General features: G+C 39.3%; 3 protein-coding genes and 1 long non-coding RNA gene across 8 annotated transcripts; 1 reads left to right on the top strand and 3 right to left on the bottom strand.

Annotated features, from left to right (window-relative positions):
* Positions 1-37,875: 37,875 nt before the first annotated feature.
* On the bottom strand, positions 37,876-44,304 carry LOC104914859 (uncharacterized). 4 transcript variants are annotated; one of them, XR_014880609.1, is made up of 3 exons: positions 43,943-44,304; positions 39,297-43,231; positions 37,876-38,873 (listed from the first exon to the last, which is right to left on the bottom strand). It is a non-coding gene; the product is annotated as an uncharacterized LOC104914859 (long non-coding RNA). The 4 variants fall into 4 exon arrangements; XR_014880610.1 differs by having other exon boundaries at positions 39,297-40,273; positions 41,917-44,304; XR_796158.3 differs by having other exon boundaries at positions 39,297-39,444; positions 41,917-44,182.
* A 10-nt stretch (positions 44,305-44,314) lies between these two features.
* Positions 44,315-55,766, top strand: PTGER4 (prostaglandin E receptor 4). Its single transcript, XM_010725374.3, has 2 exons — positions 44,315-45,649; positions 53,598-55,766. The coding sequence occupies exons 1-2, from the start codon at positions 44,819-44,821 to the stop codon at positions 54,192-54,194; spliced, it is 1,428 nt and encodes a 475-aa protein (XP_010723676.1). The 5' UTR covers positions 44,315-44,818; the 3' UTR covers positions 54,195-55,766.
* A 3,274-nt stretch (positions 55,767-59,040) lies between these two features.
* Positions 59,041-100,957, bottom strand: TTC33 (tetratricopeptide repeat domain 33). Of its 2 annotated transcripts, XM_085213967.1 has the most exons (5): positions 100,638-100,948; positions 100,091-100,319; positions 80,385-80,466; positions 66,960-67,091; positions 59,041-61,694 (listed from the first exon to the last, which is right to left on the bottom strand). In XM_085213967.1, the coding sequence occupies exons 2-5, from the start codon at positions 100,309-100,311 to the stop codon at positions 61,344-61,346; spliced, it is 786 nt and encodes a 261-aa protein (XP_085070093.1). In that variant the 5' UTR covers positions 100,312-100,319; positions 100,638-100,948; the 3' UTR covers positions 59,041-61,343. The 2 variants fall into 2 exon arrangements, with proteins under 2 accessions (XP_085070093.1, XP_085070094.1); XM_085213968.1 differs by lacking the exon at positions 66,960-67,091 and having other exon boundaries at positions 100,638-100,957.
* Positions 100,958-102,121: 1,164 nt separating this feature from the next.
* PRKAA1 (protein kinase AMP-activated catalytic subunit alpha 1) lies at positions 102,122-121,155 on the bottom strand. The gene is given in 9 exon segments (NM_001303217.1): positions 102,122-104,207; positions 105,681-105,807; positions 106,893-107,379; positions 109,572-109,796; positions 110,686-110,773; positions 112,077-112,221; positions 113,066-113,159; positions 115,254-115,395; positions 121,033-121,155. Coding segments are annotated over 9 exon segments (1,656 nt in total). The 5' UTR covers positions 121,136-121,155; the 3' UTR covers positions 102,122-103,962.
* Positions 121,156-121,896: the final 741 nt, after the last annotated feature.

Here is a 121,896-nt window from a genome sequence, read left to right on the forward strand (position 1 = left end):
ATCTTCTTGAGAGCAGCCCTGTGGAGAAGAATTTGGGGATTCTGGTGGATGAGAAGCTGGACGTGAACCAGCAGCCCAGAAGGCCAGCTATATCCTGAGCTGCATTAAAAATGTGGTGGACAGCAGAAGAGAGAGGTGATTATCCCCCTCTATTCAGCTCTTGTGAGGTCCCATCTGGAGTACTGCGTTTAGGCCTGGAGCCCCAGCAGAAGAAAGACACAGAGCTCTTGGAACGGGTCTAGAGGAGGGCCACTACGATGATCAGAGGGCTGGAGCACCTCTCCTATGAAGAAAGATTGAGGGAACTTGAGAAGAGAAGGCTCTCAGGAGACCTCACTGTGGGCTTCCATTTCTTGAAGGAAGCATATAAACAGGAAGGGGAATGACTGTTTACATGGGTTGATAGTGATAGGACAAGGGGGAATGGTTTTCAACTAAGATGTGAAATCTAGGTTAGATATTAGGAGGAAGTTTCTCACACAGAGGGTAGTGACACACTGGAACAGGTTACCTGAGGAGGTTGTGGATGCCCCATCCCTAGAGGCATTCAAGGCCAGGCTGGATGTGGCTCTGGGCAGCCTGGTCTGGTGGCTAGTGACCCTGCACACAGCAGGGGGCTTGAAACTATATGATCTTTTACATCTTTTTCAATGCAGGCCATTCTATGATTTCACGATAAGTCTTTGTGAGTGACATCATTCTACTCATTGAAGTACATCTCCTCTGCTGGGACTGAACTTAGAATTTTGTCAACTACATCATCTTTATAGGATATTCCTCATTTCTGAAAATAGCAGGAAAGTAAATACAAGCACTTAAGTTCTTGAAAATAGGTTTATCTTTATATACCATTGTAGTTACATATGGTATATAAAATTTCTACACTTCAATATCTTCAGAAGTTCCCATTTAAAGTCATTCTTCATCAATTACCAATCCAGAGCCAACCCTTGTGTCAGAGAATTCCCCATTTATCCTAGCTTTAGTATAACTTAGGAATTCATAAGTTGTTATAGAATGTGTTCCATGATAATAACAAAGTTAGTGTGTTCAATGAATGCCTTTCCCTTAATTAAGATTAATAGTTAACTAAGAGTTAATTTTAAAATGCAGTGATACTCACCTACTAAAGCACTAGCTATAATGTTTCTGAAGTTTTTACTTGCTGAAATGAAGAGGCACTTAGTTTCAGGAAGCTCATGGGGATAATACTGTCTAGAACTAACACAGCCTCAGTTGTTTTGGCAGAATTTCTATATGGTTAGAAATAGTCATGGGACAGAAATATTAGGTGAACTTCCAATCCATGGAAATCAACGCTACCTTCTGTAATACACTGCAGATATCAAACAAGATTCAGTATAATGACAAATAGATAGCCATGAAACAGTATTTATATAGCATGAAAGTCTAAATATTGCCAGCTTTTACTGTAAACTGACAGAAGTTCTTCTAGTATCTTGGTGTTATTTTATTTTTCTGCACAACACAATCTACTGTGTTAATGCAGATAGACTACTTTAGGGAGTAGGATAAGATTAGCGTGTTATTCTACTTTAAATATTAAAAGTTATGAATTTTACAGTGGAATATAAATTCATTTTAAAAGGAAAAATGTTCTCCAAGTTTATCTGAAGTATGCAGTCCACTTTGCTGCATGATTAAGAATTTGAATTAAGCCCTTTAAAATACCATGCCTGAAGTGGACACGTGGTTAAACTTTATTCTTGGAAACATATGTTCTCATACAGTTAACTTATAGCAATAAACTCCTAGAAATGAATTAAATTTTTCTCTTGGATTCAGTTAGACTTGGATCATATGATTAAACATAATCAGTTACAGAAACAAGCATATAATTTTGAATAATAGAAAGAATTGATCTGTAATAATTCTGGAATAGTAATAATACAAATAATAATAGAAACAGATCTACAATATAGCAGAGACAGCTCTACAGATCCAACCACTCATCCAATAAGAAAAGCTCTACTCTTTCACAGTGAGTAAAAAGGCATATCGTAATCAATTGAAGGGCACTACTGTCATTTCTCCCAGAAACAAAATGGAGAGAGCACAGTGCATTCTACGCCACAAATATATATGAAAGGAAAAAAAAGGAGCTACCTCATCAACAAAGCTTCTAGATTTTGGTATGCAATGCTTGCACTCTTTAAAATGCTGTTTGAAACACCCTACATCCATTTTCTGTTTGAGACATCAAATATTGACAAGGAAAGGGACAACATTTCTTTCAGTTGGAATACTATTTCCTGAATTCAGATCTGTCAATAATAATGAATTTAACTACAAAATATAAGAAAACAGATATTCATTGTAAGGGTATCTGAAATTTTTCTCCCTTGTTTATAAATCTATTTATCAAGGTTGGAGGAATGATAACATGATAACAGTATTTATCATTGGGAAAGGCTACATAATACATTGCATGTGATCTTTAAAAACAGTAACTATTGGATGCATAAAAACGATTCTGAAACTTCACAGTTTATTTATGCTGTTGACTTTGCTGTTTTTAAAAATCAAGACTTTTGTGTAATTACTTTGACTTCCCTATACTTCCAATACTTGCTAGTGTTAGAACAAGTGAATAAAATACTTTGCCATCTATTTCAATTAGGAAAATGTCTCTTGGTCCATAACATAGTGAGATCGATTGATAGGGCTTTAAAATATAATCTATTCAGGAGAATATTATTAGGAAGTTAGGTAATGTCAAGGGATGGGTCAGCAGTGTCGGAAGTTGGCAAGGCTCAGAGGAGCATCTGTGCTGTTCTAGTGAGCACCGTGGGTTCAGGAATATGTCTGAAATGCTTATACACCTACACACAAAGTATGAGGAACAAAACAGACTAATTGGAAGCTTTGGCCCATTCCCAAAGTTATGATGTCATTGGAATTGATAAGACTTGATAAGACTAGCTCCATGACTGGAGTACTAGGATGGAGAGCTGTAGACTGTTCAGGAGCAATAGACAAGGCAGGTGAGGTGAAGGTGTTGTGCTGTTTGAGGGATTAAAATGCATGGTCCTCTCTATTAGGAGTGTAGTAGAGAGTCTCTTGGCAAGGACTAAGGGAATGGATCACAGAATCACCAGATCATTAGAGTTTGAAGGAATCTCTGAAAATCACCAAGTCCAAAGCCTCTGCTAAAGCAGTTTCCCTACAGTAGGTTACACAGAAAAGAGTCCAGGCAAGTTTTGAACATTCCCAGAGTGCACTCCCCAATTTCTGCAGGTAATTTGTTCCAGTGCTCCATCACCCTCAAGTAAGTCCTTTCTCATATTCAGATAGAGTTCCTCGTGCACCAGTTTGTGCCTGTTATTCCTTATCTTGTCACTGGGTACCACTAACTCCTGACACCTGCCTTTTCAGATATTTTACAATGTCTGTAAGATTCCCTCAGTCTTTTTTTCTCCAGGCTGAGCAGTCCCAAATCTCTAAGCCTTTCCTCATATGCAGGTTCTCCAGGACTCTAATAATCTTTTATGGCCATCTGCTGAAATCTCCAGAAGTTCTCTGTCTTTCTTGAACTGAGGATCCCAAAACAGGAAACAGTATTCTAAATGTGGCCTCATCAGGGCAGATTAGATGAGGAGAGTCACTGGCCACACTCGTATTAATCCACCCCAGGACACCACTGGCATTCTTGGCCAGTATGGCACACTGCTAGCTCATGACCAACCTGACGTCTATAAAGACATACGGGTTCTTCTCCACAGAGCCCCTGGTTGAGGGGCTGGTGCATTCCTCCGAAGGTGTGGGAATCTGCACTTGCCCTTGTTGAATCTTATCAGGTTCCTCTCTGCCAAACTCTCCATCTTGTGCAGGTCTTGCTGAATAGCAGCACGGCCTTCTGGTGTGTCTGCCACTTCTCCCAGCCTTGTATCATCAGCAAATTTGCTGAGGTGCATTCTACCCCTTCATCCAGGTCATTGATGAAGATGCTGAACAAGATTGTACCCAGTACCAACCCCTGGGGAGCACTGCTAACTACAGGCCTTCAACTAGAGGCCAACTACAGGCCTTGCTAGCTAGAGGCCTCTGCACCACTGATTACATACTCTGCAAGTCAACCAGTTCTCAATCATTTTTGTGGCCATTCTCTGGATGTACTCCATCAGGTCCACATCTCTCCTGTACTGAGGACTCCACATCTGAACACAGTACTCCAGATAAGCCCTCACCAACACAGAGAAGGGGGACAGGATCACCTCTCTCACCGTACTGGCCCTGCTTCTCTTTATGAAGCCCGTTACAGTTGGCTTTCTGGGCTGTGAAAGCACATTGCTGGCTCATGTCAAGCTTACCATCCAGCAGTAACCCAACGTCCTTTTCATCAGGGTTGTGCTCAACCATTTTATCCACAAGCTTGTATTGTTAGTGAGGGTTGCCTCGACCCTTGCATTTCACTTTATTGCACCTCATGACTCTGTCTATGTCCTGCTGGATAGCGTCCCTTCCTCAGGTATGTCAGCCACATCCCACAGCTTGGTGTCATCTGCAAACTTGCTGAGGGTTCACTCAACCCTACTGTTGATGTCACTGTTCATGATATTAAAGAGTATTGGTCCCAGCACTGACCCTTGGGTAACACCACTCGTCGCTGATCTCCATCCAGACATGGAACCATTGACCACCAGTCTCTGAACTCAGCATTGCAGCCAGTTCTTTATCCACCAAAGTTCACTCACAAATCCAAATCTTTCCAATTTGAAGAGAAGAATGTGGTAGAGTATTGAGGAAGATGGCTGCCTCAAGAAGTAACAGTGAGAAAAAGGTGGAGGTGTTTAATGCTCTTTTTGCCTCCATTTTTAATAGTAATAATAGATCTTGGAACTGCCTGGACCTCAGACTTAGAAGACCATCACTGGAGGAACAGTGACTTTTCACCTGTGGTCACCAGATTTGTAAGGGAACAGCTGAATCAGCAAAATGTTCACAAATCTGTGGTGTCTGAGGGGGTTCAGCCCAGAGTGCTAATAGAACTAGAAGACATCATAGTTCAACAATATAGCAAAGGTTGTGAAAATCTATGGAGGTCATTTCTGACTGGAAGCTAGTCAGTATCATATCCATCTACAAAAAAGGCTTGAGAAAAGACCCAGGAAACTACAGACATGTCAGTCTAACCTCAATGCCTGAAAAATTCATGGATAAAATTATGCGTAGGTGTTACTGAAAGTCGGTTAAAGATCAAAGCTATTTTCAAGCATAGTCACCATGAATTCATCAAGAGAAAGTCCTGTCTTAGTAATTTGATCTCCCTTTATGATGAGGTGAGATGCTTAATGGATGAAGGCAAGGTAGTGGATGCAATCTTTCTGGAATTCAGTAAGGTCTTTCACACTGTCCCTCATAGCATCGTTCTGGACAGATTGTCACAATGTGACAGGTTCACACTACACTACGTGATGAACTGGCTGAATAGTAGAACTCAAAGGTTTGTAGTTGTGCTAGATCTCATTGGTAGCCAGTCACTAGTAGTGTTCCCCATGTGCTCAGTTCTGTGGCCAGTCCTGTTCAGTAGTTTTATCAATGATCTGAATGCAAGACTGGAACGAGACTTCAGTGAGTTTGCCAATGATCCTAAACTACAAGGTGCTGCTGACTCTCTGAGAGGATGAGAGGCCTTGCAATGGGATCTAGATACCTTGAAGCAATGGACTATCATCAGCAGTATGAAGTTCAATAATGGAAGAGCCAGAAGCTGCACCTGGAGCACTGAAATGCCAGAAACAGGCACAGATGGGAGACAACTGGCTGGAGAGCAGGTCAGCAGGAAGGGACCTTGAGGTGCTGGTGACAGCAGCTCAACATGAGCCCAGGCAGCCATGAGGGCAATCCACACTGTGGTGGACATTGAGCATAGCACAGCCAGCCAGGAGTGATTCTCTTGTTATATTTAGTTTTGGTGTGGCCTCACCTTGAGTACTGTGTACAGTTCAGAATTCCACAAAATAGGATGAAAAATAATTTTTTATTTTTTTTTATTTTTATTTTTTAGCTAACCAAGAAAAAATGCGAGACTAACTAGAAGACAGGACTTCTTTAGGTAGCTGTCTTATGCCAGAATAAAATGTTCAGAGAATTATATAACAGTTTTCTATTCTGAGATATATTTTCAAACTTGATACAATTCTAACTGTGAACTGTATTCGGTCTAGGAAGACCCATTTTATATGATAGTACAGTAGCACCAGAGCATGCAGCCAAAGAAGTTGTGGAATCATCACAGAATTTCTGTATTTGACCAATTGAAGTCGTAACTTATCTAACATTAGTGATAGTCTTGCTTTGTGCAGGAAGTTTGAATAGGTCCAAACACATTTCTATGACCTGAAATAAAACTAATAAGTATTCAAAAAATCAAAACTAACATATACAGTATTGTCTCTCACTGTCTATGTAGAGTGACATTCTCTGTAAATGGTTTTTTACCTCTATTCTGCCAGTGCATATTTCCAAAGCAGTTTTCCAAAGCAGATAGAAGAAAAGTCCTTTTCAAAAGTAAGCATTAAAAGTTGAAATTATTTCAAATTACACCACTTTTTCCTAATACTTGAAGGGCTGAAGAATGGATATCCTCATTGGCCTTGCACTCTAGCCAACCTGTTTTAACCAACTTCCCAAGTAAGTAGTTATCAGATTCCTATCTGTGTAATCCATGAAAATGTTCTTGAGAGAAAGGACATTGAACAGATTGATCATCGCAAGAGACCTGAACGAATATATCTTCACAATGAGAAATGATGTGTCAACTGCATGAGGAACATGCTGTACATGGACATGCAGGAGACACAGGCTAACTTCATAAGAACCTCAAACTGTGCTTTTGGCAGTTAGGGGAGTACATGAAGAAAACAAAAAGATCCATGTCACAGATAGGAAGCTCTGAGGAAATATTTCTAATTTAAGATGCAAGCGTAGACTATGACCACAAGATAGAGAGGTGGGAGTCATCGCCATGTTGTGAATGCCCGTGAGATTTCCTGAAGGAATCTTTATTTTTTGAAGGTCATCAAGTCCTGTGCAAATACAAAGTACGGTAATTACTTCTTTGGGCAACAAACCATCTTAGCCCATGTGGCTAGATTGTAATGCATTACCCACTGAGGCCAATGGAATGATGTTCATTAAGTACCATGAGAATCATGATTACCCCAAGGCTGCTAGTAACAGCTCAGAGCTTATGACTTAGATTTCCATCGAGAGGATTTTACAAACACGGGAATAACTTAAGGCATGTGAGCAGTACCAGTGAAGTCAGTGCAACTAGTCACTCAGAAATTTGCTTCAGCTGACTCATAAAAGAAATAAGGACTGAAACTGAGTAAGTTAACTATTGAAATAAGACCCTTTATTTAAATAAGGCTCTTTAACAGTTTTCAGAATATTGCTCTAGCACATCTTTTAAAAGCATTAATAAATAGTATCTGCCAAAGTTTATTCTGAACCTTTTCTATTTGTGCTATTTTTTTCTCAGTAGACTGGGCACATTTACTCACACTTCATTTGATTAAAGCAAGCTGCTTACATATTCATTTGCTTAACAGATATTAGATTATACATATCTCTACATATCACATCACTTATAGCCTATGGCTGCACAGGTCATGAGCAGGAATTTACATTAATTTTTTTAGCCTTCAGGTACATTGTTTTTCCTATAAACTAGTACTTGGATATATCTAGTGTCCAAATTGTTCATGAGATTACAGGCAAAAATGCACAGTATAATTTTGCAGAGCCTTGCCAAAAAGAATAGTTTTTCCACAAACACCAGATTAACGTGCTTAAATTTTTTTTTTTGTTTTGTTTTGTTTTTGTTTTTTTTGTTTAATTAAAAAAGAGTTGTCACATTACAGGAGCTGGTGCTGTTTAAGATATTATATAGTATCCTCAATACAGTATTACATTGTATCCTCAATTTGCAGCTCAGTTAGTAAATGTATCCACACTCTTATTTTCATGAAATTTATGCAAGTATTTATGCACATTAATTAAAAAGCTGCAGAATATCTACTGAAATCTGTTGTAAAATCTGCTACAAAGTGACACTGTAAGTTTAAAAGAAAAAAACTTTAAGTAAGTCCAGTAGAAGAAGGTCTGCAGCAACAGCATCAAATAATAGAAGTTGTCATTTTAAAAGACAAAAAAATGTTCCTGATTTGTTAGCAGTACTTATGGTTATTTTCTTTGTAAGGGTATAGTAAGACCCACCTGTTAACAAGGTAAGTCTTGAGCTTTGCACACTGAAGAATGAATCCACTAGTAGTCCATTGAGAAGTTTAACTGATGCAGCTGATTTCCCCCAGTTCTGTTTTAGTCTACAGATTCCACAGCAGCCCAACTTGCCTTACATAGAGTAATGATCAAGTATGCCTAATAAGAGAACGATCTAATCACTCTCAATGTTCGAGCCACCAACACGTTTGCAAAAAGCTGATTGCACACAGGTAGCTGAGTTTCTAGCTAGCAGTAATGCTAGCTAGAAAATGCATATTGTATCACAGCAAATAAATCTAAAAGTGGCCATAATTACTATGGCATGTCATGGTTCATCACAGAAATTTCTGATGAAAAACATTAACAGAAAATATTTTTTTAAGTCACAAGAAGCATTTTGTATATCTCTATACTGTTTCTTACCTAGTTAACATTTAGCACTATTAACTTAGATACTTTCTTATGATTTTTCTTCCCCATGAGAAGCTGTGTTAACATACAGCTCTGTAAAATTTATGTTTAACCACCTCTCTTAATTCTGATGACAAAAACAAGGACATCCATGAATTTATGTTACAGAAAGTGTCTCTCCTATTGGAGCTGTAAACAAATGCATGTTCCAGTATCATTTCAATTCTGGCCTGTTTTCAAATATTCTAAAGAAAAATTTAGATACCTCTTTTGTAATTTCACTTTTCCAGGATTTTACATAAAATGTATTTCACAAAGACTGAACTTTTCCTCTATTAAAGTCAGTGGCAGGTCTTCTGACTTCACTGGAATGCGAAACTCAATTCTTAAGTATGAAACTAGATATTTGCTAGAAATAAAAATAATTGTTGATCAGTAGAAAATAATTATCTGATTTTAAATGATCCTGCTTGTCCAGAATTTATTGCAAAACAGAAACATTGTACTATCAGCCTCCAGGAAAGCAGATGTCTAAATAAAAATCTCCAGTATTGATCATCTGTGGAAGTCAACATAAGTAAGCTGATAAATCCTTTGATTTCGATAGCATTTTGTAACAGCAGACAACTTTGTTAATGTAAAAACTGTAAATATCTTGTTCTTAACTCAGAAATCCAAATCCTATTGTGCTGGCCACAGTAATCAATGTGGTGCAAGTTTTACTTGACCAATAGCTGTTCACAGAAACAGAACAAAGTTTGTTTCCCCTCTCCTATTTGCACAGTAAGCAGGCTTAGCCTGGATGCTGGGTTAAGATGTCACAGTAATGCACTGAAGTAATCCTACTTAATAGGAGAAAACTAATTCTTCTATATCAACAGTTCCTTCTGGAGAAAATGGTAGAACATATGAACAGAACAATGCTGCAGATTTTAAAACTGATTTGAGATATTTATCTGTATTTATCTCTACTGACAACTTTCATGATGATGATACTTCTGGAACACTGGTGGCCCTAACTTGCACACTATACGCATATAAAAAGTTGCATTTCTTCAAAATAAAAAGAGTCAAATATTAAATAAGTAAGTCAAAAGCAGCAAGTCTTTAAAAAAGTGAGAGAAATGAAAGAGGCAAAAAACAAGCTCGTGCTACTGTACCAGTAACAGCATCAGGAGAGTAAGACATCTTGAAGACATATGATACAAAATGCATTTGTTTTTAAGCTTTATCCAGAATTCTGTTACTGCTTGCTGGCACTCAAAGCAGCCACCTTCATTGCTTGGCTCAAGTGGGACTTCACTTGTTGTAAAAAAATTTAAAGGCTTGTATTTCTCTTGCCATTGTAAAAGGACATCTACTGAAATCAGTAGAAACAAATGCTTATAAAACTTGATAGATATAAAAAGAAATTCTATTTCCTTAGACTTGAGACACCAAACTCCCCTCAGATCTCTGTTTTCTTTCAATAGGGAAAACAAGAATCTGATTCTGATACAGAGAACACACTCACTCATGAGGTCTCCTGCACACAGTAATGTAGGTGTGCGCCAGAGCTATGTGGGTATATGTAGTAATGAATCTTATTACTCATTACTCTTCTTTTAATTTTTTATTAATTTAATTAAACAACATCATCATATGGGTATCACCTGTTTCAAAGGGGGAAACAGATCCTTGCCCAGGAGCTGGCAGGACTTGTAGAGTGGGCTTTAAATTAGATATGAAAGGGGAAGTGGATAAAAGCAGGCCCGCTAGAGATGAGCCTGGGGGAGTGATAATGGGATTAGGGGTGAGGCGAGAGGCTCAACTGAAGTGCATCTACACCAATGCACGCAGCATGGGCAACAAACAAGAAGAGTTGGAAGCCATTGTGCAGCAAGCAAGCTATGACCTAATTGCCGTTATGGAAACATGGGTTGTAGTGAGCTGGGGCTCAGCTTCTTCTCTCGTGTAACTAGTGATAGAACTAGAGGGAATGGCTTCAAGCTGCGTCTGTGCCTTCAGGCTGGACATTAGGAAATACTACTTGTCTGAAAGAGTGGTCAGGCACTGGAATGGTCTGCCCGGGGAGGTGGTGGAGTCACCCTGGAGGTGTTCAAGGAACTTTTGGATTTTGTGTTGAGGGATATGGTTTAGTGAGAACTATTGGTGATGTGTGGATGGTTGGACTGGGTGATCTTGTAGGCCTTTTCCAGAGTTGATGATTCTGTGATTCTGTGATTCTATGATATTTTTGATGTATGTTCAAAATACTTTCTTCAATTAAATCTACAATAAACCAGACCTACTTACAAAGCTAATCTGTAGTTGAGGCTTGACATACTAAAACAGAATCATCTTACTAGTTTTTCTTGGTTTCATTGGAACCAAAGAGGAATGAAACTTACACAACAAAACTTAGTTATGGAATCCAAACAGATACTCATTATATATGTATTAAAACACGAATGATGCTTAATTAAGGAATGAGCTGAGAAGTGAAATTCTACTAGGAGTTTGTCATTTGTCATGCAGAAGAAAATCACTTTATTGCTCAAGAGAAGCCTATCCACCTTCTGGGAGAATGACCCTTTACACAAACATGGAACAGTAAGTTTCAGTCATCTTTTTGTCATCCATCTGAAAAAAGTACAAGAACTACTGAATACTCAATATGTGCCAGCAATATGTCTAGCTTACACCTTGGAAATGAGGAAAATATTAATCTGACAGCAGTGTAGTTTAAAATAAAACTATTTATGGGCCAAAAAATGAGGCTACAACCATCCCTTCAGCAACTTTATAAAACTGATATACTCCTGCCCTTCTGAAGGTCTTAGTGCCCCCCAAAAAAGAAAGTCATGAACATATCCATGATTTGCAACAAATTTCTCCTCATTCCTACCGTTCACTTCTGGTACCATTTAGCTTCCATGTGCAAAAGATTGTAGCACCACTACAGCATTTCAGAAACACTGTTTCTTCACAGAGCTTAATATCCACAAGGGCTCCCTCTTCCTTAGCTTCTCCCCTACACATTTTCTCCAGTGCAGCTTCCTATATGTTCTCTCCACTGCTTCCACAATGTACCCAGCTCCTATTGTACCTATTAGAACATAATCTGAATTAACCTAGATTTCTTGGTCTCTCTCACATGACTAGTACTCTAGCATCATAGTGGATGTCAGCACAGATACCAATGAGCAGAGAAACTTTTATCTCTAAAGAAGAATTATTTTTCTGCCTAAAAATAGACTTTTTTTTCTGTTTTTAATCCTCAGCACCAGAACTTGCCCTTCCACTTTCTGATCAGATAGCTCCATTTTTTTTTAAGAGAAAAAGTCTGCCTCACATTTTGAAATTGATGTTACATATATGGACATCTGGCTTAATGAGAATTAAACAAAAGAACGATCATCAGTATGATGACACATGAGTATAATAGTGAAATAGAAAAGATTTGAACTGGTTCAGGTAAAACTCTTGCCTATGGAATTCCACTTGTACAGCCTTTGCAAAGAATGAAATCCAAAATACAGCAGAATGATGGGTCTTATGCACTAGTGTTAGTCCCAGCAAGAGAGCATGCAATCCAGGCTTCTGATACAATACAGAAACTACTCAACCCATTTACCTGGATTATGTCTGAAGTGCTTATGGGTGGAGAAAAGAGAAAATCAGAAAAAGTCAGATTACATAAACAGATAAATATCCTTATTTCTCTTATTTTAACCAGTTGTCCGGTTGATCACACCAAGTCCACAAAATGTATTTATTTCCATCGTACTCAGTAGCTGACCATTGGTGAAGCAGACAGAATCCTGGACCTGGTCTTTAAGAAAGAGGTAACAGTGATAATGCTTTAAATACTGAGACAGAGATGCCCCTGAATGCTCTGATCTCAGCAACACTCACAGAAGAAAAAACACAACTGGCTGATACCAGTTTGAATGATATGATCAGAATTTCCATAGCAGATAAATCCAGAAGACACTCAAAGCAGCATTACAGAAGAAGAAACCAATAATTCTTCAAACTGTATAGACTTAGCCGTTCCAGAGAAGCTCAGACTATTTCATGATGGTCCCCCATCCAAATTGAGGCTTGCCCCATTAGCAGCTTTTACCCTAGAGAAATTCAAGTGTGAAAAGCAACATATTCCTAGAGGCATTCAATAATTGTTTAGATATTGTACTCACGGACATGGGTTAGTGGGGAAATATTAGAGATAGGTGGACTTTGAACTGGATGATCTTAGAGGTCTTTTCCAACCTTGGTGATTCTATGATTCTATGATAAGATAATCAATTTTTTTTTTTTTTTTAATTGTGAACAAACAGAATTTCTACGAGCTCCACTATGGGGAATAAGACCAAGATCAAATTGATGGAGTTCTGTCAGCTTTACTTATCAAAAACCTAAAGAAGCAAGGGTGTTTTCGATAGATATCATCAAAGAACACATTGTGGCAAAAGGTATGGAGATGAAAATATATTTACTCAAGCACATCATTTTTTTAAAACCTTATCTTCAAGTATTTTTGTAACAATATGAATTTTGCTTTTACATTTGCACCTACAGAATTTATCTCAACTTTATAGCATCCTCATCTTACACATTTTCAGTAGGATCTATATTGGAATAAATAGATTAAAAGTACTATCAGCAATACAATCCAGTGGAAGGTGCCCTGCCTATGGCAGGGGTTTGGAACTAAATGATTTTCCGTCTGAAACCATTCCACAATTCCATGATTCCATGATTCTGTGAACTAACTTCGCTACTGGAAGCAGTGTAACTACACTAAAACTGCTCTTTAAGGCAACTGCCCAGTTTACAACAAGCTGCTTATCATGGGCATTGCTGCACTAATGACTGTAGAGGCAGCACAAAAAACCTTTGCACAGCACTGTCTTGTGCCATGCAGATAATTATGGAAGGCTGTAAAAGTACAGGGCTTTCTGTTTCGAGAGAGTAATCTGGCAAGGGTAGCAGCTGAAAGCTACTTGAAGGGAAAGAAAAAAGAAGGAGGCAATCAGAGTCATATCCTGAAAAATAATGTTGAATACCTTGGATCATGTCTGCAGAGACTAGAAGTTGGCAAAAAGGCAACAAAATCTCAGAGCTCTTCAAGATACTATCGGCTGGAACATGGTCACAAAATTAAATCCAGTGCTGAGCAGTTACTTCTGACTGTGTTTACTTGTGCACTATGAGCCAGATCCTCCTCTCTTAATTATAGTAGTCACCTGTTTACCTGCCAAGCTGTGCTGTATAAGTGCTGTAGATTCCTAGGCATCAGCCTTCCTTCTCAGAAAATATTGTCCGAAGAGTGAGAAATGAATACAGAAAACAAATTTCACAGATGTACTGACTTGTGAAAAGTACGAGAATTTTGTCTTTGAAAAAAGATCTGTTCATTTTTGGTAGGAGCTGATAGGAGGTGATAAAAATCAACTTTATGGCTAACATACCTAGCAAGATATATTTAGAAAAGGGAGTGGAGACCTAAGTACAGAAAGTCAAGGACAGTGAAGCTGCCAACTTAAATAATTCACAGATTCTCAGAAAGCCACATCCCCTGACTATACAAGAAGCTAAACAAACAGTAGATGTTACTACAAATTGATTTACATAAACTGCATATCATGATGAAGAAGTACTATGTAGCATACGCAAAGGTTATCTAACCTATACTACCCATGCTATAAGAGGAACATTTGAGATATATTACAGTTCTTACATTTACAAATATCCAAGTGGTGTGAGCAGAAATATATGCATTTCAGTCACTGCTGATATGTGGAAATCAGCAGCTACTTAGCTAACTTCATGCATACTCCACAAGCCCACAGGACAAATCTGTGATTCACAATACAGACCTCCCAAAAGTAAAAAGAAAGAAATTGGATCATATTGTCCTAATGGAAATACTTTGATGGTGCTAACAAAATCCTTTATTTTTAGTAGTAGTCAGACTTCAATTAAAAGTCTGATTGCAGCTTATTACAGAAATCAGACTCTTTTTAACCATGTGGATAAGAAACGGATAATTCATTAACTTTGGTAGGAAACTCCATAGAGCCTGTTGGTCATTTGAAATCTATATAGTTTTCTGTGCATACTTTACACTGTACATTTAGTTCCATGCTACCACAGCTATCACCAGTAGAAGTAGTTAATTCAGGCTATGTATGCTGATACAGTTGCTGCTATACCTAAGACATCAAACAGACACTCCCTTTACCCCAACCTCACAAGAAAGCCTCAGAAATTTTACAGCCTGTTCTAATTAACCTTTGAAAACCCTAGAATTGTTATCAAAATCTTATAGACCTAAATCTTTAAGACAATATTTAAGAAAATGTTGATACTTGTCATCAGAAAAGTTTTAATAAAAGCTGAGCAGGTAATAAATCACTGGACTGTATAAACATTCTGGCAGACAGAAGTACATAAAAAAAAATAACACAGTATTAGATTAAAAGTGGGACATCCAATCTGACATACTAAATTGAGTCACCTGAAAAACACAATACGTAATGCAATAGCAAAATCTGCAGATCATACAACATTGTCTCAAGTAATTGAGATTAGATGCTGCAAGAAGTATCAGAGGATCTTATGAAGATAGTCAAAGGAAAAACCACAAATGAAAATTAGGATGGTGTCATTCAAAGCAAAGATGGCCTAATCTGAACATTATTTGGTTCTCAGTTAACAGTCATTTACCGATGATCATTCAGTTAAGAATCCTGTTCAGTGTGATATTTTGAAAGGCAAGCAAAAGCAAGGATGTTTGAAGAAATAAAAATCTTGCAAAAAGCAGCACTTTGGTGTCCAGGGGATCAGACCCAGCCAGCACGGGATCATGAAAGGCAGGTCGTGCTTGACCAACCTCATCTCCTATAACTGGGTGACCAGACTGGTAGGTAAAGGAAGGGCTGTTGATGTAGTCTACCTAGACTTCAGTAAAGCCTTTCACATGGACTCTCACAGGCTTCTTCTGGGGAAACTGTCTGCCTGTGGTCTGGACAGGTATACACTCCTTTGGGTAAGAAACTGACTAGAGGGCCGTGCCCAACAGGTAGTGGTTAATGGAGATAAGCCCAGATGCTGACACATTTAAAGTGGTTTCGGTACAGGGGCCCATCTTGTTTAATATCTTTATTGATGACCTAGAAGAGGGGCTTGCATGTACTCTCAGTAAGTTCGCAGATGACACCAAGTTGGGAGGTGGTGTGGATCTGCCTGAGGGAAGGGAGGTCCTTCAGAGGGATTTAGATAAGCTGAATTGCTGGGCTGAGGTGAATGGGATGAGGTTCAACAAGGCCAAGTGTTGGGTCCTGCCCTTTGGCCACAACAACCCCATGCAGCATTACAGGCTTGGGGACAAGTGGCTGGAAGACTGTGTAGAGGAAAGGGACCTGGGGGTATTGATTGACGCTCAGCTGAACAGGAGCCAGAAATGTGGCCAGGTGGCCAAGAGGGCCAACAGCATCCTGGCTTGCATCAGAAACAGTGTTGCCAGCAGGAGCAGGGAGATGATTGTCCCCCTGTACTCAGCACTGGTGAGGCTCCACCTGGAGTACTGTGTTCAGTTTTGGGCCCCTCACTACAGGAAAGACATTGAGGCCCTGGAGCGTGTCCAGAGAAGGGCAACGAAACTGGTGAGTGGTCTGGAGCACAAATCTTATGAGGAGCAGCTGAGGGAGCTGGGATTGTTTAGTCTGGAGGAGGCTCAGAGGAGACCTCATTGCTCTCTACAACTTCCTGAAGGGAGGTTGTGATGAGAAGGGGTTTGGCCTCTTCTCCCAGGCAACAAACTGGACCCAGGGAAATGGCCGCAAGTTGTATCAGAGGAGGTTTAGGTTAGACATGAGGAAAAACTTTTTCTCTCAGAGTGGTCAGGCACTGCAATGGCTGCTCAGGGAGGTGGTGGAGTCGCCGTCCTTGGCAGTGTTCAAGAGGCGTCTGGATGAGGAGCTGCGAGATATGCTTTAGTGCTCGTGGTAGCAGTGGTAGTGAGAAGACGGTTGGACTAGATGATCTTATAGTCGTTTCCAACCTTGTGATTCTATGATTCTATGATTCTATAATTTTCCTGCTCTTTAACACTCAAACTGGTTTTGTTTTCTGGTGCTCAAATCCATCTTTCTGAAAAGAAATCTTTATGTGATTTCCCAGGAAAAAAAGTATTTTGGTTCTGCTCAGTGTTGGAAAAATGTCAATTGCATCCAGCCTGTGAAATCAAGAGATTTCACAGATTTCACAGATTTACATAATCTGTGTATTAACTGGAAATGGTACAGCATGGAGAATAATAATTAGAAACAGCATGATCTGTGAGGAAATATTGTTTACGCTAAGGAGGGAAAGACTGAAGATGAAATCTTAAAGCATAGATACCTTGGTAATGCAAAAGAGAGCAAATAGTCAATCCTCAGCACTTTTCATGAAGAGGAAAAGAAGCAACTGTTTTAAGTTTCTGGAGCAGAGATTGGTTTAAATAATCAGAAAGACATCACACATTCTATTTTCTAACAGTATAAGCAGTTTAAGGTCTGAAGCAAATTTCCCAAGATGCATTATCAGAGGACTTCAAAAATAAACGGGGTGAATACAAGTATTCAAGAGTTCTTTTCGCCATGGAAAAAAGATGAGAAATGGGCAGTAATTAGAGAAGTAGATCTATTCAGCAACAACTTGATTGGTCTGGAGTTCACGTTACAAAGCAATGCAGAACAGAACATGTAAGGTGATTGTCAGCTTATTAAAATTATTAAAAAAAAAATCAGGCTTCTGACTAAGTCAATTTCTAAATGACACTAAAGAAAAATAATAGAAAATATGTGATTCACAAAGAATTGTCGTAAATCAAAGTTTGATAACATAAAAAAGAAAGGAGTAGCAATGAGTGGTCTTTCTTTCTTCCTTTCTTTCTTCCTTTCTTCCTTTTTTCCTTTCCTTTTCCTTTTCCTTTTCCTTTTCCTTTTCCTTTTCTTTTCTTTTCTTTTCTTTTCTTTTCTTTTCTTTTCTTTTCTTTTCTTTTCTTTTCTTTTCTTTTCTTTTCTTTTCTTTTCTTTTCTTTTCTTTTCTTTTCTTTTCTTTTCTTTTTTCTTTTCTTTTCCTTTCTTTTCCTTTTCTTTTCTTTCTTCTCAAAAAGCTGAACAGTGTAAGAGTAAGTTACTTGTTACTATTTAAATATACATACCTGAAAGAAAACTGGCACAAAGGCTGAACAGTAAGCAAGAAAAAACTGCAGGTGCTTCAAAGTTACTTAAGGTGGTCAAGTCCAGACAGGACTGCAAGAAGTTTACAACAGAAACCTCAGCAATCACCAAAATGGCAAATGAAACTCCATGTTGGAACTTACAAAATAACCCACATTGGACAGAAGAAAAAGGAAGACTTTCATCATCCTAAATTAAATGTGTGAAGCTGGGAAGTCTGGTATCGCTGCAGAAAACTCATTAAAGACCTCAGCCCAGTGCTGAGCTGTGGTAAAAAAGCAGACGTGATGTATGGAAGGATAAGAAATAGGATGGTGAATAATACAGAAAGTATTGTAGTGCCATGATATAAATCAGTGATGGAGTCTCATGTGGACTGCTGTGCATGTTTTGGATTACCCGGTCTCTAAAATGACATTACTGAACTCCTAGAATTCAGAGAAGAGAAACCCAGACTAGTGAGAGGTGTCCCTGCCTATAGCAGGGGGTTAGAATGAGATGATCATAAAGGTCCCTTCCAGCCTAAACCATTCTATATTGCTATGAAAAATTAAAGGGCTGAAAACCTCATATGCAGTAATCAGAAAAGATGAAAAAAATTACTCAGCTTCTGAAAGGAACAGACTATCAATAGCGAGTTTTCTCTTTGATCTATTATGGAGAAAGCAAATTAAATTTTCCTTCTCCTTGACTCATAACACAAGAACAAGTTCATTAACTGACATGAAAATATTACAAACTTTAAAACGATAGGAAATACTCACATCTAATACACTGTATATAGAGATAACTGAAGCCATTGAAGCCATTGTAGCCAAGTACATCTATGCATTCATTTTCACCTTAGATACAATCACAAAACTACAAGATGGTTGAGGCTGGAAGGGACTCTGGAGATGATCTAGTCCAACTCTCCAGGTCAAGCAGGGTCTCCAAGAATGAATTTCTTGGCATTGTGTCCAGACTTCTTTTGAACATCTCCAGGTAAGGAGAAACCACAACATCACTGGGCAATTCGTTCCAGTGCTCTGTTATCCTCAAAGAAGAGAAACTTTTCCTCACGTTCAGTCAGAACTTTCTGTGTTCCAGTTTGTGCTCATTGCCTTTCATTCTTTTGCTGGGTGTCATTGAGAAGAGCATAGCTCCACCCTCTTGGCACCCTCCCTTTAGGTACTTATATCCTTTGATCAGAACCATCTGAGCTTCTCTTCTCCAAGATGAACAGACCATCTCAGACTTTCTCATAGCAGAGATGCTCTTCATCAGTGGCCCTTTACTGGACTTGATCAAGGAGCTCCATATCTCGCTTATACTGGGGTGCGCAGAACTCTGCACAGTACTTCAGATGTGGCCTCACTGGGACAGAGTAGAGAAGGAGGATCATTTCTCTTGACTCCTGGCCACTTTCCTTTCTATGCACCCTAGGATACCATTGACCTTGCCCACCAGGGCACACTGCTGGCCCATGGCCAGCCTGATGTCCACCAGGACAGCCAGATCCTTCTTTGCTGAGCTCCTTTCCAGCAGGTCAGCCCCTAACCTGAACTGGTGCACCTGGGTTATTTCTCCTTGGATGAAGGACCCTGCACTTGATTTTGTTTAATTTCAGGAGGTTCCTCTCTGCCCCTCTCTCCAGCCTGTCCAGGTCTTGCTGAATGGCAGCATGGCAATCTTGTGTGTCAGTCACTCCTCCCAGTTTTGAATCATCAGAAAAACTGTTGTGAGTGCACTCTACTTCTTCATGCAAATCACCGATGAATAGGTTAAACAACACTGGACTCAGTATTGACTCCTGGGGAACACTGCTAGATAGTGACCTCCAAATATGAAGTAATTAAAAGAAAGATAAGTAAAAACTGCTGAATGTTAAGAAAACTTGGAAGAAACAGTAAACCAAATAGATGAAAGGTGTAAGCCTAGGAGGCAGACTATCTTCTGCTTTACAAGCAACTTCTTGTATTTCCTTAGCTACCTGGCAATGGGCAGAGTTGACTGCAGCTTGCTGAACCATACCAACCACAAAACTAGTCTTACTCTGGCCCTTTCCCTGTTTCTGTGAGACAAACAAAGGAGTGCTGTGTAATGTATAAATGCAAGACACCCAGGGATCCCAGAAAAGGACAGAGACGAAAAATCATCATCATATAATCATCATAGAATGCCTTGGGCTGGAAGAGACCTTAAAGATAATTGAGCTGCAGCCTCCCCTGCCATGGGCAGGTTGACACCCACAAGATCAGGCTGTCTGAGGCCCCATCTAACCTGGCCTTTAATGTCTTCAGGAATGGAGACCCACGACTTCTCTGGACAGCCTGTGCCAGTTCCTCACTGTCCTCTCACTGAAAATTTTTCCCCTAGCACCTAATCTAAGCCTTCCCTCTTTTAGTTTAAAGCTGTTTCCCCTTGTACTATCACTATCAGATTGTGTAGAAAGTCTGTTTCCCTCTTGCTTATAAGCTCTCTTTAACTGCTGGAAGGCCACAATGGGGCCTCCCCTGAGCTTTCTCATCTTCAGACTGATCAAGCCCAGCTCCTTTGGCTTTTCTTCATAGGAGAGGAACTCCATGCCTCTGACCACTTTTGTGGTCTTCTCTGGGCCCACTCCAACAGCTCCACATCTTTCCAGTGTTGCAGACCTGGACGCAGTACTCCAGATGGGGCCTCTTAAGGGCAAAGCAGAGAGGGAAAATCAGTAGCTCAGCATTACTGCAAAGCACTGGCATAGGCCTTAGGAAAGACACTTTTACAAGTTTTAAAACTGACTTAAAAGTGTTATAAACAGGTAGGAAATCAGGAATTCGGTTCAGAAAAGTACTCTAACTCCAAGAAGGCATTCAGAACACTAACATACTACATGGTGTACACCTAAAGTATTAAAGAGTTTGATGCAAAATTCACCTAGTGGCTTTTATTCTCTAAATGTTGGAATGAAACAGATATAACTCTCATCTTCCACAGTGAGTAATCTGAGATGTAAATTCAAGGAGAGATCTTCAAAGATACAAACAGGAGTTACACTTTTAGATCCCATAGATTTTCAATATATATTGTTAATTGAGTATACAGCCCTGCAGTAACCCTCTGAACTGTGCTAAGTTTCTTGGGCTTTAAATAAGTGTTGTTTGGGGGTTTTATTGGTTTTTGTTTGTTTGTTTGTTTGTTTGTTTCTTATATAGGCATAGTAAATGTGGCTTTGGTGGTAACCAAACTACATAACTTTTGGTGGTATTTTTTCCTTTACATCAGAGGGAACATCAAGTAAAATACAATTAGCTATTATTATTTTTTTATCACCGTGGTTACAAGAGTCCCAAATGGATAGATATTCCTATCTCATCCAGAAAGCCTTTTTTTGTTCCAATGCAGTTGGCAGTTCACACATAATGAAATGCGTGTGACATTCAGGTAACGTCAGAGACAGCACGTGGCAACAACATAAAAGCCATATTTGGACAAGAAGGCAGACTGCCGCCTTTTACTGCACAAAGACTTATGACAACATCATTCTGCAGGATTTGCATGACTAAAATTAGGCAAAAACATATTCTCCATGAAAGAAAGACAATGCAATGTACAAACAGTAGCCAGAGGCAGCTTCAGACGTGTCAGTTCAGCTGTGCAAAGAATGTGCCAGTCCCACTGTTGGAGTAGTTTCCACACTTAACATACAGAACGAGTCATTAAAAATGAGGGGGAGTAACATGAAAGGGTGAGGCATATGGCACACAGTGTGCTACCACAGCATACCATATATTCCAGATAAAAGCATGCACTAGAAAATTCATTTACACTTTCACTGCTGACAAGGACAGCTACTGCCAATTAACCTCTCTCCCCACTCCAACCTCAGTTTCTGTTTCAGGGTAAATTCCTGGCCCCAGTGAGTCAATGGGAAATTTGCCATAGAAGTTAGTAGGAACAATATTTGTCTACTCTGGCTTCTGCAAATGTTTTTATTCCCTTAATTTACATATATATACTTATGATATACTTTAATGCAAGCTACTTGATTCACCCCCCAAACGCTACTGTCCTTAATTTTTTTTATTAGCTTGGAACAGTAATGTCTGGAAAGTATTCCACCATCTGGTATATTACTATCAGATTCAAGAAAACTGGGCAGGTATCTACGGGGCAGAGCTCCTGCCTAGGAGAACATCTCATCTCTAGTTCCAGCCCTCCTTTGAGCTTTGTCTGAGCAGACACCCCATACAATGAACAAACAGGGCATGAACCAGTGCAGCTACTGGAGGTCTGCATGGCATAAGTTCACTGTTGACACCGCAGCTGAAAGACCTCCTGGGTGCCATGACAAGAGTATTCTCATTATTCTTGGCCTAATCCTGCAGTGCAGCATCAGTGGAAATTTTACCATCCACTTCTGCTGTAAGAAGATTTGACCCTGGATTGCACATTAAATCCCAAATCTTTTCTCAGGAAAAAAAAAAAAAAAAAAAGCAAGTATTATTAATAGTAGTAGTAGTAGCCCGGGTAGTATACAGGATTTTAAGTATATAGGATCAGTTCCAAAACTATTAGGAAATGGTACTCTTCTGTTCCAGGGAGACTGTTCACTCTTCAATACAAGCATTATACGGATTCTTGTTAGTAACTGATTAATACTGATATACACACCATTTAAAAGTACACCAATACAACAACACATCTCCCCAGTCCGCTGCCCTAGAGAGTAAGTCTGTGTTTGCCCTGCAGAAACCAGTTTCAGGTTTGAGGCAGTTTGGATATATATATATATTTATGCCTATAAAGAATGTGGAGGAATATGAGTAAACTCTGAAGAAATTGCTGGTTTGGAATTTCTGTCACAAACAGGTGAGCACAACAGAAGGTTACATAGAAAATATAATGAGTAATATATATCTCAGTGTGGACAATTTAATTCAGGTAATTTTATTTTACCCTTAATAAAGGGTAAAATATTCCCTTTGAACAAATTCCACGATTATTTCAAAAAATCATCTGTACAACACTTCCTCACGCTGCATAGTCCTGTCATGCACTATCTACACGTTACGGTACTATTTATATGAAGAATTGTATGACTCAGTTTAGCCTGCACTTTTTTATTTATTTTCTACTTTATTTAACCATAAAACTTAATCACAGAGATACAATTGTATGAACTTTAATTTCTTCAACAGAAAATAAAAGTGCCTATTTTATTGCAGCTACTTTGAACAGACCACAAAAAATCCACCCAAACAAGATGACTTTCAGTGACTCTACACACCCTTATACTTGTAAGAGCTATTTTTTATTAATTTCCTGTGTGCAATTCTGCTATTTAGGGAACACTAAGAGCTAGTATTCCAAACCAATCTGCATTCTGGGTTAAATTCTGTGGTTCTTTAGCAGTCCATATGTGCTAGGCACACTCTTTAAGCAGGAGTGGATTTTCTTCTTACATCATAACATACATTATGGTTGTAGGGGAACCAGAGAGAATATTCAAGGTTATTGTGTAGAACTGCAGAAATTGTGCTATGAATGCTTCAGTGTATAAATTAAAGTAGGACAAAGGAGGAATGGAAGAGAAAACCAGGCAAATTTTGTAGAATCATAAGATAGTCATGCAGAATCACAATACCACAGAATCATAGGGGTTGGAAAGAATAATTTACTTCAATTCCTCTGCTAAAGCAGGTTCTCTAGAGTAAAACAATGCTCTTCTGGCAATACCACTCACCTCCAAAATGGTGTTTAAAAATGAACAGAAAAAAGAAGTTAGCTTTTCTAGGTATAAGCATCTTGCAAATTCCTTTCTTTTCGGTGCCTGCTGATAATGTCACCAGCCATGAAAGGCATTTATCCAGTGCAGAAGACTTATGATCAATACTTTAATCAGAAATCAGTTCAAGGGCAATCAAGGATATGACAATTTAAGGTAGAAATTTCTAAAACCAAACCAAAATAAAAACTTCTATGCAGCACCCTCTATATTTATTATGTGCTAGAATGGTTTATAAACAAGAGAAGTAATAATGCTGCCATACAGCTTTAAGAGGATTAAATATATCTCTAGAATGAGGTCTAGACCCAGACTAAATTGTTATCTTTATGTTCCACTTCAGATTTTGTGCTAGTAAAAAGCATTCAAAAGAAGAATTTCAAGCTGCTGGTTTTTGCATTTGGAGGTTTTTTTGGGGGGGAGGGATTAGTTTTGCTTTTCGTTTTGTTAGTTGTTTTGGGAATTTTTTTGTACAAGACAATTCAATTCCAAGAGGATGCTGACATTGAGATTTTCTTCCCTCTACAGATAACTGTTGTAGTTGCTATCGACTTCAGTAAAACTGGGCTTCCAAATGCAATTTTTTTAATGGTATTTTACAAAATCACTGAACTGTAGGAAGAGACCACTGGAGATCATCAAGACCAATGCCCCTAGATCATCAAGACCAGTGCTAGAGCAGGTTCCCTACAGCAGGTTACACAGGAAAGTGTCCAGATGGGCTTTGAATATCCCTGAAAAGGAGGCTCTACAGCCTCGTTGGACAGCCTGTTCCACTGCACTGTCATCTCAAAGTAAAAAAGTTCTTCCTCATGTTCAGATGGCACTTACTGTGTTCCAGTTAATGCTCATTACTTCTTGTCCTGTTGCTGGGCACAACTGACAAGAGTCTGGTCCTATCATGTGACACCCACATTTTACATATTTATTAGCATTTATAAGAACCTCTCTCAATCTTCTCTTCAACAGGCTGAACAGCTTCAGGTCTCACAGCCTTTCCTAAAATTGGATACAGAAAGATAATGTAAATAATAGCTGTTAAAACGTTACAGATAAACAAGAAGATGATTTCAGAAACCTAGACTTTAAAATGTATCTGTAGCCTCATAGATGCAATGAAACCAGAAAAATTTCCCGTAACTATTTCTTTACCTTTTCACCCTGAGAGAAAAATAACAATTATTAGAATGACAGTCTTACATTTCAATGATCATGCATTCAAATATCAAAATGGTATTGTGCTATAAGATTCAATAATCTTACTCTTTTAAAAGACATAAAATAAATGAGATAGATATTTCTTTGATAGTAGAAGATGTAAGAAAATTCTAAAAGACCATTTTTCTATTCTTTCTTCCACTTAACAGTCTCATATACATTTTAGTTCCAATTGAATCTATGCAACTTTGCATGCATGAAGCAATTTAGTCTAAATAGCAGTGTCAGAGTGCCTGAAAGAAATTATACCTGCTGACAGTGAACAAGATGATCAAGAGTTCAGGTCTTGTAAACGAGTCGCTTTTTGCATGACCAGCACAACTTTATATCGTACAAGAAAGATTTGAATCAGTATCATCACATGTGGGACAGGCATTTGGAATGTCTTCTGATATGGAGATAATGTGTTAGTGAGATGCATTTAATAGCAGATGACATCAGAAACAAAAACTAAGAACAAATAGTCCCTTTGTGCATTGGCATAGTCTTCACCATACTGTAACATTAAAAATTATTTAATCTCATAGATTCACTTTCCATTATTTCATTTTATTACTCACTGCTAATCTCTTTGGTTTTAAGTATGGTGAAAATTGGAAGCTCTGTAGTAGCTGTCTTCAGATCAAAAATGTGCTTCTCTAAGCCCGTATTTTCCTTTATTTCTCCAGAATGTGCAGTTTAAAATGAGAGCCAAAGCACACACAGAAAGTTAACCTCAATGGTTAAAAAAAAAGCATTGGCCAGAAGACATATGCACATGAAAAAATTCTTCATTCTGTTCTCTTTTTGTTCCTTGGAACAGGCTTGTAAATTAGAGCTGAAACTCAATCCCTGTCATTAATTCATGAATAATATACGTATGGTGCTTAAAGCATAAAGAACACCAAGGCATGTTGTAAAACAACACTGTTTAGTGCTGTTTTAGTCATATGACAAGGCACTATCATCTTCCAAAAATGATAAAAAGAAGATATTTTATACTGAAAAAAATCAATGTTTGCAACCTCGTCTCAAGAAAACATTTTGCAGAAAACAAACCCACAACATTTCCTTCTATTTTTTTTTTACATCTTGTAGATCTGTGAAAGTTCCTAGAGAAAAATAAAATGAAAAAGATACCCATCTAGAAAATTAGACTGAGTTCAACATGAAGAAAGCAATAAGAACAAAGAGACTAAAGGAAAATAAACAAAGCTATAGATATTGGACACCTACATAGTTGGGACACACAGAAAAGACTGAACTAACTTTGCGTAGTGTTTCCCACATTGAATCCAAAGACAATAACACTTGAAAGCACTGATTTCGGTATAGGAGAAACATGCTGTAGGCCCATTATGAAGTTTGACATAAATTTCCTAACTGTTCATTTCATGATGGTGTGATTCACATGGGTAGCAGTTGCAGAATCAAACTCATTTCTTTGAAACAAACAAAACTTGAATTCTTAAAAAATGAAACAAATTGCATAAGATAAACACCTAAATGATTTAAACATTTCCACAAGTTGATTGCATTGAATTCCATTTTATTCTTGTAGCTAAGAAAATGCAGTAGTGTTTGTGGAACAAAATTGCAGGCAACCAGTTAAATTAATCAGCAGATGGGATAGTAAAAGCAGATTCTTACTTCTTATTAAAACAGACAATTTGGGGGCAGGATTCATCATTTTGTTTTAAGAATAAAGTGTATTCTCAGTAAGTTATCAAGACTCTCCCTCAGGTGAGTGGAGACAAACAAGCATTCCCTGTGGACAATTCCACATTAGTCCAGGTCAAGCCTCTGGCACCTCAAGTACACTTAAGCTCAGGCTGCTGCAGAGGATAATTGTGTCCTACCGTATACAGACCCCTGTAAGTCCTTGTATGTTCACATTCTGTGAGATCAGGGAACAGATTCAGCTGAAAATGAACCAAAAGTGTTCTAGACGACTCTCTTTCAGAAAAAGAAAACCTAGTATGAGTCAAAAAACACATATAAAATAAGCCTATTTGAGTAAATAAGTATGGCCGTATAAGGTCATATAGGCCTTATGAAAGCTGAGGATGCTGAGGATGTACAGGTAGGCAAAATGCAAGTATTAGGCCTTCAAGCATACTGAAGGACTGTGACCACAGAGCATCAAGTCAGATGTTGGTATAAGACTCCTGGAATCCTTTACAGACGGGTTGCAGCCCTGACTTCTGTCTTCCCTGTCCATTCTCCACCCCATGATATCTCCACTGTGATTAGACTTACATAGTATTGGTACTGCATATTAAAATGTATATCTGAAACCTAAGTTTCAGTATTGCTTTTATATGTATTTGTGCTCCTTCTCAATTGCATTAGTTCCAATTTACACATTCATATATACATACATACAACAGCCTCTGAAATATCTAGCAGGTCTACATGGTAACACTCATCTGTAAGCCTCGGATCTCCCTCTTCCTCTTTCTGTCTCTCCAGCTGACATACGTATAAAATGTTGTGCAATTAATCTTACGATCTCATTTTAGTCAGTTTGTTTGTTTTCCCTTCTGTTCCAAGATGTTGTCCATTGCCGTGACTACAGACAAGTGGCATGTTTGATCAGCTAACTACACTGGATTATGGAAGAAATACTTCATCCAAGAAATAAGATTACTGAGTGTTAAAAAATGGGTATCCTTCCAGTCTTTTGAAGTACCCATCTCTCAATGTTAATGTCAGAAATCAATTCATGGCACACAAAAGCTCTTAGCTATTCATCTTCTTCCTCTTTCAAATCTCATTCAGGAAGGTTTAGCTTTATAAAAAGCAGTACAGTTTTTCAAACAAAAGCTACTGTAAGCAATATATACACAGAAAATATTTGGATTACCGCATATTTTGGCAACAGGAGTCAATCCATATTTGCAAACCTAGAAATGGAAAATTCTATTATTTTGTCATTTTTTCCTGTTTTTTCAGTGTACAGTAGAAGGAAGATTCAGATCAGAGACACTATGCAAACACAGGAGGAGCCAGTGTTCACAGAAGTCTCTGAGAAATTAGGATATGTTGACATACACTCAAAGTGAGAATGAAAGGGGAAGAGAAAGGGAGCTTCTCAGAAACAAAAGGACAGAGAAAGTGAAGGATTTTACAATTAATAGGCAAATGGTGACACGGGTATTCCTCTGACTCAAGAGAAAAACAAGGAAATGCTGGACTTGAAAATGAAGAATTCTTGGAAAGCAAAACTGAGGCTACCTAGCAGAGAAGCGGTTTTAAATACATCTTTCATTATGTTACTAAAAGGTGATACTGAAAAGAAGCAATTAATTTCCTCTGAAGAGCCTTCTTCAGTCCGTTTTCCTCAGATGAAGGACATACAAACTATACGGTAAGCAGTGTGTCTCTGGAATGTATAATTCAACAGGTGAAGATCTGTGAAGATCTGCACAGAGTCATCATTTGGTTAAAAATCACCATATCAAATGTTGTTTTTCAACCTAATCTCTATGAAAACAAAGGTCTGCTTTTCAGCAATCAAAAGCAGAAAGGCTTAAAATATCAGTGTAATTCAACTTCACAATAGTTTCCGAAATGCAGATTTAAGGGCATCAATTAAAATCTTCATTACACTTTTCTTAAAATACAAGTTATTTTTGGCAAAATAAAATATCTGGCTATCATGGGAAGGGCTCAGGAACAAGCTGAATATCAAATATCAAGAGGTAATACTAAGAGCAAGTTGATAACAAATAGCAAGGGTAAGTAAGAGAATATATTTCTGCTCAGTTACCTTAACATAATCTACTCAACGTGCAAAAAAATTACACACCTTAGTAGCCCTCCTAAGCTGAGTACATAATCTTAAGTAATTTAGTGAGTCTATTTAATGTCTACTGGAAATAGACCTGCTCAATTGTTCATTTCCCTAAACTGTTCATTTGCTGACAGTCTAAATCTCTTGTGCAATATTTGAGCCTTCCAGTTACTGTAACAGCAATTTTAACTTTCAGAAGGCTTCCCTTTCCTCTTAAAGACTGAAATTTGTTTTGCAATTCAGCTCATTTTATTTATAAATATTTAATTTTCATTTACCTCCTTAAAATTTGTTCTGAGTGGATAGTAACATGAATTTATTATGAAGTGTATTTATCTTTCTCTACCTCATTAATGCTCAAGAGTTCTGCTGCCTCTATTAAGCATACTGCTAAACAAACTTCTGGAAGCTGAATCCATGTGAATGGAGGAAATGAAGCGTAAATTCAGGGTGCAGTTCTTTTATTCCCCTCTCCAATTTCTATCAAAGTCACATGCCCTGATAGATTTCAGAAAAGACATTAAAAATGTTGATGAGAAAGCAGGAGATGTGATCTGGAGTAATTTCAACCTTCAACAAATTACACCAAAATTATCTCCTGGAATAATCTGAAGTGGCAATTCATAAATCATAGAATCCATAGAATGGGTTTGGTTGGAAAGGACCGCAAAGTTCCAACCCTCTGCCATGTGCAGAATTGCCAACCTCTAGATCAAGCACCAGATCAGGTTGCCTAGGGCCCCACCTAGACTGGCCTCCGAGGCTATAAGCACTTAACCAGTATAAGAGAAAGGATGAAAAATATCTTTAAAACGAAACAAGAATATCTGTACTGGGGTTTGTATTTGTTAACCAATGTTATTTTAAACTAGTTTTTCTTCAATGTTACTTTTCATTACCTGTCACTGTTCCTCTCTCTCTGAGATACAACTAAACAAATATGTTCAAATCAAATCTGAGACTGCTTTAGAGAGAATGAACTGAAGTGAAGCAGTGAAGAATGAAATGAAGAACATGCAAATAGTTTAAAGATTAAAAAAGAAAAAAAAAATAAAATGCAGTTTGTCAGTGAGGATTAACTGACAAAGAAGTAATTGGATGTTTAGCCCATTCATGTGCGTCATCATGACAATGGTTAGTGACATTTTGGAGCACCTTCAATTAAATCAATCACATCTAGTAAATATTCTTAGAGCACAAATATACTGAAAACACTGGCCAAGAAGAGCACAGCACTATTTTTTTACTTAGGTGCACCGCTACAGTCACAATTCATTGAATTTTATTTTTTATTTTAAAATATTTATGTTGTAAAATGGCTGGTTATCTTGGCTGGTTACCAAACACTCTCTGATCTCTCTCGTTAGGGAGAAATCAGACAGAAGTTAGTAACTGGGCAGTTCCAGATATATCTGGATACATTTTCCCTCTAAGACCCCTTCACAGCTACTTTATGTTTTATCAGAAATTCACAAAATGAATCAAATTTTCCCATAATTAATGAATAATTTGACAACTGGAGAGTAAAAGGTTTAGAAGCTATTAACTCAGCCCTGAATTACAAAATCAGAACTGCAGAGCTAAACACCGTGAGTACAGCTTCTGCGTACATCTATCTGAATGACAGCTATACATGGTATTTAACTGCTGCTGGCTTAATGCAGTACAAAGGGAAAAAAAAATAAAAGAATACAGCAAACATTTAACATAAGTGCTTCTGCCTCTGTGTCTATGCAGACCAAAGGGGTAGACAATGTGTGTTAGGGCTGAATGAAAGTGTATTATGCTCTTAAATCAGTGGGAAAGCATATAGTCAAAAATACTTGTATTGGCACTTTTGAAATGTCATGATAATCCATTTTCTTTGAAATTGACTAGCATTAATATATTTGCATCCTTGAGATAAAACAACCAGTGAGCTTTTGAAAAGTTTATCTTGTTCCATTAAAACAGATACTGCAGTTCTCTATATAATTAAAATATCCATTCATCTGTCAAACAGTGATGTTCCAGACATTTAAATATCTTATTATAACTGAACTTAAGGTGGTTTTTGAAGTTTATAAATCTGAGGCAGTGCTTGAACTCATTCTCTTCTTATTCCCAGACAAAACACAGTGCTTAGAAATGCCATGGAGGTTCTAAAACAGTTGCACTTTTTCAGAATACCAAAATACCATTCACTACAGATACCTCAGACATTTAAGTTTCCTGAATAGGAACTACTCTAAAATTTGATGCCTATAACATCAACTTTGATACTAAATAATTCTAGATACTAGACGTATAGAGAAGTCTCATACTTTATTTCAGAAATTTCTGAGTTTTCATGGGATTCTCTTAGTTATTAAATCAGTCTTACTAAACACAATATTTAGTTAGTAAAGCTTGGTGACACTGAAAGCAATCTACCATAACTAGATCGGTATTCTTGACTATTTCTGGATTTTGATAAAATATGTCGTTCACAGAGAAGTGATGTTAACATCCACATCAGATGACTTATAAAAGTGTAACTGATTTGGTTCATTCCTACCACTTAAATCTTGGTACATTCACAAATACTGATAAACCATTAAGTACTCAAAAGGTGACTATAAATGACTCTCCAGTAAAATGATCAACAATAAAAATAAAAATTAAAATTAAAAAAAAAATAAAAAATCTAGATAAAATAGATTGATTTGTTCCTGTAGGAAACAAAGAGGGAGCAGAAAGATCACTGATATAATCGTTGTTATACATTAAGTCAGTTAACTTCCTATCAGAAAACACTCCAATAAGGAAGTGATGACAGCTAAAAACAACGTACTGAACATAGTGCTAACATCATCAGTTTAGAACAGATACAGGAAATAGTATATTTGAAGGAGCAATTTTAGACATGAAGTCTGGGGGGAAAAGAAGGAACTAGCAGATTCTTGCAAGAGTGAGTGGCAAGACACAGAAATGGGAAGCTGTGATAATAGAAAACACAAAGAGGAGGGTTCAAGATGTTTGTACAACATGGAAAGCAACAAAGCAATAATAGCTGCACAGGAAATTGCATGGGACTTTAAAAATGCCTTACATTTTCAGTATGGGCACGCATGGTTAGAGCTATATGAGCACATAATGAGAATTTACATGCTTGATTTGGTGCTTATGATCCAAAATCAGATACTTAAAATTATTACTGCTAATTAATCCTGAATATCTATCAACACAGTCAGCTTCTATTGCTCAAGATAGCTAACATCTCCATTTCCATCTTAACCTTAATGATTTTCATTTCTGTTCATACCTACGGACAGTTCCACATTCCTATGCTTCCCTCTGCTGTGATACTCTAATCAAAGACAATCTTAGAAAACCAGGCTGAACACAAACTGCAAGACTAATGATGAGCATTCCCTGGAGCTAGGGCTTACAAACTATGACTATACTCCCAGATGTGTGAGCTAATCTGTAAACTGATCTTCTCTTGCCCTTCCAATTAATAGTTAATTATTCGATGTAAAGCAAAACATCTTCAAAAGGAGACACAGCAACTGTTCCACCTCAGAGTATTTCATAGCCAGGATACTTTCCTGGAAGATGGGAGACACTGATTAGTGCTCCCTCAGGCAGAGGAAGAAACTGAGCAAAAGTCTGCTGCCATTTAACTGCTGAGCTAGTGCATAGCATGTGCTGGGAGTGGCAGGCAAGGAACACAACAGTAAGGGGTTTTGAACAAAAAAAGACTGTAAGGCTAATTTCAGGAAAGCTGAAGGATACTGTGGTATCTGAGTCTCAGACAACCACACAACTTAAGGCACTCTCTAAGCTTAAGCCCTTTTCCAGGTATACTGCTAGCAGCTCTCCATTCAGCTTGCTGAGATTTGCCATGTAATTCTCCTTTTCATAGGAACTTCTACACAACTAGCCAGTATGCTATTGACTAATGCCTACCACCTAGGCACTGCAGAACTTTAAACTGAAGTACTTGTGCTGTTCTTTAGTGAGTGTGGTGTCTGCTGAGTTAGGTGTCCTTGCCGAAAGGAGGAAATACATTGGTGGCTGCACGTATCTGGGCGCACACAAGGCAGTAGAGTTTAAAAGTGAGTCCTGACTGAGAGCACACACTATAATCCAACAGAAAGTCACAAGGAAATAGTGTGGGGAAAAAAAAACAACCTTTTTGATACACAAATAGTGAAGTTCAGAGAAAAGAAACTTAACAAAACAGTCCTGTTTGTCCATAAGCCCTGTTGTGTTTCTCTCTTCAGCCCCCTCTTCACTCCCCTGCAGTCTTATCACCAGACCTGCAGAACTAGCTGTCTTCCTGAAAGCTACCATCTCATGCTACATCCCTTCCTTCATCACATTCATAAAAATGACAAGGTTAACCATTAATCATTCAAATAAAGTACTCTGTGTGAATCTCTATTCCTGAACATATATAAAATTGTTGTTGTACATTTCCAAGAATATCTGATTTATATCAAGTGAGTATCTTGCTCGTCTAATTAATATTCATCAGAAAATTATGCAGGAATGCTTTCTACATGGCACACATGTCCAGGAACTGAGTGATACATCACACACATTCCTTTCAGATCTAAGATGACAGAAAGTGTCCTACAACACTGCTATACTTGCACCTACTCAGGCAGGTGTGGGCAAAGCATTACTGCAATAAGCATATTACAAATATACATTCAGAAAGAAGTTACAAACAAGAGGACATAAACCTCCGTATTTCCATAGGCCACTATCATCCAACAAGAAACACTGCTCTTTATGTTGTTTTCTTTTTTTTTTTTTTTTTCTCAGCATGCCTAACAGAGTCTTACACAGCCCAGAATTGCTTGGTAAAAAACTGAGATAGTATTGTTCTGAGAACTATCTTATCATTTCCAGGATTAGACATTAGTCATGAACCTGAAAGTCAGTTTATCTTAGAAAGTATGGGAAGCACAAGGAAATTTCATATTTTAACAAATATTCCTAACATAAAATCCTTCACATGATATGATGACCCCTTCGATCTGATTCCTATCTTCCTCCTCAGATCAGACTGCAGCCACTCCACTTCCTAAGACCCATTCTCAAGTTCTTAGGTAATTCTTTCAGCTGAAATCAAACAAAAAAAAGAAACCAACCAACCAACAAAACTACATCTGCAACTGTAGAGATATTGTAGAGCACTTAGGGTTTTTTTTCTGCTACAAAACTAGGAAAGAAGAACATTAAGTTCCTTGAAAATTTTCAGACCCAACAGTCTTTCTCAAATTAATACCAGGCTTCGAAGCACTGCACAAGAAATCACAAGCCTGTAGGATCACATGTAATTACTCATACTGTGTGAGTTAGGTTTTCATCACAATACCAGAAGTGTTACAGCTACATACAGAAGCTGTGGCAACTGAATGTTTAGACAAGAATACTCACATTATATCCACTTCTCATCTGAAATGTGCATACATGTAAAATCCAGATCCAATTTAAAGATATACATACTGAAATAATATAGAAATGAACAGTGACAATGCCAAGGTACATAAACCAAGGTTTATCTTGTGAAAAGTTATATTTCCATTGACATGTGGAACTTCAGGCTGTTGCAATCAAAAGGCGTGTTTGCAAGTCTAACATTTATAATTACACAAACATTCCCCCACCCTGAATGTCAAACATACTGAATGCCTTTCCGACAGTGAGAGGCTTTCCAGCTGGTAAAGAAAACAGCACGAGGAATTCAGCTGTACATTAATTCAAACTATTATCTATCTACATCTCTAAATTGAGGCTATTTTGTTCTGGCTACTCTACTAAAGCCAAAGGCTATAATGGGCAGATAGAATATTTAAATATTTATGAAGATTCATTATAAAAAGCTGAAAAGTATTACTAGGTTATTACATGCCTTTAATAAATGGTGAACTGTTTGCAGTAGAAGGCAGTGGCTCAAAGGTTACTTATGTCTATTTAAAGTATATTAATTTCTAACCCATACATTCTCCATCTCTGAAAAGCTTCCAGGCTTAATTAGCCAGACATTAGCCCTTTGTGAATGCTTACCAGTGAAACACTATAAAGTTCAGACTAAATGCATTAAACGAACAATAAGCGGGCCTGTCTCCTCCAGACAAAGCTACTTCTACTTTGAAAGGCAACGTAGTCACCTGAGATTGTAAGCAACTAGCAAGTCACAATTCTGGCAGTAACCCCTTTGTGTGACTCTGGAAAAGATATCTCTGATTCTAACACCTTCCTTTCTCTGCTTTGTATTTAGACAACAGTGGTCTTGGAAAGGTACTAAGACCTGGAATCATCAGCCCACATAAAACAATGCCTGCTATAAGGAAGATATGCCTGCTGTAAGCGAAGATCAGGTTTGAGACCATGTAAAGAATCTGAAGGTGCATAAGTACATGGGACCCGATGAGATCCATCCATGGGTTCTGAGAGAACTGGTGGATGAAATTGCCAAACTGCTATTCACTGTTCGCACTGACTGGAAAAGAGGAAAAATAGCCCCCACTTTCAAGAAGGAAAAAAACAGAAGATCCAGAGAACTGCATACTAGTCTCACCCCTGTGCCTGCTAAGACCATGGAGCAGATCCTCCTGAAGGCCCTACTAAGGCACATCAAAAATAAAGACAAGATGATTGGTGGTAATCAACATGGCTTCACCATGGGTAATGGGTTCAGGCCCAACAAACTCAGTGACCTTTACGATGGAATTATAATGTCAGTGGATAAAGGAAGAGCAACTAGTGTCATCTATCTGAACTTGTGCAAAGCATTTGATATCCTGGTTCCCAAATTGGGAAAAACTGGACTTGAAGGATGGACCACTTGCTGGATAAGGAATTAGCTGTACGGTTGCACTAAGAGAGAGAGTTGCAGTCACCAGCTTAGTGTCCAAGTGTAGACCAGTGACAAGTGGTGTTCCTCAGGGATCAGTCTTGGAACTGGTATTAAATAACATCTTGGTAGGTGACATGCACAATGGGACTGAGTGCACAATCAGCAAGTTTGCAGATGACACCGAAGTTGAGTGTGCAGTTGATAAAGAGGCTAGAGGGAAGAGTCGCTGTCCAGAGGATCTGGACAGGCTTGAGAGGTGGGCCCATGCCAACTTCATGAAGTTCAACAAGGCCAAGTGAGAGGTCCTGCACCTGAGTTGGGGCAATTCCAAGTGCAAAAACAGGTTGGGCAGAGAATAGCTTGAGACCAGCCCTGAGAAGGATTTGGGGGTCAATGAAAGATTCGTGAGCCAGCAATGTGGGCTTGCAGCCCAGAAAGCCAACTGTGTCCTGGGTTGCATCAAGAGAAGTGTGACCAGCAGGTCAAGAAAGGTGATTCTGCCCCTCTATTCTGCTCTCCTGAGACGTCACCTTGAGTACTGCATTCAGTTCTGGAGCCTCCAACAAAAGAAGGGCATGGAGCTGTTGGAGCAGCTCCAAAGGAGAGCCACAAAGATGATCAGAGGGCTGGTGCACCTGCCCTAAGAGGACAGGCTGAGAAAGTTGGTACTCTTCAGCCTGGAGAAAAGAAGGCTCCAGGGGAACCTTATAGCAACCTTCCAATACCTGAAGGGGGCCTACTGGAAAGCTGGGGAAGGACTTTTTACAAGGGCATGTAGGGACAGGACGAGGGGAAATTTTTTTAAACTGGAAGAGACTAGAAATTAGGAAGAAATTCTTTACTGTGAGATTGATGAGACACTGGAACAGGTTGACCAGAGAGACTGTGGATGCCCCCTCCTTGGAAGCATTCCAGGCTAGGCTGGATGGGGCTTTGAGCAACCTGGTGTAGAGGGAGGTCTCCCTGCCTATAGCCAAGGGGCTGGAACTAGATGATCTAAAGGTCCCTTCCATCTCAAAGCATTCTATGATTCTATACCTAACGAAACTGCATGGCCTAGGAGACTGCATAGACTTGTAAAATCAGTGGAGAACATGACCTAAATCTTCTGCTGCTGATCTTCTGTAATTCTCTGATTATGTAGAATATGGGTTTAAAAATGGAATCAAGATAATTAATTATATCTGTATTGTTTCAACATAAAGAGTTTATGTTGAATCATTCTCATTATAGACCGTTTTTTTTAATAGAAAACAGTAGTGTCATTTCTGAATGTAGATTCAAGACTGGAAGATGAGGAGTCTAGAACACAGAGGGTTACAGCTATATTTGACTTATTAAATTGCCTGAGACTGACAGTTATAGCAGCTTACAGACAGCACCGCTCTATGATGATTACTTTGAATTAAAACACCAGAGAAAATAAGAACTCACAAAGAGTGTCTCCCGTAGTCATCACACGCTATCAGTACAGCAGAGATCAGTGCAAGGTGGACTCCGACCATAGTGCACAAACGTATGTGCTTCTGAGCATCAGCTGCTGTAGCAGTGGATCCAGTGGCAGAAATAAAGGTGATGGATGTGACCACCAGTGGGAGAACTCCCAGTTTTACAGCAGGCTTTAATATCTGTATGCTATGCCTTAATACCACCAGTAAGATACCTTTGCCTTAGATAAAAGGGGTAAGATCAGTTGCATCATTTCAGATCTCAGAGAGTTTTTAAGCAACTATAAACAAGCCAAATATTCTTCAACAGGAACAAGTCTGTGCATTCAGTGCAAAAGGCTTTTGTGTTGTATCTACTTCACAGCTGCCAAACGAAAGTCAAGTAGCTCTTAAGCATTAGGCTGATAATGAAACTGCTCTCAGCATAAGCAAACTGCAGTAATTCTTAAAGGGCAAATGAAGTGCTTTGTGGCAGAACAGGAATGGAACTGCTGTTGAGTTTGGCTATCTTTTCCAGTTCCAAACTAAGAACAGACTGTAGCCTAGCAGTACGTTTCTGCATTTGTTCATCTGATGAGGTCAGTCAGTTGAAATTAATTTTTATTACTCCATATCAAATAAGAGGAAATGGGAATCATTAAGTTACCTTTCCTAATCAATTCCTTCAACACACCTAGCTTCCCAGAGGATAAACTACCCTCTGCTGGAGTAACAAAGAATTTACAGGCAAGAAAACATTTCCTTATTAACTTTGCACAGAGATTCTTGAAAGCACTCAGTTGCAAACAAGCCTGTTGCTGCAGGCTTACTAAAGCCGGGTTTTGCTCCAATAATTTTGCAGCAAGAGTCATCTTAAATAACCTACTCACTTAATACATGAATCATTCCCACAAAACTTACCTTTCTTAAATGAGCATAGATCTTTTTTCTAAGAAATAAACTGCTGATTAACATAGCCTCCACTAGCTTGTTGGTTTGTTTTATTTTTCTTAGTCCTCTTTATTTTCCTTAATCTTTCAGAATTCAAAGTTCAATGTGATATAACTCACATCATGTAAGATCTGATTACATACAGGAGTTACATATTGTAGGAAAACTTCCTGAATAATTGTAACAGCAAGTACTTAAAAAAAAGAAAAAATTCTTTCCCAAATAGTCCAGCCACATTGTTTATTAGGAAAAAGTCATTGCATAGCACTATTTATTGTTAATTTACTAGGGCTGCTCCAAAAGCAATGCCTTCCATTTTATTGTGTTCACCCACGATATCAAAGGCAGATGGTGGTGATATAGCAGTAGAGGTTGAACCTTTCCATCAATATCCTGATACATTTTGTTGCTGTGTGACAGATAGCAACAGAGGGGCACTCTGATGAAATGGCATCTGACATGAAAAACGGACAAAGCAAAGGTGAATTCCTCCACTTGGAAAAAATGGCACCCGCTGACATTCATCAATGCTTCCTGAAAGTTGATGGAGACCAAACAGTGGATGCAAGCACAGTGAGGCAGGGGGTGTTGTGTTTTAGGAGTAGTAACAGTGACATAAAAGACAAGCCATGTTCTGGATGGCTATGCAGATTTTAATGAGTGCAGAATGCAGGCCATTCACTACTGCAGAACAAATAGTAGAAATTATACTGAAAAATAGTGTTCTGTAGCTGAGAATTTGCTCTATCAAACAGTGGTGTTGTGCTCTTTGTATCTGTTGTAGTTTCCATGGAAGTAAAGAGAAGACATTAATTTTCAATCAACTACTTGTCTTGAAAGCTGGAAGTACTTTCGAGCCAGCTCCAAGTAGGCAGGATGGTACAAGAAGAGACTTTATTAAATTTTTGAGCTGATCATGATTCCCATCTAGATTCAAATCACATGCCAGGCCAGCCTTCATGCTGCAGATTCTGCCTTCTTTCCAAAAATGGTCCAGAAGCAAACATTTCACCTTGAGACTTCTGACAGTCTTCTCGAAGTGCTTAACCAGGACAGAAACAGAAAATTCAGTTTATACAGAGGCAACAGATTTTTCCAAAGAAATTTAGTTTTATTTTCCAAAGAGATATTGAAAAACACCAAAGTCAAGTAGGAAAATAAGGAATGGAATTGTACAGTCATTATGAACTAAGCCACATCCCCAACTCAACCTTGCTGCAAAAATCCCAGGTCTGCTGATTTCATCAAAGTTGTACATAGTTTTTAACACTTGATACAAGTTTCAACTTTCAAACACAAACGAAAAACCTCAGTTCTTTCTTCAAAACTACAGAAAATGGCTGTTAACAGGCTTTTGGGCATATGTAAAGGAAAGAAAAAGAAATGGAAATGCCAATTTGTTGAAATTTCTAGCACACAAACATAATCATGGAATTACAATAAGGATCTTTGGAAAGAAACTTACGTCTTCAAATCTCTCGTAGAAAATCGGAAGAGCTAGTCATCAGTCAGACCTGTTAATTAAAGACTTGCTGTGCACTGCTGGGTTCTGTCTGCTTCCACCATGGCCATCAACTGCCATATACAACAAAACGAACAGCCCCACACCCTTGCTGAAAAAGAAAAATAATAATTACTAATACATCTTCTAAAATTCCCCCCAAAACAATCCTGCACATGTCCTAAAAAGACATTCCTTTGTTTCAATGAAGGTGCAACAGTCTGTGCCCCAAAAGGCATTTGTTACGTTTTTGTCTGAATAGGGACCAACATATCTGTTTATTTGTAACTCATCAGGCAAGATCCCAGGTAGACACAATTACTTTACTGGGCTGTAAAATAAGAATATATGTTAAAAGCTAAGTATTTGTGCGCTTTTATGAACTTCTCTTTCACGCTATATGCCTCTGAAAGACAGGTAAACTTATCTTAAAAAAAAAAAAAAACAGAAAAAAATAGTACATGGATATAAGAAAGAACTGAGGAAGAGTTTAATTTAACATATATAGTTCCAAAGAAATGAGTTGAAAACAAAACAAAAATTGAAAGCATTTTTACTCATTAAAGCAGACTTTGTAACTGCTAAAATAGAAGTATGTTAGACGAACGTGACAAATGTTATTACAGAGGAAAAAGCCACGTGGTGTGCCATACAGATTAATAGCCTAATTTAAACAGGGGGAAAATAAACAAAAAAAAACAATAAAACTTGATCAATATGGAACACGTGAGTGTGCAGTAAATTACACAGCTATATCCTGTGGGAGAGCAGAGGTGCCATGCATGCCCACTCACCATTGGCTCCTCTTGCAGCTGCAGTCTGCAGCTACCACAGATGGTCACTCAGAGAGGAAGAAGGCAGCAGTGCGGATTGCTCTCACAGAGCAGGGATACTCTTCCCTTCCCAGAGAATTCCCCCACCAGAAAGCCCCATGTATCAAGCTGTTTTATGAAGCACAAAGGAAATGTACCAGAAGTACCACTACTGCTAGTCAGACTAGTAATAACCAGAACTCTTAAAAGAAATCTAATACTGTTTTGTGTATCTAATACATCTAAATCTAATACTGGTTTACTTGTAGTTATAAATCTAATATTGTAGTATCCGCAATGATGCTATGTAAAAATTCACAGGCAGAAAAATGCTATGTGCTTTAAAATACAGAAACTTGTATTTACTTACAACGCTATTTCCATTCCCATTCCATGACAAAATCTGCTACTGCTTTTTAAATATTTATTCAACTTACTCCTTGTGTATTTTTTTATTTCCTATTGATTAATTAAAGAACATTATGTAACTTTTGGTTCAGTCTATTTCTACTGCCTATTAATAATTTAATTTTGGCATCCAGGCATAGTTTAGTAACAGCTGTTCCAATGCTGTTGGCTTTTTTCCTTAAAAAAACCTTTATTTTGTCTAAAGTATGATAGCTGAATAAAAATATAGCAAAAAAAGCAAGAGGAAACACTTCCCACTGAAGGAAAATGTTTGAGAAACTGGTAAGTGATTCAAGAACATTATTGAACATGAGGCATTAAATGGACCTTTACCATGCAAATTATTTAGCAGCCCTGAAATACATGCCAAGAGCTCAGGACGAAGTTTCCAAAATTGGCTCTATATCCATTTCTATCACCCAACTTGTCAAGCTGGTGAAAACACACTTCTGTTGGAGCTCTTAAGAGCAGCCCCCCCGAAAGAAGCCACCAACATGCAAGCCTACATGAGCTTTCTGGTCTCAAAACTACACACATCTCCACACACTCAAGACCTCTGCATAGGTTATCTGTCTGGAGTTTGATGCTTCTGAGCAGTGTAGGTAAGGTTTTGGTACCATCAGTTGGCAAAAGAGCTTTAAGAAGGCTGTCACATGGCATCCTAGACATGCTGAATAATTATGAGCCTCCTACCACACCACAGAAAAAGCCAGGTACACTAATTTAAATCTCTTTCACCAAGCTAGAAATCTAATCACAACTTATTAAACAGCTCAACAAAACAAGCCGGAGTAGTTCACTCATATATTTGAATACCGATCTTCTAACAATTTTAAGAGCAACGAAATCAGAAAAAAATAAAAAAAAAGTAAAAAATTAAGGCAAGTAGAATTTTATCCTCATCATTTTCAGGAATTGTCACTCTTCTGCTTGAGCCAAATAATATTGTAATGTATGCCTGGCCTGATTTAAATACTACAAACAATAAAACAATAAAAACAAAAAAACAATAAAAACAATAAAACATTTATAAATGAACTGTTCCACTGGTTAATAGGTCTTGCGTTTTAAAAATCTTGTTTGTTATGTGTCAGTCACGACACTGTCTGTGCTAGTAAACACAAAGCACATTTAAATTACCTGCACCAGAACAGTTTGCATGCATTTCATAAACCAGTGACCACGTTTTCTCATCTACTAATTTTTAACGGGCAGTTTTATTCCACACATGATTATCACTCAGAAGTTGCTTTTTTAAATAGGTATTCTGACTTGCCATGTATGTGGTTTCAAAGAGAAGCTGTCTGATGGTTACTCAGTGATTCAGCATGTGACACTATTGCTGTGAGAGAACAAGTACTCACCTTGCAAGCGCAACATCTTCAGTTTTTCAGTTTCTCTTTCAGTATCTTCTTTCCTCTGAAGTCTTACATGTGATTATGATTTTCATCCTGACTAGGAGTTCTGTATAGCAGAGTCATTAATTGAAAGGGAAACTCCTAAAACTTAATACATGTTTTTAGTAACTCGAGCAGTTTTACACAACAGATAGATACAGTAGGGTCACATGTGGCCTGTCCCACAATTCTGTGACTGATTTCTACCACTCCCTAAAAACTAGCAGTATTTCAAAAAACTGACCTTGCTATTCTTGCACTTGGAAATGCATTTCTGTTGTTTCTTCACTGCTTTCCCGGATTTCCCTGCATTTTTAATTAGCTCATTAGACGTATTCACTGTAAGGCAGACCTGGTAGAATGAAAAAAGGCATTCATTCCTTCACACACACCTTCAGCACCATAGACTTCTGTAAGAGGAGACTTCTGAAGACACACACATACACAGTCTGTTCTAAAGTATTAACACAATTCAGCTTTGGTCTGCAGATAAGCAAAAAGTCAAAGGAGAAGCTGCAACACAGAAGACAAATGATTTCCTCTGCCCTTAGTCATTAAAAACCTTTGCACACCTTCAGGGGAGCCAGGTGATACCTCTCCCATTCTGCTGCACTTATCTGAGTCTAATGGCACATTATGGACTCTGATACCAGAAAACCAAAGTTTCAGTTTATGAAAAAAACAATAAAGAAAACATGTACAGTTGGTTGGTCACACGGTTTGAATTCACAGCTTGCTGGGCACTGGGGCACTGGAACACCAGGCCAAGTGCTCCTTTCCTGCAACAGATGGAAAACTATTTAAAAGATAAGAAAAAAAAGAAAAAAAAAACCGCTTTGTGCAGTGCTTTCCTTTGGAAGTATTTTGGGCTGTTTGTAATTTGTTTCTGACAATTAGGCAAGCTTAACTGAGCAACCTCTCCTCCCACATGTAGCTCTGTACTTATGACAGAATGATTTTCCAATTTGGAAAAGCCTGAACAGCTGTCATACCAGCCGAACAAATATCATCCTATTTATTATCTCAGAACAATTAATACAGCCTATTTGTTGTTTTTAAACTTCTTTTCCTAAGAATTAACTTTATTTCCAAACCAGTAAGATAACAATACTACAAAACTAAATGACAAGATAATAAAAATTGATTTTCTTCTTCGTGTCTGTTCGCACAACACTGAAAGCTGAAATCGTTCATCCTCTTCCCTTCAACAGGCAGTATCACATGTTTTGCTCTGACAGTGCTTTTGCCGTCGATATGTTACAATATCATCACTGTCACAAGTCTAAAAAGAAAAGAGAGGTGGAGGGTGGTGAAGACAGAAGAGGATGAGGCTTTTGTAACACATTTTGCCTGTCCATCAGATAAGAGATTCTTATAAGGATATAAATTTCACGCTCCAGGGGTACAGGTTTTATATCCTCTGCAGGAGCTGATACCATCTAGTACAAGGGAAAGGACACACGGCCAGGCGGGCCCAGGTGTCGGATGCGGTGTAATGCTCTGATGACCACGTTGCGGACCTGACATGACAGCATCCTCCCTAAGAGGAACACCGTGTAGGTATGTGCCTGCTGCAGAGCAAGCTTTTTGTAGACAATTCTGCACCAGGAACCCGGCAAACAGCACTCCTTATGTGAATGTCACCAGACAGGCGTCAGATGACAGTTTTTATTCCTCCATCAGCCCGGCTAGAGGATGAAAGATCATAAGGAGGCTTTGTTAGATGGTATAAATCTATTGCTTAGCATGCATGTGGTCTTCTCATGGTCAAGCTAAAAGAAGTGTTTGACACAAACGTACAAGCAGGTCCCTTGCACACACACACACCCTTCTGTGTTCAGTAACGCAATTAACACGGCTCTGAAGCAAGCTGTAAGCAACACATCGACGACAGGCTATAAGGAGAGGCGATGGCTGGCAGCAGGAGATACCAGGCACACTGCTCTGATGCAAGAGTGTCTCCTGTGCGCTCTGCGGTGTGACCCAACTCTACCTGCGCTTATCGCTTCGGTAACTCGCCCAGCTTCCAGCCTTGTAGCTGCGGCCCGCGGGACGTAGCCGGGACACGGCATCGCCCAGGGGACGGTGCGAGAAGCCCTCGCCGCCACCGACCGCGAGCTAGGCAAGGGCCGGCGGCAGCCGCCCAGCCGCGGGGATCCGGGCAGGTGCCTCCCGCCCCTCCCGCGCCCCACGGCCCTCACTGCCTCCCGCCCCCGCCTCGGCGCCCCGCCTCGCCCCGCCGCCAGCTACGGGCGGAGGTGCCCGCGCCCGGCCCCGCAACCTGCCCTCCGCGGCGCGGCCAATGGGGCGAGAGGGCGGGGAGGAGCGGCGCCGACTGCCCCGGCCGCCTCCGCCCTCCGCGGCGAAACTCGGCGGGAGCGCCGCGGGGAGTTAGACGGTGCCCGCGCCCCGCACCGTAGCGCAGCGCCGGCGGGAAAGAGGGAGAGAGGGAGGGGTTGAGCGGCACCCACCGCGCTCCGGACCTTCCCGCGCCGCCCCCGCCGGCTCCTGGAGCCGCCCCGTCCCGCGGCCGCGCTGAGCCCTCCGCGGCGTCGGAGAGAGACGGCCGGGTGCCGCGCTCCGCTCCGCCGGGCTCCGCGCTCGGGCCGGCCCGGCTGCCCCGGGCCCCTTCTACGCGGCGTGTGGAGAAGCGGAGGCAGCGCTCAGCTGTCCTGGCGCTCCTCTACGGCTACTCTCCCAGACTTTTTTAACTAAACCAGACGACTTCTTTTTCTCTTTCCTCATTCGGTTTTTTTTATTATTACTATTTTATTTTCAGGCTAGGCTGTCCCCTCCCCAGTTCCGCTCTTGCTCCCTCTTTCTGGACTCCTCTTGCCTCCCCACGACCTCTCAGTAGCACGCGGGCACCATGTCCTACTACTCCACTACCATGCCACCTGCCAGCAGCTCTGCCAATGGGACTGCCAGCGCGGCCGAGGGCAGCAAGCCAGCCACCATCCCCACCGTCATGTTCATCTTCGGCGTGGTGGGCAACCTCATCGCTATTGTGGTGCTCTGCAAGTCCAGGAAGGAGCAGAAGGAGACCACCTTCTACACTCTGGTCTGCGGGCTGGCAGTCACTGACCTACTGGGGACCTGCCTGGTGAGTCCAGTCACTATTGCCACTTACCTGCAGAATCGCTGGCCAGGAGGAGTGGCGCTGTGTGAATACAGCTCCTTCATCCTTCTCTTCTTTGGACTCTCTGGCCTCAGTATTATCTGTGCCATGTCTATAGAAAGGTACCTGGCCATCAACCATGCCTATTTCTACAACCATTATGTAGATAAGAAGCTGGCAGGGCTCACGCTCTTTGCCATCTATGCCTCCAACGTGCTGTTCTGTGCCCTCCCCAGCATGGGGCTCGGCAGATCAACCTTGCAGTACCCTGACACCTGGTGTTTCATAGACTGGCGAGCAACAAATGCCACTCATGCAGCATACTCATACATGTACGCTGGCTTCAGCTCCTTCCTGATCATGGTTACGGTGATCTGCAACATCCTGGTCTGCGTGGCCCTCATTCGCATGCACCGTCAATTCATGCGGCGCACATCGCTGGGGACAGACACCACCTCCAGCCGCTTATCTGACTTTCGCAGACGCCGGAGCTTCCGTCGAATGGCCGGAGCAGAGATCCAGATGGTTATTCTGCTCATTGCCACTTCCCTGGTGGTGGTCATCTGCTCCATTCCTCTGGTGGTGAGTAACATTGTGCAACCCTACTTATTTTCATCATCCACATTGCTGAGTCTTTTCTCCTCCTCTTCTGTGCCTGTAGGTCAGAATCGTGTTTAGATGGTGCTGCAGATTCTTAGCGTAAGTTCAGTGCAGCTAGCACGCACGCATGGTGATAGAAAATTGTACTGGTTTATATTTACAAGGAAAGAACCCACGCTTATACCAAGCCCTAGAGTACTTTGATTGGTTGAAATGCAGTGCCAAAAATTCTTAACAAATTTTCCACTGTTTAACTGGAATCAACACAGTGAAAATTTCACTGAGAGCTGAGGGCACTTGAAAGTTCACTTCCAAAATTAATTTGTGATGAGTGAGGTTTGGAGCTCGCCTGCTCTTCGGATGCCTGTTGTGTTTCTAAAATATGTGCTGTTGCTGAAGGGTACAGCAATCCTTACTATGTGGAAGGAGGTAGTGTTCTGTTTGCATGGCACCAGCAAGGTGCAGAATGCTTCACACCCAAATCCAGAGCTGAGCTTCCAATCCCAAAGGACCCACTTGGGAAGATCCCACACTATTTCACTCCTTCAGCAGCCATGCTGGAAGGCTGGAAGCAGCCATGCCACTTGTTGCTGTCATTTTTAGTTGAGTGAGAGTTGCAAAAACCTGTCCCACATGGAGCTAGAGAAATTCCACAGTGCCAGACAACATTACCACTAACTATTTGCTAATTTTCTGCAACAGCTAGTACAATTACTGCCATTGACTTCAACCTGCGGCTCCTACTTTTTTTCTGTTCCTTCACCTTATCTCCAAGGAAGACAAAAAAAACCACCAGCTCGAGGCTCAATTCTCATGTGCCACCCACCATAATACAGCTTGGCGAACTTCTCTCTCCTTCTGGCTTAGAAATGTTAAACAGTTGGCTTACCGTACTCGCCACCTTCCAAAATACAGTTTAGGGAGCCAAGAAGTTGTTGTTAGTCATAAAGCAACACTGGAAGATGGATTGCTTTGAGGGAGTTTGGTGTAGATAGAAGCTATTCCACAGTCTCTGCGTGACAGAGGGTTTGCGATGTGTGTGATGTATGAGTGGCCATCAGGGGATGTGAAACAGCCATGCCGCAGCGTAGTAAGGAAGTTCAGAGAAATACATTTGCAGAGAACTTGGAGAGGTCAGCGAGTCCATCCCCCTATTCAGAGGCGGGTGTAGTTGCAGGGGTCAGGCCAGTTTTGCCACATTACTGAGATAAACAGGAGCCAGCGGAGTGTGGCTGTGCTGGAGCACCAGCAGCTATCACCCAGCGCTGTCGCCCCTCCTGCAGCGCTGTCATTTCATGTCATGCTGTGGCATAGCTGAGCGCTTTGCCATCTGTTTGCTGCTTGTCATCTAAAGGAAATGGAAATGTGCTGCTCGAGCTGTGCGCGGGCTGCCTGGGAGGCACGCGTGTGCTCGATCGAGGAACCGCGCGCAGCCTGTTACGCAGTACAGCAGCAGAAACCTCATGGGTAAGCTGGCTTGCAACACTGGGGGAATCGGGTCATGAGGTACCAAGCCCCAGCAGTTGGGTTTTAGAAAAAAGCCAAAACCTCATCCCTTGGAGGAGCAGCTAGAGAAAGGCTGAGGATGCAAAATGAAGCGTTCCTGTATGTTAGGAGCTAGAAATCTTACAGAACAACAACAAAAAAATAAATAAATAAAAGGAAAAAGAGGGAGGTGCTACCAGAAAGGAAACTAGATTGTTGACAGTTCAAATTAATGATCCTGGGTGGGGCAAGAGATTTATTCTTTAAACAGTGGCTGTTGAAAACCTTACATACAGCAGAGAGCGTGTGAAGGTGCAGGTGACAAAGTTGTGCACTCTCTCAGACCTTGATTCTGCTGCTTACAAAGACATGGTGTTGCCTTGAGAGTATTCACATGCAGTTGTTTTTCTCAGCTAAAGCAGACTTCTGTGTGCAAAATGAAGTAAAAGAATGTCATTTTGCTGTTTCCATATTTGACTCTGAAGTGTGCTGAGGAAAAGAAAAAAAGTTTTGTTTTACAGCACTTGTAGATGCATCATTACAGAGTCCAGTATGGTTAAATTGCTCCATTGTAAGGGTAGCTTTTGTCAGCCTCCTGCTGTGGGAATAAGCCACAGCTGTTTATGTTTTGTTACACCACGATGATGCCCCTGAAGCCATTCAAGGCCAGGCTGGACGGGGCTCTGAGCAACCTGATGGAGCTGTAGGTGCCCTTGTCATTGCAGGGCAGTTGGACCACACAGCATTTATGGGTCTCTTCCAGATGGGAGAATTCTATGATGTCAAATACTGCTGCGTATGCGTATTAAGCCGTCTGCTTATAGACGGAGGTTAAGCATTCCAAGATAAACTCTGAGCAGTGACACCTTCATGTTTTAAATCCTTAGAGAAAGCGGCAGAGACAGGAAAATCACTAACTTGTACGTACATTTTTATGACTCAGAGGAGTTCCCTGGAGTTATGGGGGGAGCCCACACCGCAGAGGAGTCTGCGAGGCTCGTTTGTCGCTCAGAGCCTGGCAGACACGGGAGCATGCGAGTAGTAAGGTGGTGGTGGCATGATTCAGATGCACAAAGCCGGCTCAGAGGGTGCTCGGTGACTGAGATTTTCTGACGGGCTGATTTCCTACTGATGATTTCAGCTGAATAAACTATCTCTGAAGTCAAAGCAGAGCAAGTTCTGAATGAGAGACAAACTTTAACACTTTAGAGTGAATGCTTTCACAATACAATAAATTGGGAGACGGAGCCCAACAAGCTGTATTTATCAGAGTTTAACCAAAAACCCCCATATTTTAAAATACTAAATAGCTCTGAACTACTAAGAGAAGACTTGTCTCGATTGAAAAAGTGCTTAAAGAGCAGTGAGCTGAGTCACAGAGATCAGCCATTCTTAGTAATGACGCTGCAGCACTCAGCTTACAAATAGGGTTGTTCAGCATTTTAATGATTTGTTCATAAAATCATCAAAATCTTACAATGACATGTGCTGTAGCAAAGTTATTGAGGATTGTGCAAAGCACTGAATGAACGTGGAAATGAAGGTGGATCAGATTTATCAAAGGAAAAAACATTACCTATAATAATACCTTTTGATATGGGTTCCCAGTGTACAGAACATAGTTGGAAAGCATGAAGAAAAGTCTGACAGGAATTTAGGAGTGAAACTGGAGAAAAGTACATCAGCTGCGTGCTGCCTCTCGTCTGCACCTCACATTGGTTTTTTTTCATCTTTTAAGAATGTGTGAGTTTTTAGTACATAGGATCGATATAGTTAGAAGTACTGAATGAGGCACGTTAGGTGGTACTTTATCAAGAATGTAGTGGAAATTGCTGCCCAGCCCTTAAGTATGACTTTCAAGAGGAAGAAGGCACACTGCTGGTAGTACAATTCACTCCAGTGGTCTCAGACATTCTTAGGTTTACAAATGCGTGATCTTTTTCTTATCCTGACCTCTGCATGCTGTTGAGTTGTTCTGAAATTGTAAATAAAATGCTGTGCTTCAGGATGAATGTGTGGTCCATTTCATAAAATAGTCAAGAGTTTCTAATGTAAGATTTAGTTGAGATAAAAGTTTGGGTTTTCGTTTGGTTTGGTATGGGTCCTGTAGCCAGCAGCACAGTGGCAGGCACAGCTACTGCGCCATCTCTTACAGCAGACGCTGAGCCCTTAAAGGAAAGGGTGCTGGCTCCTAGAGATGAAAAACTTGTTTCCTAATTTATATCATTTAAAATTTATCCTATTGGCATGTGGGATATTTTATGAGGGGAGATTATTCCACCAATTGCTCTGCGACAGTATCTATACAAATTGCTTTATAGTGCTTGACAGAAATTGAAATCATGATTTGCATTTGTATTTAGTAAAAAAAAAATGCAAAAGCAACCATGCAGGGCTGTGATCCTACCACTACCTGTTGCTTCAGCATAAACTCAACACGCTGTGGAGCAAAGCGCTACTTAACCTCTCCTGTGAAGAAAGGCTGAGGGAGGCTCCGGGGTCACCTCCCTGCTGCTTTGTAATATCTGAAGGGACTGATAAACAGGAGGGAAAGCGACCTTTTACACAGACAGATAGTGACAAGGTGGAATAGTTTCAAACTAACAGAGGACAAATTTGGAGATTTAGGTTAGTTGTTAGGAGGAAATTCTTTACAGAGTGTGATGAGGCGCTGGCACTGCTACCCAGAGAGCTGTGGTGCCCCATGCCTGGAGGTGCTCAAGGCCCTGGGCAGCCTGAGCTGGTGAGGGCACTGCCCATGACAGGGGCTGGAGCTGGGTGGCCCTTGAGGTCCTTTCCAAACCAAATTCTGTGATTGTAAGATTAATAACATTGCCAAGAAACCACAAATACTTTCAAAATATGTTGCCTGAATTCTGTGACTGCAGATGTATCATGTAAGTTATTTGAAATATGAATTGTTCTCGTTTGCTTTTTTCTTAAATTAGGATTTCAAGTTGGAGAAATTGGAGAAATTTGAGCAGATAATCAGCTAATGTGACATAGAAATATAATCTACTTTCTGAGCACTTATTTAGAATATGCAAGTCAATCCCCCTTATCACGCTACAGCCTGTAAGGGAAGACTCATAGACAAAAGAGGTATATCTCTTGCTGTTAGTGTGGATGTTTTACCAGGATGTAAAGACATGCTAAAACTGACATTCCAGTGCAGATTTAGTTTTTACTATATCGTGATTAACAAGTAATCCAGGCAATAGGTCTGAGCTGGTAAATGCATTGGACTTTTTGGGAAGCTTCTGTGAAAAGATGTGGGACAGTTCGAAGTTTTCATTAAATGAGTTCTTTTTAGGAGTCTTTCACCTCCATGTGACAAACCGTCAAAAAGAAATGAAGCGTACAGAGGTAACATAAAGCAAGCTGTATGATTTTTCATTTTAGCCACGGTGTCAGCGCTTAGAGACATTTGTCCCTGATCTCTGCCAGGCAGAGAATGGTGAATCAAGTGCCTAAGTTTCAGCTGGTGCTAATCAGAGGAACAACCCCACTATTAAATCACTGGTTTGTAACTATAGCTCTAAGTTAAAAGGAAAAAAAAAAAGAAAAAAAGAAGAAAAATCAGGCCTCTAGAGCTGGTCTGTGTGCTGCCTTCAGAGTGTGCGTCGGACTCTGAGATGTGGATGCATTTCTCAGGAGAAGCTCTGCCTGTCACACCTGTCAGGTTGGTGGCAGTGCGTGCACTGCTGCTCCAAGGCTGCTGCTCCCACAACGCTGTCCTTTGGGCCGCCGGCTGTGGGCAGGTTGCTGCGCCGGGATCACAGCCCAGAGCTTACACAGCTCCAGGGTGTATCCCTTGCCTAAGGGGAAGAGGAGGAACGTCTTGAAAGAAATGTCATGACACAGGTTAAATCCTTAGAACTTTGTCCTTCGTGTGTTTACAACCTTTTACAGTTTTGTTTTGTTCGGGTTTTGTTTGTTTGTTTGTTTGTTAGTTTGTTTGTTTTGGTGTGTTTTTTTTTCAGAGGGTGAAAAAATTCTTAGCCAAGCATATTTCAAGAACGGAGTACAGCCGGTGCCATAGTCGCATCGGCTTATCTTCCAGCCCCTCCGCGTTGAGGAATCCCGGCTACTGGGATTTGCAGGTTCTGAGCCCACGACTCTGCGAACAGAAAAGGAGGCCCAGAACGAATCCCCGCCGCGGCTGCGGGGTTACCGCCATGGCCGTGCCCTGGGGCAGCGCTGCCACCTGGCGGTGCGCTGCGGGACGGCCGCTGTGGGTAAAGCCCTCCGTGCCCGCCGGGAGAACCCGCTCTGTGGATCTTACACTCCTGCGGGCTGTTCTCGTAGCCGGCGATATGCAGGATTCATCGGTGATGAAGCAAACTAGAGAAGCGGCAGGTTGGGGGCTGTGTAAATACTGAAAAAACCCGTAGTGAGTGAAACCTAATCAAAGTGAGCTGGGGGTCAGCCTCTTCTCCCTTGTAACTAGCAATAGGGCTGGAGGGAGTGGCCTCAACTTGTGTCGGGACATTCAGGTTGGATGTTGGGAGAGACTTCTTCTCCAAGAGAATGGTCAGGTCCTGGAACAGGCTGCCCATGGAGGTCTTTTCCAAGCTTGGTGATTCCACAATTCTATAAAGTAAAATCACAGAAATAGATATTGCTGTGTGTGCAGGAATAATCTTTGATGTGCATCAGTTGTGTCTGTGGCTTAACAAAGAATAAGCTAGTTATCAAACAGCCACCTGCAGTGTTGGGAATAATTAGGAAGGATCACTGTATTGCTCTACAAATTCATTATTTTCCCGTATTTTGAAATTCCTGTGGAAAGGTTTTGTTACCGATGAACCTGGATGAAGGTGCTGAGAAAGCAAATACGGATGATCATCAGCTTCATGTCCAGTCGTTTGAGATTCTGTGCATAGCAGTGCTGAACAAGAACTCTGCAGTGCTTCATACATACTTTGCTGGTAGCTTTGGGGTGCACTTACGCTCTAAATCCTGACAAGCAGAACACAAGCACGCATGGCTCTGCTGCAGGAAAATTTCATCAAAGAACTGTGATTTTGTTTTGTTTTGTTTTTCCAGTCTTGCATAGGTTCACAATCACAACTTCTAGTAAAGATGACCTGAGAGGACTTTTCTAGTTCAGAAGCAGTTTATGCACTTGCTTTTCCTCATGTTTGTCTGTAAGCTCATAGCTAGGCCAGACTTGACTCATCTCAGAAGCCAATGTGGAGATTTTAAAACATCCGTAATAGTGCTACTAGATTTTCACTGTGTCATGTAAGAAGAGAATTAAGGGATTTAATGAAGGAATTTGAAGAATGCAGCATCTTCCTTTGTCAGATATTTTCACTGGCTTTCCTAGGCCTTCCTAAAATTCCAGACATTGCATAGGTCTTGCTAAAATGAAGAATAGCTATTTGAGACTTACACACTCGGATGATGTCATGCTCCTTATGGACAACGAAAATATAACAATTGATACCAAAGAACTGGATCGTGCTCTACAGCAGCATTTTCAGAAGTGGCTCCAAAACAAGGGTAGGGACTATAGTACTGTTTTTTCTTGCATTCCAAGGAGAGCCTGAAGGAGGCATTTCTGACAGGATCCACAGTAGTCTTACATTTTTTGCATGATAAATTGGAAGTGCTAATTCAGTAGTCATCTAGCAGCTGCTTCAAAATCTTGAATTCTTAACCACTTCATATGTATTTTTATGCTTTGCTAATTAGAACCAAGTGCCAGCTCATGTACGTAAGCAATGCACTCCAGTCCAGTGCTGGAATCACCTAATCGTATTGACGTATTAAAAATCTTCTACCTGAGGGACCTTTCTTTTTGTTACTTTATTTTTTTTTCCAAAACATGCTGTAACAAGCAAGCCACTGAGGTTATACAACTTCAGTAAGGACAGGTGCCAGCCGGAAGTATTTCTGTACTTGGCAGTCAACAGCTCTGGGCTTGTTTCTGGAGAATAGCATACCTAGATTATAACCTTAGTTTCAGTTTGTTTCTGAACACACAATTATTAGACCTTTGCCAGAGGAAACAGTTGGCTGCGTCCATCCGTGGACTCTGATATCTCTTTGCAAATACCATAAGACCAGAGATACAGTAAGGAAGCAGGATATAGCTGTAAGTCTTTGTTCCTGGGTTATAACCATTAACAAGGAAGTTGTACAAGCAGCATCCAAAAGTTGAAGACTCGAGGATTAGTTAGGAGGGGTCAAGAGAATGTCACTCCTTTCCTACTTGCAGCACATAAGATCAATTTACAGCAAATTCATCTCTAATTTTTTTGCGGTTTTGAAAAAAACCCTCACAGTTGCCAATCTCAGCTGCATTGCTTTGGCAGCCTCTTCTCTTGTATCCTGCAAGTGCAAATTGAGATCCATTTGATATTTATGATATATAATCTTTGATTTGCTGACGCAGTTGTAACATTTTGCCTTCATCCTCCCCCTTCTCTTTCAATAGGTCCGTGTCTTTGTGAACCAGCTCTACCGGCCCGAATTAGTGAGAGATGTGAGGCAAAACCCTGACCTGCAAGCCATCCGCATTGCCTCAGTGAACCCCATTTTGGACCCCTGGGTATACATCCTTCTCCGCAAGACTGTGCTCAGCAAAGCCATTGAGAAGATCAAATGTCTCTTCTGCCAAATTGGAGGAGCTCGGAGGCAGCACTCGGGGAGCAATTTCAATTGCGTGGATGGTCGCAGGACCTCTTCTGCTGTGTCAAGTCAGTCACCCTCTTTCATCTCACGTGAGCTGCGGGAGATCAGCAGCACGTCCCAAACACTGCTCTATCCCCCGGAGTTAAGTGAGAGCAGTGTTGGTGGTCGTGTGCTGCTTCCAGGCCCCAGTGCAAGTTTGGCTCAGTCTGACACTACATCCGTAAGGACACTGCGCAGCTCAGAGACCTCGGACTCCTCACAGGGGCAGGACTCAGAGAGCATCCTCCTGGTGAATGAAACCAGGTCTGGTGGTGGTGGGGCCAGCTCTACGTCCAAGGGCAGCCCCCTCCAGGTCACGTTCCCCACTGAGACATTGAATTTATCAGAGAAGTGTATATAGCAACAAAAGGTGTCAACCCTGGTGATCTTTCCTGGTACATTGGAAAACTGGTGCAATAGATAGGCATTCTACCTATTCAAGTGGAAAGGGGATCAACTATGCTCCAAAGGGCTAACTTTCTCTTGCCATGTGATGGGTACATTTCTTTTAGACTACTGAGGACTGTGTGGAATAGACACTGCGTTTTGTGCTGCCATCAGAAGTTGATCAAGATGGGTCTAATGAGACTGGAATCACAAACATGTCTTGTTCTGGGTCACAGGAGAGCTACTGGGCCTCTCAAAATGGAAAGATCCATCACTTTCTTTTTGTTTTTTCCTTTCTTTCTTTCTTTGTTGTTTTTTTTTTGTTTTGTTTTGTTTTGTTTTTTCATTTATTCTCTTTCCAAATCTGGTAGAACTGTGTTTTCCTGTGGCTGCTCAGCTATCAAGAGTCTAAGGTTCTGGTACTAGAGCAGAATGTGAGGCAACTACTAGGAACTGGACGGAGCTACTCTGACAGCTGCCTGCAGTAGGATTTCAAAGTGTCTCACTAAAGCATGAAAATGTGAATTTTTAATGTTGTGTATATATCAGGTTTGAAAATATTTAAAAGTCTATTCTTCTCTGTGAGAAGGGTTCTTATTAATACCAGGTATATAGAAATGATTGCCAGCCTTCTCTTCCCCAGTATTTCCTGCTGATAAGACATTCTTGGATTAGATTTGTTGTCCGTGCTAGATTCATGGTTGGTAAGATAATTCTTTAGCTGAAAATATGTAAACACTTTGAAATGAAAATGTATGTAGTGTTGAGAAAAAAAGAAAACATATCTTCAGTTAAGAATATTCCTTTTCAGCGTATGTACAAGCCAGATTTTATTTATGTGCTGATAATGTTTCCATGTATAAACACATCTGCTCCTTGCTGAGTACTTCAGCTCACGTCCTGCACACACTTAGGCACACACTTAATAATGGCCATCAGAGTAGCCCTTCTGCTGCCAGGTAAGGACATATAGAAGTACTTTAATATCAGAGCCTAGAACTTTCAACCCCTGGTTAATAGTCTTAATATTCACTTTAGTTACAGCATCACTGATGTAATAAAGGTATTTTTTCATAACATTTATCATTTTACTTTAAATAGTAAATAGAATTTTATGACTCTGTAATCTGATATTCCACCAAATAAACGTATGAAACCATGGAAGCAGAATCTTCATTTAAAAGCATAAGTTATATAGAACCAGCTCCTGGTCTTGCACTCCTTGTACATTATTTGTTCCTAGAATTTTAATGGAAAAGACATCACCAAAAACAGCTGTTAACCAGTGACAAAAGGACTTGGTGTTTTATTTTGTGAGGTTAGATCTTGTTACAGAAATACTGTTTACTAGAATAATTCTGTACAGATATTTGGGGATGTTTTGTCAAATACTAAGCATGTTATGCTGCTTAAAGTGTTCTTATGTGAAATGCTTTATTGTAATGAAAATCTTGAGCCTTATGTTGATGACATGTTTAAGCAGTTGTATTGACCAGAATGATTCAGAGATCACGATTAAATGGAAATGTTCTGCTTGAGCTCAAAAGTTTACGAGTCTGCCGTTCGGTGCCAACTCCCCACTTTAACAAGCCACCCTTCTGGAACACCTTGTGCTTAGCTGCTCCTAAAACCTATTGGAAGTTTCCAGAGCTCCACAAACAATCACCATCAGCAAGAAGGAGCCATCTTAGAAAACGTGAAAGGACTGTCACACAGCCATGAAAAAATCTCTCAGAACAACAGAAAGATCAAAACCCCCATCAATTAAACTTCAACCTGCCTGTTTCCCTCTAGCACAGGAGCAGTAGAGCTTATTTGTGCGTAGGAAGTTATGCACAAATATTGCAGCAGAAGCTACTGCTGCACAGATTAAAGTAGAGAACAGTGCTACTGAAGTTCCTACTGTAGCTGCAGGTACATATCTGCCTCAGTTCTTTGCAATTAAAGCATTTAGCTATGGTCTGCTGCTTACTAGTGACCAACAAACAGCCCTCACTGTATTACTTAAGACAAGGAACAGTACCTGACAGACTATAGTTTCTAAATGAGAAAGGCATTACTGATGGAAAGTAGTTTGTTCTGATGGACTTCTAAGCAAGAATAGAGCACCAAAAGAGGTGTTCTTCCTTCCCTTTGCAAAAACAAATGATAAGCCTTCCTTCTCCCCACAGCATTGCTGGTTTACCAGTGCTGGACAGGACTCACAAGCCCACATCAGCACTAGCTGCCTTAGGAATGAATGAAAACCCCCAATCAACCCATGCTAATGGAAAATGCATTAATTCACAATTCAAGAGTGTCTTATTCCAAAATCTTATCTCTGTGACTCCATCCTGTCGTCTCACCACCCCCGGTCTCACATCCTTCCAGCAATCTGCTTCTGCCCACAGCACAAACTTCAGCTTCACCAAACCTTATACCCCACACCTGAACCTTTCCCCAGACTCCAGACCCAAAATCCATTTACTCCCCCATCCTTTGGCATGGTGTGAATAGGATGAGAGCCAGTATTAGTAGGAAACTGATTTCTATGAATATTTGTAAATTAATTTGATCCTATGATCCGTAAGTTAGCATTACAGTTGGATCCAGGTTTAAGGAGTAAATTTAGGCTCCAAGCCTAAGTACAATATATCCTGCTCCTTAATAATAATTAATCCTGCTCCTTAATAATAATACAATTCTGTTACAAACTAAGCTTATACATCTCCACTGTCTGCCACACCAGTGCTATATAATATATATATTATCAGTGCTTAAGTGCAATGCCAGAGTGATAACCGTATCAATGTGATCATTACCTTCAAATGGCACCATGACATCTTGATCAAGAAGTCTTCTACAAAACTTTTCAGCCAATATTCTTCTGCAAAACTGCATATCTCATTTACTGAAAGCAGATTTACTTTTCAAGTTTCAACATTACAACAGACCTTTCCACTGCTAAGGCCTGTTACAGACCTGTCAGCTTTATCAGATATGAAAATAAGATGAAGTCAGAACCCCAAGCTTATTGAACCTCAATACAAAACTCATTCCTTACCTCCAGTTTTTTCCTTTGACCATGTACCCTTTAAAATTCAAAGAGCTACTAGAGTCACTTCTTTTAGAAAGTCAGCCCCCTAACCCATGACAGTCAATCTGCCACAATGGAACTTCTGCTACTTAACAGGCCAGGAGAACTTCAATCCACTTGAGAATGTGATAGTTAATATGACACCAACCTACAGTAAATCTGGATAGTCCAAGCCCACATGCTTTTGCTTTCCTGAACTCCAGCACTATGTAAGTTCACAGCTATTATATGATCTAGAAATAAAACTCATCTTTTTTCTTCCCATTATTTTTAAGATCTGGGGGACACTAACCTCATGTTGCCAGGTACATTTTCAATGCTACCTTTCTCATCTTGATCCCAAACATCAACAGTTATTCAAGGAAGTTTTAGGGATGAGAAGAACAAAGTTCATTTTTTTACCTTCCTGTTTTAAAATCCAGTCCCATATTGTATTATTAAATTAGAGTCAGTGTTATCTGATCCATACTTTACCCTCTAATATTGTTGGAAAGTATTCTCTCTCCGTGAAATCTATGTATTTCTGATTATTATCAGAAAGTAATGCTTCCTATGTATTCCCATGGACACTACAACGGTTACAAAGAAAACAGTAACACTCTGACAGAGCAAATTCTCAGATTTGCAGAAAAACAGTATTTTTCAACACAGTCACCACCACTAGCCACATATTTTCACCAGCCATGAACAAGAGCCTGCATGCTGCACTCATTAAAACCTGCCCCTGCGGAGGTGACCCACTGTTTTACAGTTGTTATGATGGCGTTCCTGCTGCTGAAACGCTCCACCTTCTGTCTCACGGTGCCAACATCTGCACACTAGTATCTATCAACATTCAGCAAGCACCAATCAATGTCAATGGATGCCATTTTTTTTCTGCACAGAGGAATTCAGTGACACACCTCTGCTTTATATGCACTTCCACTTCAGATGCCATTTTGTTACGCTGCTTTTCTGCTGCTATCTGTTCCATCTGTTGTTCCCGTGGTGGAAAGGTTCAATCTCTACTGTTGTATCACCAACATCTGCTTCTGAAGTCGTAGGCAAACACAATAAAATAGGAGACATCACCTTCAAAACAGCTGTCATCTGTTCAACTTTCAAAAGATCATTATCTCATTCTACAGGGGTGGAATTCATATACACCTTTTCAGTATCTGAAGTTTACTACCAGTCAGCCACTTCAGGCTTCTTTTTTATAGTCAATGGAACTAATTAAGCACCTTGATTCAATTTTTCCAAAGATTTTTATCTAACATAAGGCACATGAATGGCCCTCTAAATTATATATTTCTTTCCAGATATAAAATTTTCCAATGGAAAAAGTCAGATTTAAATCCTCAGCTGTGTGCATTTTGCTCTTTAACTACCTTGCTACATTTCAGCATTTTCATATATGATTCATATGGAAGACAAACATACAAAAGCTACTGAAGCCATTGATGTGAATCATGATTATGAATAATAAATTCCAGTTAGTAAAGTAGCAGTAGTATTTCCCTTTTTGATAACAAATGCTTTCTCTTTTGGATCACATTCTTTTTGATGCTCCTAAGATGCTTACCATTACCTTTTATTAAGTATTTTTTTTGAGATGGCTTTTTTTTTTTTTTTTTTTTTTTTTAAATACGACTAGTGAACACCAGCAGAGACAGAAGAAGCCAACTGATTATAACATCCTAAAATGGTCAATGGTAACATTCTTGTTACTACCTAAAGAATAAACAGGCATCACTACACAGCAGAGAAGTCATTCTTTTATTCAAACATATCCAGAAAATCCTGTACATGCAAAACATGGCATGCTGTACAAAAAAGGAGAGGTTGCAGTATCAGTAGTGAAGCTTCCTCCTTAAGAGTAACATGTTCACAATAACTTATCTGCTATCTGTTTCAAGATATTACTGACAATACCTAGAATTTATAACCTAGTAACATCAGAATAAAAAGCACATTTAGTACTGGGAATGGGAAGACCACCACCTCCAGCCCAACACACCTGCTGAGCCTGATGGTACAGATGTGCACAGCCATAACTTTGACCAACACCACTGAAGTCAACAGTAATTTTGCAAATCATTTCAGTGGAAGGAGAAACAGTGATAACAACAACCTCTGCAAGGAATACGGGAGTCCTTTCCACATGAGTAAATACACAACACTGATACAATTACAGAAGGCAAACAAAGGAAAGATTTACTTGATGACAGCCAAACTAATTCAAAATGGAAAACAGAAAATGTCTTACAGCTTTTTTGCATGCTTCCTTTTCCAAACAAAGAATGTCTCTTCTTGAAGACAGTTGTCAAACTCTTCTAACACCTCCTATTGCTGAACAGACTGTATTACGTGTTACAAAACAAAACAAAAACAACAAGATGAAGAAATTATACAGCAGAGCATTTCAAACAAGAATCAGATACCTATTCAACGAGCATTTAAAAATCTATCTCAGAACTGAATAAACAAAAACAAAGTATGGTGATGTCTTACATTTTTTTTAATAGTCACTGTAGTTATAATTACTTTGGATATTTAAATGTGAAAAAGTGCACATTATTTGTGTGCATGCACAGAAATCTAAAAAACATCTATTTGCAAAAATATAATGAAAGCTTAGTCATGTGAGAACATGGAAATTAAGTCTTTTAAAAAGGTAATTAATTTCTGCAGAAAACTTACCCGTCCTCTTAAGAATTAGCAATATTCAACTGAACTATGCTCTGAATTGTGTGACTTTTCTACAATAAACATTCTATTGCAAAATTCATCATGCTTCATGGGCAACGATAATATTATTTTTAAATAGAAATCAAGTATTAAAGATGTAGAGACTTCAAAAGGCTTCACAATTATTTTAAGTATTTTTTTCCATTCAAAATATTTCAGAAGTTAAATGAAAATATGTTCCCAACCCTGAATTTTTGAGAATTCTTCAGTAGACTATTATCCAGTTCAGTCTAGAGGCTCTCATCTCTATCCTGTCTCCTCTGACAACAAAAAAGAAGGTAGTCTTAGCAAAGAGTACATCAGAGAAACTGCCTGATTTTGTTTCTCTAAATGGTTCATGTAAGAAACCAGCGGCAATCTTCCCCTAAACAAAACTGAAGACTAAGCAAGCACATCTCGTAAGTTTATTCAGTTATGAATATCTACCACAGCATCTAAAATCCAAGAAGAATAAAAATGGAGACTCAGCCAATGCTGCCCTGAACAACCGAGACCATAATTTAATTGGCAGCTTTCAAGAACTGTAAAAAGAAAACTGATCCCCTATATAAGACCAGCCTTACTAAGAAAGGAAAGGCTATATAAAACGTATAAATATCTACTTCCAGCTCCCAACATTTTACTTGCAGTGGTATTTGTAGTATAGCACTTAAGAAAAGCCCAGTTTCAGTCTCATCTGAATGTTCACACTTCAAGCGAAACATTTAATAACAATGAAGCATCCAGGTGCTTGTTTAGTATAGCACTGCCTTTCATCTGAAGTATTTAACCATTCACCTTTGAAAGCAGCATGAAAGGCTTTACCAATTTTGTTTGACTACAGATCAACCTCCGATCCATCACAGACACAACAAACACAAAAGTTTAAGTCCATCTCTGCTTCATAGAAAACAACCCCATAGGAAAAGTAATGAAAATAAAGCTTCTGATAACAGAGAACAGTTCACCATACTGGAAGATAAATAATGATTAAGAATTGAAATATATATTTTGAACTCCCTTTTTCTTTTGCATTTTAAATAAGTTCATTAATTAGTCAGAAAATGTAGACGTTAACCTGTAAAATTATGGTAAGGTCAACGAGTAAGGTCAATGAGAGAAAGTAGTCAAGTGTTTTAACATTACATTTCTTAATGAGATTTTCAAAATAAAATCTTGGATTTCCTCTTGAAAAACAACTCACGTCATTTTTTTTTTTTCACTTTACAAAAGAAAAATAATTTCAATCTTTTATTTTTGCTTAAAAAAAAAAAAAAACACCAAAATCCAATGTGATAAATGACATTTGAAGCAGCACCAACAATCCATAGGGCTGCCCTATCGGGCTCTGATAAAAATGGATTCATCAGGAGTTGAAGTGCAATTCTCTTTCTCAGTAATGGTCTCCACCGTGCCTGAAGCAGACACGATCACTAGAGTTTTAGTTTCTGAAAGAGCCTTCTCCTTCTCTGCAATGGCAGCACAGACTGCCACAATTTCATCACTTTCAAAGTCATAGTCTGGGATCGATGCTTGTGCAACCTCTTTTCCTTTGGCCTGTGATTGCACTGCCTCAGTCTGTGTTGCCTTTTGCTGTTCATGCAGTTTTCTTGCCCAAGAAAGGTCCTCCTTCCATACTTCAGGGTTCATTGGAAAGATGTGTAAAGATACCTGAAAACTCCGTATTGCCTGCAAACATAATAAGGAAGAGGGATTAGAAAGTTTGAAGCCCATGTTATTTCATCACAGAAATTTACAGGGAAAAAAAGAACTATGTACATCATTTGAGCAAAGCAAAAAATGATTTTACTACAATCTGACTTCAGAAGAATATTCTCCCTCAGCTCTAAGTTCAATAGCAGCATTAACCCCAAACAACACTGCATGCAAGTGTCTGAAAACACCAGGAACACAAAAGCACAATCAACAGACCAGATATTTGGCAACAAAGATACAAATAAGAGTTCATGTGTCAAAAACAATACTGTAAATAAGTAGAAGACAAAATTATTGCACTATTCTATTAGTCTAAAAACCAGTACTAGTGGAGGAGATCCACTGTTCTGCAGTTGCTATGATGGAATCGTTGCTGAAACCAACCCATCACCCACCATCCTCACTGTGCTCATATCCACAGTTTGGTCTCTGTAAATGTTCACAAGTGCTGATGAATGTCAGCAGGTGCAATTTTTTCTGCATGGAAGAATTCAATTCCACTCTTTGGCTTCATGTGCATTTCCATGTCAGACACCACTGTGTCAGACTGCCCCCCTCTGCTGCCATCTGTCACACAGCAACAACATGTAATGGGATATTAGTGGTAAGGTTCAGCCTCTGCTGCTGTACCACCAACATCCATCTCTGAAGGCTTGGGCCAATGTAGTAAAATAGGAGGCATTACTTTTGGAGCAGCCCTCATATGTTAACAGTGAAAAAGTCAAGACTGACTTCATCTACTGTGATTTAAAGGCATGTAAGTATTTTACATCTATGATTTTATGGTCAGTTATGGAAGTAGCCATCTGAACGATCAAATTCTACAATGAAGCACAGAAGCTTTCCCACGGGGTAGAAAAGCAATAATTATACTGCTGGTAATATTTGGGAACGGTTCTAAGAGCTTGCATACAATGACTATAAAGACATGATCAATTATCAAATACTGTGTTCATTCATTATCTATAAATACAAAAAGAATGGGAATTAATTTGAAAAATGACTACTTTTCATCTGAATTGACAGAAACCACCAGTTCATTCTTCTCCTGGCCACAGTAATATACAAATTCCACATGACATGAACTCAGCAGGAACAGACTAGATACAGATCGGATCTTAAGTTGTAATAGGCAGCCTTTCAGTTCCAGGAAAACGGAAGACTTTATAATTGGTCCTCAGCCAGACCTGAAGTATAGGAGCACGCTGGAACTTTAAACAGAAGGAGTAGTGCAGTTTAATTCTTGCAGGACAATGTCATTTTATTCAACTTTGCTCCTCTTCATTTCCAGGGATAAATGAGCTACAAGTAAACACTAAATGCCTTTTTTTTCTGTTAAACACAAAATATAAACAAACACCATCTGCCTTTAAGCCTTCCAAGGAAGAGGTCTCTTAATTAAAACCTTTCTATATAGTTAACTTTTCTATGTAGTTATGTTCATGCATATTAAGTGACACTGAACACAGTAGTAAAAAACAGATTAATATAAGGCAACATTTAATAAGCTGAAAAAGCTGCCTTGAGAAACATACAGCAGAAAATAAGCATCTTTGTAAATCTATTAGAAAAAATACTCTGAACATCACTTTTTTTTTCCATATTTCTCATCCCACTTGTAATTTTAATAATGATAAACTACTGCTGAAAGCAAATTATCTTGTAGTAAAGCCATTCACATGGATCAGTTCAGGAAGTGCCACTTTTACATTCTGTGCTGACGGAGACTATGCAGAGCCCACAGCTGACACTAGGGCTTACAGTAGGTTTTTATTTTAATCTGACAAGAGTTACCTGACCTATTTTAAAAGTTGCCCAACAGTTGAGATGTACATACAACTATAAGTAATCTTTCTCCGTATCTAACATTTTTCCTCCACATTCAATATAGCATTTTACTTCAACTAAAATCTGTTATATCTCGTGCTATTCACAGTGACTGCAAGTTATTTTCATGGAAATCTCTACTATACTTAAAAGACACTGACCAAATTAAATCCAGATATTTTCACTCCAATTACTTTATATAGTTTAATCTGAATAGCAAATGCCTTTATCTATTTCAACTTTAAACACAGCCAGGCTGATTTTTTCTACACAGATTTCTGTTCCAATTATTTCTTCTTTTCAGCAGCAATTAATCGAAAATTATTTCCAGCAAAAATAATAATTCTGCATTCAAAAATAAGATGAACAATTTATTGTCTGCAGTTCCTAAGTTTATAAATCCATTTTGTTCAGAATAAATCCATTTTGTTTGCGAGAGACTGGGGCAAACTCTGTGGAAGCATCTGCCTTAGGCTGGCTTTACCTTAGAGATCTGTACAGTAAGCTCTACTACACAGATAGGCATAATCCAGTTTGATCATAGGAGCAAAAAAACCATCCCATCCGAGAACTTGACACGTTTGACTCCTACCAAATGGTATTGCTAAACAGGACGTGTTCTCAAGAGTGGATGTAGATCTGCTGGAAATACAGCTGAAAGAGCATTTAAACTCTCAGAAACTTGCTTGCTTTTCTGCAAACTGAAAATAAAAATCAGCTCTCAGTAGAAGAGAATTTCATGCATTAAAAATATGTTATAACCTTGTATCACTGAGAGAGGTACCTACTCTTGAGAAGGATCATTAAAAGCTGTTGAAAAGAATTCAACAGAACAGGGTACATAGCTTCTGTAAAAGTTAAATAAATTGGGACTACTTTACCTCATTTAGTCTCTGTCACAAGCTTAATCCCCCACAAATCTTTCATTTGCAAGAAATAAATATATTACACACAATATAGATTAGTTTGTTTGTAAGCTGTATTTTAGACAGAGGAAACAAAATCAAAATACAGTACGTCTTTTTGTATGAAAAGTACATCATTCCCAGTGAATTAATAAAAATATTTATGACAGACCATTTGGCAGGATGTGGGCAGGGAGGAAATACACTGGAGTGGAGAAAGGGAGATTTGAAACAATAAAGCACTGAAGCTGCTCTTGAGAAGGGCAGGAGTTTCCAAATCTCAGACATTACAAAAAGCACTGACGTTCATGCTTTATTAACACTTCTTTGTATAAAATTTAATGCAGTGAAAGATGAGAATATCATGGCAATGAAAGGCTAATGGGAAGAGTATAATTACAATAGATAATTTGTTCAAGAAGTCTCCACAAGTTCAATACTTATGAAATCATTTAACCTTGTAAGGCTTCTCCAGTCTTTTCATAAGATTCCTTAAAAATTCCTCTGTTTGAAAATAGTGAGCATTATCTGAAGTTTATAAAAATTCCCAATGCTATCCTTTTTATGTTGAGAGCACTCTCATTTGGAGGCAATTCAATATGCCTTAAACACACCAAAAAGCAAATAGTGCCTCATGTTAAAGCACTGGAGATGCCAACAGGAGGTTACCCACCACCAGGCTGCCTGCTCTGACACCTCAGTGTCAATACAGCATAACTATGGGTGCACCTATAACGGTGCTTTAGTTCAGATTCACAATGTGCTTTGATGCAAATCTCTGTTCCAACTTAAAATGCTTTGGTTAGCACTGGGGAGTCAGACAACCCTTCTGGTTAAATTCCATGCTGCACTCCAAGAGAGCCCCTGAAATTCTCCAAATAGAGCTAGTCTGAATTAAAACAAAATGAACACAGAGTGGATATTAAGTCCCTAGCTCTACTTACTGAAGATATTTGCTCTTGTTGGAGTCATGCAACTGGTTAATGCAGCTGAAGCTTGCATGGCCTGGTGTGCAGACCTGATGGTGTATAAATGGGTATATTTGTAATTTTCATTGCTGTTATTGTAGCTTTTTTTTTTCTTTTTATTCTTTTTTTCTTTCTTTTTTTTTTTTTTTTTTTTTTTTTTTTATAGAATAAGCAGCACCAGCTACCTGGGATTCTTGCAGGAAATAACTTCGAATTTCCTGAGACTAATGTATTTAAAATCTCAGACATAATTTACAGTGGCAACTTTAGGCACTGAAAAAAAAGAGAGGATTTATAGATTGTTAATGCAGACATGACAGACCATCTGCCCTTGCCTTCTGCAACACAAAAACAATGGAATGTCACCAACTATTTGACATCATGCAGACAGATATGGATTTATATTAAATATTTCCTGTTTTGATACTGTGACAACAGAAGGCAGAACACTACACACATATCTGCAACACTCAGTTTCTACCTTATGCTATTCTCATGTTTTGCCCTTTTTAAATTTCTTTTTTTCAAATACTGTACCCTACTGTAGTTTAAAAAAAAATCACGCTCTCCATGACTTGTTAGCCTCACTCAAAAACATCTTAATTTATGCTTGAAAAGTTTTCAGTTCAAACATTGCAACTTTCCAGAAATACTCTAATGACAATATTATTCATTTCCATAAAACCAGCACTCAGCTACTCAAAATGAAAACAAAATAAAGCCACTATCTTTTTTATCTGAGAGCCCATTACAGTTTATTTTTCTAATTGACTTTTTGAACATATCTGGACTACAATGCTCACTAACTCTGTTCCCACACTTTAACATGCAGACAGCTACTTAGAGTTGGATTACCTGCAGACTGTGGGTGATTTGATGTAAGGGATGTCTCCTTTTGTATCACTTAATATGCCCAGTACAGCACCATGGCAGTCAGCAGGAGCTAGAAAAAAGCTGTACTCCTGCTACTGTGGAGCACCCCAGCCTTTTTATTCTCTTATTTGCTAAAGAATCAATTTCATCTCCCATATGGAGTCACGGAGCAACAGGGATGCGTGGAAGCGCACATGTGATTTGCTGCATTTGAAGCAAGAAAGCAGGAGCTAGGGAAAACAAGATATCTTCTAGCAGCTGTGCATAAAACTGAGGACAGGTATCACCTGTGACTTCACAGTACTTTCAGCTCTAAAGTATGGTGTGCTGCATTGCAACAGTACAGCATCTAGAATGTAGCGTACATAGTTACATCTTTGTAATTATTCTGCTGCATAAAGCCACCACTTAAACACAGCATGTAACACAGAAAGCTAGGCAGGTCTTACACAAGCCTGGCAACAAAACCACACAGGAAGCATTTGTGATAAACATCCAAGGAGGGGCACGCTGGTAACTAACAGCAAACATTTTTTTACTTGCCTGCTTTCAGGCTACTTAAGGCTATTCAATTGCCTTGGTATTTTCGTACTTTCACTCTCTCACGCACAATTCAGAGGATGTAGTTCACAATTTTAATATGCCAATGTTGTTTACTTTCCTACCAGAGCTATCTCTCCTAATCCAAGCTGGGCACGTCCCAAAGTCTGCCAGGCATCCCAGGAACGTGGATTCCTCTGAACAGCCATTTCTGCTGCATGCACTGCTGGGAACATTTCATGTAAAGACATCAGAACCTATGGCAGAAAAATAAGAGGAATAAGCAACTGAAAACAGAATTAGGTTTTCTGGGATTACTCAAGTAACCACTATTTTTCCAGTATTAAAGACAGTTCCATCTCACCTATCTTTTCATAGTCAGCTGTCTATGACACTTACACTTGCTTCATAGTTCATGAAGAGAAACAGGCATGCTACAGGATGATTCATCTTAACAGTTCCAGCAATTATCCTAGAAGTAAATTAATTGCTTTGGAAGGCATCCCCTCTCCCTCCCTACAAATCCCACGCTCTGTAAAAGAGTATCAGAATTGTGGCATTACACCATGGGACAACATTGAGAATTAAGCACAATAAATAAGCAAGTACTGTTGCAAAACTCCTAGTTTTATTTTTTCTTTTGAGTAGAAAATTGAAATCTATCCAATAAAGTTACAGTGCACATGATAAAATTATGGGAAAAAATGGTAATCAGAATGAAAACAACAGTAAAACAACAACAAAAATGTTATATTTGAGAGACAGCTTGCTGTTGAAGGATGCTTTACTTAGATATGAAGTCATTTACATAGAAAAAAAATTAAAACAGTGGTTTCTGAACATAGAAATCACTTTCACTCAGCACTACAGGTTAGTATGGGCCCATCACTATTCTATCCCTTGTACTGAATCTGCATAACTTAGCTTATAAATCATAATTAACAACACGTAAAGTAGCTCAAAGCTTGCCTTGTTTTTCCAAGACCTCCATGAAATTGGCATGTTACCTGAAGACCTGCATCACTCTGAGATCATTCTTTCAGACACCCACATGCTATGGTGATAGATAACAGCAAAAGAAACAATGACAACTGCATTCCAACAGTGTGATGAAAATGTTAACCACACAAGTAAGACTCATGCGTGGCTAGCCACTTTCTTCCCAACTGGTCAACCCTCAAGCATGATAACAGAACACAGCAGCATGGCTGCTCAAGTGTAGAATGCATTTAACCTTACTTTCCCATAGTATATTAAACAGACAAATATGAGTGTGATGTAGAGGAAGATTCAAATTCAACTGTCTTGAATTAATATTAATAAACTTTAATTCACAAAGTACTTGTACAGCATTAGGGTAGCTACAGTAAATAGCTTTAATTACAGAAAGTTAACCATGAGTGCAAGAAATACAGTAAGCAAAATCTCCAATAAAGTCTACCCATACCTCTGGTCTTTTAATAAGACTTTTTCTGAAGAGTAGTTGCATGGTTTCACTTTAACACAACAGGCTACACACTGGAAGTTAAAAATACCTAAACTAGTTTCACTTTAACTCAACAGGATACATACTGGAATTCAAAAGTACATAAAAAATTTCAGGTACAACCCCCGACAGCTGTAAGTCACATCATGTCATTTTCTCCTCTTTTTTTTTCCTCAACAGTTATCAACAACCGTGCTTTCTCAGGAAAAAAATAACGTAATGAGTGCTGTGCATTTTTTCAAAACTTTCAGTTCAACTGCATTTTTCTGTGCATCTTCTTCTGACTGAATCAAATCCATGAATTGAGTCTAACTGTTACTAGTGGAGAGGTGTACACCCCACCAAGATTAAGTGATTCTGCACCTCTCAATTGGCTTTTACATTCACCTCTTAATGTGTTTAATCTCGAAACAGAAGATAAACCCAAGTATATAACCACTTGAACAATTTTATGTATCTCTGAGTATTCAGTATTTCTTACAAGTACTTTCTACTGCGACAACTCCAAAATATCATTATAAATATTTAGGATATAATTTGTAGTGTTGAATGAATTTTACTGCCTTGTCTACTGAACTATGACCTTGCCAATAATAATGTAACCCAATTACTCCACTTCCATCTATGTAAAACTGCTGTGTGCATTAATTTAGATAAGCTGCTTTAAAAGTGCTCTTCCAAATCATGATGGTAAGCGCTGTGCTAATAGCAACTGCAGCATCAGTTTCTCAAGTTACTAAAAAACTAATTTGAATGTTCCAATCAGCAATTCAGCACAATTACATTTTTCAGTTATTATTAAAGAGACACAGCTATATTTACCAGCCATTATGGATAAATAATCTTAATGCATATTATTTTCATACAGTTTTATTTTCAAGCAAAAAGTTCATCAAAATGAACATGCAATGGCAGACCTGAATGTCTGCAGCTTTGTCTTAGGTTACTCTACATGTGACATTATCACCACTTTAATAAAACAGACTGCACACAAATTTACTTTATCGTCATCTTAATAATCTTTATGTTTTGGTTCCTTTTATTTATTTCTTTTTTTTTACTGTCAGTCTGAGTTGGTCGAACATGATATTAGCATACTGGTCTAATTTTCTGCTTCCCATTAAGACGTTTCTAGTCTTAATTCATTCCAGTCCATCTGCTTGAAATACTTGAGATGATCTACGATCATCTTTCCTTCAAATGTGCAACTGAAACAGGAATCTGACAACCGTTAGTGGTTCTTACACCTGCAGTATTAGAATGCACGCTGCTAATCTTGTCTCTTAATTTTATCTCTTTGTTGTTACAATCAGTTCTTTATATGAAGATGTTTGGTTATACTTGGAAATTTACCTTCACTGCTTTGAAATAATTCTTCTGAAGAAAACTGAATAAATAGAAGTTACCACCCCTAAAGGCTCTCTCCAAAATAAGCACTTTTTGATTTGGATGAATTCCATTCATAAGGAACTCCTCCAACAAGAATGCATCTTGTTGGGAATTCCTGTCAGAATCCAGACGCATGCCAAGTAGAATACATTATCAGCAACTTCGTGTAAAGCTCAAGTTACACTCAAACCTATTTCAATGGTGGAAATTTTTTTGACAGTGGAGATGAATAATTGCACCCTTTGCTAGTCACGTCCACAAAAACTCATAAAAACTCATATTACTAGTGAAAGCAGGAACAAGCAAACATTATTTTAAGTCACTAATCATATCACAGAATCACAGAATGGCCTGGGTTGAAAAGCACCAGAATGATCATCTAGTTTCAACAGCCCTGCCACAGGCAGGGTTGCCAAAACTGTTAGAATAAATTAGACTTGTAAGAGTATTTATTTTAAATGGGCCTTTATTTATTTATTTATTTATTTATTTATTTATTTATTTATTTTACAGGAAAAAATGACATTCAGTTGCAGTAGAGTATTTTTCAGTGACCAGACAAATAGCATGATCCTTCAGAGGAACTATGTATTTCTCAGAAAAATGCTACCCTTCATTTGAGAGAATATCAACATTTTACTTGTCATAATTATGCTGGGGAAAACCTCCATGAAGAGACAATCCTATTAACAAAACAGATCTTTGTTTTGAAGCAAGACATGCCAGGAAAGGGCTATTTTGCCAAAATCACCTGCCTGTAAAGTGAGGATTAAGATATATTTGTTAATAAATGTCCCTTCTAAGAGCTGACTCTCTAAGATTCTGTTTGACTTCTGTTACTCTAATTTCTTATATGAATTTTCTTTTGCAAACTTCATTAGCAAGGCAGCACTCAGATTTCACAATTAAATAATCTTATCCCATATTTGATTTATTTCTAGTTACAATGAAGTTTGTGTAATCCACAAACATACATCTGTGAAGTCTTTATTTTTATGAGTGAAATGAACCAATCTATTTAAAACACTAAAATATTTATCAGTTTACTAGCTTGCACAGCAGAAATAACATTAGAACGTTACATAATTACCGTAAATCACAAAATGGCTCATATCAGACATTACAAGAAAACTACAAATACATAAAAATATAAAAACACAACTCTGCAGAGTCAGTATAATACATACAGCTACAATATTGGCAAAGAATACATGAAGAATCTGGTAATTCCTTTACTGAATTTCATGAACTGCTGCACAGACTAAATGCAATTCAAGAGCATAAGAACTTCCAAGTAGGTAGATGCTGTGCTGTAACCCAGCACAGCATCTGCCTCAGATAAATCTCCCTCCTCTTAAACTTACACAGGTACTGTGTTTGTGCTGTAGCATGATGCACTATTTTGCTTGGAAGTAATTCTTTGTTTTAATTAGTAAATTCCTAGACTTTTTTTTTTTTTTTTTTTTTTTTGCTATCCACAGGAAGGTACAATAATGCCATTTTAAAATCAACAGATCTCTTTGGTAGCAGAATTACAGTCCGTCACATGAAAACAGCATCTTAGGACTGTCTGTCAGAAGAGTATGTTAAATTCAGTTCAGTTCACACCTACACTGAGTTCACAGAATCTGGATGTTCTGGGTTGGAAGGGACATTAGAGATCATCTTGTTCCAAACCCCTGTTGTGGGCAGGGTTACCACCCACTAGATTATGCTGCCTAGGGCCCCATGCAGTTTGGTGTTGAACACCTCCAGGGATGAGTTCACTGACTGTAAAAATCATGTTAGTCAAAGGTCTGATCCAGCAAACAGATTCCAGTGGAGCCATGGAAAAAATAATTCCTACATCTCTCCTTTTTTTTTCTATACTTTCTCATGGACAGATGCGCAGCAGTCTGTTTTCAACTAACTGCCAGACACGTAGACCTTGTATTAAGCTAAATTTCATATTCTGTAACATAAACACATAATCACCAAAGATCATACATCTACTAGATATAAACCAGCAATTATTAGCTGATTTGTTATAACCTTAACTGGGGATTACGAAATCTGTCTGTTTCTTAGGAAGCTTGTCGATTTTTTAAGTATGAAGAGAGATGAGTGGAAGTTGAAATTGAGCAATGGATTCCTTAATCCTTAAGAACAGCAGTTAGAATGATTTAAATAACGGACTTGGCCGATAAAAGATACACGTAGCTGAAATCCTGCTCACTGTATGCAAATTGAGGATGCTGGCTGGTACAAAAAGTAGATCAGACAGCTATAAACAGCCAGAAAGCTTACTAAATTGAGAGAACTGTTTTTTCTGTTGTTGTTTTCATTTGTATTCACTCATTTCTACAAATATCTAAAAGCAACTGTACTGTATACTTTGGCATTCCTTTAAAAATATATTAAGTTATGGGGAGGAAAAAATAAAAAAAAACAACTGTAGATCCTTGTCTTCCCTCCCCCCCAGTACTAAATCATGGAGATTCAGTGTCCCAAAAAAATAGCACCAATGCTGTCATAGTTGCATGGCATGTTTGAGAATATGTTATCTGAGATCTCTGCAGTACAAGTATCACTGGATGAGCAACATTAGCCAGGTGAATTCTCAGGAATTCTACCTGAATTCCACGAGAGTTCATTAGACACACCACTGCCTTTGATATGTCTCTTCCCTCAGGAAAGACTCCTGGATGGACCACGGCACAAAGCTTCACACTCTAATTCATACAACTCCTCTGTATTTTATGACTTCTTATAATTCAAAGCAGCAGTGAAATAATGCACCGGATGTTTAAGAATTTAAGCCACAACAAATTTCTTAAAGACAGAATGCAGGTGAGCTTCCTGCACTCCTTTGAACAAGATGCTACTGACCTACTATCAGAATTAACAATAGGATAGGGATTTTTTTCCAAAATGTTTAAATAATAATAGTACAGAAACAAGCTGCTCAGATAAGCATTCACTTGCTATACAGCATTTTCAACAGAGAAGCAGTTCAGGCTGGTAAGGGAAGATGAACTATAGAAACTGAAACATCTTGCATGAAAAGGAAAACAGTATGTGCACCCCTAACTTCTCTACACCTCATAATCATCGCTTTTTAAATAGATCAAAGAGTAGCTGAGAGCAATGAAAAGAAACTCATCAGCTTTCATGGGTTTTGAAGAAAGATTCAGTTGAGCAACTTCACAGATCCCATATGACTTTCTGGAAGTGCACTTACTGCAAACTATCACTGACAACTGAAAACTTTAAACGCTATTTCCGCTCTTCAGAAATTAGGAAAGACGTTTGTCCCACATCAGTCGGAATACAGATCTTTTAATCCTTTCCATAAATATTTACAGATTCCTACAATGTCGTTAGCTTATTTTGCTGAGCTGCATATTAAACAACAGAATATATACAATGTTACTTTGTTGCTGATAAAGCAAATACTGGTGAACTGAGAAACTGCTATATAACCCATACTAAATTCTAAGCCTTGCAGAATACACAGATCTTAAAGCCCATCCACAACCTTCCATCCTATGTTAAGTCTCAAAAAAGAATGACTTCACAGGGAGATTTTTCTTCACTGACAGAAAATGAGTACAGACCATAAAAATCCTCTGCATGCAGTGAAAAGTTACTCCTAACGTGAATCACCCCCTCAAATATATGACTTGCACCAACAGTGATGAATTTCACAGGCCCTAAGCACCAACCAAGGCCCTGCAGAAATTGGTGTTCTTCCAAATCTGAAGGTACCTAAACTTTCCCATTGAGCTGCACAGTAATAGCTTTAGTATTTGTGTTGGTATGCTGGATAGGAACAATATACTCAGCCAGAAGACGGTTTCATTTAAATATTAACCACAGTATTTTTTCAATGATTTAAGTATTCCTATTTTGGCAAAAATGGATTTTTACAGCTCACATCAGTGCATTAAAAGTAGAAAGATATCAAATTACACCTTACACTAATCAGCTTCCAGTAAGCATAAGTCATACCACAAAAAACATCCAGTTACTTGTGCATACTAAAGAAATGCTGCTGATTTAAACTTTTCTTTAAAAAGATTTAAGAAATAATTTTATGAAGTATACTATTTTGTACACACACTTATCTTCTACTGCAGTGTGAGTAAGAATGTACTATGGAACAACAAAAAGTGAATACAAAGAGAAACAGTGAAACTTCCTATCTGTCCTCCCTTCTTCAGCAGAGGGCAAAGTTCGCGCTGAAAGTAAAAATGTAGATTTCCTTATTAGAATCACAGAATCCTTAGCGTTGAAAGCAACCTTTAAAGGTCATCTAGTCCAACTCCCCTGCAATGAACAGAGACATTTACAGCTAGATCAGGTTGCTCAGAGCCTGGTCCTGAAAGTCTCCAAGGATGGAGTATCCAGTGCCTCATCACCCTCACTGTAAAAGATTTTTTTTCCCTTATATCCAACATAAATCTCCCCTCTTTAAGTTTGAAACCATTTCCCCTTGTCCTATCACCACAGACCCTGCTAAAGCGTCTGTCCCCTTCATTCTTGTAGCTCCCCTTTCGATACTGAAAGGCTGCTATCAGGTCTCCATGAAGCCTTCTCCCAGCTGAACAGCCCCAGTTCTCTTAGTCTGTCCTTGTAGAGGAAGTGTTCCATCCCTCAGATCATTTTTGTGGCCCTCCTCTAGACACACTCCAACTGGTCTGTCTCCCCTGTACTGAAGATTCCACATCTGGATGCAGTACTGCAGGTCAGGTCTCACAGTGTAGAGGCGCAGGATCACCTCTCTCACCATGCTGGCCATGCTGCTTTTGATGCAGCCCAGGATACGACTGGCTTTCTGGGCACACTGCTGCCATGTCTGCGATCTATTTTCATGTTTTGCTCCTCTCCAACAGTATCATTAAGTGAAGAAATTTTACAAAACCAAATCACAATCATTCAGCTGATTTCTGAGTCCTTTCTGGTGAGCTGGAAAGCGATGCGTCGTCTTCTACCAATTCACCTACAGACACCTTGGCCATTTAGCTGAAGTACCAGGACTTGAAGAGAGCATATAAACAGGAAGGGGAATGGCTGTTTATGAGGATGGATAGCGATAGGATAGCGGAGAATGATCTTAAACTGAGACAGGGAAGGTTTAGGTTAGATATTAGGAGGAAGTTTTTCACACAGAGGGTGGTAACACTGGAACAGGTTGCCCAAGGAGGTTGTAGATGCCCCATCCCTGGAGGCATTCAAGGCCAGGCTGGATGTGGCTCTGGGCAGTCTGGTCTGCTGGCTGGCGACCCTGCATATAGCAGAGGAGTTGAAACTCAATGATCTTTGAGGTCCTTTTCAACTCAGGCCATTCTATGGTTCTACGATTCTATGACTGAGTGTGACAAGTACACGACCACACCAATATCATGTTTTGCAGCTATCGTACCAACTGAATGATGCTGTGATAAGCATCTGTTTGCACAAGTTACATGGCACACTAATTCAAATCCTGATGAGCTAACAATTACTTATTCTCCTCTTATTTACAATGTGAAAATATTTTTAAAAGAAATTCAAATTGCAGAATAGTGGCTACTACAAAAACATCCTGCTTGAAGGATAGACTTGAACCATTTCTATCCAAACGAGAAGAAACCCTACTAGGTATCTGTTTTATTCAAACGGGTGTTAAGTTTTTAACTATAGCAAAAAGAAACTATGGGTTCACACCTTGAAGGAATTTCTTTATTAGGAGAGTAAAAAACTAAATGCACAAATGAACAACTACATAAGTTAACAACCTTTCCAACAACACAGAAAAATGCTAACTGAAGCAGAATTATATTATAGTCTCCTTCAATAGAAGAGTGAAGGTCATAAAGTGTATCTATGAAGTGGAAAGTTCAAAACAGACAAAAGGAAGTAATTCTACAGTGCATAATTAAGGTTTGGAACTCCTTACCACATAGCTTCGTGAATACCAAAAATTTACATGACCTGAGAAAGTGATGAGACAAATGCTGAAGAATAAAATCTTTTAACACTTCTAAACACAAAGAATTCTCACAACTAACAACTGCTGGAGGCTGAAAAAAGTAGTGCTTCTGCCATTTATATGATTCTTGCCAAGTCATTCCCTACTGAATGTGGTCAAGATACTAGATGACACAGATCTTCCACTTAAGCTAGCACTGTTGTAAAGGTATTAACGTATGAATAACTGTTTAAAGGAGCTTCACACTTTTTAAGATGTTACGGCACCATATCAATGCAGAATTATATAGGAATCTAGAACTTAAATCACAAAGAAGATCTGTAACTGTTAATATGGCATCTAAAAAAGATGTAAATCTGATCCAAATCGCGTCCAAGTTATGGGATGTACCACTATGAAGTTCCCAAGAGGTTTGAACAACAAGAAAATCCATTCATATTTTTAAAATAAAAGAAGAAATTACTGACTACAAATCTAGTCCGATGAGAAAGTAGGGAGACCAAATGCCCACTCTCTCAGCATCCCTTAAGATACAGAATGATTGAAGTGTACTGGAAAAAAATCTGCAGTTTCAAGGAAAAGCTACTGAATCTTAATACCAACATCATTCAAATTAATCACAGAATGGCTTAGGTTGAAAGGGACCTTAAAAATCATCAATCTTCAACTCCCTGCCATTGGCAGGGCTGCCAGCCATCAGATTAGGCTGCCCAGGGCTCCAACCAACTCAGCTTTGACAACCTCCAAGGAATGGGCATCCACAAATTCTCTGAATGAATCAATTCATCAAACAACCTTTCACCCACCAACCCCATTACACTCAAGTTTTTCTAACATAAGCTTTTGGTAACTCATATATACATATATATATCAACAAAGCGATCTAACAATACCCAAAATAATTCAGGAAGAAAAATCTTTTAAAACATTAATTAATTCTCAATCAAATTCAAAATAGGTAAGATCTAAAACTTCTGTAGCTGCACAGAACAAAAAACTCCTTCAGCATTACTACACTGAAAGCAGGTTCTAATTTTTCAATTAATTGCTCTGTAAAATCTAACTTTCTTCAGTTTGCAGACAACAAAAGTGTGATAATGAAAAAAAAGCCACTGACCACAATCTGTTCTTCTTTTTGTTTTCTTTATGCTAGAATCAAATACAGTAGCAAGAAAAATTTGAAAACTGAGTAACAGAATCACAGAAACACCAATGTTAGAAAAGACCTACAAGATCACCCAGTCCAACCATCCACACATCACCAATAGTTCTCACTAAACCATATCTCTCAACACAAAATCCAAACATTCCTTGAAGACCTCCAGGGTCAGTGACTCCACCACCTCCCTGTGCAGCCCATTTCAGGGACTGACCACTCTTTCAGAAAAGAAGTACTTCCTAACGTCCAGCCTGAGTCTCCCCTGGCGCAGCTTGAAGCCATTCCCTCTAGTTCTACCACCAGTTACACGAGAGAAGAGGCCGACCCCCAGCTCACTACAACCTCCCTTCAGGTAGTTACAGAGAGCAATAAAGTCTCCCCTGAGCCTCCTCTTCTCCAAACTGAACAATCCCAGCTCCTTCAGCCGCTCCTCATCAGGCCTGTGCTCCAGACCCCTCACCAGCTTTGTTGCCCTTCTCTGAACCCCCTCCAGGGCGACCATGTCTTTCTTGCAATGAGGGGCCCAAAACTGGACGCAGCACTCGAGGTGCGGCCTCACCAGAGCTGAGTACAGGGGGACAATCACTTCCCTGTTCCTGCTGGCAACACTGTTTCTGATGCAAGCCAGGATGCCAGTGGCCTTCTTGGCCACTTGGGCACATAGCTGGCTTCTGTTCAGCCCAACATCAATCAACACCCCCAGGTCCATTTCCTCTATGCAGTCTTCCAGCCACTCTGCCCCAAGCCTGTGGAGTTGCCTGGGGTTGTTGTGGCCAAAGTGCAGGAGCCAGCATTTGGCCTTGCTAAAGCTCATCCCATTGGCTTCAGCCCAGCTCTCCAGCCTGTCCAGATCCCTCTGCAGGGCCTCGCTACCCCCAGGCAGATCAACACTTCCAGCCAACTTGGTGTCATCCACAAACTTGCTGAGGGTGCACTCAATGCCCTCATCCAAGTCATCAATAAAGATATTGAAGGGGACAGGCCCCAGCACCGACCCCTGGGGAACACCACTCGTGACCGGTCTCCAGCAGGATTCAGCTCCATTCACCACCACTCTCTGGGCCCAGCCTTCCAGCCAGTTCCTTATCCAGCCAAGAGTGTACCTGTGCAAGCCCTGGGCTGCCAGCTTCTCCAAGAGAATACTGTGGGAGACAGTGTCAAAGCCAATAAAAAAAAAAACGACATAGCCATTTTCCCAACAGTTACATAAACATTAATTGATGTACTGTTTTAACTTCCTCTTCTCTTAGCTTTAAAAACATGTTGTTCACTAAGGAAATATGTTGCGCACAACTAAGAATTGAAGTATTAACTGAGAATTCCAGAAAACATGCATGAAGAAGAAACAGCTCTATTTCCTCTCTCAGAAGTCTCTCCCAAAATCTGAATATGCATATATTGTTGTACATAAGCATAAACAAGGTTTTTATATTTTCAAAAAAAGAAACCTAAGGCGTCATGTGAGGAAAGAGGCCCTGCTCACTCCTGTTAGAATAGTCTTTGTAAATGCAAAGACATACATAACACTGTTACTTTGCATCTTCCCCAAGGCCTAGTAAGCTATCTCCTACAAACATAATTAATAAAATACAGGTGACATTTTCAGAAGCTTGGCAAGTATTTTGTTTCCATTATGTTGATTACAATGTTATTTTCCTAAAGAAGGAAGAATAAAAACTAATAAAAAAGTAGAAAAAATGTGATGGGAAAGATGGACAATAGTCTTTATCAACTGAAATAAGAAATGCAGCTTACACAGGTATTAAACACAGGAAAACAATATAAGAAATCTGAAGCCACACATTCCTTCTTCTCATTCTTAATCCAAATTTAAAACATTTTTGTAGAACAGCATCTTTATTTAATATAGGCAGGTAAAAGTAATTTTGTATCTTGACACATAGATAGCGACAGGAATTTCCCCATCCAAACAAAACAGTACAACCTGGCATTTTTCCATGTAAGCTACGAAAAGAAATCAGAAGTTGGTGCCGTAACTTTAGTGAGGTACTGATGGATGCAAGCCTTTGGCTTTGATGAACTGAAATCATAATTATACTTCAATTAATACTCTTTTCCAAGACTGATTTATCTATCCTGTCACTGGTTACAGCCAACACGGGTTCATGAGTGCAAAGACCTCTTCTTGGATTACAGCAAAGCTTCCAATACTGTGTATCACAGTATCCTTCTAGACAAAATGTCCAGGATACAGCTAGATAAAAATATAATGCAATGGGTAAAAAACTGGCTGATGAGTTAGGCTCAAAGGGTTGGTTAAAGTAAATACAGCTGTAACAGGTTGGCAGCCAGTTTCACAGATCTCCATACCGGGGCCAGTTTCCTTCAAGATCTACACAGAATCACAGAATGGCCAGGGTTGGAAGGGACCTCAAGCATCATCAAGCTCCAACCCCCCTGCCACAGGCAGGGCCACCAACCTCCTCATTCAATACTAGAACAGGTTGCCCAGGGCCCCATCCAATCTGGCCTTGAACACCTCCAGGGACGGGGCATCCACAGCCTCTCTGGGCAGCCTGATCCAGCACCTCACCACTCTCTCTGTACAGAACTTCCCCCTGACATCCAACCTCAATCTCCCCTCCCTCAACTTCAAACCATTTCCCCTTGTCCTGCTGTTATCTATCCTTTCAAAGAGTTGATTCCCCTCCTGTTTGTAGGCTCCCTTCAGGTACTGAAAGGCTGCAGTGAGGTAACCCCACAGCCTTCTTTTTTCCAAGCTGAACAAGCCCAGTTCCCTCAGCCTGTCTTCGTAGGGGAGGTGCTCCAATCCCCTGATCATCTTTGTGACTCTCCTCTGGACCCTCTCCAACAGCTCTCTGCCTTTCTTGTACTGGGGGCTCCAGACCAGGACACAGTAGTCCAGATGGGGCCTCACAAGAGCAGAGTAGAGGGGGACAATCACCTCCCTGTCCCTGCTGGCCACCCCTCTTCTGATGGAGCCCAGGATACCATTTGCTTTCTGAGCTGCAAGAGCACACTGCTGGCTCATGTTAAGCTTTTCATCCATCAAGACTCCCAGGTCCTTCTCTGCAGGACTGCTCTCAAGGACTGCTCCTTCCAATCTGTATGGATGCCTGGGATTCCTCTGGCCCAACTGCAAAACCTTGCACTTTGCTGTGTTGAACCTCATTAGGTTCACCCAGGCCCATCTTTCCAGCCTGTCGACATCGCTCTGAATGGCACATAAAGTAAACTTACAGATGACACCCCAATGGAAGGATCTTTTGATCCCACTGAGGGTAAAGAGGCCTTGCAGAGAGACTGCAATGAATCAGAGACTTAGACAATCATCAACTATACGAAGTTCATCCTAATTCACATCCTAGCAAAGATGTTACTTACTATGATTGGCTGGGATATGCCACATTTTTAATTCCTGCTATAAGGTATCCTGTTGTGTTGAGAAGAAATGGAAATCCTAAGGAAGTTTTGTTGTACTCTATCCATACATCAATTTCACATAGCTGGACAGTATGTAGTAATAATCACAGTTGTTTATTTATGAATTTCTAAACTGATAAAGAACTGTGATGATTTACCTGTGATTTCATCTCATAAAGTGTAGCATCCTCTGGAGTCAACTGAAGTGCTTCATCCCACTTTTGAATAGCCTCCCGATACCTGCAATTACAACAATATTACAGTCTCACTGTAACATTACACTTAGAGAAGACTTAAATCTTAAGTATTTCTATTTGTAAAGCTGATGTTGTCTTATTTAAAAAGTCATAGCATGACATTAATATTAATGATTTTTGTAGTCATACCCCTATAAAACATGTTTAATTGCTTTAAGGAACCAGGTATATGTTATGGAAAACAAATGGAGTGCTAAGTGCTACTGCACAACTGGCCTTAAGTGAATGGAAAGGCTAACACAGAAACTTATGTCAAACTAAAACTGAAATTCTTGAATTGAATTCAGTTCCCCTCATTGTCAAAAATCACCCTCAGCCAGGTATAAAAAAAATGACCAAATATGCCTTGCTACATTCATCACGTAAAATTTCATCAGCTGGAGTTATCCTCTTGCATTTCTGTATTTTGGTAGAGAGTAAAATACAGAAGTCTGAGTAATTTCAGTACAGGGATAGAAAGTAAGTCAAAAATAAGCAAGTATCCCAAAATAACTCTTATTTGAAAAGAGATATGGTTGTTCTTTAATGTTATCGTCCCCTAAAAAAATGAAGAAGTGAGTCTGCTGACAGAAAAAGTAGGTCTTTATCTTGAACTTGATGTAACTTGGTAGAACTTAATCTTGAAACACTAGAGTTTCAAACTGAAGAACTGTAACAGCATAATAAAACAGCTACTGGAGCACAGTCTTCAATCCTTAAAGACAACCTCATATTAATAACATCAATGCCACAAGTTCTCTGAATCCTCTGTTTCAAAAATCCACTTCTGTTATAGAACTGTGTAGGAACACTTATTTTTCTATTAAATTCACCGTGAAGGTATAACAGCTGTTAATCTAGATAAACACCTTACATTCTTAACATAGCATTGATAAAACTAATTTCCATACACACTTCATATGTAGTTTTTATTTTCCTTCACTTCCCACTCTTTCTCCTTCCCTTCTCCCCATTTTTCGGTGATCCAGCTTGCATCACATCAGACCAGATACATAACGACTTGAAGTCATGAACTGACTGGATGACAGATTAGAAAAGCAACAAAACTGAAGCTGAGGTCCTGGCAGCAATTCAGGTACCACTCATCTGTAAATACTACCGGTAATTATGCTTAGTACTCAAATTAATCTTGAGACAATGTTCCTCCGTGTTTAACTGCGCAGTTGTCAACTGTTCATTTCCTATGGACAGGTGTTCACATTAGAGGAAACATCACTACATTTTCCATATAAATCAGTAAAAGCATTAAGTTGTCTTTTAGTTAGATAAACTACTTTTCCAGTAGAAGACTATAGTTTTGCTTAAGATCTTGCACAGGCACACTACAAGAAACCCTTCATGAGCTTTGAGCTCAATAAGGCAGTGTTCTGGCCAGGCAGTGAGCTGCAGCACCATGAGTGTGGCAAAAGAAAATTCAGAAATGGAAGATTTTAGAAACCTGAGCAAACATGATGGAACATAACTAATGAGAACAAAGGAGGAACAGCACTGACTTTCTAAAAACAGATGTAATACCAAGGTTATGTTTCAAGAATATGGATTTTCACTTCTATGGAGAACAGTGTTGCTCATTGAAGCGTCAATCTGAGTGAGACAAAATTCACAGCAACAACAGACTACGTCTGAAGATAGTGCCAATACAGGCAAGCATTGCCCAAATACTGTTTTGCTGCGTATTTGTCAACAGTTTGCCACCAGAATAAAGATGGGCAAGGGAAAGGAGGTTGCCCATTCACAAAGATGTTAAACAATGTGCAAGCAATGTCTATGATCCAAAAGTTGCTATCATCCACACACACACACACACACAAAAAAAAAAAAAGTGGATAATAATTTGTCAGTAAAATACATGTGAGCCTCACAAAGACCCATGTGAGAGAAATTAAGACAGAACACCAGAGCTGCTTGCTAGGCCTGAGGACACATCAGAAAAAGACTGAAGAAGAAATACTTGCTTGCAGGTATATGGCGAACCATCTGCTCAAAAAACCTGATTGGTTACAACTGTCTTAAAGTGTGATATCCATACAGCTCTGAAACACTGACCTTTTCAGTTATGTACACTTCCCTGAGAAAAATGTATGACAAAATGTATGACCATTTTACCCTTCTATAAATATTCAGAATAAAAAGTGTTTCAGTTGTTTCAGGAATAGGGATACTGTTCTTAAGAGAAATTGAGCTATGCTACTTGCTTCAATGATGCAAACTTAGGGAAAAAAGCCTCTTCTGTATAGTTCTTTATTCAAATAATTTTCTGCCTCATTCTTCTGAAGGAGAGGATTATATACTACATTAAATATCAGATGCCCTACAGAAGAAGGTTGCCTGGGAATATAAAATACAGTTGTAAAGTCAGTGTTCCAGTGGAAGTTTTATGAAAACCATAACCTTCGGCTGATGTAAGAAATGAGCTAACACGAAGTAGTATTGCTAAATTTAAAAAGTAAAACCTGATCATTTTACCGCATCTCAGGAACTTGGAAGGAGATTTTTACTTTTATTTTTTTAGAAACAGAACTTCAAAATAAATATACATACTCTGAGTTTAATTAACACAAATTTAATTGAATATTCCATGTGTTATTCCCATTTCTTCTCAGAGAGTAAGCAAGCTCATACATACAATTGAGGTACCAGCATGTAACAGGCTAGTATGCATCAGCTGAGCTGCAGAAACTACCATGTCATGGCTGGTAGGTGCGAGCAAGAGAATTTTAGCTTAATGCCATTCCATTCATCTTAACACAGATCACAAACATGGCTGAATTCCTTGCAAAGCATCTGCTATGGAACTAGAGCACACATATTCAGAACACATGCTGTGGCACAGATGATGTGCAGTAACATGTATTCGAACCTTAAGACCTCCGTGTGAAAAACTTCCTCCTAATATCTAACCTAAACTTCCCGTCTCAGTTTAAAACCATTCCCTCTTGTCCTAGGGAATCCCCAGATCCATCCACTTGTGATGTTTTAAACATTCTTAACAAACCTCTGATGTTTGATCAGCGTGGGGTACTGCCCTGGGCACTACTAGGCTGGACACATACTGCTTGGAAAGCAGATCATAGAATCATAGAATCACTCAGGTTGGAAAAGACCTTAAAGATCATCGAGTCCAACCACAACCTAACCATACTACCCTAACTAACAATCCCCCGCTAAATCATGTCCCTGAGCAGATTTGCAGAAAAAATATCTGTGGGTCCTGGAGGCCAACAAACCGGCTATGAGCCAGCAATGAAGTCAAACAGCATTGTGAGCTGTTTTAGAATCACCAGCTGAGGGAGGTGAGGTTTCTCAGCTTTGACAAGCCAGAGCTCTGGAATGCCAGGTCAAGTTCTGGGCTGCCAAGCAGTAGACAGACCTGAGCAAATTCATCCATAAAGAAGTTCAAGATCTGGGAGCTTCTTTCATACAAGGAGAGCCTCAAAGAACTGAGACTGCAGCCTGGAGAAGAAAAGGTTAAAGGGCATCTTAACACAGCACAGTGATTCACAAGTGGGAGGCAGGAGTAAAGAAGATGGAAACAAGACTCTTCTCATCAGTGCCCAGTGACAGAACACGAGGAAATGGACACAAATTGAAACACAGAGAAAAACAATTAATATAAAGGGTAGCTGGAACAAATTGTTCACAAAGGTGACAATGTCCACCACCAACGATATCCAAAACCCAACTGGTGATGATGAAGCACCGCATGGTGGAAATAACTGCTCATGTTGACCATGCCTTGAGTTGGAACTGGAGGAGAAAAATGTTTTACCAGTGTTGTATGATTCTACATCATCAACAACCTCAGTGACACATGGTCTAAGAGGACAAATGATTATCTCAGCTGAAAAAAAAAAAAATTAGAATAAGAAAAGTTCAGGTTACCAAAAAAAACAACAACAACCTGAGCTATTAATTTTTACATGGCTGGGATTACTGTAAGAGCTTATCTACCATAACAATAAGAATTCACAGAATGTTAATAACTGGTGTACGCTGCGCTTACAAAAAATCAAAGTAAGATTTCCAGCAGAAGTAAAATCCCAACCTATGTGTACATCATAACTAAGCTTCTAAGCTCCAGTAATATACAGCTTTTTTAAGAAAAGACTTATATTTTGAGGTTCTGAATTATTATTTATCGAATATTAAGATACGGTACATTGAATTTTACCTGCTTTTACTTCTATCAAATAGCATGTCTCAGTATAAAGGAAAAATATTGCAATTTTAAACAGAACACAGACAGTACTTTCTTCACTGAAATGCCAAAGAAAGAAGAAATCAATGAAAACTGAATATACTGGGGATGATTCCATACAAGACTTGATAGATCTTGCCAATTTTATTAACAAGATATGAAATTCCACAGCTCCCCTGAAGCACTAAAACTTCTCTCTTCAGATATGCTGCTGACCATCTGGGAGCTATACAGATTTGGCAGAGTTTTGTACAGCTTGCTGAAGTTAGAAACTCATCCCATGATTACACTTCACTTTCTCAACAACACTTCTGGGAAAACAGGATCTCCTGGACTCTGAAACAAAACGATTATATCAAATTTGTCGTTTCATAAAAACATGTTTAATTGGAAGCTTCTGAATAAACAAACAAGCAGCAAAAAGTAGCACTTGATACAAATTACCCACGAGAGATCACACACGATCTAGAGTCCTATGGACAGGCTTGCCAGAGCTGGTACTTGCCATGAATTGAGACAGGATACATGCAGAATAGCACTGAAAATGTGTGAAGATATTCCAAATAGACGTAGCAAATTCAGACAAAATGAGACAGACCTGCAGGAAAAGACACGTCAGTAGAAAAAAAGAGGGAATAACACCTTGGAATTCTTAGGGACTTGGAGAGACTCCTGCAATCAGGTGTTTCAGAAGGATGAGGACAAACATGGTTATAGGCAGGAAGAAAACAAAATTTCAAAAAAAAGAATATGGTTCCTTCTCAGGTACTTTCGCCACATCACAGAAGATGCAGGTGACTGGCCTGTGGCCATTAAAAACATCAGCAATTTTAATCTAGTGCTTGGCAAAATTCAACAGACTTTGGTGAAAGCTAGAGGAAAAGAACCAGTCAGTAACTGTACAGAGTACATAGAACAGAAAAGGGAGGGAAAGGTAAAGCAAAAAAAGCAGCTGATCATAAGAATATACTGTCAAGGTAGGTGATGATGCAGCACCGCATGGTGGAAAATGAAGACTCAGAACAAATGAAGAAGGAACCTCACAAGTAAACTTCATAAAATTATTATGTGCTTAATTTTTTTTTTTAATTGTAGATAATTCTACATCAACAAATTGCTGCTCTACAGTGTAACTTTTTTATGGTAAATAATGTTCCCTGTATTACCTGTGATTGTCAAGGCAGCAAGTTAAAACTGCCTGCTTTACTACCTGATGGAGCTAACCAGTAATTTTTTTGTTGATTTAACAGGCTTATTTCAGTATGGCCATGCTAATTACCACAGGTAAAGATGTACATGACAGCTCTTCAGTGGCAAGTGACCACAAGCCCTTACCACACAGTAAATAACAGATAAATGTGAACAGGCTTGCTGTAACTGCCATAAAAGGTAAAATATACTGAACTTAACACTGGAGAAAACTGCACGCACACAGCTAATTTTAATGTATAACTGTTTTCAAGAGTTCATATTACTGCGTTAGACTCCATGATATCAAGTCACGTGGTCCAAATAGTGAAAAAAGTCAGACTGATACACACAACTGAATCCACAAATCATAGAGATGCATCTCTCAAGAACTTCTAATGAAGACCAAATGTGAAACACCATTTCACCAAATGCCAAAAACAATTACCACCCATCACCACATTCAACTACAAAATGAGGTTTTCAATGTGAGTTCAAGCTCAATTTCTTAAGTTGTACTTCATACACACACATACCTATGGACACTCCTTATTTCCTGTATTAGGCAACTAAAACTACTTTTGACAATCTATTAAAACTAATATTGGAGACAAGTATTCCTGTAGCTAATATACAGAAATGAAAATCATATAACCAAGAGTCTGGTATCATCTCTGATAAACATCCTAATTCATGTAAGAATAACACTTAATTTCCTCATGTACAATATGAAAAATCAGTCTTTTGTGAATGATCTGAAATCATTAATTACTAACATGATTATTTTATTGTTTTGAGGCCAGGAATGGAACAAATGGCAGACAACTATTTTAACAATAAATGACAAGTTAATAATAATGGCGGTAATCATTGTCTATACTTGACAATCTGGCACAAAATGTCTTTCACATTTTATATTTAGGTGTGAGGGCCCTGCTTCCTTTACCATATTTTATACCCTTCTTGAAAATCTGGCAAATCGTTGTTTCACAATCAAACCCACTCAAATACTACACTGTTAAGAAGGCAAGCAAATTTGCAACACAAACACAACATATCCAGCAGCTTGTCAACTCTCTCCCCACTAAATGCTAACTACTACTATCAGTATGCAGAATTACACAAGGCTTTGACCTCAATAAAGCTTTTGGCAAGTATGTATGTCCATTTACTGGTGTTTTTTCTTGAACCATGAAATATATCAGTCTGTGAAGAGTACAGAATTACATGGCTGTCTGACAAGCAATCTGCTGAAGTAAGACCAAAGCATACATTTAAAAAAAAAAAAAAAAATCTTTATATTCAGCAGAAACTCAAATTGCTCACTACAAAATCCAAGTTAAAAATGTCCATTACATGCATAATTCTAGAAACTGGGAATTACATAATTTTGTTTCTGGCTTCCCTGCAGAATCTCCTCAGGCCTGGTATTGATACTTCATAATTATGCCCTCAAATATGAATCACATAAAGAAATTACGTAACACAGAAAAAAATTTTTAACTGCAATAAAATAACACTACTGAAGACTCCAAAGAGTTTCCATAGTGCAGACGAGAACCAAACTCTCACCCCTCTTCTCCTGGCCACCCCTCCACTGTGCACCCTAGAACATCCTAGGCACTGGCTTCCTGCTAGTCAAAAAGACTTGTCTATCTTCGTAAGTGACCCCAAAAAATACTTCAATGAGCCCAAATAACTAATGTTATTTGACAAGTTCAGGCTGATTTTAATAGATGCAATAGTATTCAGAAATCCGTAGTTTAACTTTGAAAATGAGAATGGTCAACAACAGAAGATCTCCACTAGAACTGGTGGTTTTGCTGTTCCAGTTTTGTCATGAAAACCCCAAAACCCCACTGTCCGACTGCGTATCTTATTAATTAAAGAAACATTAACAGATGGACAGCAGTGACTGCAGTGCTGATATATAATAATGAAAATATTACCACAGAAAAATCTGCTACTGTAATGATAAACATTTAACCTTAAGGATTCAAAAAGAAATAAGCTATTTCTAGCTTAAACATCTCAAGGAACAACCTGCAATTTCTGGAACCTGTTTTACAACCATCTACAAACACGGAGTATTTCAGTAAATCCCAGCCTTGTAATTTAATATTATATGATTAAAATCAAAATTACATAACTGGTGGAGTTCCCCTCCCAGGAGGTATTTAAGAGATGTGTGAACATGGCAGTAAGGGATGTGGTCTATTGACAGGACTCAGTAGGCCGTGTTGATGGTTTCTCCTCATCATGTTAAAAGTCTTTTCTGACTAGATGATTCTGTGACTTTATGGGTGACAGTTCTGCAGGAAGCCAAAATAAACAATGATAAATAGGAGCAGAAATTAGATTGACACACGGAAATTCCCATTAAGAAAAGGAATACAATGCAATACAACACCTGTTATTTCATAATTATTTCAGTAATAACAGGCCACAGTAACTTTGTAAGTTTTGTAGTAGAAGGAATTGCACTGCTAAGGTAAATCCAATTAACTATTTTAGTATCATTAACAAAAACTGCAAATTAACACAAGTATCAGAACTTGAAATAGTTCTAATACTTCTAAGATATTTTAATATATCGGGTAATGAAGCAACATATTTTATTGCTAGACTGAAATCTTAAATACAAAGCTTCAGTTCCTCAAAACAGCTTCAACAGCACTTCCTCTGAAAGCAACAGGAAAAAAAACATAGAATAAAAACTGTTGTGCTATATTTAAAGTAATAGTTGTATTCTGGGCTTAACTGTGAATTATTTGTTCAGATTATCCTTTAGAAACATAGCAGTAGATCTAGAATGATTGATACCATCTGTTTACTTCTTAGTTCAGCAGGCATTTAATTCTCCTAACCTTCCAAATACCTCTCTACAAATAACAGACAGCTCTATCTTCCACTCTTCACACTGGTCCTACTGGCTCTTACAAACTAATCAGCAGAACTAGGACAAAGTCAAATGCTGTTCACAGCACCAAAAATACAAACAACAACAACAAAAAACAACAAACAAGGTAAATAAAATAAAAGCATTTCTCTACCTTTCTCCTAAATGACTAATTACCAAATCAGTGTGCTTGAGGATGAGATATCACCCTCGCTACAAGAAAGGCTGTGGAGTGAATCCAAAGGGCAATGAAGCTGGTGAAGGATCTGGAGCACAAGTTTTAACAGGAGCAGCTGAGGGAACCGAGATTGCTTAGATTGCAGGAGGCTCAGGAGAGACTTACCACTCTCCACAATGATCTGAAAGGAGACTGTAGCAATGGGGAGGAGAGGGGTCAGCCTTGTCTCGCAGGTAACTAGTGATAGCACAAGAGGAAATGGTCTTAAGTTGCATCGGGGTGATTCAGATTGAATATTAGGAAATATTTCTTCTAAGAAAGAGTGGTCAGGCACTGGCACAGGCTGCCCAGGGAGGTGATGGAGTCACTGTGCCTGTGGTGGTCTAGAAAATTGCAGACGTGGCACTGAGTGAGGGCATGGTGGTGATGAGTTGATGGCTGGATCAGATGATCTTAGAGGTCTTTTCCATCTTTAACGATTCTTTATTATACAGTGCAGATACACAAAAAGCAACAGTCTTTAGTCTGTTCTCATTCTGTACTGGCTAGATGCATTTCATCTAGACAATATGCTCTCATTACTATGGTGTGATTTATACCAAATAATGTAATTCCCCTCATTTTCTTTTGTTTCTTCTGGTCTCATTACGTTTGTTGGTATCAGTATTACAGAGTAATAACTACAGAAGCTACATAAAAAAGCAGACACAAACGGATTAAGGTAGGTGAAATGTGTAATTCTCCACGGCATTTTGAGATTTATAGAGGGCAATTATAATGTGTGATTCATGAAAGTATCTGTAAATTAAGTAGGCAGGTACCCTTTAACTCTGCCAATATAAATGAAAAGATTATGAAGTACTGATATAAAATGACTATAACATCTCTCTACAGATAATAGCAAGTAAAAAATGCCAATTACCTGAAATAAGTGAAATATTATTTTGCAACAGTACATGTAGAAGGACATAACATGCACAAATATAACTGTATGTGAGCTGGGGCTATTGCCACTCAAAACCAAAGGAATGCATCAGAACTTTCAAATCTCACAATGACCTGCAAATTTATACAAACATATAAATTTAAAATGAAAGTGGCGAGCAGAGTGGGGTCTCTCGCTACCTCAGCTAACAGAAGTGGTGAGCCTAAAACTCATTAGGCAAAAATGTTCTGTAAAGGAGGGAGAAGAGGCAAGCTGAAGTTGTGCTCCCATTTCAAGAGAATTGAAGTAATTTAAAATGCAGTATATTTCTAAGGATGAGCATCCTCACATGAAGCTACAGATTCAGATTCATGATTTTTTTGGCAATGTAATCTTGCACACACATAATACTGCCTGTGAGAGAACAGCAGCAAGAAACACCTGAACTATCTCCTTCCATTTTCTCCTAGCACAACATAAGAAGAAAAATAAATTACTGAAAATTCAACAAAAGACTAATATTGAATGTGTTTTTATCTACAATGGTTACTGGGAGAAATAATTAAGTCATTTAGACCACAATAACTTATGCTTCTGAAGCCTAACTTCTAAAATAATCTCTGTCTTCATCTTATGACTGAAATTCCATGCCCCACACCTAGAGGTAAACACATATAAAAGGAATATCTTGAGCTCTGGAATGAGTCCTTGCCAATTAAACTACCCACAGATTTACAATGTAACTTCAGACAGGGACACAACAGCAGACACCAATTTGCTTAGATCGTTAACTAACTAAAATATCACTTTTCTTGTGAAGAAGTGAAGCAAGCAAAGCTTGATAGCTTCAGCCTCTATCTGGAGAGAGGACATCCTAATTACACTTTTATATTCCTTATAGCTCATCCTAATTACACTTTTATATTCCTTATAGCTCAATAGCTTTAAACATTAGATTGATGTCAATGATTAAACAAACATAATTAAGTTAGAGTGGCAAATGCTTTACCTTCTCTACAAATCTTTTTCATTTACTTAATGAAAAGTACCATCCACAAACTCAAAACATGAATGAATTCACTTCAGAATTATAAATATACTCACCGTGTTTCAGTGTTTTCTCTTTCAAGTTTTGCTCAGTATTCAAAACTCCAACTTCCCAGTTTCGATAAACAATCACAAAACTTAGGCACTTTCTGGTGGTGGGAGACTGTAGGGGTGGTCCTTGTGAGCAGAGCCCTTGTCCCTTGTCAGAGCAGAGCCAGCTTCATTCTTTCAAAGGGGACCCACTGCTGCTAGAGCTGAACCGTAAGCCACACTGGGTGTGCTCTTGGAGAGCAGACTGAAGGAAGGGAAAAACTGCTGTGCAACAGCAGCTGGGAGAGAGGAGTCAGAAAATGAGGGAGAGAAGCAGCTCTGCAGGCACCAAGGTAAGTGCAGGATGTGTTCCAGGCGCAGAAGACATGCAACATTTCAGATGAAATGCCCAGGAAAATCAGTTGCATCAGTAATGCCAGGGAAAGCTGGTCTTCTAACAATCAGAACAGTTCAATTGTCAAACAACTTCAGTCAATTAAAAACACCTATGTCAACATCCAGATTCATTGAGATAAGTTTATCATCATCATCACAAAAGCTAATTGCCAAAAAAATGAATGGTTGTATTAAAGCCTGCATACAAATACAAATTCCTACAAAGAAACTTAGGTAGCAGAACACCCTCCATAAGTTCATGCCATTTAACATAGTTATTAGGTGTCTTCTATTTTTAACAGTAAAATAGGATGTGGAACTAGTTGACTACAAACCATTATTCATTGCCAATATCCCCCTCAAAAATTACCCAAAGAATGTTGTTTAAAAAGAAGCCTAAATCTATGAACTCTACTATGTCTTAAACTGTTATTTTTTATTTTTTTTTTGCAAAAGACTAAGCCATGGTATAAAACATCAGCTATTTATTACCAGCTGGCAGGTCAAAGACAAGGTTTTCTAAGACCTGCCACTTAGTTGCTGAAGTCATTAGAGTTCCAGAGATGGGCATGAAAACATATCCAGTGCACACTAGTGGGAGGATTCCAAAAAATAATCAGTTTGAAATGGCTTCAAAAGAGCAAGCTTCAGTCTCTCATGGAAAGATTTCTAGGATTGTTATAGAGCACCAACTAGTGGTAGACAGAAAAAAAAGAGCAGAATATTACATATGAGAGTCTTCATTTGAGACTGGGACAGATGCACTGATCATGCACCTTCAGCAAGTTTGTGGATGGCACTAAGCTAAGGGATACAGTTGACACATTTGGAGGGGATGCCAGCCAGGGTACCTTTAAAGGCATGAGAGGTAGACCTATGCAAACTTCAAGAAGTTCAACAAGGCCACATGTAAAGCAGTGCACTTAGGCCCACCTGGCATTTCCAAACATGCATACAGGATGGACAATGAGTGGATAGAGAAGTTCTGGGAGGTTGTGGTGAATGAAAAATTCAGCAAGAGCCAACGACATACACTTGCAGCCCAGAAAGTGAATTATATCTTGGGCTGTACTAAAAAAAAAAAGGTAATCAGAAGGGTGAGGGAAGAGATTCTCCCCCTCAACTTCACTCCCATGAGATTCCACTTGCAGTAATGTTCCAAGGTCTAGGGGCCTCAGCACAAGGAGGACATGGTCCTGTTGCGGCATGTCCGGAACAGGCAGGTGGACCACTTTTCCTATGAAGACAGGTTGAGGCATCTAGGTTTGTTCAGCCTGAAGAAGAGAAGGCACCAGGGAGGCTTCACTACAGCCGCTAAGCAGCACCGAAAGGGTACCCACAGGAAAGACGGGGAGGGACTTTTTATCAGGCAATGCAGTGATTCCATAAAGGAGTAAAGGCTTTAAATTAGAAGAATGCAGTTGTATATTAAACATTCAGAACAAATTCTTCACTCGGAAGGCAGTGAGGCACTGGCACAGGCTGCCCAGAGAAGATGTGGGTGCGCCATCCCAGGAGGTGTTCAAGGCCAGGCTTGTGAGGGCCCTACACTACCTGATCTAGTGGGTGTCAACCCTGCCCACAGCCCCTCTCTGGTTCTATAATCTAAACCTGAAATATAATGGTTAATTTGAACAAATATAAGCATTATAACATTGCAACAGAAAGGCAGGGTTTTTTTTGCTTTTAAATTTTTAAAATTTTGGCGTTTTATTTTGGGGGAGGTGGTTTTGCTTTTTTAAATTGATGCAACTTTTGATAAATTGAGCTTTTTATAAAACAAACAACTGACAATGACACTAAACACGATTTTAAAAGGACTGTCATCTTATGCTGATTCATTATGGGTATCTAGTGAGAAAAGAACTCGTAGAATATATATATATATATATCTAAGGGATTACAGACTACATGTAATGAATACTGACAAATTAGTGCTGGGGGGGGGAAAGAAAAAAAAAGTCTCCTAAAATATGGATTAATTAGTACATCTTAAAATATTCTTTTAAAATAAAGCAATGGGTTAGAAAATCTCACTGGGAAATTCTTATGGAGTAATTCTCCTAGAAGAGTAAACCATTTTATGGGAAGTAACTTATTAACTCATCTGTTTGTAGCACTTTGAAAAGGTCTTGTTTAATTTGATATTGCAAAAGCTAAACCAAAGATAGTATTGGCTGTTCTCATTTACATTAGCAACTGACAAAGAAACATAAATTATTTATTTTAATATTGGAAATTCTCCATAAGCTCAGCCAGAATACTGTTTTCCAGAAATCATGATCTCCCAGCTTTAGACTGGGAGACTTTTAATTTAATAGGGAAACAATAACAATAGGAATAAGAGAACAGAGTTAATCTTCAGTTTTCAGAAATTACTGAAACATTAAATGCAAATCAACAAGAACGTAAACCCAGTAGCATCTATTTGTAAAAAATAATTCAGATAAGCATTTTCTGCAGTCCTTCGAGGTTTAATGAGAAGAACTCTATCTCCACCTACTGGACCACTAAAAAAATGTTTATTTAAAAAAAAAAAAGAGAAAGATTGCAAAGTTATCTAGATGGATATACAGTTTAACTATATAAAAGATACTAGCATGACATTAGTACTCCTCTCCTTACTGTCAGCCTTCAAAGCAGCTTATGTTGCAGGATTTTTCATTCCGTTATTTAGTCTCACCTGAGCTCTTAACTTTGAGTCTTCCATTATTTAATCTCACCCAAATCTCAAGCTTGGGTCCACATGCAGAGATTTGTGGTTAACACAAATTGTACTTGCAAACTGTTGTTTGTTTGTTTTTTAATATACTGAGGCAGAGCATTTTTTATACTTTCATGTAGTGAAGTATTTAAAAATACACATACCTATGCAACAATCAACAAAAAAAAACATTTTAAGAAAAAAAAAAAAAAAAAAAAAGATATTCCAGAGCATGCTACACATCCATGCTAGTATCTCAGTTTGGACGATATGCGAGCATTCTAAGTTTCACATAAAAAAAGAATAATCTCTCTAAAATAGTCTCCATGTTTCTCAATTACGAAGTATTCTGTTCCTCAAAAGCCTGTGCACATACGCTTGGTTTTTGCTGCTCCTTCCCAAAAATGCAAGGAGCAGACAATTGTGGCACTTCTTTCACTTATTTCTTTTCTTTCTGTTCTGACAGACCACTGTCTACTGATCATAACTGTCTGTCTACCAATCTTCTAGAATTGTCCTGTATGATGTATTAGACTGTGGGTGTCCAACCTTTTGGCCTGTCTGTCTAGGCTGCACTGAGTGAAGAGGAACTGTCTTGGCCTCAAGAAAGTTGCTTGGAAAGTAATGCTTACTGTGTATTTCCATGGAAACTACAACAGATACAAAGAGCACAATAACACGGTTTGATTGAGCAAATTCTCACCTTTGCTTCATCCACACTTTCTTATCCTCAGTGGTCACATCCCTGCCACATCCAGTAAAGGATGGAAATTCTTCTTTGCCTCCTCTTACTGTTAATATATTTGTAAAAAAAAAAAAAAAAAAAAAAAAAATTGTTCCCTTTTATTATAGTGTTCAGTTGAATCCAAGCTGGGCTTTTGCCTAATTTTCTCCCTACTTATCCTTGCCATTTCTTTGTAGTCTCCCTGAGCTGCCCATCCCTTCTTCTACAGGAGGTAGACTCACTGTTTCTCCTGGACCCTCAGGAAAAGTTCCCTGTTCATCCATATCAGTCTTCTTCCCCTCTAGCTCATCCTGTGGCACAAGGGAATAGCCTGCTCCTGCCCCTTTAAGACTTCCTTCTTGAGGAGCATCTAGCATCCCAGGCCCCTTCAGGACTGAATCCTAAGGGACCCTCCCTACCAGCACCCTGAACAGTTCTACGTTCTCCCCCCAGAAGTCCAAGGCAGCAGCTTTGCTGCCCCCCCACCTACCTTCACCAAAAAATCAAGGACTCTCTACCATCTTGTGGTCACTCTGCCCAACACAGCTCCCAGCCTTCACATCTCCTTCCCTGTTTGTGAGCAGCAGGTTTAGCAGGACACCTCCCTTGGTAGACTTTTACAGCTGCGACAAGAAGTTATCTTCCACACATTCCACATTCTAAAAAAAACCTCCCACACTGCTGCTTCTGTGCTGTATTGTACTTCAAATATATATCAGGGAAGTTGAATTTCCCCTTGAAAATAAGGGCTGGCAATTGCACAACTTCTGCCAGCTGCTTGTAGAAAGGCTCATCTGCCTCTTCACCCTTGTAAGGCAGTCTATAACAGACTCCCCACCAAAACATCTGCTTTGTTGACCCTTCCCCTGATCCATATCCATAAAGACTCAACCATATCATACCCAGTCCCAAGCTCTGAACATAGAGAGTCACACCACCTCCCCTCCTTCCTTGCCTATCCCTTCTGAAGAGCCTATAGCCATTGGAGCATTCTCACCCTGTTTCAGATTTGCCCGCTGAACAATGGCTTCAAGCTCCTGTTTGTTGCCCATGCTGAATGCACTGATGTAGATAGACATCAGCTGAGCCCCCTGCCTCACTCCCAGTGCCCTCACAGTTAACCTAGGGTCATCTCAAATGAGCCTGATTTTAACCTTTCTCCCTTCATATCTTGTTTTAAAAGCCCCAGCAGTGAGCTCTGCCAGCTCCTGGGCTTGGATCCCTTTCCCCCTTTGAGACAGGTGAGACCCATCCATAGCGATCAGGTCAGGTGCAGAGTAAACCCCATGCTGAAATAAAGAGCAAAGTTCCTGCAACCACGCTAGCCTTTCAGTCACATATTAATGAGATGGGTTTTCCTGGTCCTCTCAGTAACCCTCACTGCCAACGAAAGGATAGAGGAAAACATCATCTCTGCTCCTGCTCCATCATATAACATCTCCACTGCCCTTAAGTCCCTTTTGATAGCTGTCAGGATTCTCTCAGCGATTTCATCATTGCCAGCCTGAAATATGTGTAAGGGACAGCAATCAGAGGGGTGAACCAGACTAGGGAATCTCCTAGTAATGTTCCTGCCCCAGGGAGGCAGCACACTTCTGTGTGTCTTCTGGCTGACACAGAGGGGCCCTCTGTTCCTCTATGAAAGGTGTTGCCTAGGATAATTACCCTTCTTTCCTTCTTGGCAGGGGCAGCTTTTAGCCATGCAGACAACCACCTCACCCTGGACAACCTTTTGGGTGGACCTCTGACTGCATCCTCCTCATCTCTCCCTCAAGTTCCAGAACCTCCAACATATTACATAGGGGCACCCAGAGAATCAAAGTAGGCAGCAACAGCTTGCCTGCGATTGCCACCTGTTTCCACTCCTCCTTATTTCTTAGGTTCCATTCCACTGCCCAATGGTGGCAAGGCATGAGGTTCACCACTGTTTGGGAGTTATTACTCCAGTGGCTTTGTCCCAGGTATGACTGGGAGTTACTCCAGCTTGCCCCCCTGTTGCTTCTTAATCTCCTCAACTTCTCCATGAGCTCTGACACACACTGAGCAGATCACCCATCTGTCCACAACTCATGCAAGTGGTATCCCTGCCATACTTTACTGGTAGCAAAAGGGTCAGGCAGCCCCTGCAGCCAGACACCTGAACAGACACATTTTTGAGAAGACCCAAAAATACATGGATCAGGAACTGCTCTCCTCAACAACATATCTTCTGTATCTTCCCCAGACTTTTAACAAGTCTAATCCAATCCAATTACACCGGGTATAATAGACAAGTGCTTCCCAGGCAGCTGTCGTAAAAGCTCAAACTTGTTTAGCTGGTGACAGCTTCCTTCTACCGTTCACTTGTGCCACTCCTGAGTTTTCTAAAGGCAAAGAGAAGGCTGTACAAGTTTTTTCTAGCTATGTGTTACTCCTTGCCCCCAAAGAAGACTCACTTTACAAGCACAAGTCAGTCAGTCTGATCTCAGACTGAAATATGCTGTAGAAGTAACACCATCACTACTGTGATTATCCTTTACCAGAAGCGACCTGGCCTACCCAGGCTTTAAGGCAGTAAGCGCTATTCCATATAAGCGATACCGGACCCACTTGTAAAACTCTATCGCATTAGAATAATAGAGTAACTTGAGATGGAAGAAACCCGTAAGGATCAGTGAGTTCAACTTCTGGCTCCACAGAGGACCACCCAAAAATCAGACCAAACATTTGAGAGCTCTGTCCAGGCACTTTTAAACTCTGGCAAGCTTGGTGCCATAATCATCTTCCTGGGAAGGCTGTTCCAGTGTCTGACCACATTAGTGGTGAAGAACCTTCTCCTGATATCCAACCAGAACCTGCCCTGTTGCAGCTTCATAGTGTTAATATATTAATTTTATTGTGCACTGTAGTTTCTTTTCAATACGAAATGAACATACTACTTTCCACTCTTTTTTAAACTTAGTCTCTGCTTCTTTATCAAATCTGTTTCTCCTCAGGATCCCCTCCGTCTCTTCATCTCACAAGCAACATCAGCTAAGATACCACCTTGGTTTCCCACTAGCTTTCAGTCTTTTCATCATCTACAACTGAATCAGTACCATTCCTTTGAAAGGTGAGACGGGCTCCATAAATGAAAGTAAGAAGGCAAGAAGGCTTCACAGTGACTGAGAACAAGGGGGGTAATGGGCAATAGTTAGAGATAGTTTATAGAAGCAAGAACGTAGAGCTTGTTAGAAAATAAGGGATGACAGACACTGTGACTGGGATAGTGAGGGGTATGAACGCCATAAAGATAAGGGTTTGAGAACAGCCCGAGGACATTTGGCAGGGAGGTGATTAGATGTCCCCCAGGGCAAGAAGAAACTGGTTTCAGGGCACGCCCCCCCGAAAGCTCAGAAGTTTACAGCGAAAACGGTCAGAAGCCTTCATGAGGAAGGCAACAAATCTTCATCCCACGACCCACTACACACGCACAACAGGGGAGGGTCTGCATGCTAACGAACTCTCGGGGGTATAATGAATATATATCCAAATTCCGGGAAAACTATTGATTATGTATTAGTTCAGCCTATATCTGCAGCACGATTTCTCCAGATGGTGTGCAAGCTAGGCGGGGCTATCTGCCTTGCACCTGGCGTCCACGCAGCACTTGAATAAACCGTACCTGCTTTGTAATCTTACTTGGGTTAGAGAGTTTGATTCCACACACCACCTTTACCTGAATGCTGCACCATCCAACTCAAATGTTTAACTGCTACTACACTATTTCAGAAAACCATCTGCATTAAGTTTTTTATTTTTATACAAGTCTCCTTGTGTTGTACAAAATGTTTATTAAGAAAAAAAATATGCCATGGAAGTCTAACAGAACAATCACTTTCCACCAGACAGAATAAACATAACTTCACAAACTGCTTCCTTGTAATGGTACATCAACTATTCCACCTTTTTAAGCAGTAAAAGCTTCCCACTGAGAGCTTAGCTTTAAATCTGTATGAATTTTTTTTAAAAAAGAGGTCTGCTTGAAAGTTACGTACTGCTGTAATTGCCTAAACTCTACAGAACATGATAAAGTCATTGATGGTGATAGTGCCCCTTCAAGTATAAAGATTACTGTTTTAAGTACAGAACTTCTGTTGAGCCTCAGATGTAAGTGTTAGCACAAAAGACAGTGAAAAATCTCCTGAAAATAACATTTTAATTTCTTGTTACTTGTTTTCCACACTTCTTATAGACCACTTAGCTTTTATCAGTGGTTGTTGTAAACTCTCTGTCAAGATACAGGTCTCACTATACTCACAAGTAAAACCACGCTGCTAGTCATGAATGGGCTGAGTTTTTGTACTGTTCTCTAACAAATGTTAAAATGAAAGTTTCAGGACAAAAGTCAACCAAGAATCACCTGTTTCTGAGCTGTTCTCTCTGAATGCCTAAACCATCCTTTTTCAGACTGACAGGTACAGCTTAACAGAAGACAAATACATACTGACTTCTTACGAAATTCTGTCAGGAAGTAATTCCAGATCACTGCTGATCTGGAACAGTGAATAAACAGATGTCCATACAACTACTGCAGAACTCAGATTTAGATACCAAGTATCCTGACGTTTTTAAGGGAACTATTATTAGAACTGTGTTTTTCTCTCCTCTAGAGAAGATCTAAGCAAACTGTGGAGTTTTGAAACACAATTTAGTGTCTCATTCTGCTTCTGTTCATCCTCTACTCCAAAGTTACATCCTGCTTGAAGTGTATCAGGAACAATTTATGAAATACTCTTTCAAAAAAATCCTGTTTGAGTCCCGACTAATACTATCAGGAAGCACACAGAGTGTCTACTTGAACCTCACTTGCCACAAGAATTAGACAAATTACAGCACATTAATTGCTGTGCACTATTTCCCTAGTCACATACACACTGTGCACGTATAAACACGCTTACTCTAACATTAAAGTGAGATTACGATACATTTACAGGACAGGACAGAGCTCCCTGAGCAGCTGAAGCATTATTTACAGTACGACTTACCTCACAATATTCTATTTACCCTCTGAAATTTCAGATGCAATCAGTCATCTCTCCCCATCACTTCTTGTTAAGCAAACACACCGATATGAGACTTGAATACGGTCAATTTGCAGCAGCCAACATCAACACCAAAAAGCAGAAATAAACCTACTCAATATCAGATCGTAGATGCAAAATTTAAAAACAAGCGATCAATCTATTTTTCAACATGAGAAGCATGAATGCAGCAACTAGTATTTAGAGTTTAGAAAAAGGGTTAAAATAAGACCCAGCGCTTACTGAGTCAAAGAAAGACTAGGATAACATAAGTACCTCCTATTTTCAGCCAAACTTGCCCCCTCGTCTTTCAGCTGTTTGCTCTTCTTTACGCAGTCTTCGAGGAGAACTTCCTTCCTTCTCTTCGCAGCGTGCACCCAGTCCTCATCTTCATCACCACCCGGAGCCTTCTCATCCGCAGCCTCTGCTTCAAACTGCTGGGAAGTGGCTCTGGAGACCTTCTCGCCGATCTTTCTCTTCCAGCCAAAAGATGCCATCGGGAGAACTAGAGAAAAACAGATTTCAGCGATTAGGTGAGCTAAGTTTTAGGCTTGCAGAGAAACAAACGCAGCTCGTTCATCTCGACCCTGAGAGCAGTAACACGAAGCAGAAAGCCCTTCATCCATACAGATCCTGCCCAGCAGCCTCACGTCAGGCGCTAGCGAGGCGCTCCGCACCAAGGACAGGCAACGGCAGCAAGCGAGGCACGCCCCAGGCCCAGCCACCATGCCGAGCTCCCCGCTGAGCCGCACGGCCCGGACACCGGCAAGAGCCCTGCCCACCGCGCGGCACAGAGGCCCGACCCGCAGCTATAGCCCGCTACCTGCGGCCGCGCCGCCTCCCAGCCCGATACACCTCTGACCCGCCGGGAAGCGGAAGGGCGGGGCGGCAGCGGCTCAGCCGCGGGCGGAGGGCGACGGGGAGCGACGAGCGCGCGTCCGGCCGCGGGGCGGAGCCGAGCCGTGGCGGAGGGTTCTGTGCCCCCGGGTTCCGTGCGCTCAGCCGCCGAGCCGCCCGGAATGACGGTACCGCAGCCGGCCGGCCGGCCGGCCGCGGGGCGGTACGGAGCGCTCGGAATAGCGCTCGTGGGCTCGCGTCCGCCTGCAGCGCCGCACCCGGGGCCGGGCCGAACGCGGGCGGTGCGTCGCAGCTGCTATGGCGCTGCCCCTTCCATCATCCCTCGGTTACCGTCCCGTCCCCTCCCAGCCATCACGTGCGGCAGCCCGTCTACAGTGACAGTACGGCACAGCACGAGACAGCACACTCCTCCAAAGGGAATGGTTAAGTACTTTGTTTTTCCTTGAAGCTTCTGAAAGTTTAAGAAGTCAACACAGTTATAAACAAGCATTTTTGCATTCGTTACTTTGTCAGAAAAAGAAAAAAAAAAAAAAAAATCAACATAGGAAGTAGGCACATCTTTATTAAAGAACAGAACTTCATATCTTACAATGGTAATCAAGTGGTAAAATAACACTTCCAATTTTGTAGTTAACACTCATAATAAGACAAATGTGAAATTTTCATCATTGCTTTTAGCATTACGCACCCAATTTGTACTTTTTTTTCCCCCCCAATTCATTACCTACTGAGCTCGGAGATAACCAGGTTTATTCATGCTTACATAAAGTTAGAACACAGAAGAAAAATAATTCAACAGACTCCAACTGAATATGCTTTGGATTAAAGACTAACATACTTGACCAATTTGTATATTTGCATCAATTACATCCTTACACTCCTGGCATTTTTCTCAGTCAAGTTCAGGCTCAACCTGATGGGATGCTAAAAAATGTCTTCAAGCTCAGTAGGAACATCTGAAGAAAGCAGTTCCAAAGTAAAGATCTACAAAGCCTAAGAAAGTGATGCAACAAACAACTGCACTGGATTCAAATAGGTTGTCAGTCCCGTCCTCCCCCCCAAACCTGTATGAAAAAAAAACTGTTCTATCACAAAACCTTTGGCCATTAAAACTGTTCCATCATACCAACAAAATTCACCTCATTCAGACAAGACAAAGTAAAAACCACGGCTGCCTTAAAGCACAGGAGGGCCAAAAAAAGTGTATAAAAATTAAAAGCTGTTTGCCACCTTTACACGTTGCATTGGTGATCAGCGTTACAAATTTACAACCAGAAGCAGATACTATGTGTAAATAGTTAAACATATGCAGGAGACAGTTTCAGTGATCCCAAAACAATTCCAGATGAGGAATTACTGCAATAAAAAAATCTGTGCGTGTTATACTTGTACAAGTGCAATATTTAAGTTTCAAAATAAAAGGATAACAAAATGAGCACACCTATTTATTCAGAACATCAGAACCTTTCCTTAAACAAAAGAAGAAAGGACTTAAAAGTATGATTGATAGCTGGCCCCACGTACTGTCATCTCAATCTCAACAGTTTAAACGCAAAGCTTTATCGAGGAGAATCCTTCCACTCTGAGCTCCAGTAATATAACCTTGCATTACAGGGATCGTATGAGACGCTACTTGAGGACAAAAAACTGAAGTTGTACCTACATACAAAACAGGACACACAATTGCCCAGTTGAGAAGAGCTACAGTAGTTCTGAGGCTTAAGCAGAGTAAATTACTTCAAATTTCTAACAGGAATTTCTGGACTGAAGCCAATTGGACTGCATTAGACTATTCTTGTCATCTGTAGTTAGTAGTGTGTCAAGGATGGAACCTTAAATTCATCATTGGCAAGAAGTCCCATCCATTTCCAACAAAGACCAGGTTGACTTCCAGTTTCTAAATTGGAGAGCAACCTTTCAAACTAAGCCATGAAGTCTATTTTGAAAAGAAAAATCCCCAAATAAGAAATTAAAATGTTTTATTAACACTTACATCTATTAATTGCTAAAATTAAGTGCTAAATGAAAATGGAACTGTAGATATGTACATCCAATTTACAAGATATTTAATGTTTTTGAGCAAATATATCTGATCTAGCATTTAAGGTCATTTTCTTAAACACTTCTTCTGCAGTTATGGTTTTTGTGTTATCCATGACTGCAATCTACATTTCAAAATTTCCTAACTATTAACACTTTAATTGTCATTTCCAGCTTTTAACATTCAACCGAAAAACTGCACTATTAATTTCCATAATTTAAATTTGTACAAGGGTAGCCTGGAAAAACTTAGCTTTAAAATATATTTGAACTGCAGCGTGAATTCTATACAACATATAGTAAGTTAACATGTGATGTAAGCAGACATATCTTTTTTTTTGTTTTTTAAAGGTGTGTCAATTTCAGATTGTGGAATAACATGCAACAACCCCTAGGCTGTGCTCTTAACTACATGCATATACTTCTAAGGATTTTCAGCCTGCAGTAGCTGTGCTGCTACTACGCTATGGTATGAGCTAGCAAACCTGCACAGATCAGGAGCTTGCTCACAGTGCTTCAGAGCAGTGATTTGTTTCAGGCCACTGCGTAGGCGTATCTTCTCAGCATCGTCTCTCTTGGCACTGCTGTGGTTTCAACTGTTCTACTTACACCCCACAGAATTTTACTCATAACAGTGCTGCAGAGCACTTACATGTACTGAAAATTTCAACTGGATGGATTTGCCAACATCTCATCAAATTTATCCATTATTGAACTTCATATTACAGCACATCAAACTTTGTTTAAAATCTCATTTACTGCTGAATAAAGGATGAAGGAACAGCAGTTTTAATGCTTTACTGTTAGGAGACATTATCTGTTCTGATTAACTGAGGCATAAATGTAGACAGTGACCAACAAGTCATACTTAGGTCATTGAACTTGTAAGTGCACATTTTCTTACAGTGCTCCGATGTATGCATCACCAACAAGAAGGATAAAAAGGACTGTGTAATGTAAGTGTTATATAAATACTAATGTGCACTCAATGAAAATGTTACAAGCACTGCCCGAGGGGCATGTGACTTCCTGTACCTGTATTAAGTTACTGAATAGCAGAAAATCAGAATTCACTCCAGCTTCAAAGCAATATACCTAACTGCTCATAATTACTTCAGTCCCTAGGTAAATTGCATTTTGCAGGTATTTTTTTCAGCGCCTTTGTTAATTTAAATTGATTACAACTGGAAGCATCTGATTAAGATTTATGCATGCTTATTGCTGTAAAAGAAATAAGCCCACCTTCAAAGTTATTGTGCAAGTATTTTAATAAGATTTGCACACATCTCAAAAAATTCTATGGTATGACTGCCTGGTCTTGGAGTTAAGTCAGCTGTCGAAGAATCAAGTGAAGAGGTCATTGACGAGGTAAGGGATGTATCTGCAGATTTTCCTTGTGCGTCACCATCTGAATCTTTCTGACAAGATCTGTAGTTGCTCACAGAACCAGATCTCTGTGGAGTTGCAGTCCCAGACTTCGTTTCAATAATTTCATCTGAAAAGGGCAGTAGAGAGTAAAAAATTCACATCAAAACAGCCAGAACAGCACAACTTCTTCCGCGTCTCAGACTTGTTTTTAAAATCTTCATTAGTATATAAACAGCTCTTGTGAAGTATATAGAGTTACTAAAAATAAAAGCTTATACAAGAGTAACAGACGCAATCATCCTTATGCAAATTAGTACTGTTCTATGAACTCTGCTTCAGGACTATCTGATCAACATTAGACCAGCAACCATCATATTTTTCAGCCAGTAAATAATTTCTGTGGCTAATAGTTCAATTGATTTACCTGAATTATTTTTAAAGTTAACTTTATATGGTTATCTTGTTTAAGCCAAATAGCAGTTCAAACATTTTGTAGATGCTTTTTGCTAGCATCTACTTCATTTTTATTGTATTTAGCATTTAAGGTCATTTTCTTAAACATTTCTTCTGCAGTTATGGTTTTTGGTTATGTATTTGGTTATTTATGTGTTATTGCTAATATTCTTAAGAGTAACTGATGCACTGATTGCTATTATTTACTAAAGTGAAAGACAAACTAATGTGTTTCTTTTAGTATTTTGAACACCCTGGGCTATAGCTTTAGCAACTTAAGCTTACCTTCCATATTAAAAAGAAATACTTCCGTCTTAGAAGTAACTTCTGCTGAAGTATCTCTTATCTTACTTTAGAAACTGAACTAGCTTGACTCACACTTGTCACTAAAAAGTTATTTCCAGGAAAAATTAGTGAGTAAAGGAGGGACTGTCTTTTCACATCAGTCAAAGCTACTTGAAACTACAGTCCCAAAGAAATACTGAATAGTTATTTGTGGCAAAAAGGAACATCAAATCAACTTCAAGACTGAAAAGACTGTCAACCAAGTCCATGGCTTTAAGTTGTCCTCAGGAGCTGAAAAGCAGGAATGCGACAGGCTGTCCTTTCTAAGTTGAGTGGCTCTAAGCTGTCTTCTCCCCTCCCACTGTGTTGATATTTTTCTTATATTACAGTTGGTTAGTACAGGAAAATCATTAGTACCTTTTGTCAAGTATCACTGGATCTAAGCAAGAAGTTGTATCATTCTAAGGGACAAAGGACAAACAGTAGTGCTGAATCATATTAAACTTATCAAAGACTCTGTCTAAATCATCCTATATTGCAATCCAGTTGGACTCCAGCAAATCCTTTTTCCCTGCCCTCATGTTTTCCTAGTATGTTATATAAACCATTGGCTGTAGATAATCTTGCTTTTTTTCCTCAGTTAATATACCTAAATATACCTAAAGAGGGTTTTGAGAGATGAACCAGTTAATCATTCGATCACAGGAGCACAAGAGCAGGAAGGAGTAAAGAAACACTACAACTCAGATTTGGCTTTAACTGATAAAGGGCAACAGTTTAATTTACCTATTCACAAGTAAATTAAGACCCAGCATTTAGAACAACTTCCCTTAGTGCTCTATTAACACAAGTCTTTCCATACCATCAATGCTACGGAAGTCCAGCAAATACGTTCTGCTGTCCACCTGATACAGCTGTAAACTCATTTTAGAATATGCACTTGTCACTGGATTCTTCCTTCGAACACGCAAGTAGTATGGATTTACAACCTTGTACGAAAGAGATCTGAGTTAGTTACCAGAACTGCTTGAGATGCAGAGCATACTGTTCTTATTTCAACTCACTAATATTAAGTGATTTCAGGCTTGCCTCTCAGGGTGCGGTTTTTTGTGTTTTTTTTTTTTTTTTTCCCCTACTGAGAAAAAAAAAGAGAAAAAACATGCACATCCTCAGGACCCCCATAGAAAGGCTAGAAATGTTAACAAGATTTTTTTCTGTCAGCATAAATAGCTTCTTCCAAAACCATTCTTACACAGTCAGTAAGTACTGAGCACACACACACACACACACACCACACACACACACACAATTGTTTTCCTGCACAGGAATAGCATCAGCAAAATCAGGGAAGAAAACTCTAATTCCAGTGTAAGAAAAAACAGCATTCCTTTTAATTAATGGTACGTACCAAGCAACTTCACAAATCAAGTATGCACTCCTGGAGTTCAGGTTCTAAATTTAAGCAGTTAAGACATTTCACATGCAATACATTTCCTGGAAACCACATACATATTCATTATTATCCAAGAATTCATTAACACATGTTAATGTCCCTTCGGGCGTGCACAGTAGGAATTTAGGGTGGTCACAGACCACTTCTTCATTCTCATTTTTCCATCTTCAACTTCCTCCTGATATCCCTTGGCTGATCTTTAGCTGTTTTCCCCCAGTTTGGCAAATTTTCATTGCTTGTTATGTCATAATGAGTGACTTTCTATCTTGGTACCCTATAACTCAAAACAATTTATATGAAACCCAAGAACAAAGTCCTCATACCTGGTGGATGCAAAGACAAAAGCAGTCTGTTTTGACTTCAGTGCTTCGGTGAACAAGAATTATTCAGAAAAACATGACTGTTCACATATTAAGCAAAGCTAAACTGGAAAGCTTTAGAACTAGCACACATTAATTTCTTTTTGCTAACCTAATATATTGGTCCTTTAACTAATGTATTTATTGCTATTTCTGAACCAGCCTATATCAGGAAGAGGCAGTTTTTTTAGACTTCTAGGCTATATAACAACACAGCTCAAAATCTACTGTTGCTTGTAGTAAACAAATTATATTCTTTTACCTTCCATTCATAATCCAGCTGCTTAATTGCTCGACAGACTTCAGCCATTATATCATTTGGTCGACTCTGACTCCGTATCCCCAAGTGCCACTTCGCTCTTCTTACACCTTGGTGTTTTGATTTCTGTGGATTCAGCTCATCAAGAGTATGGCGAGGCCGTGGTGCCTCAGCTACTAAGAATGGCACTCTCTCTGGATGAGGACGAGACAGATGGTGATCATCAAGAAAAGAATCTGGTGGGCTTGTAGCCAGATAGAAGTCTTTGGCCTCGTTCATTATTCTTCTGTTATCTATAATGAGGTGATAAGCAACTGCTAAAGGATCCTGATGATTTCGGCTATACAGACAACTTAGCACTTCCTCTTCGGTACATTCAAACTTCTCACATACTTCTTTTAAGGCTTCATCATCAATCATGGTAGAGCTATATGAAGGGTCTTCGGGAAACAAGTATTTGGGAAGGTCCTGCTTAAACCATTCGTGTTCTCTAGATTTAAAAACAAACAAAGTTTGAGTCTGTGTGCGGAGCAAGCCTTCTTAGCAATAGATTATTTTTTAGAAGTTATATTTCATATGTACACAAAGAAATCACAACTGTCAGCCCAAGTGTCCCTTCTCTGTGCTTCCAACAAAGCAATCTGCACAATAAAGCAACTGAAAAATTCTATAAAATAAAAAGTAAGCATTAATGACTTCATTACATTTTGTTAGACATTCAGCTTTAAAAAAAAAATAAAAACCCACACCTTCTTTCCTAGAAATGTTGCAACTACCTGAGCTTCAAAAACTCCTTATTGTAACTCATCAGCTTGATGCATATATGAATAGGTGGTTGATTTTTTTCCTATTTCTAGTACCTTAGATTTAAGAATATTTCAGCTGAAATTCTTATGCTGTCCTGCTACAATTCTTAGGCTATCCCATCAAGATATCCCTCATACATACCCAACACAGTTAAGAAATCTTGATGGGTTGACATCTTTGACAGATGTCAACCCATCAAGATACTCAAGTGAGCATTTTTGAATAAAATCAACTGTGCTGCCCTTAAGAATCAAAAAAAGTTGGAAAAGACCACTGCAAACATCTAGCCTAACCATCCACCTACCACCGATACTGCCACTAGACCGTGTCGCTGTCAATTTTTTTTCCCCCATTCAGAACCACAGCTTGTCTCCAAGAGATACAAAATTGAGGGAAGGATATGGAAAATATCTCTACTGCTGTATTTATAAAATAGTTTTCATAGAAGGAAAAAAGCCAACAAACAGACACTTTTTTTTCTGTCATCAAGTAACCTATGTGCCTGGAGAAAGCTGCTTAACTAGCCAAACGATATGGCATGACAAGGTGCTACATAAAAGAAAACTTCCAAAACTAAAGATCTGCTACAGATTGAAGAGCAGTTGCATTTGTGAAGCTCTAGTTTCAGCACTAATGAGTTGAGTAAAATACACTTTCATCAATAATGAATGCTTTAGAAGCAGATTTTTCCTATGCCACTACAAAGCACAGCCCAAGCTGGGTAAACGTGCCTAGAACATTGTTAGTATTCATTAAAATGAGCCTCTCCTCTTGCACTTGCAAAGATTTGGCCATGAAACAACTAAGGGATTCAGTTAATTAGTCAGGTTGCCCTTTAAACTGACATGATGTTTTATGGCTAAGTACAGAACTATTAAGGATTCAAAATCCACCCATGTTCTGCAACCAAAGTTTTTTAACATCTTTTCCAATACTTCTTCTAGACTTAAGGTGACTTAAATGAGCTCAGTTCCTATCCACTCAAGTTGTACAGCTCTTAGTTCTCAGTGCTTTTGTTTTCTGATAGGACTTGCAAAAAATATTCTTTGTTGTAATGAAGTAGTAAAGAATATATATGATATGCGCCACATTTTTTTCTTAAGATGAAAAAATATAAACATAGTTTCCTAACTTCTAAGACTAGAAGAAGCATCATCTTCATTAAGATAGTATTTCAGTACCCTTTTCTTAGAACTCCTCACAAAGGAAACAAAAACCTAAAGCTGTACTACTTCCAGCAGCTTACTGGGCATCAATTCTTTGTTTTAAACATTTCATATTTGCCAACGCAATCACCCACTTCAAAAATCACAGCCACCATGGGCTCCAGATTCAAATATATTTGTAGATTTAGCTCATCAAAAAATCGGTGTAGTAATTGTTAGTCTTACACACATTCATGCCAGGATTTTGAAGCCAGAACAAGAAGAGTTATCTTAACATGGAATATTCATCTGAACATGTCTTTCTCACAGTCTCCAAAAGCATGAATTAAATAGTAGTTATGCTGAATTAAGAGCGGTAACGTTTCTGCAGATATTTAAAGCACAGAACAGTGGTACTTAAGCCAAGAATTTCTTTGTCCAGAAATCAATAGTGCTGTGCAGTTTTGCAAGTCATTCTGCAGCAACTTTATAAACGCAGTCCTAAATCAAGTTTCTCAAAATTCCTATAGCATGTTTAACTGTGGCCTCCAATAGACACATTTTTGTCCAGGAAGATGAGAAACACCAAAGGCCAAATGACCAGAAGCTGATTTTTTCCTCTTATACTGTAAAACAAGGATAAGTTGTCTGAATAGTTTCTTCATACTGCACATGTGCACTAAGATAATAATCCTAGCATTCTTTGAACAGACATCAGTTAATATTTTACCTAATGTCTCGGATTGTTGCTCTCTTCATTGGATCTACTTGCAGCATATGTTTCAGAAGACTAATGACAGATGGATTCAGGTACTGAGGGGTATAAAAGATACCATCGCATATCTTCTTAAAAAGTGTTGGCACGTGATCATCATCGAATGGAAGTGTTCCACATAACAACGCATAGAGAATAACCCCACTGCTCCAAATATCTACTTCTGGACCTGCATATAACCTGGGAAAAGGTTAACTATTAGTGATTCCTGTTTAATACTTTAAAAAAAAAAACTTAACACACACCACTTTTTTTTTTTTTTTTTTTTTTTTTTTTTTACAATAACTGCACAAACTTAGGGACAACTAATCTGCAAGTACTACAACATTCTGGCTTACATGCCACACCTCTCCCCTTTTTCAAGTACATACAGAAAGCTAGAAAGCAAGTATGTAGTTTTCCCCTTTACTATGTATAAATACTCTACAAAGACAATTTAAGACAACGGTCAACTGAAAAAAAGAGTTGCCTCTAATACCAAGAAGCCTGTGTTACATGTTGCACAGATTACACTAAAACAAGGTCATCTATCTATTCTCCAAATCTGAGATGCTGAAAAAATTCAAGGGAAGACTATTTACCCAGACTTACCACATCTATGCTACAGCCCAGATAAAAAAAAAAAAAAAAAGACATTTGGCCTACCGTCAACAACAGATGATATTAGGGTAGCTGTAAACAATAGACTTGACAATGACAGTCCAAAAAAAGTGGAAGTTACGTTCAGGCTGAATATCCATTCTGCAGCGGATATTTCATGGCCACTCAACTTCGCAGAAGACGTCGTCTCTAATTCTATCCATACCTCTACTTCCTATATGAGGCACATCGCACATACTAGATTTGGGGCATTAGACATCACCTCCAACTTACAGGAGCTATTCAAAGCTAGTTCAGAGAAGCCTTATACATTTATGAAAAATAATTAAGGCAATTAACAGTTCAGCATAGTTTCTTCACATCAAGCTGATAAAGAATTATGCAGCCTTTAGAATAAAGCAGTAAAGTAACTGAAGTACATGCATACATATATCCAATAAAAAAAAAAAAAAGAAAAGAAAAAACCTACCTTCCTGAAATTACTTCTGGTGCAGCATAGTTAGGGGAACCACAGCTTGTTCTTAAAAATTCTCCATCAGACATCATATTTGATAGACCTGAAAGCGCAGAAAAGTAATTACTAAAAATTCAGAGAACAAAATGGTTTCACACTGTATATACCATCTAGAATAAATCAGTAGTAATTTGACAGAAGTTAACAATTTATCTTAGCTAGTACGCACACTTCTGTGGAATCACTGAAGTTTTCACATGTGAGAATACCATGTAATCCTATACCCCATATCCTGTTTAGTTTATCAGAAAATACCAGACAAAAGTTACCACTTCTGGAATAGCTGTGAAGAATGTTTTCTTGTTTACTCAATGGAAGCCTCAACATCAAGATTACCGCAGTCCTGAGAGCTCAATTCAAAGAGGAGGCATTATGCCCTTTTACCAGCAAAGGGCCAGGAGATGGAAGTACACAGCTTGACCAACTCTGACACTGCCACACATGAAGCCAGTATTAAGCTCCCATTTAATAAGCTAGTCATGATTTACTGAGTGCTGTGCTTTTGCAGATACTTCTGTCATGGAAAGAGATTTTACTGTTTTTGTTTTTTAAGTTGCTGTGTTTTATTTCTTCTTCAAGTAAGTAACTGCATCACAAACAATTTCTATGCAAGAAATTACCGGGATTCACAATATGCACATACTTGAACACTTCAAAGAGCAGATATTATGTACTACTTCTAACAGGAGATATATTGTGATGACACAGCTGTATCTTACTATTTTCATACACTCAGGTTTCTCCATTCAGATGATTATTCAGAACTAGCTACCAGTGTCATCACCAACTGTGTTACAAATGGTTCATGCAAACTATCAGATTCTCTAACTAGTTAGGCACCCACATAGCAAAGAGCTCAGGTGTTTGTCAAATCAATTATTTTACTTTTTAACTAACTAAATTTTTCTTCCCCAATCACATCTTTGGAATTCACATTTTACTGAGCAATATGTTTTTTAAATATAAAGAACTGTCCTTGCACTGTACTTCCAAGAGTGCTAAATATCTGCTTTTTACAAATGGAAGAATAAGCAATAGGAAAGTTAGTTTGCAAGTGATAAGGTGGGGAACTAAGTCCCATTTCAGAGAATTATTGTTAAGCAGAACCAAAGACGACAGCTCTTGGTTTTGCTCAGTAACAAAAAATACCTGACTTGAAAAAGAAGAAAGCACAAGGGAAAGCAAATTCCACAGATGTCCAAGAACAGTATTTTCTCTTGCACTCATGCTCTTCACAGATTTTATCTCACCATACAGGACACTCAAGTAACCAAATATTAAATATATTCCACAGCAATTAAACCTAAATAACACAAAAAATGTTTCTAGGTAATATTAATGCTTACCAAAGTCAGCTATCTTGGCATTCATGTGTGCATCAAGCAACACATTTTCGGGCTTTAGATCTCTGTGAACTACCATGTGCCTGTGACAGTAATCCACACCAGAAAGGATCTGTTGGAACAGACGTCTACTTTCCTTCTCATCAAGCTAAAACAAGAATTTTAAACAATTCTGAGACAGTGGAAGATGACTTTTTCATTTATATTAATTACAGAAAAATTTCCAATGATCTAAAGCTATCGTTTATAGTTTTGATACATTACACAGCACATCTTTGTGACAGAAAATTTCACATCTTACATCATTTTGCTTCAGCCACAGCTCTGAAATGAGTAAGATAAAACAAGATCCACCTACTCAAGAGTCACTGACATTTGTCAAACATTCTTTGGAAACTGGTTAGATAAACTAGGAATATTATCACCCAAACTTTTATTCTGTCTAACTGGAATACCAAGGTACTTCAGTACTTAAGTACATAATAAGATTTAAATAAGACAAAAGATGCTGACAATTAGAGGCAGTAAATTTTACATAAAACGTGTGCTCCTACTGGCAGCTTTGCTCAAATAGCAGACTTAGGTGGACATTCCCATGGAGCATACCCTACACTACATCAGCCACAATGCTTTTAGTTATTTGTTAGACTAAGCTTTCTAGATAGTTTGCCATAGGGGACATTAGAGAATTAACAGAAACCTGTAAAAGAGGGCAATAAGGACAGTATAACAGCTTCCCAATAATGGAAATGCTGTTTTTTTCCACTTTGTAAAACAACAGCATGACAGATATGTGAAGATCATTTAACATGTTCTGAAAAAAAAAAAAACAACCACGTTTACAAAGATGAAAGCATAAAATATCTTTATTTTAACTGCTAGCAGCAAAAATAATGCCGAATACATAAAAACAAACCATCATTTAATAGAAATGTTGCAAAAGCAATAACAGAATGCAAGTTACTGATCTGTAGAGTTGAACTACTTCTTACCCTTCCATTTTTACAGATATAGTCAAACAGCTCTCCTCCTGAAACGTATTCCATCACCATGAAAATGTCAGTTGGGGTACTGATGACCTGGTACCTAATACAGAAAGGTATCTATTAGTTTAAGTACTCAGTATGAGAGGTTAGTTACACCTGGTTAAACACTTCAAAATATATTTCTATGTAACTCTTCCCACAGTACTGGTTTTATCAGTCGGTTTACAATAACTGCAATAACACTTTCTCATCAGCTGTTTTCTCACTTTTTACTTAGGGATGCTGCTATTGTAAAGACTAGCAGAAAATTTATATTTCCCCACAAAGAAATTTTGAAGCCATGGCCAAGTCTCACTACTAAGGAAATGATATTTTAATAGTGTTAGCAAGAAATTACAGTGCAACCTTACTTCTAACATTACCTTTCATGATTTTCCCTATAGTTGTAAAAACAATAAGCTGTATACTTCAGGCAATCATGAACAACAGTTCATAGTTGAAATTACCACAGTGATTTCCACTTTTTGGGTAGAGAGACTGAAAAATGCTGGAAGATAAACCTCTCATGATCTCTGAAAATAAGCCAGTCCACATCTCTTGGAAGATGCAACCATACTTCTCTTCAGTCAGTTCATTTTTCTAGTTACAGAAAAGGCAACTGCAGAACACAACAGTTACATACCAGTAACATAAGCAAGGTCAAACTCCACAGAGTGGATGACTTAATGCAGGAGGAAGAATTTTTACAGAAGAAAACACAACCCATTCTATTGCTAGAGTCTAAAGAACAGGGAGGAGACGCTTCCAAGGTTTTTAATTAAAGCATAGTATAGAAAAGAAGTCTTGCAAAGATAGATCTAAAGTTATAAATACTGATAAATCGTTTTATGAAGTTTTTAATAAAGTGTTCCGAATTAGAAATTGTATTTTTTATCGTTAAGCTGAAGAAAACTGTTTACTTTCACCCCACCAGTACCCCAGTCTAGTTCCTAAGAGCACAAGCAGCATGACCCTAAGTTACCAGCAAGTCAGAACAACAGTATCAGTTATAGCTCAAATGTCTTTTTTTTTTTTTTTTTTTTTTTTTTTTTTTTTTTTACACAAGACAACAACCCTTCAGCTTTGGAAATTCAGGTCAAACAGTTGAAAAGCTGAGTATTCTTAATCTTTTCTGTCATCTCCTACATCTTGATCCTTCCCTTCACATGCTGAAGAGAAAGAATTTCGCACCACTATTCACTGAGTAATTGTTTACTTGAAAACAGTTAAGCTGACTTAAGAGCTACATATTACTATTCTGCCTCATATCTTGGCTAGTCACAGACTGCAGTCACTAGTTTTTGGACTTGTTCTTGAACTCTTAACTGAAGAAAGTTACTGAGATGATCTGACAATCTTATTGAGCACCAGTTTATGTGTTACTGTTAAACCTAACGGAAACCTAAACCAAAATTAATCTATCAGTGGTATCCTGATCCTAATACAAGTCTGACAATAAAAAAAAATAAACTGCCACTCCACAATTAAGAGTGAGAATTGTCTGCACTCCAGATGTGCCCTAATATATGCAAAGGCAGGTTATATGAAAAGCCAAAAATCAACGGCATTTGTATCTAGTCTTAGAAAATAAATTACAGAGTGTCTAGTCTAGGACATATTTAGCTGTACTCTGAACTCTACTGATGAACTACTATTGCCTAATAGATAAGCAGCCAACGACCTTTTAGCATACTAGACAAGTGGTAACAGCTATACCAAAGAATTCTGAAATATCAGATCACACTTAACAGACTGCACATCCTTAATTAAAAAAATTTTGCAGAGGCATCAACATTGGAGAAATCACAGGTAACTGATCAGCATGTTGTTAAAAAATACTGAGGAAAAAATGCAGTAAGCTTCCTATAGAAGTACACTTTACAACCTTGTTCTTAATTTGATTCTAGGCCAAAAAAAACAAAAACAAATATAATTAGAAAAAGAACATTAAAGCACACTTCCCTGACCCCCAGAGAAGATCAGTGTTGTGAAAATGCGTTACAGGGGATACTGAAAATGGAATACTGCTTCTTAGGACTAGTCAGTTTCCTAAGAAGCGACTGCTAATACTACTGCCCTTTAGACACATTTCAAGTCAGTGAGAGCAAAAGAGATTATTGCTTAAATAGATCTGATTATAGCAAATAAAACTTACAGCTTAATTATATGAGGATGTCTGAAGAGTTTGAGGTTCTGAATCTCCCTGCGAATTTTTCCTACAACGTCAAGGCTGCGAATTTTCTGTCGATTCAGAATCTTCACAGCAACTTTATGTCCAGTTAACTCATGTTTGCCAACTACAAGGAACAAAAAAGAATTTAGTGAGATTTGTAAATTGCTCCACAAAGGACAGTCAGATCATTTCAAATACAGCCAAGAAATACTACAATTAAGATTCCACAAATCCCCATTATCTTTAGGGAGGTTGAAGACCACACGGCACATCATTTCTGCTGTACCCCAAATACTTCTCTAAATTCTATTGAGAGAAGACTAATTAGAAATGTTAAGAACAACCTTAAATCTCAGATTTGGAACTCTTGCTGAATGACTGAATTTTTGCACAAATGCAAGCAAAACATTTTTGTATCTCAAAACATTGCCATCCTTGTTAAGGAGGAAGACCATTTCATTTCTCTGTATGAGTCAATCTAAGTTCACTTGATAATCCTCTCAGACTTGCTCTCCCTGCAGCTCCTCTACTCAGCCAGCAAGCATTGCTGTTACTAAAACAACTGTTTCCTTTCCCTCAAGAACCCTATTTCAGCAATCGGAATTATGGCTAAGAGTATCCAATCTTGAAATATTTATCTGTCTTTGTAGCAGTTTCACCCTATAGGACCTTACACAATAAGCAAGTACATCACACCAGAGTTTCATTCTATAAATAGCAAAACATAGATGAAATGCACAAAATAGGATCCAGTGTTACCTATGACAAGCAATCGCTTACGTTTCTAAGTTTCTTCCCATTTTTAAAAGAGTTTTTGTTTCAGGGGAAGTTGGTAGTGTAAAACATTAAATTCCTTAAGTTTGCAGGTACTTTTGGAAAAGGCCACAACAAAGTTACTAAGAAAATGCAATACCAGATCACAGATATACTACAGAACGTAAGCATCTGTTTCACTGTAAGACTTGAATGAGTGCCTGCAGAAACTTATGCAGATATCCAACACTGCTAGTATCACAACTACATCCACTTCAGTTCAGTTGCTATTCAAACTCCTGCCTTCTAAAGGCAAGCCAGATTCCAAGACACCTAAATGGTTAATTTTTGTCCACTTGACTGACACTGGTACCTCTGCACAACACAGTGGACTCACTCACATGCATCTACTTCTTCACTGAAGAATTTATCTAAATCCCAAGCTTTATTTAAATACAACCACAGGAAGGCCATGATAAGCAATTCTAATGTTTTTTTAATAACTCCATGCTGGAGAACCAGTTCCTATATATTATACATCACATATAATAATACATTTAACTGCAAAGCCTTCAATGATTTTGCATTTGTTATTTTACAGTGCAGTTAGTTGATCTGGAAGCACTTATCTCGCTTTTAGAAAAAGAAAACATTAGTGAAAATGTCAAGTCGAGCACAGAATCAAGGACTAAACCAGTATTCAGATGATAAAGCTAGGGGCCAGTGGTATATGACAGCCTAACTCTTCTGAAAGGCACAGTTCTTTCCTGCAACAATCCACAAAAACCTTTCTGCGTTCAAGAGTTAATTTTGACAGAATTTTGAGAAGTCTATCAATCATTTTCAACATGAAGCTCTCTACACTGAGTTAAAAATCCAATGCAATTGAGAAAAAAATTCATAGTAGAGAGACAGAGATATCAATAAACTTCTCCTCAATACTGTTTTTATAACAAAAAGATGATTACTTTGTAAAACAAAGCAGTTTGTAAAAATTCCAGCAGAGAAGTAACAACACATTGGATCGTGCAAGTTTCTGAACCACCCTGACAGGGTGGTGGGATACGTTCTGTACCTAACGCAGGTAGGCTCACTCCAACTGCACTGTGGGGAAAACAAAAAACAAGCCTCCTCTGATTCTGAGGAGCCATTATCTAAAAAGCAACAGAATAACCAAAGCACTGTGCAAGAATGTTCACACTGCTGAAGAATGCACGATAGCATATACATTTGAGCAATTGTACAGCTTAGCACATATTCAGTTCTCACAGACATGGCCTCATCTATCAGTAAATTTGTTTCATTTATGGTTTGTCAGTACGCCCTAGATGAAAACAAGCTTTTCTGCCTCTTTAGCACTGTTTGACAACTTCAAATAAATTACTGAAATAAAAACATAGCAGCTTTCCACAAGTACAGAAAGATTCCAAAAGCCTGAGAAGTCGTTAGGAAATGAATGAGTCTTTTCAGTAGTTTTTGCCCCTCCCCCTTTTTTTCCCCCTCAAGTTTAAGTTTATATGAAATCTATCTTTAGGATTGAAGTTTCCAATAATCACCTTCATGAAATAAGAATGATTCTTGCAAATGTTTTCCACAGAGTATACTTGGCACCAGCCAACCACTACAGATCACATACTTTAAATACTAGACGGCACTCTTCCCAGAAAAAATCTTTCATTCTTCCCAGACAAAAGTAATCTTCACTTCACTGTTTAATGCAATAGCAAACAAGTGTTTCTACATGCTTTAAAAAAGTCAAGATAAAAAGATCTGTTGTTTTATTTCACTACTGTAAAGTAGCTTTGCAACATCGTTATTTTGCATGCACCTCAGATGAGAACTGATACGTAATTCCACAAATAAGCAGTCAGATATTCACATGCCATAAAAAATAAGTTTAAGATAGAGCAGTTCAAAGTTTATTGGAACTGCTGGCTATTTTTGAATTCAGCGCAAGAATGGAACTGAAAGCAAGACCTCAGGTGATAACATCATGTACAGCCCATAGAAAACCAAGAAGCCAGTGTTATCTTTCTGTAAGCTACTCTGTATTACACCTTAGCATACGTTTTATCTACAAAAGGGTTGGCTTACAATTTAGAAGTATATTTAGGTTAATCAAGTTAATCATTCTAGTACTCCACCAGTCTTAAAAAATAAAAGCACTGCAAAGAAAGGTCCCTTTGTATACCTAATATACCTCACTTTATTCTTTGATTATAGACTCTAGGTTGATAATCATCTTTGCTTGAAAAACCTTCATGATCAGCAGATCCAACTACCAACGTGACCACTCAAGTCCCATCACTAAACTATTTTCCTTAGTGGCACATTCACAGATCTCAAATATGTTCATTTTCTCAAGGAAGGAATTCTCCTCGATATCTTATACAAACCTCCTCAGTGCAACCGGATACCATTTTCTTGTGTTCTATCACTAATACAATTTTCAATGTGGCTCAAGTTTCAATATGGCTATGCACAGCAGCAATTTTTCAAAGACACTTACAGATAGATCCTTAAAGTTGCAACAACTTCAACTACAGTTTCAACTGTTTAAGTGCAGAGACATTTGTCTAAATTCAGGTCAGTAGGCCTTCAGCTGGAAAAGAAAAACAACCTCAAGCCACAGGAAATATGATGTTCTTATGAGATTAGGTATGAGTTATGGGCACACTGAGGAGTGTCTCTTTGGATGTCCTCTGCAACAGGAAGGCAGTTGAAGGTAGAAGCAGCAGAAAAACACAGCCGTGCAATGCACAGGCGGCTCTCACTAAAACCTGGGCTTTACTGTCACATGTAATTATACGGCCTCAATCTGTCAGGTCTGGCATTTGCTGGGTTGCTTTCACTTGGCCATACCTGAAGCTGTATAAAACCCAAAAGACTTATGAGATCTTTGGCACAGGAGACTAAAAGGTGAAATTTAGTCGCAGGAGCAGACTCTTAGGTTGCCTCGTTTGATGGTTGGACTAGATTATTTTAGTAGTCATAAAATTATTAAGGTTGGAAAAAAACACATGTAATCAAATACATTGCCAGAAACCAACAATCTAAGCCAAGGCTCAGTAGAGAGTAGCACCCTTTAAAATTAAGATAACGCCGTTAGTAACTTGTAGAAAAAAAAAAAAGAAAAAAAAACACCACAGCAGTTAATGCTGTGCAAAGACATACTACTTAACAAATACATCAGAGAGCAAACTTACATTCACTGTTCCCTCTCAAGTTTCAACAAGGCCTGTTTATATCATTTTTGCAGTTTATACAGATCAGTGTTCTTGGCCTAGTTTTAAAGGCTTGGACAAATATTTTGTATTTACAACCACAAACAGCATCCTCACTCTCATTACAAATCACTAGATGTCTGACTACTCCTCTCCTTATGAAATCTAACCATCTGGAACACGTAGAACTAATTCTGCCTTTGGATTCAGCAGAAAACATGATCAATTTTTAAAAAAGACAACATTAGTAATCAAGGAGTGGCTTGGCTTAGAAGGGACCCCAAGGATCATTAAGTTCCAACCTCCTTGCCACAGGCAGGGCCACTAACCTCCAGATCTGGTACTAGATCAGATTGCCCCATCCAACCTGTGCCTGAACACCTTCAGGGATGGAGCATCCACCACCAACCTGGGCAGCCTGTTCCAGCATCTCACCACTCCCTCTGTAAAGAACTTTCCCCTGACATCCAAAATTGCTGAGGTTAGAATAAGTGTTTTATGTCAAATGCTTGTATAATTTAAGTGAGAATGTACTTCACAAAACTCATTTACTTCCAGCATTCTTTTTTGCCTTTCATGTCAGTGATATTTTTACTTTGCCTGGATGTAAAGGCAAAAAATGCTAGAACCAGTTTCTTCGCCATGAATGCCCATCTGAGGCACAGTCACATGAACTAAGTAATTAACTCAGGATCACAGAGCCAAATTAAGAGTTAAAGAGGCAGAACATCACATCAGTAGCAACCATCTGTGATAGTAAAACACCAAGCAAAAATGATGAATTCATCTGACGGTTATCTTAACACTGGAAAAGCTTTGATAGTTACTCACAAATCTGTTTTTCCAACTCATTTTTAGGGCTGTTGCTGCCATTAAATACTCTCTCCCAAGAAAAATGCATAGGTTAACCCAATTTAACGCGGCATCATACCAGATACTATGAACAAAATCAGCTCTGCGCCGCTGAAGCCATGACAAAGCCCAACCTCACATCACACAAACTCAAGGAAAACCCCAGCTGAATAAAAACAAGACAAGCTTTTTCTTATAGCATAAGCTCACACCGCCAAGTGAGGAAACCTTATCAGAGCCACCAAAGGAGGCAGAGGAATTAAGGAAGTCTTTATCTCTTTTCCTAGTAGGCATCATATTTGCTGCACGCTATTTACATGCCCATTTGTGCAAGTCTGAGGTGCAGAGAAACTTCAGTTACAATCAGCTTCAGCATTAAGACTTCCCATACATCTATGTCAACAGCAGCCCTTGTTACTCAAATAATTTCAGGCAAGTTTTTTTTGTTTTTTTTTTAAATGCTTTACCCTCTGCAAAGCAAGAAAACTCGTTATCCTTATAAGGATGTCAAGTATTTGCGGGACAAAATGCAATCCCGAGGGCAGCACTGTCTGTACGTCGGCCACCTCCGTTACAGATGCGCTCATACTTGTAGCGCACACAGGAATTCTGCTCCGGGAATGATATCCGCCAACGCGGAAGAGAAATCCCCCACCCGAAGAGCCGCCCCGCCCCGCCCAACCATGCCCGCTGCCGCCTCCACGAGCCGGCCGCCCCCCACAGACAGGGCTACCGCCGCGGCCACACGAGCACGACTCAGAGCCCAGCCCTCGGCCCCGCGGCACCCCGTGATATAGCTGCCGCCTCCCCGCCCAACAGCGCGGCAAGCCTCCGGCTAGGGCCCCGGCAGCCCCCGTACGCCCTCAGCCACATCCCGGCTGGCAGCCGGCCCCAGCCCCAACCCAGAAGGAGAAGACGGCGCAACGGCTCACCCTTGACTTTGCCGAAGGTACCGACGCCAAGCGTGTCGCCCAGGATGTAGTGCCCAATCTTCACTCTCCCGTGCTCGTGCTTCTGTTTATCTGCCGCCGCCATCTTGAGCCAAGAGCCGAGTCTGCGCATAGTGCTGGGCCGGGCCCCCGGCGAGGAGGAGCGCCCGACCGTAGACAACCCCCGGAAGTGAGTGCCTTATTTCTCCTTTCCCGCCTTCCGCCGGAGAGAACCATTTCCGGCAAGGGGCGGAGGCGCCGTGCGCTGCTACTTCCGGGTTGAGTGCGGATGAGAGCTACCGTAGTCTTTCACGGCATTGTCGTGAGGGATGTCTTCGCTGCGTACTTGCTCTTAATTCAGAAATGGGCAGCAGCGTTCCCAGCGTGGCTCAGCAACGGGCGGCCTTTGGGCGTGTAAGATGAAGAAGGCTGGCAGAGCCGTGTTTCTGTCACTACGTTGTACTCAGCCTGCTCCCTCAGGGAGGTAGCTGAGGAGAGTTAGCTGCCACCAAACCAGTCCTACTGCTCCCATGGCAGCAAAAGCAGCCGTCAGAACAAACTGACCTGTCAAGTCTTTGCATTTTTAATCAATGTCACAGATTAAACCTGTTAGTTCTTCTCACCCATTTCCCTTCACCCAGGCCAAATCCAGAGCCAGCAGGATTCCAGTGGGAATAGGTGAATAGGACCCTCCTGAGATGGAAACAGATCTTAATCCACTCATTTACGAGCATTGCACTGGTACTTCTGGCCCTGACGGTCCACCTGTCTGCTGCTCTGCCTTGCACTTCTTACATCCCACAGACCAACAGCTATTCTTGCCTGCAAACATTATTTTCTAATTGCTTTCTTACCGTGCCTTCAGAT

The sequence above is a fragment of the Meleagris gallopavo genome, chromosome Z (assembly GCF_905368555.1).
Source record: "Meleagris gallopavo chromosome Z, MGAL_WU_HG_1.1, whole genome shotgun sequence".
Taxonomy (NCBI): Eukaryota; Metazoa; Chordata; class Aves; order Galliformes; family Phasianidae; genus Meleagris; species Meleagris gallopavo.

Excerpts from the sequence above, each read along its gene's own strand:
- PTGER4 (XM_010725374.3), top strand. The coding sequence starts at position 44,819 with ATGTCCTACTACTCCACTACCATGCCACCTGCCAGCAGCTCTGCCAAT. Across the intron at positions 45,650-53,597 it reads TCTGCTCCATTCCTCTGGTG|GTCCGTGTCTTTGTGAACCA; the intron begins GTGAGTAACATT and ends CTCTTTCAATAG.
- TTC33 (XM_085213967.1), bottom strand. The coding sequence starts at position 100,311 with ATGGCATCTTTTGGCTGGAAGAGAAAGATCGGCGAGAAGGTCTCCAGA. Across the intron at positions 67,092-80,384 it reads TTTATGAGATGAAATCACAG|GTTCTGATGTCTTTACATGA; the intron begins GTAAATCATCAC and ends TTTCTGCCATAG. Across the intron at positions 61,695-66,959 it reads GATTAGGAGAGATAGCTCTG|GCAATACGGAGTTTTCAGGT; the intron begins GTAGGAAAGTAA and ends TTATGTTTGCAG.